Source organism: Monodon monoceros, unplaced genomic scaffold (genome assembly GCF_005190385.1).
Source record: "Monodon monoceros isolate NGI ecotype Baffin Bay Population unplaced genomic scaffold, NGI_Narwhal_1 Super_Scaffold_6, whole genome shotgun sequence".
NCBI classification, from domain to species: domain Eukaryota; kingdom Metazoa; phylum Chordata; class Mammalia; order Artiodactyla; family Monodontidae; genus Monodon; species Monodon monoceros.
In genome coordinates this window covers 26340343-26455469 of record NW_021703783.1, presented here as the reverse complement: position 1 = coordinate 26455469, position 115127 = coordinate 26340343, and the positions used below count along the sequence as shown (strand labels likewise).

The 115127-nt window shown below is 37.7% G+C and overlaps 2 protein-coding genes across 10 annotated transcripts; one reads left to right on the top strand and one right to left on the bottom strand.

Moving 5' to 3' along the window:
- Positions 1-43492: 43492 nt before the first annotated feature.
- Positions 43493-57397, top strand: YARS2 (tyrosyl-tRNA synthetase 2). 2 transcript variants are annotated; one of them, XR_003791084.1, is made up of 6 exons: positions 43493-44319; positions 45173-45340; positions 50695-50850; positions 51161-51331; positions 51938-52215; positions 56290-57397. XR_003791084.1 is itself a non-coding variant. In XM_029205114.1 (5 exons), the coding sequence occupies exons 1-5, from the start codon at positions 43538-43540 to the stop codon at positions 52095-52097; spliced, it is 1437 nt and encodes a 478-aa protein (XP_029060947.1). In that variant the 5' UTR covers positions 43493-43537; the 3' UTR covers positions 52098-52261. The 2 variants fall into 2 exon arrangements, 1 of the variants encoding a protein (XP_029060947.1); XM_029205114.1 differs by lacking the exon at positions 56290-57397 and having other exon boundaries at positions 51938-52261.
- Positions 54917-114906, bottom strand: DNM1L (dynamin 1 like). Of its 8 annotated transcripts, XM_029205111.1 has the most exons (21): positions 114642-114776; positions 86281-86428; positions 82458-82496; positions 80946-80992; positions 80461-80532; positions 79129-79215; positions 73168-73330; positions 70600-70720; positions 69096-69227; positions 67962-68168; positions 64336-64456; positions 63948-64103; positions 63611-63700; positions 62169-62261; positions 59425-59481; positions 58672-58749; positions 58339-58371; positions 56030-56206; positions 55762-55871; positions 55473-55632; positions 54927-55179 (listed from the first exon to the last, which is right to left on the bottom strand). In XM_029205111.1, the coding sequence occupies exons 1-21, from the start codon at positions 114741-114743 to the stop codon at positions 55123-55125; spliced, it is 2250 nt and encodes a 749-aa protein (XP_029060944.1). In that variant the 5' UTR covers positions 114744-114776; the 3' UTR covers positions 54927-55122. The 8 variants fall into 8 exon arrangements, with proteins under 8 accessions (XP_029060938.1, XP_029060944.1, XP_029060939.1 ...); XM_029205106.1 differs by lacking the exon at positions 82458-82496 and having other exon boundaries at positions 114642-114896; XM_029205112.1 differs by lacking the exon at positions 58339-58371.
- Positions 114907-115127: the final 221 nt, after the last annotated feature.

Here is a 115127-nt window from a genome sequence, read left to right as displayed (position 1 = left end):
CTGGGTATATGCCCGGTAGTAGATTGCTGGGTCATATGGTAGTTCTATTTTTAGTTTTTTAAGGAACCTCCATACTGTTCTCCATAGTGGCTGTATCAATTTACATTCCCACCAATGGTGCATGAGGGTTCCCTTTTCTCCACACCCTCTCCAGCATTTGTTGTTTGTAGATTTTCTGATGATGCCCATTCTAACTGGTGTGAGGTGATACCTCATTGTAGTTTTGATTTGCATTTCTCTAATAATTAGTGATGTTGAGCAGCTTTTCATGTGCTTCTGGGCCATCTGTATATCTTCTTTGGAGAAATGTCTATTTAGATCTTCTGCCCATTTTTGGATTGGGTTGTTTGTTTTTTTAATATTGAGCTGCATGAGTTGCTTGTTTATTTTGGAGATTAATCCTTTGTCAGTTGCTTTGTTTGAAAATATTTTCTCCCATTCTGAGAGTTGTCTTTTTGTCTTGTTTATGGTTTCCTTTGTTGTGCAAAACTTTTAAGTTTCATTAGGCCCCATTTGTTTATTTTTGTTTTTAATTCCATCTCTCTAGGAGGTGGCTCAAAAGGGATCTTGCTGTGATTTATGTCATAGAGTGTTCTGCTTATGTTTTCCTCTAAGAGTTTTATAGTGTCTGGTCTTAAATTTGGGTCTCTAATCCATTTTGAATTTATTTTTATGTATGGTGTTAGGGAGTGTTCTAATTTCATTCTTTTACATGTAGCTGTCCAGTTTTCCCAGCACCACTTATTTAAGAGGCTGTCTTTTCTCCATTGTATATCCTTGCCTCCTTTGTCATAGATTAGTTGACCATAGGTGCGTGGGTTTATCTCTGGGCTGTCTATCCTTTTCCATTGATCTATATTTCTGTTTTTGTACCAGTACCATATTGTCCTGATTACAGTAGCTTTGTAGTATAGTCTGAAGTCAGGGAGTCTGATTCCATCAGCTGCATTTTTTTCCCCTCAAGACTGCTTTGGCTCTTCAGGGTCTTTTGTGTCTCCATACACATTTTAAGATTTTTTGTTCTAGTTCAGTAAAAAATGCCATTGATAACTTGATAGGGATTGCATTGAATCTGTAGATTGATTTGGGTAATATAGTCATTTTCACAATATGGATTCTCCCAATCCAAGAACATGGCTTATCTCTCCATCTGTTGGTATCATCTTTAATTTCTTTCATCAGTGTCTTATAGTTTTCTGCATACAGCTCTTTTGTCTCCCTAGGTAGGTTTATTCCGAGGTATTTTATTCTTTTTGTTGCATTGGTAAATGGGATTGTTTCCTTAATTTCCCTTTCAGATTTTTCATCATTAGTGTATAGGAATGCAAGGGATTTCTGTGCATTAATTTTGTATCCTGCAAATTTACCAAATTCATTGATTAGCTCTAGTAGTTTTCTGGTGGCATATTTAGGATTCTCTATGTATAGTATCATGTCATCTGCAAACAGTGACAGTTTTACTTCTTCTTTACTGATTTGTATTCCTTTTATGTCTTTTTCTTCTCTCATTGCCATGGTTAGGACTTGCAAAACTATGTTGAATAATAGTGGTGAGACTGAACATCCTTGTCTTGTTTCTGATCTTAGAGGAAATACTTTCAGCTTTTCACCATTGAGAATGATGTTTGCTGTGGGTTTGTCATATATGGCCTTTATGATGTTGAGGTAAATTCCCTCTATGCCCACTTTCTGGAGAGCTTTTACCATAACTGGATGTTGAATTTTGGTTTTTCTTCTTCAATTTGTTAATATGGTGTATCACATTGATTGATTTGTGTATATTGAAGAATTCTTGCATCCCTGGGGTAAATCCCACTTGATCATGGAGTATGATCCTATTAATGTGTTGTTGGATTCTGTTTGCTAATATTTTATTGAGGATTTTTGCATCTATATTCATCAGTGATACTGGTCTGTAATTTTCTGTTTTTGTAGTATCTTTGTCTGGTTTTGGTATAAGGGTGATGGTGGCCTTGTAGAATGAGTTTGGGAGTATTCCTTCCTCTGCAATTTTTTGGAAGAGTTTGAGAACGATGAGTGTTAGCTCTTCTCTAAATGTTTGATAGAATTCACCTGTGATGCCATCTGGTCCTGGACTTTTGTTTGTTTGAAGTTTTTTTTTTCTTTTTTTGTGGTACGTGGGCCTCTCACAATTGTGGCCCCTCCTGTTGCGGAGCACAGGCTCTGGACGCGCAGGCTCAGTGGCCATGGCTCACAGGCCCAGCTGCTCCGCGGCATGTGGGATATTCCCAGACCAGGTCACGAACCCGTGTCCTCTGCATCGGCAGACGGACTCTCAACCACTGCACCAACAGGGAAGCCCCTGTTTGAAGATTTTAAATCACAGTTTCAATTTCATTACTTATGATTGGTCTGTTCATATTTTCTATTTCTTCCTGGTTCAGTCTTGGAAGCTTATACCTTTCTAAGAATTTGTCCATTTCTTCCAGGTTGTCCATTTTATTGGCATAGAGTTGCTTGTAGTAGTCTCTTAGGGTGCTTTGTATTTCTGTGGTGTCTGTTGTAACCCTCCTTTTTCATTTCTAATTTTATTGATTTAAGTCCTCTCCCTCTTTTTCTTCATGAGTCTGGCTAATTTTTTATCAATTTTATTTATCTTCTCAAAGAACCAGCTTTTAGTTTTATTGATCTTTACTATTGTTTTCTTTGTTTCTATTTCATTTATTTCTGCTCTGATCTTTATGATTTCTTTCCTTCTGCTAACTTTGGGTTTTGTTTGTTCTTCTTTCTCTAGTTCCTTTAGGTGTAAGCTTAGATTGTTTATTTGAGATTTTTCTTGTTTCTTGAGGTAGGCTTGTATAGCCATAAACTTCCCTCTTAGAACTGCTTTTGCTGCATCCCATAGGTTATGGATCATCATGTTTTGTTGTCATTTGTCTCTAGGTATTTTTTTATTTCCTCTTTGATTTCTTCAGTGATCTCTTGGTTATTTAGTAACGTATTGTTTAGCCTCCATGTGTTTGTGTTTTTTATGTTTTTTTCCCCATAATTCATTTCTAATCTCATAGTGTTTTGGTCAGAAAAGATACTTGATATGATTTCAATTTTCTTAAATTTACTGAGGCTTGATTTGTGACCCAAGATGTGATGTATCCTGGAGAAAGTTCTGTGCACACTTGAGAAGAAAGTGTAATCTGCTGTTTTTGCATGGAATGTCCTACAAATATCAATTAAAACTATCTGCTCTATTGTGTCATTTAAAGCTTGTGTTTCCTTATTAACTTTCTGTTTGGATGACCTGTCCATCGGTGTAAGTGAGGTGTTAAAGTCCCCCACTATTATTGTGTTGCTGTCGATTTCCTCTTTATAGCTGTTAGCAGTTGCCTTATGTATTGAGGTGCTTCTATGTTTGGTGCACATATATTTATAATTGTTATATCTTCTTCTTCGATTGATCCCTTGATTATTATTATTATGTAGTGTCCTTCCTTGTCTCTTGTAACATTATGTATTTTAAAGTCTATTTTATCTGATGTGAGTATTGCTACTCCAGCTTTCTTTTGATTTCCATTTGTATGGAATATCTTTTTCTATCCCCTCGCTTTCAGTCTGTATGTGTCCCTAGGTCTGAAGTGGGTCTCTTGTAGACAGCATATATATGGGTCTTGTTTTTGTATCCATTCAGCAAGCCTGTGTCTTTTGCTTGGAGCATTTCATCCATTCACGTTTAAGGTATTATCTATATGTATGTTCCTGTTACCATTTTCTTAATTGTTTTGGTTTGTTTTTGTAGGTCCTTTTCTTCTCTTGTGTTTCCCACTTAAGGAAGTTCCTTTAGCATTTGTTGTAGAGCTGGTTTGGTGGCACTGAATTCTCTTAGCTTTTGCTTGTCTGTAATCTTTTGATTTCTCCATCAAATCTGAATGAGATCCCTGCCGGGTAGAGTAATTCTGGTTGTAGGTTCTTCCCTTTCATCACTTTAAATATGTCATGCCACTCCCTTGTGGCTGCGGAGCTTCTGCTGAGAAATCAGCTGTTAACCTTATGGGAGTTCCCTCATATGTTATTTGTCGTTTTTCCCTTGTTGCTTTCAATAATTTTTGTTTGTCTTTAATTTTTGCCAATTTGATTACTGTGTGTCTTGGCATGTTTCTCCTTGGGTTTATGCTGTATGGGACTCTCTGTGCTTCCTGGACTTGGGTGGCTATTTCTTTGCCCATGTTAGGGTAGTTTTTGACTATAATCTCTTCAAATGTTTTTTCAGGTCCTTTTTCTCTCTCTTCTCCTTCTGGGATCCTTATAATGTGAATGTTGTTGTGTTTAAGGTTGTCCCAGAGGTCTCTTAGGCTGTCTTCATTTCTTTGCATTCCTTTTTCTTTATTCTGTTGTGCAACATTGAATTCCACCATTCTGTCTTCCAGGTCACTTGTCTGTTCTTCTCTCAGTTATTCTACTATTGATTCCTTCTAGTGTAGTTTTCATTTCAGTTATTGTACTGTTAATCTTTGTTTGTTTGTTGTTTAATTTTTCTAGGTCTTTGTTAAACATTTCTTGCATCTTCTTGATCTTTGCCTCCATTCTTTTTCCGAGGTCCTGGATCATCTTCACTATCATTATTCTGAATTATTCTTCTGGGAGGTTGCCTATCTCCACTTCATTTCATTGTTTTTCTGGGGTTTTATCTTGTTCCTTCATCTGGTACATAGCCCTTTGCCTTTTCATCTTGTCTATCTTTTTGTGAATATGTTTTTTGTTCCACAGGCTTCAGGATTGTAGTTCTTGCTTCACTGTCTGCCCTCTGGTGGATGAGGCTATCTAAGAGGCTTGACTGGTGGTGGGTAGAGCTGGCTGTTGCTTTGGTGGGCAGAGCTCAGTAAAACTTTGATCCACTTGTCTGATGATGGGTGGGGATGTGTTCCCTCCCTGTTGGTTGTTTGGCCTGAGGCAACCCAACACTGGAGCCGACCTGGGCTCTTTGGTGGGGCTAATAGCAGACTCTGGGAAGGCTCACACCAAGGAGTACTTCCCAGAACTTCTGCTGCCAGTGTCCTTGTCCTCATGGTGAGACACAGCCACCACCACTCCTACCTCTGCAGGAGACCCTACAACACTAGCAGGTAGGTCTGGTTCAGTCTCCAATGGGGTCACTGTTCTTTCCCCTGTGTCCTGATGCACACACTACTCTGTGTGTGCCCTCCAAGAGTGGAGTCTCTGTTTCCTCAGTCCTGTTGAAGTCCTGCAATCAAATCCTGCTAGCCTTCAAAGTCTGATTCTCTAGGAATTCCTCTTCCTGTTGCCAGACCCCCAGGTTGGGAGCCTGACATGGGGTTCAGAACCTTCACTCCAGTGGGTGGACTTCTCTTGTATAAGTGTTCTCTAGTTTGTGAGTCACCCACCCAGCAGTTATGGGATTTGATTTTACTGTGATTGTGCTCCTCTTACTGTCTAATTGTGGCTTCTCCTTTGTCTTTGGATGGGGGATATCTTTTTTGTTGAGTTCATGTCTTCCTGTTGATGATTGTTCAGCACTTAGTTGTGATTCTAGTGGTCTCACACGAGGGAGTGAGAGCACGTCCTTCTACTCTGCCATCTTGAACCAAAAACAGACCTGCTGTTAATGGTGCCCTGTGTTACTTAGGGCACTCAAAAGTGAAAAGGGGATAGTCCTAGTTTTATGGCTAGGGCTATCATTATTATGGTTGATGCTGTTGGGTTGAATAGTTTTGTGATAGTCCACTGGCCAGAGTGTAATAGGTAATGATGGCTGCTATTATAAGTAGCATTATTGTGGTAGCTTGTGTTAGAAAATATTTAGTGGAGGCTTTTATGGCTCGTGGGTTAAAGTTTTTTATTATAATAGGGATGATGGCTATTATATTTATTTCAAATCCAATTCAGGCTAGTAGTCAGTGAGAGCTGGTTATTACGATTATAGTTCCTAAAATGACAGTTGTTAGGATAATGACAGAGATGCTGGGGTTTATTAGTACAGGAAGGATGTAAACCAACATTTTCGGGCTATGGGCCCAATAGCCTGTTTAGCTGACCCTACTGCAGAATGTAGTGTACTATGGTAGCATGGAGAATATTGAATTCTTAAGGGTACATTCAATTCCTATAATTCTAGAAACAAGAGGGCTTGAACCTCTATTATTTACTCTATCAAAATAATTATTTTGTCAGACATATTTCTTATGTTTGAGGGGGGATGCTTGCCATTATGATGGGTAGTGATATGTGTCATATGCATATGGCTAGTGTTAGAGGCAGGAAGCTTTTTCAGAGTAGGTGTATTAATTGCTCATATCAGAATCGAGGGTAGGATGCTCGAATCCATAGGAAAGATATTGTTAGTAATAATGTTTTAATGGTGAAGTTGATTGTGTATAGTTCTGCTGTATAGGGGTTGTGGAATGCTCCTAGAAATAAGATTGTTGTGAACATATTTATTATAATGATGTTGACGTATTCTGCTAGGAAGAACCTGGCTAAGGGGCCTGCTGTGTATTCTACATTGAAGCCAGACATGAGTTCAGATTCTCCTTCTGTTAAATCAAAAGGGACTCGGTTGTTTTCTGCTAGGGTGGAAATAAATCATATTATGGCTAGTGGTCATGATGGGAAGATCAGTCATAGTTGTTCTTGTGTTGTGGTTAGTGTTGATAGGGTGAAGGACCCGTTTATTAAGAGCTCTGATAGGATGATTGCTAGCGTTACTTCGTATGAGATTGTTTGTGCTACTGCTCATAGGGCCCCAATTAGTGCGTATTTTGAGTTGGAGGCCCATCTAGATCATAGGGTAGAGTATACGGCTAGACTTGTTATTTCTAGTATGAATAACACTCCTAGGTTTATGTTGATGAGGGGGTATGTCATGGGTAGGGGGATTCATATTGTTAGGGCTAGGGTTAGGGCTAAGATGGGTGTAATGATAAATATGGAGGTGGAGGATGTGGCTGGTCGTAGGGGTTCTTTAGTGAATAGTTTGATTGCCTCGGCAATAGGTTGGAGTAGGCCGTGTGGTCCTACAATGTTTGGCCCTTTTTGGAGTTGTATGTAGACTAGGATTTTTCATTCTATTAATGTTAGGAATGCCACGGCTAGGAGAATAGGAATGATGAGCATTAGAATGTTAATTATAAACATTTGTTAGAAAGAGGATTTGAACTTCTGGGCATAAAGGTTCAAGTTTTACACAATTCCAAGCTCTGTCACCCTAACTAAACCCTGGTCTTGGGTGATTGTTTTGTGCTTGTTTATTAAGTTGAGGTTAGATCATTAATTGTTTTGAAGGTGCTTGTTTAAAGTGGGGCTTATTTCTCTTGTTCTTTCGTACTGGGAGAAATGCATAATAGATAGAAACCAACCTGGATTACTCAGGTCTGAGCTCAGATCACGTAGGACTTTAATCATTGAACAAACGAACTCTTAATAGCAGTTACACGATTGGGATGTCCTGATCCAACATGGAGGTCATAAACCCTATTGTCGATATGGACTCTAGAGTAGGGTTGTGCTGTTATCCCTAGGGTAACTGTTCCATTGATCAATTTTTTGGATCAATAAGTGATGTTATGCTTTGGCTAGTGGGTCTAGGCTTTAATCACTCGGAGGGTTTTTTTGTGCTCTGAGGTCACCCCAACTGAAATTGTCAACTCATGTGAAATTTTGTTATTCCTTGGTGGTTTAAGATTATGATTTTGGGGGGTTAATTAATTGAAGCTCCATAGGGTCGTCTCGTCTAATTTTGTCATCCCCGCATCTTCATGGGAGGTCAATTTCACTGATTAAAAGTAAGAGACAGAGCTTCCCTGGTGGTGCAGTGGTTGAGAGTCCGTCTGCCGATGCAGGGGACACGGGTTCGTGCCCCGGTCTGGGAAGATCCCACATGCCGCGAAGCGGCTGGGCCCGTGAGCCATGGCTGCTGGGCCTGCGCGTCCGGAGCCTGTGCTCCGCAACGGGAGAGGCCACAACAGTGAGGTGCCCACGTACCGCAAAAAAAAAAAAAAAAAAGTAAGAGACAGTAAAACCCACGTGTAGCCATTCATACAAGTCCTTATTTAGAGAACAAATGATTATGCTACCTTTGCAAGGTCAGGATACCACGGCCGTTTAACGGTTGTCACTGGGCAGGCGGTGCCTTTAATACTGGTGATGCTAGAGGTGATGTTTTTGGTAAACAGGCGGGGTTTATATTTGCCGAGTTCCTTTTACTTTTTTTAATCGTTCCTTGGGTGCACACCTGTGTTGGATTAACAGTGTATTTAATTAATAGTTTAGTGTTGGGTTGTATTTATTTACTGTTAATTATCAGTATATTATTAGTTGCTGATGTAAACTTGTGCAAGAAGAAATATTTCTTGTTACTCATATTAGCAGTATTGCTTCTATAATTTTATAGATTAGTCCAGTAGTATAACTAGGAGTTGATTTACTTAATATTGGAATTGAGATGTGTTTTGTTGTTGGGCTGGAACACTTTCTTAACTCTTGGCTGCTTTTAGGCCAACTATGGTGTTGTTTTTACTCTCTAGTTAAGGTTGTATCCATTTCTAAAAAGCTGCACCTTTTTAGACTAACATTTAAATATAAGTTGAAGCTTATTATGGGTTTTAGTATTATTTAACGTTGAACTGAATTCTTTTCCTGGTCAACCAACTATCACCAGGGTCGTTAGGCTTGTCACCTCTACTTATAAATCTTCTCACTATTTTGCCACATAGATGAGTTTGTTCTAGTAACTGTTCATAAGTAGCTCATCTGGTTTTGGGTAGTTTAGCTTAAGTTCTCTTTGTTAAGTTGTTGCTAGTTAAGTCATTATGCAAAAGGTACAAGGGATAAGCTTTGCCATTTAATACTTTTAATGTTTCTTTCATCATTCCCTTATGGTACTTTCTCTATAACACCATCAATGTCTAAATTTCTATCTTCTATACTTTAGATGTCCGATGAATGTTTTATTTGACTAGCTTGTGTTAGTATGATGGGAAGAGTGTGGGCTAGGCTTAGTTCAAGACATACATAGGTTATGAAATCTTCTAGGTGTAAACCAGGTGCTTTATTTAAGCTATGCCTTGGTTTATCCAAGCACACTTTCCTGTATGCTTACCTTGTTATGACTTATCTCCTCTCATATAATTGTTTAGCTTCTGTTAATGAACTGTGGCTTTGTCATAGCACTTGAGGAGGGTGACAGGAAGTCTGTGCATGCTTCATGGCCTTATTCAATTAAGCGCTCTATTCTTAATTTACTACTAAATCCTCCTTTAGTTTTTAGGTTTCATAAAAACTTTCGTATAAAGGGTATTCTTGGTGTAGAAAATGTAGCCCATTTCTTCCCACCGCATAGGTTACACCTTGACCTAACATTTTTATGCGTTATAATTGTGCTTACTTTTGCTTCTTTTTAGGATTTGCTGAAGATGGCAGTATATAGACTGGATTAGCAAGGGTTGGTGAGGTTTATCGGGGTTTATCGATTATAGAACAGGCTCCTCTAGAGGGGTGTGAAGCACCCCCAAGTCCTTTGAGTTTTAAGCTGTTGCTAGTAGTACTCTGGCGAATAGTCTAGTTCTTATGATTATTTGGGTTTAGGGCTAAGCATAGTGGGGTATCTAATCCCATTTTGGGTCTTAGCTATCATGTGATCAGGATATGTTAAAGTCACTTTCGTAGTTTACTTTTACTTTAATTATGGCTTTTTACAGCTTAATTAAGGTTTAACTTTATCTTGTATAATTCTTTAACATGCTTTATGCCATAGTTCTATTAATTCGGGTCAATCGTATGGCCGCGGTGGCTGGCATGAAATTTACCAACCCTGATTAATATGACTTAGTCAAACTTTCATTTATGGCTTAATTCTTGTCACTGTTGTCTCCCGTGGGGGTGTGATTGAGCAAGATGCTGTGAGCTGCTGGTGCGGCATGCTTGTTACCTGCTCCTTTTAATCTCAGTGATTTAGAGGGCATTCTCACGGGAGTGCGTATACTTGCATGTGTAATTCTATTAAAAACTAATAGAGGGCTTCCCTGGTGGCACAGTGGTTGAGAGTCCACCTGCCGATGCAGGGGACGCGGGTTCGTGCCCCGGTCCGGGAAGATCCCACATGCCGCGGAGCGGCTGGGCCCGTGAGCCATGGCCGCTGAGCCTGCGCGTCCGGAGCCTGTGCTCTGCAACGGGAGAGGCCACAGCAGTGAGAGGCCCACGTATCGCAAAAAAAAAAAAAAAAAAAACTAATAGAAATGTTGGGACAAAACCTTTATTTTCATGGGGACAGTGAGCCCATCTAAACATTTTCAGTGTCTTGCTTTAAGAAGTGTTAAACTACATTAACTTGTTATATATAGGTGGTATTTGTATGGTTGTGTTGTGTGGTTTATGTCACATTTAGTATTAAATTTTTGATAAAATGGCTGGCGAATCTATTTGTCTGTCTATATGGGTGGTGAATATCTAAGTAGCTCATTGGTATGATGGGGGGGGTTAAAGGTTAATTTATTCTGATAGGTAAATATTTTAAATCAGGGGGAGAATGGAGTGCTATGTCCTGCGACCATTGAATTGGACAATGAAGGTTGTTCATGCTAGTAAATAATTTTAATTAAGTCCAGCTACCGTTTGCTTGACTGTGTTAAGAACTTTTAAGGTCATAGCTGAGCCCAAGCGTCCCCCCTCCCAAATTAAAAAATACCAAATGCATGAAGCCATAGTTATGTGTGAGCATGGGCTGATTAGTCATTAGTCCATTGAGATGTCTTATTTAAGGGGAAAGAGTGGGAGATTTTAGGTGAGATGGCCCTGAAGTAAGAACCAGATGTTTGATAAAGTTCACCAATAGAAACCCCCACAAGTTATGCGTCTGGAGCGAGAAGAGGGACATCAACCCACTCGGCAGGGTTGATGGTTTCATGCAGCCTGGTGATCAAGCTCGTGGTCCAATGGACAGGATTATAGGTACATTGGTCGAGACTGATTTAACCTAATGTATTATGTATGACCAATAAATTATATGTATGATGCAATATCAATGATTTAATGTACATGCTTATTAGGCATGTGGTGAATAATGTAATGCACGGTTATACATACAACTTATATATGTATGTATGGAACGCATGTATTTATTGATGTGACAGTGCAGACATGCACAAAATATATGACATGTATGTGATAAAATGGGTTGTTTTAGTACTGACATTGTACTGTAGTTTTATAAATGTCTTATAATATATTTCAGGGAATAGTTTATATAGAATTTCAGCTTTGGGTGCTGGTGGTGAAGTTTAGGGCTTCTTCCTTGAGTCTTAGGGAGGTGTGTCATTCTCCTTTTCTGGTTTACAAGACCAGGGTATTGTGTTATACTACAACTCTTCATTTTAGAAATTTGTTTTCAATGATAGTAGTTACTGGTATTAACACTAGGATTAAAAAAAAGTATAAAATAGATGCAAGTTGTCTGATAATGTATGGATGTTCTACCGGTTGTCCTCCGACTGCTACTAAGTAGTAAGTCTGCTACTAACATTCAAAATAAGAGTTGGCTGAAAGGTCGGAATATCATGCTTCACTGTTTGTATGTGTGGAGTACTGGAATAAATGACAGGGTTAGGACAGAGAGTAATAGGGCTAAGACTCCAACTAGTTTGTTGAGGATTGACCATAGGATTATATACGTGAATAGAAAGTACCATTCTGGCTTGATATGAGGTGGTGTATTGAGTGGGTTTCCTGGGGTGTAGTTGTCGGGGTCTCCTAACAAATCAGGTGAGAATAGGGCTAGTATTAGTGAGGCTAGAATTAGTAGTAGGGCGCCTAGGATATCTGCTTGTGTAATAGGGGTGGAATGGGATTTTGTCTGTGTTGAATGGGATTCCTGTGGGGTTGTTGGATCCTGTTTCATGAAGAAATAGTAGGTGGACGGCTGCTAGCACTGTGATGATGAAAGGGTGAATGAAGTGGAAGGCAAAGAACCGTGTGAGTGTTGCTTTATCTACAGCAAAGCCACCTCAAATTCATTTGACAAGGGTGGTGCCAATATATGGGATTGCTGAGAGTAGGTTTGTGATAACTGTTGCGTCTCAGAATATTTGTCCTCAAGGTAGTACGTAACTTATGAATGCGGTAGATATGACTCTAAGTAGTAGGATGATTCTAATGTTTCATGTTTCTTGAAAGGTGTAGGACCCATAGTATAGGCCACGTCCTACGTGAGTGTAGAGGCAGGTAGAGAATATGGAAGCTCTGTTTGCATGTATATATCGAATATTTCAACCATAGTTGACGTCTCGGCAGATGTGTGTTACTGATGAGAAGGCAGTTGTTGTGTCTGGTGTGTAGTGTATCGCTAGGAATAGGCCTGTTAGGATTTGTAGGATCAGGCAGATGCCTAGTAAAGAGCCAAAGTTTCATCATGACGAGATGTTTGACAGGGTTGGGAGGTCAATGAACGTGCTGTTGATGATCTTCGTCAGCGGGTGGTTTTTTCGAATGTTGGTCATTGGTGTTCTTATAGTTGAATGACCATGATTATTTTTCATGTCATTGGTCATGGTTGGAGTCCATGTGAGAATAATAATGACATACATTGTACTTATTTTAAGTATTATTTTTGTGATTAGTTCTGTGGGGGTTTCTTCAAAACCTTTGCCTATTTATGGGGGTTTAGGGTTGATTGTGAGTGGTGGTGTTGGGTGTGGGATTGTGTTGAGTTTTGGTGGCTCACTTTTAGGTCTGATAGTGTTTTTGATTTATATAGGGGGAATGTTAGTCGTGTTTGGTTATACAACAGCTATAGCCACTGAGCAGTATCCTGAGGTTTGAGTTTCTAATAAGGTTGTCTTGGGGGCATTTCTTTTAGGGTTAATAGTAGAGTTTTTGATGGCATTTTATATTTTGAAGGATGAGGAGGTGGGAATTGTGTTTAAGTTCAATGGGTTGGGGGACTGAGTTATTTATGATACTGGTGATTCTGGTTTTCTAAGTGAGAAAGCTATAGGGATTGCAGCCTTATATAGTTATGGTACTTAGTGATTGTTACTGTGGTTGGTCATTGTTTATTGGTGTTGTGGTTATTATGGAGATTACTTGGGGTAATTAAATAAGGGTATGCTAAGGGTGAGGGTGATGAGAAATGATGGGAAGTATAGTTTAATAAGGTCTTTGTGGTTTGAGATTAGCGTGGAGGATTTTAGTTGAATGAGGGATGTGGTTTTTAGTAAGATAGTTTCTAATCCGATTAAATATAGAAGAGAGGATGCTAATTTTTGGCTCATTAATAAGTTTAGATAAGGGGGTAGGTGGTGTATAATGGTGGGGGAATATCCTAGGAGAGTCGAGAATTTAAAGGAGTTTGAGGGGTAGGTATATTTTAAGTTTTGTGTGTTGAGGTTAATTTCGAGTGCTAGCACGAAGCCCAGAGTTGTTACTATAAAGGCAGTTAGTTTTAAGTGCAGAGGTATGGTTATTAGGGGGATGGCTGTTGGGAGAATGTTGTTGGAGATGATGAATCCAGCAAAGATACCTCCGATTAGTAGGCGTTTGATAGAGTTAATTAGGAGGGGGTTGTTTTCATTGATAGGAGCTGAGGGGGAAAAGCGGGGTTGTCCCAGTAGTGTGAAGAAGATAATGTGAGTGCTATAAGATGGCTGTGAGGGAGGTGGCAGTTAGAGTTATTAATAGGGCTCAGGCCTTGGTATAAGACGTGTTGGCGGTTTCAATGATCAGGTCTTTAGAATAAAAACTGGTGAGGAAAAGCATTCCTGTCAGTGCTAGGCATCCAATGATAAGGGCTGTTGCAGTAAAAGGTAAGGTCTTGAACAGACCTCCTATTTTTCGAATATCTTGTTTGTTGTTTAAGCTGTGGATAATAGATCCAGAGCACATGAATAGTGTGGCTTTGAAGAAAGCATGTGTGCAAATATGCAAGAAGGTTAGATAGGGCTGGTTGATGCTGATTGTTACCATCATTAGGCCTAATTGGCTTGAGGCAGAGAAAGCAATAATTTTTTTAATATCATTTTGGGTGAGAGCGCATATAGCTGTGAATAGAGTGGTAAGGGCTCCTAAGCATAACGTTATTGTTTGAATAAGTTTATTGTTTTCTGTTAGGGGGTAAAATCGGATAAGTAGGAAGACCGCTGCTACGACCATTGTGCTTCAGTGGAGTAGGGCTGATACGGTCATGGGACCTTCTATTGCTGAGGGGAGTCAGGGGTGAAGTCCAAATTGAGCTGATTTTCCGGCTGCGGCTAATGCAAGTCCTGTAAGGGGGAGGTTTAAAGAGTAGGTCGAGTATAAAACTTTGTTGTAGGTCTCATGCGTTTGAGTTAGATAGAAATCATGCTATTGATATAGTGAATCCGATAACCCTGATGCAGTTATATAAGATTGCTTGGAGGGCAGCTGCGTTTGCATCTGCTCGTCCATATCATCACCCAATGAGTAGGAAAGATATGATTCCGACTCCCTCTCACCCAGTGAAAAGCTGGAAGAGATTGTTGGCAGTAACAAAGATTAGTATGGTAATGAGGAAGAGGAGTAGGTACTTGAAGAATTGATTAATGTAAGGATCTAAATGTATGTATCATATTGAGAATTCTATGATAGATCATGTAATAAACAATGCTACCAGTACATATATTATTGAGAAGTAATCTATTTTGAAGCTGAGCATTAATTTAAGGGTTTGGATGGTGATCCAATGTCAGTTTGAAATGATTATTTCTTGGTCTGTGTGAAGGAATATTATCATTGGGATTAGGCTTGTAATAAAAGAACATGAAACAGTATTTTTTACATATGATGGGTATTTATCACTTTTGTAGAAACTTGTGTTAGTTATTAGAATCAGGATAATTAGTACTCAACATCAAAAAAACAAACAACCTGATTAAAAATGGGAAAAGGACATGAATAGACATTTGTCCAAAGAAAACATACATGAAAAGATGCTTAACATTGGTAATCATCAGAGCAATGCAAATTAAAACCACAACGAGATATTATTCACACCTGTTAGAATGGCTATCATCAAAAAGAACACAAATAACAAATGTTGTCAAGGATGTGGAGAAAAGGGAACAGCGTACACTTGGTGGGAATGTAACTTGGTTCAGCCACTGTGGAAAACAGTATGGCAATTCCTAAATAAACTAAAACTAGAACTACCATATATACTGAGTATATGTCTGAAAAAAAAAGAAAACACTAATTCCAAAGGGTACTTGCACCCCAGTGTTCATAGCAGCATTATTTACAGTTCCCAAGATACGGAAGCAAACTAAGTGTTCATCAACAGATGAATGGATAAAGAAGATGTGAAATATACATAGAATGGAATACTACTCAGCCACTAAAAAGAATGAAATTTGCAGCAACATGGTTGAACTTGGAGGGTATTATTTCACTGAAATAAGTCAGACAGAGAAAGACAAATACTGTATGTTATCATTTATATTTGGAATCTAAAAAATAAAACTAGTGAATATAACAACAAAGAAACAGATGCACAGATATAGACAACAATTTTGTGGTTATCAGTGGAGAAGGGTGGGGAGGAAGGGCAAAATGGGGGTAGGGGATTAAGAGGTACAAACTACTATGTATAAAATAAATAAACTACAAGGATATATTGTACAGCACAGGGTTTATAGCCAATATTTTATGATAACTGTAAATAGAGTATAATCTTTCAAAATTGTGAATCACTATGTTGTACCCTTGGAATTTATATCATAAGTCAACTATACCTCAATAAAAAATAAGACAATGAACAAACATAACAAAACAGAAATAGAGTCATAGATAACAGAGAAAAAAAGGGTGTTTGCCAGAGGGAATGTGGGTAGGGAGAATGAAAGAAATAAGTGAGTGAGATTAAGGGGTACAAACTTCCAGCTCCACAGGAAATGAGTCATGGGTATGAAATGTACAGTGTGGGGAATATTGGCAATAACTATATAATATCTTTGGTGACATTGTAACCAGACTTATTCTGGTGATCACTTTGAAATGTATAGAAATACCGAATCACTATGTTGTGTATCAGGAACTAACATAATGTTGTAGGTCAATTATGCTTCAAAAACAAACAGACAAACATAGAAAAAGAGATCAGATTTGTAGTTACCAGAGGCGGGGGTGTGGGAGGAGGGGGAATTGGAGGAAGGTGGTCAAAAGGTACAAACTTCCAGATACAAGGTAAATAAGTACTAGGGATATCATTTATAACATGATAAATGTAATTAACATTTCTGTATGTAAAATAAGAAAGTTGTTAAGAGAGTAAATCCTCAGTTCTCATCACAAGAATAAAAAATTTTTTTTCTATTTCTTTAATTTTCTACCTATATGAGATGATGGATGTTCATTAAACTTATTATGATAATCACTTCATGATATATGTAAATCAAATTATTATTCTGTATACCTTAAACTTATACAGTGCTGTATGTCAATTATACTTCAATAAAACTGGAAGAAAAAGAAATCAGGGGACTTCCCTGGTGGCAGAGTTGTTAAGAATCTTCCTGCCAGTGTAGGGAACACAGGTTCGAGCCCTGGTCCAGGAAGATCCCACATGCCGCAGAGTAACTAACCCCGTGTGCCACAACTACTGAACCTGCACTCTAAAGCCCAAGAGCCACAACTACTGAGCCTGCGTGCTATAACTACTGAAACCCTTGCACCCTAGAGCCTGCACACCTCAACTACTGAGCCCATGTGCCACAACCACTGTAATGTCCATGCACTCTAAGGCTAACGTGCCACAACTACTAAGCCCATGTGGTGCAACTACTAAAGCCCACGCACCTAGAGGCCATGCTCCACAACAAGAGAAGCCACTGCAATGAGAAACCTGTGCTCCACAACGAAGAGAAGCCCCCACTCGCCACAGCTAGAGAAAGCCCATGCACAGCAACGAAGACCCAAGGCAGCCAAAAAAAAAAAAAAGAACTGTCTTGAGGGGAGCTGGTTTTAAAAAAGAAAAAGAAATCAGTATGAGATGTCACCTCATGGCTGTTAGAATGACCATCATCAAAAGACAAGGGATAAGAATTTCTTGTGTGAATGTGGAGAACAGGGAACATTTGTGCACTGTTGGTGGGAATGTAAATTGGTATAGCTCGTATGGAAAACAGTATGGAGGCTCCTCAAAAAATTAAAAACAAAACTACTGTATGATCCAGGAATTCTACTTCTGGGAATATATCCAAAGAAAATGAAAACATTAGTTCAAAAATATATCTGAACCCCACGTTCATAGCAGCATTATGTACAATAGCCAAGACAGGTAAACCATCTAATGTCTACCAATGGATCAATGGATAAAGAAGTCATGATATATAGATACATACTATATATATAGATAGATAGATAGATACTATATAGATATATAGTATGAAATATTATTCAGCCATGAAAATGAAGAAGTCCTACCATTTGCAACAACATGGACAGATGGTGAAGGCACTATACTGAGCGAAATAAGTCAGACAGAGAAAGACAAATAGTGTATGATCTCACTTGTATGTGGAATCTTTTTATATTTTATATATTCATTATATATATTTTTTATATATAAAAAAGAACAAACTCATAGAAAAAAGGAATCAGACTTGTGGTTACCATAGGCAGAGGTTCAAGGGAGAGAAACTGTAGGAAGGTGGTAGAAAGGTATAAACTTCCAGTTATAAGATAAATAGGTACTAGGATGTAATGTACAACATGATGCCTATAGTTAACACTGCTGTGTGATGTATAGGAAAGTTGTTAAGAGTATATCCTATGAGTTCTCATTACAAAAAGAAAATATTCCCTTCTCTTTTTTTTTCTTTCTTTTCTTTTATTGTATCTTTATGAGAAGATGGATATTCACTAAACCTATTGTAGTAATCATATTACAATATATGTAAATCAAACTATCATGCTCTATGCCTAAAACTTATACAGTGATGTATGTCAATTATTTCTCAATAAAACTGGAAAAAATTACAATCATTTAGCTTTGTAAGAAATGGCAAAAAGTAGCCTTAATAATGGTCTTCAGACTTGAAATGTTTTTGCCAAAACAGTAACAATTTTGAATCTCTCTTGGGTACAGAACAAGAAATATTTTTGAATGCTCAGTGTTAGCAAATACACCTGCTACTTTTCCTTATGACCCTTTGCACAAAATAGTCTGATGTTCTTATCTGTAGTTTTCTTGGTCTGTATATTAACTGATGCTTATTGGCCTTCTCAATGTAAGGATATTCATGAAGAAAAAGTGATTTCTAATCTGCTTCCCCCTTATACTACTGTATTATGGAATACAAAAGATAATGATAAGGAATGTTGGTGTGTGTTTCCATGCTGAAAGCCTGCATTTTGACAGCCAGGAAGAACCTTGTTAAAGGCTATTTCTAGCACTAAAAAGAAAACTCAGGCTGAGACCTCCCATAGAAGACCTTCTCTCTTGACTTATGAGAGGATTGACTGGGCCACACCCCAACACGGGGCTTGAGAAAACTTTGGTCTTTTTACTCAGGATCATGAAGAGAAAGAGTCCACACAGCTGCCATATTGGAAGAGAAGAAAAAGGAATGCTTCCGTTGATGACTTATATGTCTCTTTACAGGCATACATGTCATCAAGACTGCCCACAGCCCTCATAGATTGGAGGGGAAAAGCAGTCTCTGGTCAAATGTGGCTGCATAAGATAATAAAGTGCATAAAATAATAGAGTCCATAAAATGTGCCAGTCTTTCACCAAAAGTGTAATGCACATTATTGCTTCTGGTCCTGTCAATAAAACCTCAGGAAGTAGAACCTACTCCCGCTTTATTACGGGTGAGAAAGCTGAAACTCAAAATGGCTAAGTAACTTAAAGTCACAGCCAGAAAGAATTTAAGCTGAGATTTAAGAACATGATTGTCTTCTTAACCACACTATATGGCTCCCCTGATTCACAGGGACTCTAATCAGAACACTCCGCCAGGAAAGCTGCTAGAGCAGGACACAGGCTACAGGGTCAGCATGCACCAGCTCTCATGGAAAGGAAGCACAAGGTTACCTTGACTTCCAACAGCAAAGCAGAGATTAAAAAGTAAGTATTGAGCTTCCCCTGGCCTGAGGCCCCTGCAAAATTCAAACCCTGTGTAAGCAGGCCAGAGTGAAGAATTAAAGCCCCTAGGACTAAGATCATGGATAAGAAATCAGCATGCAGCAGCCTAAGTTAAGTATTGTGGAGTGAAATGTCCAGGCTGACATAAGGCTTAAGCCAACTCTGAAAAAACAGGAATAGAATTGAGTTTAGACCTGTTTGGATCAGCATCACAGACTCTTTAAAAATAGAGGGTATCCACAGAAGAGTAACATTGGTCAGGACTGACTCACTACCCCAAGAACAGGGCCTTTCTGTCCTATGCTCTCACTTTAAGTTGCTATATGTGGGTGAATACAGCCAAGTCAGTGTGTTTAGCTATCAAATCAAGGCAAGGTTCTGTGTATTTCCTTTAGAGAAGAAGATTTGGTCTTCTAGGTTCTGTGTATTCCCTTTAGAGAAGAAGATTTGGTCTTCTGCAGAGCCTTCTTAGTTCTAATGGAGCTGATGTAAACATAAAAGAGATGACATTTATAATAATCTGCACCATTTGGAGTAAAGGTACAAATATTGCAAATTAACATATATATATGCAAACCCAAATGCAAGAGCACCAGTTTTCTTACCCAATAGTTTTTTTTTAACATCTTTATTTGTTTACAATCTTGTGTTAGTTTCTGCTGTAGAACAAAGTGAATCAGCTATACATATATGTATATCCCCTTATCCCCTCCCTATTGCGTCTCCCTCCCACCCTCCCTATCCCACCCCTTTAGGTGGTCACAAAGCCCGAGCTGTTCTCCCTGTGCTATGCGGCTTCTTCCCAAGAGCTATCTTTTTTACATTTGGTAGTGTATATATTTCAATGCTACTCTCTCACTTCGTCCCAGCTTACACTTCCCCTTCCCCGTGTCCTTAAGTCCATTCCCTACGTCTGCATCTTTATTCCCATCATGCCCTTAGGTTCGTCAGAACTTTTTTTTTTTTCTGGATTCCATATATATGTATTAGCATACGGTACTTGTTTTTCTCTTTATGACTTACTTCACTCTGTATGACAGACTCTAGGTCCATCCACCTCACTACAAATAACTCAGTTTCGTTTCTTTTTTATTTTTAACATCTTTATTGGAGTATAATTGCTTTACAATGGTGTGTTATTTTCTGCTGTATAACAAAGTGAATCAATTATACATATACATATGTCCCCATATCTCTTCCTTCTTGCATCTCCCTCCCTCCCACACTCCCTATCCCACCCCTCTAGGTGTCACAAAGCACCGAGCTGATCTCCCTGTGTTATGCGGCTGCTTCCCACTAGCTATCTATTTTACATTTGGTAGTGTATATATGTCCATGCCACTGTCTCACTTTGTGCCAGCTTACTCTTCCCCCTCCTCGTATCCTCAAGTCCATTCTCTAGTAGGTCTGCATCTTTATTCCCATCTTGCCCCTAGGTTCTTCTGACCACTGTTTTTTCTTTTTCCTTTTTTTAGATTCCATATATATGTGTTAGCATACGGTATTTGTTTTTCTCTTTCGGACTTACTTCACTCTGTATGACAGTCTCTACATCCATCCACCTCACTAAAAATAACTCAGTTTCGTTCCTTTTTATGGCTGAGTAATATTCCATTTTATATATGTGCCACATCTTCTTTCCCCATTCATCTGTCAGTGGACACTTAGGTTGCTTCCATGTCCTGGCTATTGTAAATAGTGCTGCAATGAATATTGTGGTACATGTCTCTTTTTGAATTATGGTTTTCTCAGGATATATGCCCAGTAGTGGGATTGCTGGGTCATATGGTAGTTCTATTTTTAGTTTTTTAAGGAACCTCTATACTGTTCTCCACAGTGGCTGTATCAATTTACATTCCCACCAACAGTGCAAGGGGGTTCCCTTTTTGCCACACCCTCTCCAACATTTATTGTTGTAGAATTTTTGATGATGGCCATTCTGACCAGTGTGAGGTGACACCTCATTGTACTTTTGATTTTCATTTCTCTAATGATTAATGAGGTTGAGCATCCTTTCACATGTTTGTTAGCAATCTGTATATCTTCTTAGAGAAATGTCTATTTAGGTCTTCTGCCCGTTTTTGGATTGGGGTGTGTGTTTTTTTGATATTGAGCTGCATGAGCTGCTTGTATATTTTGGAGATTAATCCTTTGTCAGTTGCTTTGTTTGCAAATATTTTCTCCCATTCTGAGAGTTGTCTTTTTGTCTTGTTTATGGTTTCCTTTGCTGTGCAAAAGCTTTTAAGTTTCATTAGGTCCCATTTGTTTATTTTTGTTTTTAATTCCATTTCTCTAGGAGGTGGCTCAAAAGGGATCTTGCTGTGATTTATGTCATAGAGTGTTCTGCTTATGTTTTCCTCTAAGAGTTTTATAGTGTTTGGGCTTACATTTACATCTTTTTTTTTTTTTTTTGGGGGTACGCGGGATTCTCACTGCTGTGGCCTCTCCTGCTGCGGAGCACAGGCTCCGGACACGCAGGCTCAGCAGCCACAGCTCACGGGCCCAGCCACTTCACGGCATGTGGGATCTCCCCAGACCGGGGCACAAAACTGTGTCCCCCGCATCGGCAGGCAGACTCTCAACCACTGCGCCACCAGGGATGCCCACATTTAGATCTTTAACCCATTTTGGCTTTATTTTTGTACACAGTGTTAGGGAGTGTTCTAATTTCATTCTTTCACATGTAGCTGTCCAGTTTTCACAGCACCACTTATTGAAGAGGCTGTCTTTTCTCAATTGTATACTCTTGCTCCCTTTGTCAAAGATAAGGTGACCATATATGCGTGGGTTTATCTCTGGGCTTTCTATCCTGTTCCATTGATCTATATTTCTGTTTTTGTGCCAGTACCATACTGTCTTGATTACTGTAGCTTTGTAATATAGTCTGAAGTCTGGGAGCCTGATTCCTCTAGCTCTGTTTTTCTTTCTCAAGATTGCTTTGGCTATTCGGGGTCTTCTGTGTTTCCATAGAAATTGTGAAATTTTCGTTCTAGTTCTGTGAAAAATGCCATTAGTAGTTTGATAGGGATTACATTGAACCTACAGATTGCTTTGGGTAGTATAGTCATTTTCACAATGTTGATTCTTCCAATCCAAGAACATGGTATATCCCTCCATATATTTGTGTCATCTTTAATTTCTTTCATCAGTGTGTTACAGTTTTCTGCATACAGGTCTTTTGTCTCCTTATGTAGGATTATTCCTAAGTATTTTATTCTTTTAGTTTCAGTGGTAAATGGGAGTGTTTCCTTAATTTCTCTTTCAGAATTTTCATCATTAGTGTATAGGAATGCAAGAGATTTCTGTGCATTAATTTTGTATGCTGCTATTTTACCAAATTCATTGATTAGCTCTAGTAGTTTTCTGGTAGCATCTTTAGGATTCTCTATGTATGGTATCAAGTCATCTGCAAACAATGGCAGTTTTACTTCTTCTTTTCTGATTTGTTCTCCTTTTATTTCTTTTACTTGCCTGATTGCTGTGGCTAAAACTTCCAAAACTATGTTGAATAATAGCGGTGAGAGTGGGCAACCCTGTCTTGTTCCTGATCTTAGAGGAAATAGTTTAAATTTTTCACCATTGAGAATGACGTTGGCTGTGGGTTTCTCATATATGGCTTTTAATATGTTGATGTATGTTCCTTCTATGCCTACTTTCTGGAGAGTTTTTATCATAAATGGGTGTTGAATTTTGTCAAAAGCTTTTTCTCATCTATTGAGATGATCATATGGTTTTTGTCCTTCAAGTTGTTAATATGATGTATCACATTGACTAATTTGCATATACTGACGAATCTTTGCATCCCTGGAATAAACCCAACTTGATCTTGGTGTATGATACTTTTAATGTGCTATTGAATTCTGTTTGCTAGTATTTTGTTGAGGATTTTTGCATCTATGTTCTTCAGTGTTATTGGCCTGTAGTTTTCTTTTCTTGTGACACCTTTGTCTGGTTTTGGTATCAGGGTGATGGTGGCCTCGTAGAATGACTTTGGGAGTGTTCCTCCCTCTGCTATATTTTGGAAGAGCTTGAGAAGGATAGGTGTTAGCTCTTCTCTAAATGTTTGATACAATTCGTCTGTGAAGCCATCTGGTCCTGGACTATTGTTTGTTGGAATGTGATTTTTAATCACAGTTTCAATTTCATTGCTTGTGATTGGTCTGTTTATATTTTCTATTTCTTTCTGGTTCAGTCTCAGAAGGTTGTGCTTTTCTAAGAATTTATCCATTTCTTCCAGGTTGTCTATTTTATTGGCATATAGTTGCTTGTAGTAATCTCTCATGATCCTTTGTATTTCTTCATTGTCAGTTGTTACTTCTCCTTTTTCATTTCTAATTCTGTTGCTTTGAGTCTTTTCCCATTTTTTCTTGATGAGTCTGGCTAATGGTTTATCAATTTTGTTTATCTTCTCAAAGAACCAGCTTTCAGTTTTATTGATCTTTGCTATTGTTTCCTTCATTTCTTTTTCATTTATTTCTGATCTGATCTTTATGATTTCTTTCCTTCTGCTAACTTTGGGGGGGGTTTTGTTGTTTTTTTTCTAATTGCTTTAGGTGTAAGGTTAGGTTGTTTATTTGAGATTCTTCTTGTTTCTTGAGGTAGGCTTGTATTCCTATAAACTTCCCTCTTAGAACTCCTTTTACTGCATCCCATAGGTTTTGAATCGTCGTGTTTTCATTGTCATTTGTCTCTAGGTATTTTTTGATTTCCTCTTTGAATTCTTCAGTGATCTCTTGGTTATTTAGTAGTGTATTGCTTAGCCTACATGTGTTTCTATTTTTTACAGTTTTTTCCTGTAATTGATATCTAGTCTCATAGAATTGTGGTCAGAAAAGATATTTCAATTTTCTTAAATTAACCAACAGTTGATTTGTGACCCAAGATATGATCTATCTTGGAGAATGTTCCATGAGCACGTGATAAGAAAGTGTATTCTGTTGTTTTTTGATGGAATATTCTATAAATATCAATTAAGTTCATCTTGTCTAATGTATCATTTAAAGCTTGTGTTTCCTTATTTATTTTCATTTTGGATGATCTGTGCATTGGTGAAAGGGGTGTGTTAAAGTTCCCTAGTGTTATTGTGTTACTGTTGATTTCCCCTTTTATGGCTGTTAACATTTGCCTTATGTATTGAGGTGCTCTTATGTTGGGTGCATAAATATTTACAATTGTCATATCTTTTTCTTGGATTGATCATTATGTAGTGTCCTTCTTTGTCTCTTGTAATAGTCTTTATTTTAAAGTCTATTTTGTCTGATATAAGAATTGCTACTCCAGCTTTCTTTCGATTTCCATTTGCATGGAATATCTTTTTCCATCCCCTCACTTTCAGTCTGTATGTGTCCTTAGGTGTGAAGTGGGTCTCTTGAAGATAGCATATATACGGATCTTGTTTTTGTGTCCATTCAGCCAGTCTATGTCTTTGGGTTGGAGCATTTAATCCATTTATATTTAATGAAATTATTGATATGTATGCTCCTATTACCATTTTCTTAATTGTTTTGGGTTTGTTTTTGCAGGTCTTTTCCTTCTCTTTGTTTCCTGCCTAGAGAAGTTTCTTTAGCATTTGTTTTAAAGCTGGTTTGGTGGTGCTGAATTCTCTTAACTTTTGCTTGTCTGTAAAAGTTTTATTTTCTCCTTCAAATCTGAATGAGATCCTTGCTGGGTGGAGTAATCTTGGTTGTAGGTTTTTCCCTTTCATCACTTTAAATATGTCCTGCCACTCCCTTCTGGCTTGCAGAGTTTCTGCTGAAAGATCTGCTGTTAACCTAATGGGGATTCCCTTGTATGTTATTTTTTGCTTTTCCCTTGCTGCTTTTAGTATTTTTTCTTCATTTTTAATTTTTGATAGTTTGATTAATATGTGTCCAGGTGTGTTTCTCCTTGGCTTTATCTTGTATGGGACTCTGTGCTTCCTGGACTTGACTATTTCCTTTCCTATGTTAGGGATGTTTTCAACTATACTCTCTTCAAATATTTTCTCAGTCCCTTTCTTTTTCTCTTCTTCTTCTGGGATCCCTATAATTTGAATGTTGGTGTGTTTAATGTTGTCCCAGAGGTCTCTGAAACTGTCCTCAATTCTTTTTATTCTTTTTACTTTATTCTGCTCTGAGGTAGTTATTTCCACTATTTTATCTTCCAGGTCACTTATTCATTCTTCTGCCTCAGTTATTCTGCTATTGATTCCTTCTAGAGAATTTTCAGTTTCATTTATTTTGTTGTTCATCATTGTTTGCTCTTTAGTTCTTCAAGGTCCTTGTTAAACATTTCTTGTATTTTCTCCATTCTATTTCCAAGATTTTGGATCATCTTTATTATCATTACTCTGAATTCTTTCTCAGGTAGACTGCCTATTTCCTCTTCATTTGTTTGGTCTGGTGCGTTTTTACCTTGTTCCTTCAACTACTGCATATTTCTCTGTCTTCTCTTTTTGTTTAACTTACTGTGTTTGTGGTCTCCTTTTCGCAGGCTGTAGGTTTGTAGTTCCCATTGTTTTTGGTGTCTGTCCCCAGTGGGTGAGGTTGGTTCAGTGGCTTGTGTATGTTTCCTAGTGGAGGGGACTGTGCCTGTGTTCTGGTGGGTGGGGCTGTATCTTGTCTTTCTGGTGGGCAGGGCCGTGTCCAGTGGTGTGTTTTGGAGTATCTGTGAACTTAGTATGATTTTATGCAGCCTCTCTGCTAATGGAGGGGGGTTGTGTTCCTGTCTTGCTAGTCGTTTGGCATAGGGTGTCCAGCACTGGAGCTTGCTGACCACAGGTTGGAGCTGGGTGTTAGCATTGAGGCGGAGATATCTGGGAGAACTCTCATCATTTGATATTATATGGGGCTGGGAGGTCTTTGGTGGTCCAATGTCCTGAACTTGGCTGTCCTACCTCAGAGGCTCAGGCTTGACACCAGGCCAGAGCACCAAGACCCTGTCAGCCACACAGCAACAACAACTTTGTCAATATGTCTTCATCCACCAAATGAGCAATGCCAATGTGGGACCCAGGACCACTCACTCAGTGCAAGAATCCCAGGTTCAGGCAGGGGACAGACAGAGTGCAGGTAATATCTGGATATTGCTTGATATCACTCCTTCATTCATTCAGTCAGTATTTGTTGAGAACAAAGCGTTGGATGCTTTTCTAGGATGTTTACAGACTGTTCTCAGTGGATTTACCTTCTTTGCTGAGCTTCAAAGCTTCCACGATCTTAGCAGCTGGGAAGTGAAAGGCAGAGGGAGGGAATGCAGGGCAGGAGCAACTCCTGGCCCTGTGCCCACAGGGGTGGCTGCCTGAGGGATCCTCTTGCCCAATAGTTGCAACCACCGTCCACTCTTTAGCCTTTGTATATTTTCAGTTCAGAGCTCTGGACATACTGTTGCCATCTTCCCTGCCAATAGGACTTCATTTACACCCTAAATGTTTTCAACTGGAGAGAACACTGAACTATATCTTTGCTCAGTAGGTTGACTTCATTTGAGGCATTAACAGGAATATCTTTTTATCCAAAGAAGCACACCTGGAAGCTTTGCTCTTCATCTGAACAAACAAGTCCTATGAAAATGACTTATTCTTGCTTTTTGGTTTATAAAACCTAACATTACTCTTCTATCTTAAAGTGACTGTATTTTGAAGCCAAAGCCATTGCAGTTAGTATGATGCAAGTTTATAGGCTTAGGGTGAAGTTTAGATGGAAGGCTCATTTCTGTCATCTCACTGTGCCCAGGCCAGGACAAGGAAGCAATAAACCCATAAACTCATTTGTCTAATAGGAGCTGATTTTGAATTTATTATTGAGAATAAACATAATGCTTTAGTCTTAAAAATTATATATTTCACATTTCCACCACATATACTGCATTATGTGATTTTACAAAGGTTAATTGGAGGTTAATTATATCAACAAATGAATATGTGAGTTCCTCCTAACTATAAAGCACAATACCCAGTATTATTGACACATTATTCACTCTCATATTCCTGGCAAAAATTGCCAATACCTATAAAACTTAAAATTACTTATCTTTTGATCAGCAGTTGAATTCCTAGGAATACATACTACAGATGCATTAGTACATATATCAAATGGCATGTGTAAGATGATTCATGCAGCAGGATTTGTACTAGCTAAAGATTAGTGCTATTGATCATCAGTAAGTATTGGTTAAAGAAATTAAACAAAAGACAAGACATGGAAGCAACCTAAGTATCCATCAATAGATGAATGGATAAAGAAAATGTGGTATATATACACAATAGGATATTATTCAGCCATAAGAAAAAGAATGAGGGACTTCCCTGGTGGTCCAGTGGTTAAAACTCCATGCTTCCACTGCAGGGAGCACAGGTTCGATCCCTGGTCAGGTAACTAAGATCCCACATGCCACACGGTGTAGCCAAATAAAATAATAATAATAATAAAATAAAATAAATAAGTCATGGGAATGTAATGTTCAGCAAGTGACTATAGTTAATAATACTGTATTGTGGGGACTTCCCTGGTGGTCCAGTGGTAAAGAATCCGCCTTCCAATGCAGGGGATGCAGGTTCAATCCCTGGTCAGGGAACTAGATCCCACATGCCGCGGGGCAACTAAGCCTGAGCACCACAACTACTGAGCTCGCGCACCTCAACAAGAAAGCTCACGTGCCACTAACGGCAGAGCCCATGTGCCCTGGAGCCCATGCACCACAACTAGAGAGAAGCCCACGCACTGAAACAAAAAAGATCCCGCATGCCTCAACGAAGATCCCACGTGCCTCAACTAAGACCTGGTGCAGCCAAAAAAAAAGAAAATAAATAACATTTAAAAAAGAAAAAAGAAAAACTATCACAAACAATTTTTTTAATAAAAAACAATACTGTATTGCATATTTGAAATTTGCTAAGTAAGTAGATCTTTAGTTCTCATCACAAGAAAAAAACTTGTTGTGGTAATCATTTCACAATATACAAATATCAAAACATTATGTGTACACCTGAAACTAATATAAAGTTATATGTCACTTATATTTCAACTAAAACAGAAAATAATAAAGTTACAGCTTTTCATGAGATTATAAAAAAGAATGAGGGTGCTCTTCCTGTACTGACTAGTAACTTTGCCAAGATATAATGTTGAATAAGAAAGAAAGATGCAGAACAGTCTGTATAGCATGTCATTATTAGTGTTATATATGATGTATTTGAAAAGATACAAAAGAAACTTATAGCAATGGTTGTCTTCTGGAAGAAAACTGGACCTATCTAAATGCCTCAAATTTGATCCATAGGCTTTTGATGTTGATCCTAGGATATGACGGCCAAATGGCTGAGGTCATAGGTCTCATTATGTATTAAAGAGTTACCTTTCTCCTTCTCAGAGTTCCTGGTATGTGCCTCTTCCCTTGGGTGGATTCTTGGCTTTTCTCTCAGTATGGTCCCCAAACACCAGTCTTCACTTCCACCCCAAGCAAAGAAACCGAGACTGACTCCTGCCTCCAGGCCAGAGGAAACGTCTGCTTCTCTGAACTTGCTGAAGGAAGCAAAAGAACTGCAAGAAGCAGTTGAACGTATTGATGAAGTACAAAATGAAACAGACAGACTTAACGAACAAGCTAGTGAGGAGATTTTGAAAGTAGAACAGTAATATAACACACTGTACCAACCATTTTTTCAGAAGAGGCCAAAATTGATCGGTAAAATCCCAAATTTGGGGGTAATGACATTTGTTAACCATCCACAAGTGTCTGCACTGCTTGGGAAGGAGGATGAAGTTTAAAATGACACTTTTAAAATAAAATTCTCTCCTAGTGAAAAAATTAAAAATAATAGTTATGTTTCTAGTGAAAAGTAATAGATGTCTTATTTCTATTCATGCCTCTTTAATATTTTTTACATGTGGGAAATCCCAATTTACTTTCCAATGTTCCAGCCAATTGGCAATTTATCCAGTCTGTGAATGGCTTCCAGGTCCTTTCCATCTTGTGCTGAATCCCGGTGGTGTCTAAAAGAAATCATTCCCTTCTTGCTTGCATGTGCATCCTGTCAATTTTTCTGGGAACAATATTTTGTAAAACCAATGTAAGTGCAGGAATTCCTTGGCTGTCCAGTGGTTAGGACTCCATGCTTTCACTGCCACGGGCCCGGGTTCAATCCCTGGTTGGGGAACTAAGATTCTGCAAGCGATGAGGCGTGGCCAAAAAAAAAATCAATGTAAATACATGTCTTTAAATGTTAAAATGTGATGGAAAATAGACTGCCTGAGAGAAAATAAGACTGCAAATAAGAAGACATACAGATGGCCAACAAACACATGAAAGGATGCTCAACGTCACTAATCATTAGAGAAATGAAAATCAAAACTACAATGAGGTATCACCTCACACCAGTCAGAATGGCCATCGTCAAAAAATCTACAAACAATAAATGCTGGAGAGGGTGTGGAGAAAAGTGAACCCTCTTGCACTGTTGGTGGGAATGTAAATTGATACAGCCACTATGGAGAACAGTATGGAAGTTCCTTAAAAAACTAAAAATAGAACTACCATATGACCCAGCAATCCCACTACTGGGCATATACCCTGAAAAAACCATAATTCAAAAAGAGTCATGTACCACAATGTTCACTGCAGCTCTATTCACAATAGCCAGGACATGGAAGCAACCTAAGTGTCCATCGACAGAGGAATGGATAAAGATGTGGCACATATATACAATGGAATATTACTCAGCCATAAAAGGAAATGAAACTGAGTTATTTGTAGTGAGGTGGATGGACCTAGAGTCAGTCATACAGAGTGAAGTAAGTCAAAAAGAGAAAAACAAATAACGTATGCTAATACATATATATGGAATCTAAAAATATATATAAATAAAAAAGGTTATGAAGAACCTAGGAGCAGGACAGGAGTAAAGATGCAGGCATAAAGAATGGACTTGAGGACACGGGGAAGGGAAAGGGTAAACTGGGACGAAGTGAAAGAGTGGCATGGACTTATATATACTACCAAATGTAAAATAGATAGCTAGTGGGACGGAGCCACATAGCACAGGGAGATCAGCTCAGTGCTTTGTGGCCACCTAGAGGGGTGGGATAGGGAGGGTGGGAGGGAAATGCAAGAGGGAGGAGATATGGGGTTATATGTATATGTATAGCTGATTCACTTTGTTATAAAGCAGACACTAACACACCATTGTAAAGCAATTATACTCCAATAAAGATGTTAAAAAAAAAAGTAGACTGCTAATAAGAAGAGTGAGCAAAAGAAAAGAAGTCAAAAAAGAATGAGAAAAATCAAGGATTAAGTTAGTTAAGGCTTGAAGTAAGAAGGATTACATGTATGCCTTAAGAAACTAAAATGCCATTAAAAACTACTATGTGTGGTAAATTTTAAATTGCTTTTTATCCTAAGAAACTTAGTGTCATCCTGGTGGTGATTTGGGATCCAAGACCTGCAGGGAAAAGATCAAAGGGACAAGAATTATAATCTTGACATTTTAGACTGAAAGGAAGAGCCATCTTCAGTGCCTGAGGAGCCACAAAAGAAATTTGGTAGAAGAACAGAGATTATGTTCTAATAATTCCTCTCACATTTTATGATTCAATCAAAAATATTTATAGAGGCACTTCTACTTCCACCAAGATGAAGTAACTGGTAGCAGACTTGTCTTTCCACTGTAAACAACTAGAAAACTAAACAAAAATATGTGAAACAACTGGCTTTAGACCTGAGACAACAGACACTCCAGGACTTTGATCACTGAGAGAAGAGAATAAAATGAAGCGAGCCCTACAATCACCTCAGCTTTCTGCCTGGATACATTTTCCAGTCCACAGCATAGTGAGGGGTGTCCAACCAGAGAACAGCAGTTGTCACCAGGTAAAGAGAGAAAATTATTCAGGAAAGTTGAGAAAATATCATCATCAGTTGAGCAGTGAGAAAATGGAAATGTATAAAAGTTTGTGAATCATTTTGCTTTTATTTAACAAATTATAGCAGAAATTACAAATACATGCATACATAGATGTATTGCAATAACAATGTCATTTTTGCTCATGTGAATTCTAACATGCTTTCTGGAATGAGAGGTAAAAGCAAAGATTATGTGGTTTTCATGCATGTGAATGTCACCCATTATGTATGTTGTGGAAAATTGTTCTAAAAATTATTTTAACGACTACAAAATATATCATCTTACAGGTATATAGTAACAGTGATGTCTAAGAACAGGGCTTTGATTAGGTCATGAGGGCCTGTCCTCTGCTTTGAGAGTCCAAAGAAAGTGTGTGAAAGTCAGACACATATTAGTAATATCAATAACAATAACAATAGGAATAACACAACTGTCATTTATCAATTTTATTATGTACAAAGCACTTATACAAGGTGGCATTTAATCTCCGTGACAACCCTGTGAAGTACATTAGCATCACTATTAATATTTTACAGTAAGGAGACTGAGACTCCTAAAGGTTAAGTGACTTGCCTATGATCATTGTAGAAGATCTGATCCCAAATCTGATTCCAGAGATTATACTTAGCCATTACACAGACTGCTTATCAAATCATGATAGGATGGCTGCTTAGGGAGCATGAAACTACAACCAGGAGAGTGAAGTGAGTCAAATGAGAATTGAGATGTCAGTCAATATTCAGTGCAGGAAACAAACAACTCCAGGTATTTAAGACAAGGGATTTAATAAGGAATCATGACTGTTGGAAGGAACAAAGTGGTAGGAGTAAAGGGGCTGCCACTGGAGCTTCTGTGGTTCAGTAATAGGGGGATCAGAAAGCTGGAACCAGCAAACCATAGCTGCTTCTACTACTTCCATAACTGCCTCTCAGCACTAGACACCAGAACACTGAGTCTGGCCCCTACAGTCACCCTTTTCACCTCTTGACACATTTCCATGGCTTGTTTGCCAGCAGAAACAGCATCAGAAAGATGGCTTCAAAGACCAGACAATGCGGAAAGGATAATCTCTTTAATAAATGGTATTGGGAAAACTGGACAGCCACATGCACAAGAACTAAACTGGACCACTATCTTATACCATACACAAAAATCAACTTAAAATGGATTAAAGACTTTTTATGAATTAAAGCTCTATAAGGACAAGAGTCGTCTGTCTTCCCCTCTGTTAAGTTCTCATGAACCTAATACAGGTCTAATACATATCTCTTGAGTGAAAAACTACTTAAAAATCTTATATGTTCTTTGTTGTCAGAAAGATCTGGATTCAAGTACTGATGTCTCTTCATCTGTGAACTAAATACAAATAATGAAATTTCTCTCAAGAGTTTTTGATGAGAATTAAAAAATGCATGTAAAGCACTTACCACAAGGCCTAGTACATAGCATTCAATGTTTGTTGTTATTATTGGTATATCATTATTATTATTCCTGCCCCTTTTATCTAACTCTACATTATGGATCAACTTGCCAGTCATCACCATGGATATATTCCAAGTCAGAAGGCTATATCTCCCTGTCTTCCCTGGACAGTGGCTGAGTGAGCATTACCAAGGCTCTCCTTGTGGATCTTTTACTCTGTGCTTGCAAGGCTGCCCAATCTCTCATCTGAGTAGTACTGTAGACTTATTTATATAGAGATATGCTTTAAATCTTCTATATCTTTAGTTTTATAAGATCAACTCCTGCTGCCTTATAAGTCAGTCAGTCACTTCAAACACCAAAACATTTTATATGAGGAAAATATGGCTTTAAACTACAGTTCTTTAATAACTGGTGAGCCTGAGCATTTTCTAAAATTATTTTATTGGCCACTGGGCTTTGTGTGTATGTGATTTCCTTATTCATTTACCTATTAGAGTATCAGCCTTCTTCTCATTAATTACTAAGCACTCTTTACATATCTGAGATATGTTTAATAAGTTAGATGTTTCTTGTATGCATTATATTTTTATTTTTATCATTGTATTTTTTTACAAACATAAATTCTTAATCTCTTCATGTATGTTCCCACCATTATTTTTAACCTTAGAGAATTCTTTCCCACCTTAATATGAAATATGTATACTTTTTTTTTGTTCGCACCACGCATGGCGTGCAGGATCTTAGTTCCCCGACAAAGGATCAAACCCATGCCCCCTGCAGAGGAAGCGCAGAGTCTTAACCACTGGACCTCCAGGGAAGTCCCAAAATAGGTATACTTTTGTTTCTGATTTTACTTAATATTTTATAACCATAATTTTAGTGGCTACAAAACATGCCAGTAGGGTTTATGCTGTAATATAATTAATATAATTAATCAGTCCTCTATCTTTAGATATTTCATTTTCTCCCAACAGTTCACTATTAAAATAATAACCTGATTCAATCCTTGTGCCCATCCTCCTGTATTCCATATGATCAAGACCAAAATATATAAACATTCCATTATTCTTTAATATTTATTTATTTATTTAATTTATTTATTTGGCCGTGCCGGATCTTAGTTGTGGCACACAGGATCTTCATGGCCATGTGCGGGATCTTCTCTGCAGCATGTGGGACCTTTTTTTAGTTGTGGCATGCAAACTCTTAATTGCAGCCTGTGGGATCTAGTTCCCTGACCAGGGATTGAACCCTGGCCCCCTGTTGGGAGCGCAGAGTCTTAGTCACTGGACTGCCAGGGAAGTCCCTCATTATTCTTTATACATGTTGCCATTTCAGTATTGTACGACTAACCTACTAACCAGCTCTGTATGCCCATTCACCCTACCATTTTTTTGTGTGTGTGCTATGCGGGCCTCTCACTGTTGTGGCCTCTCCCATTGCAGAGCACAGGCTCCGGACGCGCAGGCTCAATGGCCATGGCTCACGGGCCCAGCAGCTCCGCGGCATGTGGGATCTTCCCGGACCGGGGCACGAACCCGTGTCCCCTGCATTGGCAGGCGGATTCTCAACCACTGTGCCACCAGGGAAGCCCCACCCTACTATTTTGACTATTAAAAACTCATATTAATATGGAGAACAAATTCATATCCAAGAATCCTCCAAAAAATATATTAAAAACTCCTAACTAATAAAAAAAATTTGGATTAACTGTTTTCCAGGGTAGAAACTTTAGATAGAAATACCATATAATTTATTGTCAAAACAGCACACTTTTGAGAGTAAAAGGGACATATTAAGAATTAGTCTGAGGTGGCCAAGATGGCAGAGTAGGAAGACCTCCTCCCATGGGCACCCCAAAATTACAACTATTTACAGAGCAAGTATCAATGAGAACAACCTAAAGACTAGCAGGAACAAAATTTCCACACCTAAACACATAAAGAAGGAACCACAACAAGACAGGTAGGAAGCGCAGAGACATGGTATAGTTAAGACCCACACCCCCAGAGTAAGTGACTTACAAACGAGAGGATAATCACAAGTGCATACGTTCTCCCTAAGGTGCGAGGGGTTCAGACTCCATATCAGGCTCCCCAACCTGGGGGTTTTGCACCAGGAGGATGAGCCCTCGGGAAAGCTGGCTTTGAAGGCTGGAAGGTGGGGTGGGGGGGCGCTACATACAGGAGAGCTGGAGGGCTATAGAAAACAGAGACTCCATTTTTTTTTTAAATTTTTATATGTTGTGTTTCAGGTGTACAGCAAAGTGAACCAGTTGCACATACACATATATCCACTCTCTCTCTTTTTCCTTTTTTTTTAGATTTTTTTCCCACATAGGCCATTACAGAGTATTGAGTAGAGTTCCCTGTGCTATCAGAGACTCCACTCTTAAAGGCACATGCAAAACCTCACATGAAATTCTCACACACTCCAGACCCAGCACAGAGGGAACAATTTGAAAAAAGATTAGATGATAGTTGATTAGATGATACAAAGGAACAGATCAGCAAACTGGGAGACAGAGTTGTGGAACTCATCCAAGCTGATGAGAAAAACTAAAAAAGATTTTTTAAAAAATAAGGACATGGGGCTTCCCTGGTGGCGCATTGGTTGGGAGTCGCCTGCCGATGCAGGGGACACGGGTTCATGCCCTGGTCCGGGAAGATCCCACATGCCGCGGAGCGGCTGGGCCCGTGAGCCATGGCCACTAAGCCTGTGCGTCTGGAGCCTGTGCTCCACAACGGGAGAGGCCACAGCAGTGAGAGGCCCGTGTAACACACACACAAAAAAAAATAAGGACAGTTTAAGAGACCTCTGGGACAACATCAAGCATACAAATATTCACATTGTAAGGGTCAGAAGGAGAAGAGAAAAAGGGGCAGATAACTTACTTTAAGAAATATTAGCTGAAAACTTACTTAACCTGGGAAAGGAAACAGACATCCAGGTCTAGGAAGTACAGAAAGACTCATTTGCAAAACAATCCCAGTTATAATTGCATTGAAAAGAATAAAATACTTAGGAATAAATCATATAAGACATTGAGAAAAGAAATTGAAGATGACACAAAGAAATGGAAAGATAGACTGTGCTCATGGATTTGGAATAATTAATACAGTTAAAATGACCCTACTACTCAAGGCAATCTACAGATTCAATGACATCCCTATCAAAATACCAATGGCATTTTTCACAGAACGAGAACAAATAATCCTGAAATTTGTATGGAAACACAAAAGACCCCCAATAGTCAAAACAATATAGAGAAAGAAGAACAAAGCTGGAGGTATCATGCTCCTTGACTTCAAACTATTCTACAAAGCTACAGTAATCAAAACAGTATGATCCTGGCAAAAAAACAGACACACAAATCAATGGAAAAGAATAGACAGCCCAGAAATGAACCCACACTTAGACTGGCAATTAACCTACATCAAAGGAGGCAAGAAAATACAATGCAGAAAAGACAGCTTCTTCAATAAATGGGGTTGGGAAAACTGGACATCTACAGGCAAAAGAATCAAATTGACTACTCTCTCCCACCATGCAGAAAAACACACTTAAAGTGGATTAAAGACTTAATGTAAAACCTGAAACCATAAAACTCCTGGAAGAAAACATAGGCTATAAGCTCCCTGACATTGATCTTGGTGATGATTTTTTGGAAATGTCTCCTCAGGCAAGGGAAACAAAAGCACAAATAAACAAATGGGACTAAATCAAACTAAAAAGCTTTTGCACAGTAAAGGAAACTACCAACAAAATTAAAAGGCTGCCTACTAAATGGGAGAAGATATTTGCAAACCATATATCTGATAAGAGGTTAATATCCAAAATTATACAACTCAACATTAAAAAAAAACTTGATTAAAAAATGGGAAAAGGACATGAATAGACATTTTTTCAAAGAAAACATACAGATGGCCAGTAAACACATGAAAAGATGCTCAACATCACTAATCATCAGGGAAATGCAAAACAAAACCACAGTGAGGTATCACCTCGCATCTGTCAGAATGGCTATTATCCAAAAGACAAGAAGTAACAAGTGTTGGTGAGGATGTGGAGAAAAAGGAACACTTGTACACTGTTGGTGGGAATGTAAGTTGGTGCAACCACTATGGAAAACAGCATGGAAGTTTCTGAAAAAATTAAAAATTGTACTATCATATTATCCAAGAATTCCACTCCTGGGTATTTTTCCGAATAAAAGGAAAACAGTAATTCAAAAAGATATACCCACCCCTATGTTCATTGCAGCACTATTTACAATAGCCAACATTTGGAAGCAACCTAAGTACACATTGATAGATGAATGGATAAAGAAACTGTGGAATGTGTGTGTGTTTGTGTGTGTGATGGAATCTTAAAAAAGAATAAAATCTTGCCATTTGCAACAACATGGATGGACCTAGAAGGTATTATGCTAAGTGAAATAAATCAGACAAAGACAAATACCATATGATTTCACTTTTATGTGGAATCTAAAAAAACAAGGGAACAAACAAACAGAAACAGTATAACAAATAACAAACAGAAACAGACTCACATAGAAAACAAACAAGTAGTTGGCAGAGGAGAGGGGAGTGGGGGATGAGTGAAATAGGTGAGGGAAATTAAAAGGTGCAAAATTCCATTTACAAAATAAATGAGTCACAGGGATGAAATGTACAGTGTGAGGAATATAGTCAATAATGTTGTAATAACTTTGTATGGTAACAGATGGTAACTAGACTTATTGTGGTGATAATTTTGAAATGTATAGACATATCAAATCACTATGTTGTGCACCAGGAACTAACACAGTGTTGTAGGTCAATTGTACTTCAATAAGAAAGAGAGAGAAAGAGAAAGAATTAGGCTGAGACGAGAGGTCTCTAAACCAGGGCTTATGGTCACCTACTTACAGGATGCATTCTCAAGTGTGTAGTATAAAGTAATAATTAGGAGTTCATAGGGAAGGTGTCTCAATTAGTGTATGTATTTGGTCACAATCTGACACCAACAAAAGTGTCCCTGATTCCCGCTACCTTAAATCTTCCTTAAACTCCATGCTTGGAGAAAAGTTTCATAAAATGCATAATGAAGAGGGGCATGGGTACCTAAGATTTCCTCTGGTTTCAGAAAAAATAGCTCTGAGCATATAGAGGAGTCATTCTCATTTGCCTTCTCTGTTAGTGAGACCCTTCCAGTTTGATTTCTCATCCATGGACAGCTCTGAATGAGATCACTGTGTACTAAAACTAAACATTTCTGCAAATATGATCCATGTTTCATTGGTTAATTATCACTTTCTAAATCTTCATTTTTCAAATGTTATCATAAAACAATTTGACTCTAATTACAGCCATGTAGACATTGACTTAAACTTGCTTCTACTACTTCAGTAAATCAATAGGGGAGGAGATAGATGAACACACTTTTGACGTCCTCTCTTGTGTGGCAGCTTAAATAATGAAGATAAAGTTAAGAAACAATAAAAGAACTTTGACTAATCTAATAGCAAACAGGCATCTCAGAATTTTAGAGCTGGATGGGATTTTAGAGATAACCTACTCTACCCCTTTTATCTGTAAAATGAGGACACTAAGGCCTATAGTGTTAAGTGGCTTATCTAAGGAGTACAACTAGTGGAGGCTGAGCTGAGACAACTACCCAGTTCTATGACTCCTAGTCCTTTGTACCACAAATCAGAACCACGTTTTCTTGTTGTTCTGAGGATAAAGGAAGTGATGTTTGACTTTTCTGTTTGAGACAAGTAAATGTAAGGTATTTGTTCTCATTATAGAATAGTTAGAAGATGTTTCCTGACTTGCTTCTTATTCGATAATTGGCCATAGTGCTTACACAGAAGCACATAAAGCCTATACGGAAGACACTAAAAAGAAAAATACAAAAATAGATTGAATCAAAATGGAAATGCTCTACAAAACATAGACTGATTGCTTATTGTATTACTTCTTCTCTCATGGAGACATAAATTCAGTTGGCCATGATGGAAAGACAATGATGAGTTGATTGTCTCATTTGTACACTATGTCAAAGAGACCAGAAAATTACTAAGGTAAATTGAGAAATAGGAAAATTCAAAAATTATCTTGCCTGAAGACATTTTTTTTTTGCACTAATCTTTTCAAAATACAATCAAAACTGGTGTCTCCAAGATTCCATCACATTGTCAAACAAATAAGTAGCTCCCGTGGCTTGCCAATAACCCCTGAAGCATGATCCTGTGAAACAAAATGTTGGTGTGGACTGCACCAGCTATCACCAAACTCAGAGCAGAAAAGAAGGTGTTGGGGAAAGAGTTATTTTAGGAAAAAAATTCAATGCTGCAATATTGAAGGAAGACATAACTGCAGATCGAAAGGGGAAGAACAGTTTGAATTCTTTGGCCCAGGATCCCTTTAACTCTACATCACTCTGCCACAAGGGGTGTCCTTCTCTTGTCATATTCTCCACAATGCTTCTCTCCCATAGCCCCATCCTAACTTGCATGTTCCTGGAACAATAACCTTGGAGTCATTCCCTCTCTCTGTTCCAAGGCCTAGGGGTGGAAAAGGACCCTGGGTCAGAAAAAGGAAGTTGGTGAAGAATAGGACCACTCAGCGAAACATAACTTCATAAGCAATTTCATCTCCACTAGGGCTGGGATCTTTCTTTGGTTGAATGTGTCTGAGACATTAGAACAGTGCCTGATTCATTGAATACTTTTTATAAAAATTTGTTAAGTGAATGAACAAACTTCTGAGTCCTTAACAACTAGAATGGTGGAAAATTGTTTCTCCATCATCATTGGGCTTCTTTCTCTCCCCTTCCAGGTTTTCATCAAAATTTGATCATCCTTCATGAGTCCCAGGAAATAATAATCTCCAACCTATTCTGATCACTCTAGCCATCTTTGTTGGTCAAGCCCACGGCAGTTCTCTGAGGCCTCCAGTTAGTGCTGAGGCACTACCCTGTCTCAAATGGAGCAGAGGCATCTTTGGTGAGGCCAGGAACCCCAGGCCTGAGGTACATCAGGACCATCTCCTTGAGGCCAGGCAGCACTGCATAGCTCCTCTTGCAAACAGGGCCAACAACCCAGGCTCTCCTGCCCAGGATGAGGGCCCTCCTTAACAAGGAGAATCCTGTCACTTTCTCCAAGCTTATTCCCTCAAACTTTAGCCTGTCTCTAGGTTTTTGACTTTTGGAAATAAAAGCCACAAAAATTCCAGACTTATTCTGCATTCCTCCCTGACTTCCCCCAGGCACTGACACACCGAACTCTCTGTCAGCTTAAATGGATAGAATAGAAAGGGGAAAATGAAGGATTAAAAAAAAAAACATAAATATCTCAAAATATTATCCAGCCACATCGGTATGGGATCAGGTACATATACTTAAAGCAACTGTGAACCCTATAGGCTATTCCACTGACTACAAAAGTAGCATAACAAAGAATGAACACCTGTTTGTGTCCTTTAAACTCCAGTACAGAAAGAAAATTCAAATTTAGTAACAGGTTTTTGGGGGGTTTGTTTTTTGGTCTAATATGCTCCTGCAACCAACAGCTTCAAAGAACTAATCTCTTCTGAAAAATGTTTGGATGTTAAGATGACCACCAACTCAAAAAGCATCAGAGCCACTTCAATAAAAGGATGTAGACTAGGTTTCAAGGCACTTGATCTGCATAAATTTATACTTTTAATCAAATTTAATGGACTTTCTTGTGAGAAGGGTGAGCATTATTGATTTCACATTTTAATATACTTTAGGGACATGAAAACTTGGATAGTGAAAACATCCCATCTAATGCAAAGGAAACTTCCTAGAAGGAATTTGTTTGGAATGAAATGGGAAGGGTTGGCTTACAGGTAAGGGTGGACAGGGTGGGAGGATTCTTTAGGATTTATGGTGTTTCAAGAATATTTGCAACAGTGAAGCCATGAGAGAAGATGAAATTATGAGGCAGACTGACATTAATTATTATACAAAGGCTCAAAACCAGCCTTTAGAAATTATTTTTTTCTTTTCTCAAGTAGTAGGAAATAGAAATATCATGGAAATACTTTATCTGGAAGGAAGGCCATCACTAAATACAATTTCTATTCCTTATTCCTAGCCACTTCTTTCTGCATCCTATGTCACCACTTATGTTCCAGAACAAACGTATACTTGCAGTCTCCAGGAGAAAAAAGGAAACACAAGTAAGAACAATATTTTATAGTAATTATAATGATCAGAATTCCTCATCCTCCTTTCTGCTGTCATTTTGCTGTGACCTTTAGATAAGCTCATATTTCAGCCCCAGGCAGATCTCTGCTATAGTCTGAATATGTACCATGTTACAGATAAACACTTCGGAATTAAGTAGGAGTGCCTAATTTTAAACTGTAGGGCATAACTTGTGAGAGGCCAGCTAAAACACTATTAATCTTTACTCTTTTTATGCTTTTTAAATGCTATTATATTTATAATTGTTTACATTTTGAAAATCAAACCATATAAAATATAGATCCCTTCAAAATGAATATTTATATGGCATTTTGTTTCAGGAAAGAGTAATTATGAAATACATGTCCCCCTAATTCAAGGTTAGCTAACCTCAAGTTATCACAGTTGAGATAAACCATATTTTCTAAAATACTTTTTAACATTGTTCATTCACTTTTGAAGCCAGAAAACCCAGCAAGAATCAACTTGTGCCCCTTTACTTACCCCAGGCTCAAATCAAGTTCCAGCGTCATAAAATTTCAGCCATGTATATAATTCCAAAGATTTTAAAGTCCCACCTTCTTCAGCTGCTTCCATTTTTTAGACAAAGCTGCACTCTTCCTATTACACCACGACAAATTATTAAAAGGAAATAACTTGCTGTTATTGAGCCACTGTCAAGTCTCACACAGCACCTGTTCTGATACTACCTTCTGTACCAGAGTTCACTACCGGTTCATGAAATACAACTAAATTTAAGAAGACACCAAGCAGAACTCAAATCTATAAAGACCTTATAATAAATTCTAATGTCAGATAAATTTTTTCTATTTTTCATTGTACACAAAAGTTCTTCTCCATTAAGCGCAGGCAATCAAGGAATGGTGAAACAGGTATAGTTCTATAAGAAGTATGATCTCCTGAAGTGACTAAGTAACTAAACCACAATATGAAGTCATAGTTTCTGGTATAAAATTACTAACATACCTGTAAAAGTCACAGATAGTTACTTGTCATATTAACCAGAAACCTCAAGAATGAAAGATACTCCTTTGAAAATGTTCAAATCTTCCTGTGTGTTAGGTACTAAATAGGAAGCACCATCTGCTGTGTGCTCAGGAGAATTTCCTGCTACACATACTGAAATATGTCCCTGATCAAAGTGGTGTGAAACAAGACTGCAGCTAAACTGGTTATGATGGCAAATTTTAAGATATTTTGAATAGCAACATGAGAGTTAGAATATGCCCTGCTTAGTTCCTTCAGGACCAGAAGGAACTGTAAATAGTTTTTAATCTAGCATCTTTTAAACTGAGGCAGGAAGATAATGATAGACATTCAATGAATTACATTCAATGCAGTTTAAAATATCACTTTAATTGACAGAATGAAAATATAAATACAAAACCTTGTTGCAAGAGGCTGTCTTTTACAAATAAACTTTTTTTAAAGAAATGTTTCTTCCTTCAAATGTTCATTTTCTGGAGGAAAATATTGCTGTGTCTTCATTTTCATTATCAAGATTCAGTTTGGCTCTTGCTGATATTAAATTAAATCATTCAGTTTATGTGCTTTGGGGAAAAAAAATTATGGGATTTGGGATACAAATACATAGCCTGATGAATAAGTATCTAAAATTCCTACTGAAGTTACTGTTTGGCAATGAGAAACTCACTTCACTGATAATCACATATACAAAGAAACTAATTTTTAAAAATAACATTTCATTCTGTTAAGTCACTTTATAATGTTAAGAAATGGAAAAGATCCTTTAGGGAACAGTTTGGAGCATGGCCCAGATGCCTGCTTCAGGACCAATGCACTTAATCTCCCAGCCGCTGAGAGTGCTGGTTGCCGATGACTCACAGCGGGGCATTCCACATTTAAGGACAGGTCAATAACAGGGTACAAAGGCATGCCCCCTTGCCTCTAATCAGGATGACTCTGAAAGGAAATCCCAGCTCCAGAGCCCCCTATGGGGTTGCCTGAAGCCTCTATTGCAAAAGTGTTCATAGAGCAACCCCTCCCTCTGCCCAACCCTGCTTCCATCGCTTCAGTACAGATGTCGTTTCCAAGGACACATCCCAATAATTCTGCACACAAATCTCCCACTCGAGTCTCTTTCCCAGGAAACTCTGTCTAAGACAGTTGACATTGCAAGTGAATCCAGAAATGAGACTTTAAAATGGAGTTTTGGAGTTGGATCCCTGCCAGCCAGCTGCCAGACAGACTCCCATCCCTAGTGCTTGGAGAACTGTTAGCACCTGGCTATTGCTGTGCCAATGTGATTACTAATTTGAATCCACTTATGCCAAAGCTGTGTCCCACTTGGTTACCTGTAATTGAAATAAATTAATAAAACGGGGCTTTCTGCATTTATTGAATTTTATCTCGTTATAGCTTGGACAAGACTGCCACCTCCTGGAGAGGCTAATGAATACTGGGGGGCTGAGGTGTTCTCATCCATTTGGAAATCAGTATTACGAAATTGCGTCTCGACGCCAACCCCGTATCTCTCCATGAGGTTAAACCAATTCCTGACCCCTCACAACTTCTGTGAACAATTTTTTGCATAGGACCGAGATTTCAAACAACTTGCGCAACACAACTTATTTTTACGTGAAAGTTTAAACAAAAGCTAATATTTTAGAATGCTCAATATGTGCCAGGTGCCTTCTAATTCTCACAACAGCCATCTGAGATAGGAACTATTATCATAAACATAGCCATGTTACGGATGAGGAAATTAAGTTTTAGTGTACTTAAGGTGACCAGACTTTAAGCGGTAACTACACCCAGGTAGTCAGAACTCCAAGGCTGCGGAGCTCCGTACCTAACCGCCCCGCCCGACGTGGGCATGCGCAGAAAAAAAACCCAAGTAAATTCTGTAGGAATTGTAGGAGGCGGGCACTGAGGGGTGTGGTGGGCCTCTAAGATCCCAGCATTCCCTTCGTGCCGCTACTAACATGGCGGCGCCCATCTTGCGGTGCATTTCCCGTGGCCAGGGGCTTGGTACCCCAGGCCTGTCAGGAGTCTCACCCCTGGGGCTGCGTGAGGCCCACTCGGGCGCTCAGGGGTTGCTGGCGATGCAGAAGGCTCGGGGTCTGTTCAAGGAGTTCTTCCCTGAGAGGGGTACGAAGACAGAGCTCCCAGAGCTCTTCGACCGTGGCACGGCGGGCAGTTTTCCCCAGACCATCTACTGCGGCTTCGACCCCACGGCCGACTCGCTTCACGTGGGGCATCTGCTGGCGCTGTTGGGCCTGTTTCACTTCCAGCGAGCGGGCCACAACGTGATCGCCCTGGTGGGCGGCGCCACGGCGCGCCTGGGAGACCCAAGCGGCCGTACCAAGGAGCGCGAGGCGCTGGAAGCAGAGCGCGTGCAAAGCAACGCGCGCGCCCTGCGCCAAGGGCTCAAAACCTTGGCGGCTAATCACCAGCAGCTCTTCGCTAATGGGCGGACCTGGGGCAGCTTCACCGTGCTGGACAACTCGGCGTGGTACCAGAAGCAGGACCTGGTGGACTTCCTAGCGGCAGTGGGCGGCCATTTCCGCATGGGCACGCTACTAAGCCGGCTGAGCGTGCAGACTCGGCTCAAGAGCTCCGAAGGCATGAGTTTGGCCGAGTTTCTATACCAGGTGCTCCAGGCCTATGATTTCTACTACCTGTTCCAGCATTATAGATGCCGGGTCCAGCTGGGTGGATCTGATCAGCTGGGCAATATCATGTCCGGATACGAGTTCATCCATAAGTAAGCGCCTTTAGACCTGGAGAAATCCTAGACCAAATAATTTACACACGAATAGCCTGTGTTGCATTGTTAGCATTGTGGAATGACGCCCTTCGTTCCTGCCCTTGTTGGTTCTATCTCCATTAAGGGTCCGTAATGGGATTAATTTAATATCACTGGCTAATGAGAACTAAAGGGCTGAAGTAATGGTATTAGGTATGGGACATATTATAGATCTAGCTCTGCAGGAAATAGACCCTCCTAGTCAGGATTCGGATTATGTGTTTGCTGCTTTTAAGAAGCTTCTTCTGTGTTTCTGATTTGAAAGACTGCTTGTCTTCACTTATAACCTGAACGTGACTGGGCCTCTTTGAGTAGTCTCTGCTTTGCTCCGCACCTTCCGTGAAGCTAAGTGTTAGTCATTGGTTGGCATCTCAAAAAATTTTTTTCAGCACCAAATATTTGGCGAATAATGTAGATTTCAGTGGCACTTTCTTGAGGGAGATGAACTACAGGACTAGCTCATGTGCTACTGATTTTTAAAATCCCTTTAAGACACCTCTTTTAGTGTCTCTACCTGACTCCTCTTTACCCAGTTTTCTCTCCCCTTCCTACCCAACCTTTAAAAATGTCTAGGCCCCAGTTATGCAGCACTTCCCCTTGGCTTGCCCAGAGTCACTGGTTCAATTGCAGCTCAGAATGACAAATGTCACAATAGAGTGCTGTGAAAGCAGTTAGATGGACAGGAATCCAGGTTTAGGAGGTCAAGGAGGTTTTCTTAGAGCAAGAAACCAGACTGAAATCTGAGAATGATTAGCAGAACCTACCACCACTTGAGCTTAAAGCACATAATAAAGTTCTTCTTTATGCATAGGTTGACTGGAGAAGATGTATTTGGAATCTCTGTTCCTCTAATTACAAGTACAACTGGAGCGAAACTGGGAAAGTCTGCTGGCAATGCTGTGTGGCTAAACAGAGATAAGACATCTCCTTTTGAATTGTATCAATTTTTTGTCAGGCAGCAAGACGATTTGGTAGAAAGGTGAGTTCTTAATTGTGTGCTGAGAAAAATTAAGTTCATTAAAGCTCATGATAAATTTTAGCCATTGAATCTCTCTGTACCCTTCATTGTTTTTTTGTTTTGTTTTAACGTAGATTCTATTTAAGGCTAGTACATCACAGAACATTGTAGTTAAACACTTTTTGTTGGTTAAAGCAGAAAACCACTGTGGGTGCTAGAAAACTTAGAGCCAAGTTTGTGATCTACGTCTAGCAGGTTCTTAGGACATTATTGCTTGCATATTCTAGTTTTTTACTCCTTTCATCTTAAATTTGACTTTTATTTCACCTTTGTCTCTAAAGTTCCTTTTCTTTAACATAAAAGAAGATCCTTTTGAAGGTCCTTTTTTAAAGTGATTTTCTTATTAATTCACAATATCTTAAACTCTTAGAAGAATATAAATTAATGAGAAATACACCACAACAAAGGAGTGAATTTTTCAAAAAAATATCATTTGACATAACTATCATCAAAATAACTTAGGAATAATTCTTAAAATTTTTTAAATGTATAATACTTGCCTGCAGAACATTGAAAACCACTATTGAGCAAAAATAAAGAACGCTACATGAATGGAGAGTTCTCTTGGAGGGTAAACGCTTGAGGATTGCCAGAGGTGACCAAAAGTGGGATTTGGATGTGTGCATAACAGTTGGTATATAGGGTAGGAAGGCCCAGGAGGCAAGAATTAAACAAGATGAGGGCCTGGAGCGAGAGTTCAGTCCATTTGGGGGACCACTTGCCTGAAACTAATTTCAGGAGTGTCTCTTTAAGGAGGCCAGTGATGCTCAGTGAGGCCAGCTGCCTGGGGCTATAGCCTAGATAGAAATTCCAAAGAATATTATGTTGGAGAGCCCTTTGTTTAATCTCTGGAGAGGTAAAGTGGGTCAGAGTCAGTAATGTCTGGCGATCCAAAGGGAACGAGAATAAATTCAGTGAGGAAAGAGATTTGGGAGTTGCCCAAAGGAGTCCCGTGTAAGTATTAATGACTGTGAAGGCGTATCTGGAGGCCCCAGGAGAAGGGGGCAGTGGCCAGTGAAATCAGCCTGCCAGTGGGAGCATGGTTGGTCTCCCCAGCGAATATGTCCCCATCTGGATATCCTCCATTGTTTGGTTTGGGAGCAGAGAATAGTCGTCTATCACAACTTTGGCTGCTGCTGAGGAGATGGGAAGTCCCCTCAATTAAGCCCAAACTGTTAAGGCATTAATTCCTTGGTGACCCAAGGTTGTGTAGGCCCATTTTTCAAGCTGATAGGAAGGGTCTGTGCTGGGCAGTGTGGTGGCTTAGTGAGGGAATCTGCAGTACTGTTGAAAATGGCTTCCAGCATAGAGCAGGTAGTCTGAGCAGAAACATAAGACTTAACAATGATAGGAATTGGGGACTCCTTCCATGTCTGGGCCAAATGGGCTTGTCTTATATGAGAAAATTGTCCCTTAGCCATTGGCCAGACGAAACCGCGAGGCCATTAGCAATAACCCAGGAGTCTGTGAAAATATGGATCTGCCAGAGGCCTCTTTAAGGTTCCCTAAGGGCTAAGTGAACAGCTACAAGTTCTGCCAATGGGGCTGAGCCGGGACTGCCTTCTTCAATTAGAGAGGTGCCTGAGACCGGGGGAATGCTACAGCCCTCCAGCAAGCTGCAGTGCATACATGGTGGTGCTGCCATTGGTGAAGAATATGGATTCCCTGTCCGTCTCAGACAGTTGGTCCCAACGGGCTCCCCAAGCAGCCAGAGGAAAAGGAAGGAGCTGATCATGAGGGAAGCTACACCCTCCTATAATTTTTTTTTTGATTTTTCAGATATATAATTATAACTCTGAATCATAATATAGTTTTCCCTACTTTTTATTTATTTATTTATTTTTGGCTGTGTTGTGTCTTTGTTGCTGTGCATGGGCTTTCTGTAGTTGTGGCGAGCGGGGGATACTGGGATCTCTTCGTTGTGGTGCATGGGCTTCTCATTGTGGTGGCTTCTCTTGTTGTGGAGCACGGGCTCTAGGCGCATGGGCTTCAGTAGTTGTGGCACGTGGGCTCAGTAGTTGTGGCTCCCGGGCTCTAGAGCGCAGTCTCAGTAGTTGTGGTGCACAGGCTTAGCTGCTCCCTGGCATGTGGGATCTTCCCGGACCAGGGCTCAAACCCGTGTCCCCTGCATTGGCAGGTGGATTCTTAACCACTGCGCCACCAGGGAAGCCCCCTCCTGTGATTTTTAAAGGCTTTCACATCAAGGTTAGCCCTCTCCTGAAGGTACCATTTTCATTTTACCAAGGAGGCATCAGTTGTGGTGTTAAGCTTCTGCCAGAGGCATCTCTAACCCAGGGCGTTAGGGAGTAGTATTGATTGGGGGCCAGTTAGGGCCTCAGTTTCTAAAAGAACCCTGTAGAATCCTTTGGGGTTAGGCACTTAATCCAAAACCCCATAGGAAATCAGGTAGACTTATGTTTGGTCCAGAGACTCCAAGGGGGCATAGTCAGATATGGTCAAGCACTGACTTGGAATGTGGAGCCAGGTGGGACTAAAGGTAGGGCTCGTTGGACTGCCTGCTGGGCAGCTTCCAAAACACATTGTTGTGCCTCGCCCCAGTGGAAGGTGGCAGACTTGCATGTGATTGTGATTGTGGCAAAGAATTAGTGAGCGGTGAGGGCGTTGCCTCCAGAACATGAAAAGGCCTGGTACCTGTTATATCTGAGTACAGTGGTGGTTTAATGAGTAATTTCCTCCATGCACAGGAACACTGTCAGTGCTCTCCAGTGCCTTTTGAATGGTTTTGACAGTCCCAGTAAGATGTAGGAGCACTACCCCGTCATTAGAGGGAGCATTTTGTAAAAAGAATTCTCTGGACTCAGGGTCAAATGGGACTTCTTCAGGGTTAGAATGAAGAGGGGGTCACTTGAGTGAGTCTGGTCATAGAAGTGATAAACCCACTGGACCATGCCACTTTTGCACAGCAGGAGACAGGCCTAATCTCATGTTTTCCATTCATTGTGAGCCTCGGAATGTTGGTACTCAGCGACACTAAGCAACATCCAGGAAGCATCCATAGGAGTTCTGTGTTATCAAGTAGCTGGTGTACCTCCTCAGGGGTCTTACGAGGCATTGGCACAAGATGTTCAGGACATTTATATTTGTCCATTGTTTAGCAACATCATACCAGGTACTGGACCCACAATATCCCATCGAATTTGGGGGACAGAGAGTGACAGCAAGCCTCGACTGTATTTCCCCTTTTGCTCTGCCAATAGTTTCCTGTTACAAGGCTGTTCCATTCATCCAGGTTAGGAAGTGTAATCCCATTATGACCCACCAGTCCCAGGGGAAGGTCTCCCTCCTTCTTACCTGTGAGAATTATTCTTTCCTCTTGCCTTTAGCTCAGAGCCTCAGCTTGGGCAGTGATAATAGCCTTGGGGTCCATTCCACCCTCATTAGCTTTCCTTGGCCTTGAGATGTGGAGGACCTTCATGTACATTAGTACTCAATCAACGTCTGTATAATTTGTGGTCTGATCATCTCATTAGACCATATGGCCTTGATCACTGATCACACTGCTCTGTGGAGATCATTGAATTATGGCAGCAGTGACCTTTGGGGATGGATACCGCTGGCAGCACAGCAGAGGCAATATGCAAAAGGCATAGAATGATAGACCTCCAGCATGCATTGCTGTCCTCCCAAATGGTGTTGCCCACCTGGGTTAGCCAGTTAGTAAACTAGTCAAAGCTAAAGGGAAATCATGCAGTCCTGCCAACTATGCCATTGCCAGTTGTTGTGTGGGCCTCAGCCTGTTGGTAGTGATACCATGAGCTAGAAATGCCTGGGGGTGCTCACCTCGGTCCATACTATGTAGGAGCCCTCACAGACATTTCCCGGGCCAGAGCCAACCTTGTGGCTGGACCAGTGCTGTGGTCCTTATGATTGTAAGAGACAGCTCAGCAATAATCATCAGGGAACTTTAAAAAAAGATTTGTTACTTACAGTTTCTGAAGGGCACATGGCACTACAGGGGCCACACAGTGAGTCAAGGATGGGGAAGGAGGGAGCATGGGCCCGGAGCTCTGTCCTTATTGGGGTGCCTAGGATTTCGCAGGTTCACTCTTCACTGGCTAATTTAAAACGTAGAGTGAGAATTAGGGAGTGGGAAAGGTGAAGAGGGGTCACTCAAGCAGTCAGTTATCTCAGCTACCCAGGGCTTTCTGAAAGGGGACTTTCATGAGTGGAGGCAGCCTGGTTCCTTATCTGGTTGGTTTGGTACTAGCTGTGTCATACATTTGGCAGTATGCTTATTCGAGATCGATGTCTTTGAAATGGATACCTTGGCATTAAGCAATCAAAAGCTTAATGTCAAGCACTTACATTACAGGTATAGAACCACTTGGAAAAATATGTGGCTCTGCTTACTCAGGTCAAATACTTATGACTTGTGATCAGCAGTCCCTCCCCCGGGCACGTCCCTAACGGATGAGTGCACATGTGCACACCATCAACCACTGCCCAAGAGTAGGAACAACACGAATATCCACACTAGAATAAATACATTACAAAGCATTCATAACATGGAATGTGTACTCAGCAGCTGTACACACAGCAACATGGGTGAATCACCAACATAATGATGTGCCAGAGTAACCAAAAGATGTATATTCTGTATGATTCTGTTTATATAAAGTCTAAAAAGAGGCAAAACTAAGTGATGCTGTTTAGGGAGGCATATTGAGATGGTAAAAATATAAAAACAAGGAAGTAATTACCATGAAAAGTCCAAAGAGTGGTTACCTTGGAGGGGTGAGGGGATTTGGGTAGGAGCAGTGTTGTACACCTAGACGGGTGATAGTTACACAGCTTTTTGCTTTATGATTCATTAAACTATGTCTGTTGTTTGTGTATTTCTCTGTGCTTTTCACCAAAGATAAGATTTTAAAAGATGATACATATAAAATATTTGTCAGTTTTTAAATTACACAGTTTTTATTTATGAGTACATACACAGAAAACAAAAATATAAAAACATGCTTGGGAAGGATGCCTACAAATTTAGATTAGTGGTTGTCTCTGGGGCAAGAAGGAGAATATATCTGAGGTGGATGGGGCCCTCATCTATATCTATACTATTTTATGACTTTTTTAAAAAGGAAGGATTTGAAACAAAGATGGCAAAATAGTAACATCTTCAGTCAGGGTGGTGTGTGTATTATTGTCATTTTCAGTACATTTCTGTATGTTATATTTCATAATTAAAAATAAGTTCTAAAGTAAGCAGGATGTCCTTTAAAGGGTAAGGGAGCTGGAGATAAAAATTAGGTATGTTATATAAATCTAACGGGATTTTTTTTTTTGTCCCAAAGGTACCTGAAGCTCTTCACTTTTCTGCCCCTTCCAGAGATTGACCACATAATGCAGCTGCATGTCAAAGAGCCAGAAAAGCGGGGTCCTCAGAAACGACTTGCTACAGAAGTAACAAAGCTTGTTCATGGACAAGAAGGGCTGGACTCTGCTAAAAGGTGGCCTCTTAGAATAATGAACACTTGATTAATTAGTTAAGAGACTGGAGGACATCTGGAGCCAATGTTTTAGTCATCTTTTACCACTAACAAGGACTGTCAGCGTTAACTGCTTTAAAGTACTAGCCTACATTTACTAGAAAGAAAGATTATCCTGAATTAAGCTTATAAATTATACAAGATCAATGTTGCTGTTTGAAAAACTTTCCATCTGGAACATAATGGGTACTTCATAACTGGTTTTTGGGTGTTAGAACACATGTCTAAGTAAGCACTTAACATGATGTGGCTCTCAAAATGTGTTTTTCAGGTGTACACAAGCCCTTTATCATAGCAGCATAGAGGCACTGGAGGTCATGTCTGATCAAGAGTTAAAAGAACTGTTTAAAGAAGCTTCATTTTCTGAATTAGTTCTTGACCCTGGAACAAGTGTCCTAGATACGTGCCGCAAAGCAAATGCCATTCCAGGTGGTCCCCGAGGGTAAGATTGTTTAACTTTTAGGTTCACAGTTATAATTCACAACCTGTGTTTCTAGAGGTGGTGTTTTTCCTGATAATGGCATCTCATTCCTTGTAGAAGTTAAGTCTGAGAATCAAGTGAAAACTGAGTACTTACTGCTGAAAATACCTTAAATTTTCTTTAAAATCTAGTATTACTATACTCTCTCTAATTAGTCTAACCTGGTCAGTTTTTTCTCCAGCATTGGAAAAGGCTTACGTTTAAGTGACCACTATTGTATAAATACACTGGGATCAGTCAGCTTAGGGATGGTCACAATTTGAGAAGATCACAGGAACAGAGGCCCTAAGTAAACAGATTCACACACCCCTCTCACATTCAGTCTGTATCCTCTTTATTCTGGGGAGTAGTGGGGTTGCCCAACCTATTTAAAATATTAGTTGAATTTCTCCTTTAGAACGTTAAAGGGGAGGCAGAATCTAATAAACATGAAGATAACAATTCAGTGCTAAATGGTTTCAATAGGAGAGCCTTTGAAATTTAAATGAAATAATGATGTATCTGTATTATTGGGAGCGGTCAACAGTGATTAGATTTATCTAGTTACTGAACATTTTTATTTTTCAGGTATCGGATGATAACAGAAGGTGGAGTCAGTATAAATCACAGACAAGTAACAAATCCTGAGAGTGTTTTAGTTGTTGGACAACATATTCTTAAGAATGGGCTTTCGTTACTTAAAATAGGAAAAAGGAACTTCTACATTATAAAATGGCTTCAGCTATGATGAAAACTCCTTCCAGTGGTTCAAACTTATCCATCATTCATTCTCAAGATGTACGAATTTATACCTTCACTTATGCAACTCAAAGACAAAGAATGGAGTGTACTCTAGGCCTCACAGTGTGAGTAATTTCATTATTTATATAGGTTGGTTAAGTTTGTGTAATAGTGGGATATTTTATTTCCTGATCCTTAAACATTAAGGACTACCACAGAAAAGCATGATTTCTAGAGTTAATCTCTATTTTAATAATTATGCTTTATGAAAAACTAAATGCTGTCTTTCCTATCCTGTCCTTGCTGTTTTGGAGATGAGGAGGAACAATGAAAAAGAGGTAGTATAAGTAATTGTGGATACTTTTATATCAGGGGTGTATCTCATTAGAGGTTTTTTGTTGTTTAGGAAGCAAATACAGCTCTCCGTAAAAAGGGAGAAAAGTTAGAGGAAGCCGTAGCTGGCATTAGAAATTACAGTAGAAATAGTTTCTTTTCAAGGAAAAGAAAAGTCAGTACTTGATTTTTAAGAAAGTTTCTAATTCAGTTTTCCAGTCCCTTGACTGTGTTTCCAAATTAAATTTACTCATAGCCTTGTTTTCTAAAATTCAGTAAAAAAAAGGTAGCAATGTCTTATAAATTTATCAACTTTTAAATTAGTTTTAAGTTTCAACTTATGTCCCCAAGCAGATTGCAGCTTGAGATGAACTGAAAAGTTAAGTAACCAACAAGATAAAATAGAGGCAAAATATATACACTAAATATCTAATCATTTGAGAATATCAAAAGACATTCCAGTAAGGGAAGTTTTCAGGTCAAATTTAAAGGATTTGGAATCAAGACTTAGTTAAATTAAGCTCTACATTCTTTAGGCAAGTTGATTCTCCAGAACTATTTCCAACATCTGAAATATCGAAGGTAATAGCACCCCTATTTCCCCTGAGCATCAAGTGAAGCACAAACATAAACACAAAATGGTTTGCAATCAGATGTGTTCTAGAAAAATCTTACAGGCAGCAAAGCATGGCTTTAGAGTTCAAATTCTAGCTATTTACTACCTGGATTACTTGGAGCAAGTCATTATCTCCATATGCAAAAAATGGAGATGTAATAATACCTCAGTCAATTATGAAAATCTAAAAAGAAGAAAGTCATAAAACTTTCATACAGTATAAGCTGTACTGCTATGTTCCAAAGTAGATTTATATGTTAAAAAAGCTATAGTTTATCTAAACCTTCTTCTGGGAGTAAAGTTAGGAAGAATTCATTTATTGACAAACTTTAATGTCACTTCATACCAGCAAGTTTATTTACATAGTAAGAACATACAGGTATCCATTATAAATGTCAGAGATCATCTCTGCATTTCAGAACTTTACTCAGTTTAAGTGTCAACAAAAGGAGGTTTTCTCTTTGCATACCTCTTGTCTCTGTTTTTCTTTGTACACGGTGTATAGTACTAGCAAGTGCATTATCATAGCAGGTAATGTTTTCAATTTGAAATTTGCTGGAGCAAGGTGCATTGTAAGTTTTCTTCCCCCCTTACAAATTAAAAAAGCTAGACTAGAATGGAAGTCATCTGATCTATCTGAAACAAGTAAATCATGGATGGCTATAATTTCAAAACTGAGGTTTAATAATGGCAGAGTGATTTTAAAGTATGCTAATAAACATTCTGGAAGCATGTATTCTATGAAGATGGTACTGCTAAGTATAAGTAGTACCATATCATATCAGACTGAATCTGTTTTTTTATGTTTGAGATCAGTTGCTGAGTCTCTTGTCTCTTAGTACAGTAAATGGGTGCCATTAGCCAAGAGTAACAGACATATTCATATGTTCCTGCCAATAGTCCTTCATAAATGTCGTAACTTAAAAATAGACTTTAATATCTGTAATATGTAATTTATCATTTTAAAACTTATAATGTAATTCATATCAAGAATCACCTGGGGAATTTTGGTAAAATGTGTATATGTTCTAAACCTTACTCCCAACCCCTGAAAGCCTTTAGGAGTATGTGTGTGTGTCAGGATGTTTTTCCTTAAATAATAAAGCCCCACCATTACTTCCTATTCTAATGTACTTTGTTGGTGTGAAGCAAAAGTAACTATTAACAACTAATAGGAAGAAGATACACTTAAAATCACCACAGTATTTGGTTTTAAGTCCCACCTCCAAGTGAATCTTGAAGCATGGTCTGAGGGCTCCAATTTAAAAATGTATCTGAATTATTACTATTATATTTGAAAACCAAGGGGAATTTATTAGGACTTCTGAAAACTAAAAGGAAAGATGGTCATTACCAAGTCTTACTAGATAATCAAGGCTAGATGTTCTTAATGCAGGAAAACATAACTCATGCTTCCAGGTTTAAGTAAGATCAAAGATAGTGTAATTTTTAACGCACCAGGGGAATGTGGATCCAGAAGTGGAAGGACTGTAGCTACACATTATGCACATCACATCATTGTCAATGTTACAGATCCTCTCGTGTGTTCAGCTTTCTTACAAACACATCAAAGGTTTCAGAGAAGCTCAATAAAACTAAATCAAAGAACAGGTGGAATAGTGACTGACTACTGAGTAACTTGTCAACCCACCTCTTTCAAAGCCAGTTCGGTTTAAATAATAGTGCATGCATTATAGTCGTATGACATGGTGTCTTGGTGCATTCTTCCTGAAGGGCTATGGCAGCAGCTTTAAGACTACTAGCAGATTACACAGGTCATCTTATCCACAGACAAACTGCTTGTACAACTAGAACTATTAACAGTTCTTTTTAAGTTCAGATGAAACTGTCACAAGATAGACGATGTATTTTATATATACTAGGAAATTTTAGAAACAGCCATTTATTATTTGGATTAAATGTGTGATTCGTTCTGCAATACAGAGTATAATTTTCAGTTTATAGCCAGTCTTCACATGAGCAGATTCATACCATTGCAATACACAGGAGTTCATAAATAAAATTCTACTCAAGTAGGCAGTAACTAGCAAGTCAGTGAAGTCTCAGTATTACATAGTTCTCTTCACCAAAGATGAGTCTCTCGGATTTCAGCAATAATTTGACTGGCTCCTTGTAATGCCTGCATTAAAGAAAATTGTAAAAATTATAAATGCTTAAGTTATAATAACAAGGAATATCAAAGAAAGAATCTGAATTAATGTGGGATAACCTCTCCACTTTACATGTGGTTGATTTATACTAACCAGTGTCTTCTCTGAAATTTGAATCTAATCAAGTGCCAACAGAAAAAAAGATTAGCCATCATACAAAGACTATATATATGTATCTCCAAGGATCAGGATGCATTTTAAACAATAAATGTTTATACCTACAACCCAAGTAAGAAAATTCAAAAAAATTCACAGTAATTACCTTCAGCATATCAGCTGCTTCTTTCCTGCGCTGTGCCATGTCCTCGGATTCAGTCAGAAGATCATCCAATAAGGATGATTTATACAGCTGTCCTACTAACTCACTCTGAAGAGTATCTTTTACATGATTAACCAAAAAATGCATTACTGCCTTTGGCACACTGCAAAACAATCAGATAATCCATTTGATTTAGAATAAAAACGTAAATTTTTAAAAATATTTGTATTTTCAAAACAGATTATGAAATCATCTCGCAGTATTCTAGTCTGATTTATATAACAGTACTAACCTGTCTTGAATATTCTTTCTGACAATAAGAAAATAAGATTTGATGAGTCGTTCAATAACTTCACAGTCTCGCTGTTCACGGGCAGATAGTTTTCGTGCAACAGGTACTGGCTAAGTGGGGTGAGGGGGAGAAAAAAGTTACTTTTGTGCCATTTTGAAATGACAACATTTAACATTCAATAAGTTTTTGAGACTTCAGTTCCTTTTGTCTTTTAAAGTGTTTTCCTGGTAATTTGGTTATTTGTCCTCAAGCAAATTCTGCAGCTTACCACATCCAGCAAATTCACAGCATGGCCTTTTTGTGGACTGGCTGGCATAATTGGAATTGGTTTTGATTTTTCCTCAGCTAGTAACTCCTCAGCTTTTGAAGTTTTCAGCATTCCTCTCCAGTTGCCTGTTGTTGGTTCTTGAACACTATCTCCAACCCCACCACCTCCAGATGCAACCTGAAAAAACATATTCCAAAACCTATACCAACCATATCAAACTGATACTAACTAAACAAAGTTAATTTAATTTCCTTTGACAGCAGTCAAGGAGAATACACATCCAGTAACCACCTGGAGTTTAATCTATTCAGAGAGATGGCAGGGTCAGAAAGAGATGATGGGTGGCATGTATAACTGGAACCCTGAGCTGTCTAAATAAGAGGTTCGGACTTCCCTGGTGGTGCAATGGTTAAGAATCCACCTGCCAATGCAGGGGACACGGGTTCGAGCCCTGGTCCAGGAAGATCCCACATGCCGCGAAGCAACTAAGCCTGTGCGCCACAACTACTGAGCCTGAGCTCTAGAGCCCGCAAGCCACAACTACTGAGACCTCATGCCACAACTACTGAAGCCCATGATGCCTAGAGCCTGTGCTCCACAACAAAGAGAAGCCACCGCAGTGAGAAGGCCGTGCACTGCAACGAAGAGTAGCCCCCACTCGCTGCAACTAGAGAAAGCCCACACGCAGCAATGAAGACACAACACAGCCCCAAAAAAGTGTATTTGTAAAGAAAATAAAGAATGGCAGAAGTAACACTGTGGTTTATAAATAAATAAATAAGAGGTTCTGTTGTAAACTGTTTGCAAGGCCTCAGCCAGTATATTTTAAATTCCTTTTTTATTATTTGCTAACTTCTCAAAATTTTTCCTCTTCTCCAACTCCTCTAACACTAGAGATTGTGTAAAATGTAGAAGCTGCCCTTTAAAATAGGACTGCTCATTAAAAGCACAAGAAAAACCAGAACTGCTATTCACATTATTTCTTCAAAGTAACTTTAAACACTGTTGAACTATGATCTCTCTGAAAGGTCAATGAACTCATTCTCCAAAACTTAAGACTTTATATATTTCTCAAATCAGTTTATGTTCCTAATAGTCAATACCATAGGATAAAAGTAGAAATCCTTTACTTGAGAAAGGATCTACTGAAAAAAATCTAGTGCTACCATTAATCACAAGTGCTCTTGCACCTTCTTTTTTAGGATATCTGTTAGTCTTGATTTCTAAAAGAAAAATAACTGTTTAGGATAATGGGGAAAACAGTAATTCATCAACATTTAAGAGATGTTTTTAGATGTTCTTTAAGATTTTACAATCTAAAATGGAGATAAAATGGCATCCAGAATTATAGATAGAAATAAAAATGGCTTATATAAATTTAACAGAGGAGTATTACAGCAATTGTTAAAAAATGTTTTGGGTATCATTCTGAATCAAAACACTGGAAAAAATTTGTCTCTAAAATGTAGTTAAGATAATGTATATCAATATACAAGTAGTATATTTATACATTACTTTTAAAATGAGTGTATTTTTAAATGCGTGTTAACTATACGTGAATGATAGATCATATGAAATCTTAAGGAAAGTGAGCAAATTCAGAGTGATACCAGGAGTTAAATAAAAAGCAATGATTTAGATGGTTCTCTTAAGACCTTAGCACAGTGGGCTGAGAGAAGATAAGACATTTATAAGGTTTTATTTGAGGTTCAGAATCTTAAACCTGGACAATAAGTAAGGAAGGGAGCTAAATGGCAAAAAAAAAAAAGCTAAAAATAACGGATCTGAATAACTTACAGATTAATTTTTTTAAAGGTTATCAAGAATTGGCAACAGTCTCAAACTCTCACAGTCCCCGTTTGTTCTGAATTTGCTTAAGCTGTTGAGGCAGATGTTAAACTACTAAATATATTTAGGGTGAAAAGAGCAAACTGAATGAAAGCATAAGAAAGAAGCCCTAGAGGATTCTCCATTAGCACTGCACAGATCTCAGAACCTTTAAAGAGGAAAAGTCCAAAAGTACAGTTTCCATCTCCAGAATTTTAATTCTGTACCAAAATATTAAATTCAACACTATTCTTGAAGGTAATAGAAAACAGTGGGAAAGGCTGTTGTTACTATTTAAAACAATGTTGAAACTAGAATTAATACCATCTTAGAAGTTAGTTAGATAAGAGAAACATTAAAAACATAACACAGACAACAAGAGATAGATGCCACTGTTACAAACAAGTTCTTCAGTGGTTTTGAAGACAGTGTTTTGGTGAGAACCAAAGGTACCAACGTTTTCATTCTGAAGCAAGACTCACATTTTTAGTTTCTCTTCTGCTGTCCTGAATTAACTGTTAAAAGATACGTTAAAACATGCAGTTTAACAAGCAAAATTTAAATACTCATGGCTTGAAAATTTCCTCTTTAAATTCTTTTTCTGTGTGCATCGTCTATATTGCAAGCAAAAGCATGTCAACAATAATTTATTTTATGAAGTATACATTGTTAAATGATTTTAAATTTCTATTAGACTAAAATTTGACCTTAGCACAATATCCCATATTAATATTCTGCTGTTCCGTGTACTGTTTCCAGATGATTATGTTGCACCAAACTAGGCATGCAGGCTTAGATTAAGAATCAGAACAGACCTTGCCATCAGCCTCAGCAGAAGCAGCAGGGGAGGGCTCCTGGGAGGCAGGTGCCAAAGCACTTGGAACTTTAGAAGACTAAAGGCAAAAAATGCAGGGAAAAAAATCAAGGATGCCAAAAATGCATTCAGAAACATTCTATAAATATGAATTTTCCCCTCTGTATAATAACATGAAAAACAAAAGTAATGGGACATAAAATTAATGTTTATTTTGCCTTATTTCCTGTACTATTGTCACCTTTGTTTAAGGCTTTCTTCAGATGAATTCCTAAGAAAAATCCAAATCCAAAAACTTCATTTTGATTTTTGGAAGTTGATAAGATCTTTTCTGGTAAAGAATTCAAGGTAACAGATTTTTACACAAAAATTTTAATATCTGCAACTATTACAGGTAACTAAAACCTGGTATGTACATAATGTCATCTTCCCTCTCCAAAAAAACCTTCTTGTTATAATAAAGTCATTAGTCATTTCAACTAATTTTACAAAGTTGATAAAGTCATTGAATTTCTGTTAAAGCCTTGATACTTAAAATCCACCTTTAAGCATTTATTCCTATGTATTCAAAATATTTTATCTTTAAATTACTCAAAGCCTATTTTCAAACTTGCATACCTTTACTCAAACAATGAAATAGTGCCAATGGAATATTAAAGTGAGAAGAAAAAATTACTCCTAGAACTGAGTAATATTCTGAGGCTTACCAGTCCATCTTTGCATATTGGGAATATGCTTTAAAAACATTTTTTACCTTGTCTCGTGATACAGCTGAAGGTAATTCTCTTGCTAGCCTGTTTCTCCTTTGTTCCTATAAAACACAACCAAGCAGAAGATTCATGATTATCAGAACACAGAAATGTAAGCCTACTTTAAAAAAATGTTCAGCTTAATTGAAAAGTGTGAATAACTTACAGTATATCCTCTCACTGTTGGGACTCATGCCATAATTATATTTTAAAACAAACAAATCATTTAACCCAATGCTTCTCAATCTTTTTTTCTGCCCCAACACACCTGAGGGATATAATACAACGTCAGTAACATTGGCTTCCTGTACCAGGGGTTCTCAAGCGGACCAACATCATCTCTGCCTTTCCCACCAAGTTAAGAATCACTGATTTACTGTTCCCACATCAAAGTGTACATAAGCCTTCAGCATACCATATAGAATTTGAAGTACACAGATCACAGAAAAATTAAGTAAGCAAAACCTTTAAAAATCATTCTAACCTGCACACATTTGTGTTAAATTCACACACAAAACCATAAGAAATATCTATAAGAGTGTTCTGTTTTCTTTATCCTTAACTATCTCCAGGAAATAAATGTAATGTTGAAAACTGACAGTCCTTTCTCTAACCTGGCTAATTTTACAGACTGATCACCTGCCCACTCTTCTAATCTGCTAATATTAGCAATGTAATTCTGATACTGAGCTAAAGCAACTGTAATTTCAAATTAATAGGTACTGAACACCTACTGTATGTCAAGCACCATGATAGGTGCAAGACTATGAAAATATAGAAAGATGTAGGTATTAATAGTGGCTCTTGAGAGAGCCAATAGTGGCTCTTCAGGCAGCATCAAATACAGTAGGAAAGTTATTTACATTAAATGAAGTCAAAATGCTCCTGAGCAGAAAGCATTTCATGAACACTCAAACTTGCAAAAAGGTGTAAAATTAACAAAGCTTCACAATGATGTTTCTGGGTAAGAAAATTTTTTAACAGAAATTTTACCCACTTTTCATTTATCCAGTGATAAAAAAAATAGCAGATAATAAAAATATATGGATTTTAACAATCTTCAGAATAAAAAGTTAGCATTTAAATATACATTTTGAAGAAGGACACAAAGCAAAAGGCAGAGGAATCTAGAGACTAGAAATTCTCACCCTAGTCTGTTACCAACCATTTATGACCTTAGCTGGCCCTGGAGACCTGGCTTACTTGCTTTGTTAACTGTATGGGTTACCAACTCTTAACCCCCGGTTTCCTAGTCTATTAACATTACCCTCATAGGGTTGCTATAAAGATTAAATGAGAATATCCGCATAAAGTTCTTTGACACATAGTCTTAAAACCAGAGACATTCATTTGTAAGAAAAATACTGATCTGAAATCATATCATAAATGACCTTGTCAGTATTAGAAAAACTGTTCCACACACAAATTTTCCATGAAGGCTTCAATGTTACAAGAACTAACTCCTATCTTAAGACAGTGTCTGCATGCTAATTTTTAACATAGTAACTATTATCTAGTCCACTTTCTGAGTGTTTTAAAGTGCCTTACTTATATGCATTTTGGAATTTTTTCTTTCTTCTTTTTTCTGGCCACACAGCTTGCAAGATCTTAGTTCCCCAGCCAGAGACTGAACCTGGGCCATGGCAATTCCCTGGAGTTTTTTCTGACAATAGGAGTCACCTCAACTATGTAGCTAAAAAACAGTTCCCTGTACCTGTTACAGAGAAGATGCCCAGCAAAATAAGCACTAAAGTAACAGCTGTTATCATCTGTGGATCTCAGGTTCCTCATCTGTTTAACCAAAGGGTCCCTTCCAGTTTAAACCCAGGGTCCCTTCCAGTTCCCAAATTCCACGTTTACAATATTCTCCCTACCCATATGCATAAGAGGAAATTTGATACAGAAGGGACTCAGGTCTTACTGGACTATGGAATTGCAGAAAATTTTACGTTTTGGATCAAAGTGGCAGAGAAAAAACTGCATCCAGATAAATCACTCTATCCACCAGCCTTCGCTTATTATGCAACCTACAACGTTAGCCTCAAATGGAAAAAAAAAAAAAGGATCCATGAAATGCAGGAACCACAGTAATGGTGAAACAGTACTGTCTTTCCAAATTTACTATAATTTAGGTAATTCTTGGAATGTTTCCTTCACAGCTTTCAGAGTCAAATGAAAACAATTTTAAATATCCACTTTGGGCTTCCCTGGTGGCGCAGTGGTTGAGAGTCCGCCTGCCGATGCAGGGGACACAGGTTCATGCCCCGGTCCGGGAAGATCCCACATGCCGCGGAGTGGCTGGGCCCGTGAGCCATGGCCGCTGAGCCTGCGCATCCGGAGCCTGTGCTCCGCAACGGGAGAGGCCACAGCGGTGAGAGGCCCACGTACCACAGAAAAACAACAGCAACAACAAAAAAAACATCCACTTTGTTTTACATACTTCAGTCTAATAAACTGCAACAATAGTTACTGAAATGGAGCCAGGCAGTCCTTCAACACTAAAACAACGAGTCCCAGATCATTTCCGAGTTACAGTTTCACAAGCAGAAAATGAGAACAATGCCGCCAGGTGGTTTTGAGAATTAAATTTAAGAAAACAATGTAATGCCCTCAGCATACTTCTTAGCATATAACAGACAATAATATGGTGTATATATGTCTTATACTTATTCCTTGCCCAGTAAACTTGATATAACTGAGCTAAAACAGATTTTCTCTCAAAAAAAAGACAAATTCGAATTGTATTTACCTCTATATTATTGTTCATTAACCCACAAGCATCAGCAAAGTCCGGATGTTTTGTGTTGATATAAGCCAATTCAATTGCCACTAAGTTATGGACCTAGAAAAAAATAAAATTAGGCTATATACAAAATATGCCAACCTAATTTTGCTTAAGGAAACATATAAACTTATTAAACAGATAATTCTAAAAGACAGTACAGGAAACTGATGCCTAAATAAATACTTGATAATTATACTCCAACTGACAGAGTTTATACCAAATAACAATTTGCTCTATCTTCTGAATTATCTATATTTTAGCATTTAAGATTGCATTTCTGACACTGAAGTAGTTAGAAGTATTTGTTAGGGAAAAAAAAAAGTTATCTACCTGATGCATATCTAACTTCCAAGCAACTTTGCTATTAAAACCTTAGATCATCTACTATTCCATGTCAAAAGTTCAGATTCAACAATAAGAAAACATTTCATAATCAGATGTAAGTTAAAGATTTTAACTTTATTTGGGTAAAGGATACATTTAACGACCTGAGATAATGACTGATTAGCCTTAATTATGAAGCACCTAGTTTAAATATATGTGGTTCAATTGGGACAATTGGGACAATAATCAAAAAGGAAAGTTGAAATTAATTTCTCTAGCGTTGTAGAGAGATTAAACTAACTCCTTCATTTGCACTGTCCTTACAAATCTTAGGTATCAGAACAGCATTAAAAGATCAAGAACCAGTGAAAATTATTTATTTAAATGAAATTCCAATGATTCTGATATCAGTAGGTAGAGTCTGAGATCAGGCTAACCATGTTCTTACTCATTTCAATCTGGTGGTTATGCTTGCTAGGGAAACAACTAAGCAGCAGCACTTACATTCTATACTTCCAAGGATGGTTTTGTACTCTTTAAGTAAATGTCCATTGGGGCTCACCATCCGGAGCCAAAGACCCAAATGCACTTTTAGAGACCAGAAAGGAAAAAAAGAAACCAGCCAACAATTAGAGGCATACGGACAATTTCAAATGCTTATTCCATATTTCTGCCAATTTCAGGATTTTTATTTTTAAGGATAGCAACCATGATATTATGGTATTAGGTCATCAAACAAGGAAACTGTACAAATGGCCAAATTACCCTGATGTACATCAGAGTTAAAAAAAAAAAAAAAGAGCTTACTATATGAAGGCTCAGTTTACTGAGGCTAAAGATAAAACTAACTTTCCATTAAATCAGTGCTGCTATATAATAAAGCAAAACTACTCAGGCTAACAATGATTAAAATATGAAGAAAAATGCATTTTATACCAGAATTACTGAAGTTTCCTTTGAAATAAGACAAACTTGCTGCTTTTTCTTTTCAATACACTGGGAATCATTATGCCTAAATTCATAAAGCTGTACAAAATAACTTATTAACAGTGATTACAATGATTTATGAAATAATAGCTCACCATTTCATTTGTAACAGGCAACCGTTTACGAAGAAGACAAGTCACTACTTCAACTATGGCATCATGAAGTTTAGGGAACCGCAACAACTCCTATATGTGGTGGAAGAAACAGTCTGTTTTGTTTAAAGGAAAATTAAATAATCTCTGAAGTACTGAATCAGATTTGGACTGAATCAGATTTGGAAGCTACATTTAACTATACTATTTCAAATCACTTTTAAATAAGGGAACTACATTTTAACTTTTAGCCCATCTTCTATATTTCCTCCTTCCCCTTGAAACCACCACCTCATGTCTTTTACTACTTAATCTGAAACCTGTTACATTTCTCAATTACCTGTGTACTGTAATTGCTACAGTGCTGAATGATCCTTTGCATTTCTTCATGAACCAGTTCCACACAACGGAGGCTGGGCTCTTCCAGACGTTTGATTTGCCGTTTGACCAGTAACTCAAATGAAACTTCAGGCACAAACAAAGCAGGACGAGGACCCTAAAAAAATAAAACTATGAGCTCTTATTATAGCCACATATAATTTTGGTTCTTCCCTAAGTTTAAAATAAATCACGTTTTTGGTATTTTTCATAAAAAAGCACTTCGTAATTTCAAGAATGAGAGCAAAATAACAAAGTGTACCATTCATTAAAAAAAGATAAGAGTTATACGGATTAAAAAATAATCTTTAACCTCATTTCAAAAAATTCTAAAAGTTAAGCATACTCACAGTTGCATTTCTAATAGCAGTCAAAATGTCAATAGTGTTAAGGCCACCTAGTGGGTCAACAGATTCTAAGGTTCGCCCAAAAGTCTCATGGAAAATATAACATATTCTAGCACCACCGCATCTGAAAGGCAATGAAGTATATGACTTCTAGTATTACTAAAAGGGAGGAAGCTACAAGTTAGAAGTCTCTCTGTAAGCTTTAAGACTGTCTCAGATGAACAATCACACTTAGACCATTTCCATGTGTTCTCAACTCCATTATGAACCAGTTTCTCTAATTTTTTTAATGGGGAAAGGAGTCATTTCACAAAAGGCATTCACATATGCACATGCACACTGAGTAACTGTTCTTTCAGAAAAACATCAGTTATCTAAGAACTACTAAACATTTTTCTCTGCCCTAGTTTTCTTCAACTAGACTATGAGCTCCTTAAAGATAAGAAACAATGTCTTATTTCTATTTATTCACAATCTGGAGATCAGCAAACTTTTTCTGTAAAAGGCCAGATAATAAATACTTTAGACTTTTCACAACTCTGTCACAACTCGCCAATTCTGCCATTGAGCACAAAAGCAACTACAGACAGTATGTAAACAAATAAGCACAGCTATGTTCCAATAAAACTTATGCCCACTAAAATTTGAATTTTATATAATTTTCGCATTACAAAATATTCTTCTTTGAATTTTTTTCAACCATTTAAAAGTGCAAAAGTCATTCTTAGTCAATGGGCTATATATAGTTTGCCTATCCCTGCTTTAAACAAATTAAATCTCTGGGCCTACATTACTGGACACCTTGTGTTTCCTATCTTAATGACTAGAAACCCTGCTTATTATCTTTTATTTTTTTCATTCAAGTCTAGTTGAAAATTTACAAATACATTTATATCTCCCCAAATCATCCCAACTTCTCTGTTTTCACCATCACTATTCACTACTTTCTTACAGTGGTCTAGGCAGAAGATACCAGCCTAACATTACGCTAAGTGAAATAAGCCAGACACAAACGGACAAATATTATATGATTCTCCTTATATGAAATATCTAGAACAAGGAAATTCATAAACAGAAAGTAAGTCAGAGGTTACCATGGGCTGGGGGAAGAGGGGAACACAGAGATATTGCTTATTTGGATACAAAGTTTCTGTTGGGATAATAAAAAATTTTGTAAATAGATACTATTTGATGGTTGTACAATACTGTGAATATACTTAGTGCTATGTATTATACTTTAAAATAGTTAAAATTACCAATAACTGGTCTCTCTGCCTCCAACTTTTCCCTTCTCCAAATAGTTTCCATAATGACCAGAATATCTTTCTAAAATGGGTTACTCCTGTGACCAAAAGTGTTTTATTTTTTTATAGTAGGAAGTTCTTCAAATTCTGAAGATACTAGACTTTCCAGTCTTGTTCTTAGACACCTTTCCTGCCTTACCTCCTGTTACAACCCGTCATTGTATATGCCATTCTCCAAATTCGCCCTGCGTTAATCTTTGCTGTTCCAAAGCCTAAAATACCCTTCTACTTACTGCCTTCCCATATTCTATTCAGAACCCAACCCAAATGCATTCCTAACTATGGAGCTCTCCCAATCTTTGAAAGAAATGAAAGTGGTCTCTCTTCAATGTTCTAATAAGGCTTGATTAGGTAATTACAAAGATATTGCTTAATTAACTACTTATAAAACTGTCCATATATGTTATATGCACTTTTCTGGTTATGTATTATATTTCATAAGAAGTATTTAATTAAAAATTATACTCCTTTTGCCACCTAATCAACCCTTGTGTTACCCTGACCTACCTTACCCACTGAACTCTTTAAAGGTTTATCTTAGTAATCTTTATTTCCCTTAATATGCATACATTTAAAACCATTCAGTAATTAGTTTGTTAAATATTCTACAGCATTAACTCACATAGAAGGCTACTTGGGTCACATGAAAGTACATAGAACTTTATATACATACATACAAACACACAGACATGAAGTATGTGTATAATTGGAGAAATCTGAATAAGCTGTGTGGATTGCACCAATGTCCATTTTCTTGCTTTTTATTGTACTACAGATATGCAAGATGTCAATGCTGGGGGAGATGGGGTAAAAGGTGAATGGGACCTCCCTGTACATTGAGTTGCAACTTCCTATAAGTCTATAATTATTTTTCAAAATTAAAAGATTTTTTTAAAGGTGAGAGTTTAGAGAAATGGATATTCTTTTATACTGCTAGTAGTAAAACAATACAATCGGGGCTTCCCTGGTAGTGCAGTGGTTGAGAGTCCGCCTGCCGATGCAGGGGACACGGGTTCGTGCTCCGGTCTGGGAAGATCCCACATGCCGCGGAGCGGCCAGGCCCATGAGCCATGGCCGCTGGGCCTGCGCGTCTGGAGCCTGTGCTCCGCAACGGGAGAGGCCACAACAGAGAGAGGCCCGCGTACCGCAAAAAAACACAAAAACAAAACAAAACAACAAAAAAAATACAATCGGGCTTCCCCGGTAGTGCAGTCGTTAAGAATCCGCCTGCCAGTGCAGGGGACACTGGTTCGAGCCCCGGTCCGGGAAGATCCCACATGCTGCGGAGCAACTAAGCCCATGCCCACAACTACTGAGCCTGCACTTTAGAGCTCGTGAGCCACAACTACTGAAGCCCATGCACCTAGAGCCTGTACTCTGCAACAAGAGAAGCCACGGCAATGAGAAGCCCACACACTGCAATGAAGAGAAGCCCCTGCTCGCCATAACTAGAGAAAGCCTGCACACAGCAATGAAGACCCAACATAGCCAAAAATAAACAAATAAAATCAATATATTTATTTTAAAAAATACAATCTACTAATAGTATAGCAATAATAAGAGACTTTGAGGATGTTATATACCCTTTCATCTAGTAATTCCACTTCTAGAAATTTAACCTAAGGGTTTACTTGGATACATGGCCCAAAGATAGTCCATCACAACATTGTTTATATTTGTGTATAACTGAAAGCAAACTGTCAATAGTAGGGGACTGGTTGAACAAATAAGAGTGTATGTCTAAAAAGTAAAATACTATGTAAATCTTAAGACTGAGAGTACAAATATACAATTACTACTAGTTGTTTGTGACATGTTGATTTAAAGAAATGATTCCATAGCATCTGATTTCTAAAGATGTGTATTACAGGCAGTTATATGTTTTATAGAAGCATAGAAAAATGTCTAGATTAATGCCAAAGTAACAGGGATTATTTCTTAACGATGGAATTAAAAGCAATTTTGTCCTTATGTTTTACTCTTTTTACTTATATGCATTTTTGTATTTTTTCATGAACAATTATATTGTGTGTATTAAAGAAACAACATTTTTTTAATTATGAAAATTTTATAAATGCTTATCAATTAAAGTCTTGTTTTAAAGAAAGCCCTGAAACTTTTACCGTGCTTTACATAATTTATAAAGCATTTTACATACATATGAGACATTATCATTTCTACAAAATGATATTCCTGTTTTACAGATAATAAATTACAATCAGATAATCTCAGAGTTAAGTTACTGTAACAAAAGATCTTTATCTTTTATCTTTATCTAACCTATCAATCCAGGTAACCAAATCCATAGAGAAATTTCTTACTTACAGCTCTGAAGTTTCAATATATTTCGCAGTTCCTTCAATAGTATTACAATATTCTGTGGCAAATTTGGTAATAAGCTGGAGTAAAGTAGCACTTTTATCATCCACAGGTTCACCATAGCTATTTAGAAGAGACTGATATTGAGCAGCTAGAACATTTATTCTTGTTTTCAACTCTGGCAAGCAATCTCTGATGTGATGCATCAGTAGCCTAACAAAGGTGAGAAAGGAAGAATTTTAAAGTAATTGTGTATTTTGAAGACCCAGGCAGGTCAAATTTTAAAATGCAAATAATAGGGAAACCTGTCAATTTGCCCTGGTAGGAAATAATGCAATCTTAGACTAGAAGGTAAATATGTAGCCTGAAAAAACTGACATGAAGGAAACCATCTTAGTAAATGCTTTTTAAATGTGCCTTCAACCCATCAAATTGTAGCAACTGCTAGAGAATCAAATATAAATTTAAAAAAATTTTTTATATTATTGCAGTTACCTCAAAGAATGTAAGCTACTCAATCCAATTCTACCTGCATTATTTTGGTTTCCGACTTATCTTTTACAATGGATACTCAGCATAGTGAAAATCAATCTTGTTAAGATACATATCCATCAGCCTTTAATTTATTTAGGGAATAAGCCAAAAGTAAAAGAAAATAGCTTTTACTTCAGTCATTTATAAATTATTTAGAAAGGCCTTCTAATCCCTCTACCATCAGTGCATACTCAGAATTCAAGGTGTATAGTTTACATTCTTTTTATGAATAGGAATAGAAGACATCCTAAATTAAGAATAGGTTATGTGAAAATTATAAATCTTAATTCAGTTCCTGAAATACAAAATGGAAATGAAGTCATCTGCCATCTAGTTCTATCATCAAAAGTAAAATGACTGTCAAGAATTTCATGATTAAGGTATTTTAAAGTTCACTTGAGCATTCCTAGACTACACGATGATTTAATGCCAACCACCTCAATAAAAATAAATATCTACATTATAAGAACCTACTATACAAGAAACAAAAAGTGAAATTTTACAGACAAGGACACTATAAAAATGTAAGGAACTGATAATCAAAGGTCTCAGACACCTATTGGCAACCCAGAAACATCTCATTTTCCAAAAGGTAAAAAATGTTACCTGTTTAAAGTCCTGGCAAGATACTTTGTTCCATTTCTATTGGCCAGAGATGGGTATTTCTTTTGAAGGAAAGCATATTCATCACGGATTGAATCAGTTACACTCTTCTTATTATTAATATCTAGCTGGCTCCTAAGGTTGAAAAATAACAAAACTGTTCAACTAAAGTCAACTGTGGTACTAAGTACTCTGGATAATGAGGATGATGATAATAATGATGACGATGATGGCACCAGGCACTGTCTATAATGCCTGACATGAATTGTTAATTCTCACAATCAGTCTATGCAATAGGTATTATCCCATTTTATAGCAAAGTAACTAAGGCCCAGGGAGATTAACTAACTTACCCAAAGTCACATATTAAGTAGTTCAGCCAAGATTCAAACTGTGTGACTTTTAAGTAACCAATGCCTGAATAATTTAGGCCTCATTATTACCATTAACTACAGTCAAAAGCAGTACTCTTAAGTAACAGGGATAAACAGGTGAAAATATATGTGTGTCTTAATCAACTGTATATTTTATCCATGGACAGGGAACTAAATTGAAGAGTAGCCATCTACAAATACAACAAACAGTTTTATACCACCTGCTTGCATGAAAAGAGATAACAGGAATTTTTTTAAAAAAGAGTAGGGGTGAGGGAGAAGGACATGTGATTAGAAGCAGACAACTGTAAAGACATCACTTAGTAACATTTTCATTTTAAAAGGTCTGAGACCAAAGATGTTAGGAGCCATTTAAACCCACATTATATCTAGTTTGTAGATGAACTAGGAGTAGAACCCAGATCTCATGACAATTTCAGTGCTTCCTATATTATAAAGGCTTTGGACTAAGATCTCCATTTGAATCTGGCTCTGCTTTCACCAGCCATGTGACTTTGGTAAATGTATAACAAGTTTTCTGATTATAAAACAGACCAATATACATATCTCACAGGGATGTTGTAAGGGTTCAAAGAGATACCCTTAAAAATTTCTCACAGTAGAGCGTCTAAAACTTAAGTAGACACTCAACTGTAGTTAGTTTCCTTTCCACAATTTTTAATTTCACCTACTTATAATTAGGATACGTTTAATAAAATTTCTCCAAGTCACTTCCTGGCAATTACATAGAATCACTAATGCTAGGGGTTAAATCGATCTATTAAAATACTACCACCTTAAGAACACTTGACTGGTGTAAACTAAATAATACGTTTTTTTATCCAGTGCCCTCCTCATACATAATGTAATAGACAGGGACTTTTTAAGCCTAGCCATTAAATTTTCTTCCATTTTGTGGCACTGCTTACTTTAGAAACACTTTCTATTTAAAAATATCTACAGGAGGCTTTAGTGAATCTCTTCCTTTAGAGCAATGAATTCTTTAGCAATACCAAGATTATAGTAAAAGGGGAAAAAGTAGGGACACTATCACATTTCAGACTGATTCAAAAAATTCAGATTTGCATTGAAATGAGAATGCTGCAATTCTTATCCCATTCTTGATTGCTAACCTGTTAACTATTCCAATTATTCCCAGTTTGACTGGTATAACCCTTCCCATCAATACATCCATGGCATCAGTACCCGCATCCATGAGATCAAGTTTAGTGATTACAGCTAGCGTTCTGCGACCTGGTAAATGCAAAAAAGAAAAGAAATGACCCATTAAATTAAGCTATTAAGTATTAATAAAGGAAAATCCTAATCTATAATCCCACCTAACATTACCGTTGCCATCATTTTGGTAATGTTTTTCTAACCTTTGCTTACAAATACTTTTTAAAAACTACTTTTAATCATGTTTCATTTTAAAAATTTTTCACATATAATTTTTTATTAGCTCTTCGGGCTAACTTTTTTATTAGCATTTTAAAAATTTGTTTAAAATTCACTCATGCCTAGTGAGTGAATTTTTGCAGAGCACAAATTCACGAATTTTTTTTTTTTTTTTTGCTCATTACAATTTTTTCTTTCTTTCTGCCCACCCCTTGGCATCTCTTGCCACATAACCAGCCCACCCAACACTGTCTTGGGTTCAGGGCTGCTTCACAGAGGTACACAGTTCCACTGGTTCCAATCACAGGGCATGGGATATGATGCAGACTGTGACTAATTTTCTGTATGACTTTGTTGGCTCTGTATGGTTATATACGGGGAAGCCGAGTTTGTCCAGAGCCTGGGTGTGGACAAACAACATATGGGAGACGAGACCCTGGCCCCGGTACTCAGGCAGGGTGACCCCCAACTGCACTTCCCCTGTCTAGTCCATCAGGGACCAGGACACAGGGGAACCCTCTGGCCCCAGCAGGCAGAAGGTGGGGAAGGCCCGGATACAGCACTCAATGAATCGCTGGCTCCTCTCATTGCCACCAAAATGCCAGAATTTATTCACCATGCCAGCGTGGACAGGATCCAGGGATGAGAGTTTAAACATCTCTTGGTTAATGGCTTTTTTTCAGTTCTATGAGTTTTGACAAATGCAATGTCACCACTACCTCAAAACAAAACAGTTCCATTGCCCCCCAACCCCCACCAAAATTTCCTTGTACTATCCCATTCCTAGTTTTGTCTTTTCCAGAATGCTATATAAATGGAATCATATATATAGCCTTTTGAGTCTGGCTTCTTTCACTTGGCATAATGCTTGTGAGAGTCATCTATTTTGTTGAACGTATCAATAGTTCATTCCTTGTTATTGCTGAGTAGTATTCCACAGTATGGACACACTATAGTCTAGTTATTCATTCCCCATTTGAGAAACGTCTGTGTTGTTCTCAGTTTTAGGAGATTAAGAATAAAGCTACTATAGATATTTGCATACAGGTTCTTTATATGAACATAGGTTTTCATTTAACATCGGTAAATAACCTAGGAGTGGAATTACAGATTTAACTGTTTAAGAAACTGAGAAACTTTTTCCCAAAGTGGCTATACCATTCCCACCAGCAATGTATGAGAGTTCCAGCTGCTCTGCATAATTTCCAATTTTACATATGGCATTTTTCAATTAGAAGCATTTTTGTATTTTGGTCCAAATCTATAAAATCATCCTTTTTAATGATTCCGTATTCTATTATTATCTTATCATTCCTACTGTGGGCCATATATTGATTCTAATTTTTTATAAATAATACTGGATTGGATTATTTCCTTATACTATATTACTAGATTAAGATCACTAGATCAAAAGTACGATTATATTTATGGCTCAAGGGTCAGTTTAAAATAGAATTAATGTATATAAAATGCCTAACAGTTTACTTTATATAATAAAAATAAAATTTAGATAAACATTTTGATATAGTTTATCTTTTAATCTAAAATGAACATTAATTACTCATATAATAAAAGTTTCTTAAAAACTTGAAATAAAAAATTTTAAGAAATGACGCCGTTTATAGGAATTTTAATTAGCAGTCTTAGCATTAACATTTCCTACCAAATTTTTATTTTAAATTTTTATTCAAAGTAGGAAATAAGAAACATGACACTGCCCACAGACCCTCAATACTCAGATGAAAAAAAAAATGGCTCCTGTATACAGCAAAGCATACATTTATTAGCAGCAATAATAACTTACAGTCTGGCATCTTATATAAGATGCACACTGCAGCATTAGTCAGGTATCATATACTGACTCACAGCGTGAACTATATTTCGAAGAATCCCCTCTGCCTTGAATCTCTGCAGAATGTAGATACCATAATTACCTACTATACTATAATAGTCTACAATGATTATCTACCATGACAGTCATTCTTAGAAATCAGCCATTCAAAAACCTAAATCATTTTATTTATACAAAACAAACTTTTTGCGAAGCCATCTTCTTATTTTAAAATCATTAGGTAATCATTACAAATATGGACATCATGTGAAGTATTTTTGCCTAGCCTGTACAGCAATTTATCCATTTCCACCAAAATTTCTAGTTGATAATATAAGTAAAATAGAAAAGCATTATTTTAAAAATGTGTATTAACAGCTAGAGATATTCTTTTTAAAAATAAAAACTCCTCTCGAGGGTAGATTTACCATGTTAACCAAGTATCTCATTAAAAATTAACATCTGTCCTTACCATCTGGATCTACCTCTCTTGAAATTTTAAGTGCCTCTGATGTTGCCATATCTGTATTAGCAGCAGTGACAGCGAGGATAATGGAATTTGGATTACTGATGAACCGAAGAATGAGCTCTCTGATTTGAAGCTCAATATCCTTAGGTTGATCACCTACAGGCACCTGGACCAAAAAGAGATGATCAAGGAACTAGTAATAAAAATCAACTCAGCTTTTTTTTTTTCCTCCATTTAATCCAAAGAATATAGGTATTACTCTATTTACAGATAATTAAAATGAAATTATATACTACAGTATATATGAATTTGGTAATATGTAAAAGTCTCAAAATGTAATCTTGCAAATATCAAAAGTCTACCATGTTAAGGATTGGTCAATATTAATTGCCTAGAGACAAATTCATTCATTCACTCAATTAGCAAGTATTTATTGGCAACCTTTATTTCAGGCACTGTTCTACATACCAGATTATATCACAGTAGTGAATAAGAGAAAGACCAAAATTCCTGCCTTCACTGAGCTTTAGTGATGAGAAGCAGATAATAAACGCATATATACATAGTATCTAGGTGGTGGTAGGGCTATGGAAAAAATAAAGGCAAACAGGAAGCTAAGGAATACTTAGTTATAGCTTATACTTTTAGGGACTTCCCTGGTGGTCCAGTGGCTAAGACTCTGCGCTCCCAATTCAGGAGAGCCAGATTTGATCCCTGGTCAGGGAACTAGATCCCACAGGCCGCAACTAGAAGATCCTGCATGCCACAACTAAGACCCAACTAAGCAGCCAAATAAATAAAGAAAAAAGAGCTTATACTTTTAAATCATTATTTTAAATGGGATTATGCTTTTAAATTGAGTAATCAAGGGAGACCTCACCCAGATAATGACATTTGAGAGAATGACCACAAACTGAAAGAGATAAGGGAGAGGTACAAGAAGATACCTGGGGGAAGAACATTCCAGTAAAGTGAACAAAATAGCAGAAGGCTGGAGCAGAAGGAGCTAGAAGAGTAATAGAGACAGATCAAGTAGATACTTTAGATCTCTTTAAGAACTTAAGCTTTTACTCTGAGTGAAGTGGGAAGCCACTACAAAGATTCTGAGCCAAGGAATGACACAATCTAATTTTCACTTTAATAATATCACTCTGGCTGCTTAGTTAATAAATTATGAGGAAGACCTCTTAGGAGACTACGGTGGTAATCCAGCTGAGATGATAGTGGCTAGCTCAGGATGGTAGCTATGCGTTTGTAAGACGTGACAGAGTTCCAGATATACAGGCACACCTTGTTTTATTGCACTTTGCAGATATTGCATTTTTTACAAATTGAAGGTTCGTGCCAACCCTGTGAGAAGGAAGTCTATTGGCACTAATTTTTCCAAGAGCATTTGCTCGCTCTGTGTCTCTATATCACATTTTAATAATTCTTGAAATATTTCAAACCCTCCACCAGCAGAAAGATGGCATACGACTCACTGAACATTCAGATGATGGTTAGCATTTTTCAGCAATAAAGTATTTTTAATTAAGGTATGTACATCGCTTTTTTACATAGTGCTATTACACACCTAACAGACCAAAGTACAGTTGACCCTTGAAAAACAGTGTTGGGGCACTGACCCCCTCAGGTAGTCGAAAATATGCTTTTGACTTCCCCAAAATTTAACTACGAATAGCCTCCTGTTGAGTGGAAGCCTTACCAACAACAGGCAATTAACACATATTTTATATGTTATATGTATTATATACTGTATTCTTACAATAAGTAAGCTAAAGAAAATGTTAATAAGAAAATCGTAAGGAAGAGAAAATACATTTACAATACTGTACTCTATCGATATTTTATGTCATCCGTTTACAAGATAAATCTTCTGTCAGTACCAACATCAATAGTCTTATATGATAACAAAACACTGTAGATGTTATATGTTATTACTGACACTAGATATCAAAAATGAAAAGATAACGTAAAAAAGAAATTCATATTTATTTACATATATAACAATTCACGCATTGATAACAAAGAAGCAGCAATACGATTGCTTTATGGTAGCCTAGTGTAATCGATATGATTGCTTCACAGTAGCCTAGCCTATACACTAATGAGTGAATCGTTATAAAATTTTTATAGCATACAGTGTTAAAGTCATATTCATAATACAGTATGGAAACCACTTACCTGTGATGACAGGCTGATACACAGTTTCTCCAATTACAAAAGAAAGGCATACTGCATGGTAATATAATTCTTTGAAAGCAAAGTTATAAAACAGTAAGAAAACACATTATTAATTTTACATTAAATATCATTCACCTTATACCTATATAAAGACAGGCTCTCCATTTCAATACAAGTCTTGTACATGATGTTCTACATAATGAGTACTTAGGCAATGATGACAAAAGACACAAAAACATCTCACACAGTTCTTTTTTTATTTTTTTTAAAGGAACTAATTTTTTTAAAAAATTTATTTATTTTTGGCTGCATTGGGTCTTTGTTGCTGCACGCGGGCTTTCTCTAGTTGTGGCGAGCAGGGACTACTCTGCGTTGCCGTGCGCAGGCTTCTCATTGCGGTTGCTTCTCTTGTTGCGGAGCATGGGCTCTAGGCACACAGGCTTCAGTAGTTGTGGCACGCGGGCTCAGTAGTTGTGGCTTGCAGGCTCTAGAGTGCAGTCTCAGTAGTTGTGGCGCATGGGCTTAGTTGCTCCACGGCATGTGGGATTTTCCCGGACCAGGGCTCGAACCCATGTCCCCTGCATTGGCAGGTGGATTCTTAACTACTGTGCCACCAGGGAAGACCTCTCATACAGTTCTTGCCATACAGTTACTAGATTTCACAAGAAGACACACACATATACAACAGAACTCTATGGCATGATGATTATTTGCTATTCAATAAGTGGAAGTGGATCATCCTCATTGTTGTTCACGTGAAGTAGATGGAAGAAGAGGCGGATCTGGTCTTGCTGTGTCAGGAGTGGTAGAGGCAGAAAATGTGGAGGAGGCAGAAGGGAAGGCAGGAGAGGCAGGCACACTCAGTGTAGCTTGACAGAAATACAGCATAATTTCTGTCTGACTCTTGTTTTTTCACTCTAAAAATGTTTCTATATGGTGCCAATCCTTCTTCCACCAAGTCAAAATCAGTCTTGAATAATTGGAACTCTTTGACAGATCGTGTAATGTCAATTTGTTTTCGGGCACTGCTTCTTTTACATCTTCTTCCTCATCATCTGGCACTGTTTCAGAAGTACTCATTTCCATCAAGTCATCTTCTGTTAATTCCTCCCATGCACTGTCTACTTTAGCTCTTGAATTTCTACAAGATTCATATCTTGAAACCCTTCACCCACCCACCCACTTTTTTTTTGGACATGTCCACAGTCTCTTTCATGATTTCCTTGATTGGCTCTGTCGTAAATCCTGAAGTCTTACACAACATCTGGACACAGCTTTCTCCAGCAGGAATTTATTATTTCAGACTTAATGCCTTTCATGGCTTTTTCAATAACAACATCTTCAATAGTGTAATCCTCCCAGACTTTCATGATGTTCTCTCTAACAGGGTTCTCCTCCATAGTATTGACAATCCTTTCCATAGAGTTCCATGTGTAATGAGCCTTAAAGGTCCATATGACTCCCTGATTTAGAGGGTGAATAAGGGACATTGGGTTTGGAGACAAGTAGACCACTTCAGCACCTGTGGCCAGGGGCACTGTCTAATACCAAAAGAACTTTAAAAGGCAGTCCCTTACTGGAAAGGTACTTCCTGCTTCAGGGACAAAGCATTGATGGAACCAGTCCAGGAAAAGGGTTCTCTTTGTCCAGGCCTTCTTTTGGGGCAACCAAAAGACTGACAGCTGGTGTTTCTCTTTTGCCTTCAAGGCTTGGGGGTTAGCAGCTTAATAGATAAGGGAAGTCCTGATCATGAACCCAACTGCATTTGCACAAAACGGTAGAGCTGGCCTATCCCTTCCTTCCTTACATCCTGGTGCCTGCTTCTCTTCCTTACTAATAAATATCCTTTGTGGCATTTTTTTCCAGAATAGGGCACTTTCATCTGCATTAAAAACCTGTTCAGGAGATATCCTTTCTCCTTAATGATTTTCTTAATAGCATCTGAGAACTTGTCTGCTGCCTCCTGTTACCTTGACATTTTTTAAGCCAAACCTCTTTCTGAAATTATCAAACTATCCTTTGTTGGCAATAAATTATACAGCTTTAGATCCTTCACCTTCCTTTTGCTTTAAGTTGTCATATGTTGACTTTGCTTTTTCTCAAATAATGTTATAGTCTATAGGTATGCCTTTCCTACAGCAATCCAGCAAACACATAAAAGTTGAAATTTCAATACAAGATATAAAGGCATTGCACATAAAGTGCAAGGTTTTCATGCCTTCTGGCATAGCTGCAGCACTGCCTTCATGAATTTCCTTTTCTTTTTTTTTTACAATGGTTCTTAAGCTGGATTCATTTATCTTGAAACGGTGGGCAACTGCAGACCTCAATCTACAGTGCATATCAAGCAATTCAACTTTTTCTTGTAACATCATGACTTTTCACTGCTTCTTGGGAGCACTTCCAGCATCACTAGTGGCACTTCATATGGGTCTCATGGTGTTAATTCAAGGTTTACGGTATTACACTAAACATGATGAAAAATATGCAAGAACCACAGAGATCACCTTTTACCATGATTTACTGGAGAGATGAACTGCTCAAGCAGAGATGATTAGCATCACACGGCATTTTAACAGGCTATTCACAATACTTGAGCTCAGCACAACAGCAACAGAAGGTGGCTATGAAATTATTACAGTAGTACAGTATGTACTACAGTTCATCTTACGCAGTTATGATTAAATACTGCATCTTTACATTTGTTTACATTTCTTTCTGCTTCAAACGGCACCATGTACAGTCTGTGTGTGCATAGGTTTTGATAAATTTTAACTTTTTATAATAGATTTGTATGTTAATTTTTATTAATTTTTTCAGTATTTCTAGGCTATGCGGTTGTCTGCAAGTTTTTTCAAATTGTCACAAATCTCCAGAAAATTTTTCCAATATATTTATCGAAAAAAATCCACATATAAGTGGACCCATGCAGTTCAAACCCTTGTTCAAGGGTTGACTGTATGGTGTAAACATAACTTTTATATGCACTGGATAAACAAAAAATTTGTGTGATTTGCTTTATTGCGATATTCACTTTATTGCAATATTCACTTTATTGTTGTGGTCTGGAACCAAACCTGCAATATCTCCAAGGTATGCCTGTATTTTAAAGGTAAGGAGAGCTAGAGGATTTGCTGACAGAGAAAGTAGGGTGTAGGATAAGAAGTATCAAGGATGACTACAAACTTTTTGGCTAAGCAACTGGCAGAACAGAGTTGCCATTTACTAAGATGGAGGAGACTGTAGAAAGATCAAGTCAGGTTGAGGGACAGATCAGGCATTTGGTATTAGACACATCAAGTTTGAAATGCCTATTAGACATCTGAAGTGTGTATGTCAAGTAGACAGTGGATATACAAGATGAATATACAAGTCTGGAGATATTTGAGTGTTGTCAGCATACAGACACTCATATTTAAAGTCATAAGACTGGATGAAATCCTCAAGAGGTTAGGTGTACCCCTTTGACAAGAGGTCCAAAAACTTAGCTTTGGGGCACTCACTGTTTAGACATTGAGAAGACAAGAAACCAGCAAAAGAGACTGAGAAGGAATGACCAGTAAGATCAGAAATAATCCTCTAGAGTGTGGTATCCTGGAAGCAGAGTAAAGAAAGTGTTTCAAGGAGAAAGAAGGGCTCAACTATGTCAAATGCTGCTAATAGATCAAGGTAGTTGCAAAAAAAAAGCTGATTAATCTATATGAGGTTAAGGAAAAACTACATTTGTTCAAGTGAAAACAAACATGACCATACCCACAATGAGTAACAACTATTCTTTACCTTAGTCATTCCTGGCAAATCCACAAGTGTCAGATTGACAACATTGGGTGAAAAAATCTTAAGATGAATTGGTTCAGGGCTTACTCCCTAAAAATAAGTTTTAAAATATCATATTAAAATCACATTAAAATTTCAACGAATAAAAATGCTAAAGTAAACCTCATTTTAAGTATTATACGTTAGATGCTTTTAAATATTAAATAAACCATGATTTCTAAAACATTTCAACAATCAAAACCTGATGAAACATATAGGAAATAAGGCAGCTAGCCATAGGTTATAATCCCATCCAACCTTATACTATTAATATACACAATTTATTTCCCCTATATTATTTCACATTCTTTTCTCTGGATTCTCAGCAGATAACGTTTCTTAAATATGTTTAATAGACTTAGTGCTAAACAAAAGAATAATGTATCACTATCCAAATTTATGAAGTTCTTGAGTTCAGGGAGTGAGACATAAGTAACAAGTTATCCAAATCAGGGAAGTATGGCGGCAGCAGCAGTAACTAAAAGGTAACCTGCCCAGAGACCAATAATAAATAAAGCTTGGTCAATCACTAAAACAGAGACAAATATCCTGAATAGGCATAAAGAAATTAACATGGCTCCAAAAATGCCTTTTTGTCAGGAAAAACCTCTCCAGCACAGCATCCGGCAGATAAAAGGACTCAATAAGTATTTTTTAATATTAGTACTTAGCTAAGGCCCACTTGTGGGATTAAATGTACTCATACAAGAATGGAGGTAACAACAAAAGAGAAGGGAACAGAGAAGTAATAAGAATAAAGAAAGAAGAGAGAGAAAACAGAAGCATTTAAGGGAGTCAGTGATAGTGCCTCGTGTCAAAATTAATCGTATCTTAGACACCTAATTTACTTTAAATTCTCAGAATCTGAGAAGACAATTCAGCTGTTAACATTACTTTTCATTTTCATTGAAAAAAAAACCCTTAATTTCCCTCTGTTTGCTTTCATAAGTAAATCTAGCCTTACTCAGGTAAGAAAAAGAGCTCTTCAAAATACATGGATCTTGTAAGTTATATATTGCTTCTTAAATTAGAATACAGTCAATCCAGCAGAAAAAAATAACACTGTAGGAAGTATTAAATTAAAAAGTTACATAATAAAGTGATATATACATCTCAAAATCAAGAATAAACACCTAAATGAAATATCTGATAGCATATAAAAACTCTAAGAAACAAAAGGTATTAAATAAAGTTTTTATATATTTGGGAAAATACTCCATTAGTTTCAAAGACCAGAATACTCTCGATGATATATTTACCAATGGGTATAATTTCCAGCTCTAAAGAGATGCCTACCTTATTATTTCCTGAAATCCTTTCTGTTTCATTTTCAATTTCTTGTCGAATTTCATCAAAATCTGTGTAAAGCTAAAAATTATTGAAACAAAAAACACGGTATTCAAAATAAGATTAAAAGTTCTTAAGCAGGGTTTGATAAATTTCAAGGATGTCTATGGATCTGCTTCAGAGAATTAGTAAACAAACTCTAATATACACATATATTTTTTCTGAGCCAAAGAGTCATAGTTTATATCAGTTTTTCAACGCTGCCTGAGCCCACAACAGTTAAGAGTCTCAGAGAGAACAGGGCTCAACTTAAATGTTTTCCAAATAAACTACTATGGTTAGAAATGTTAAGATAAGATTTATTTTATAAGGAACAGCTGCTTCAAGATAACAATGCTACATTGCCAATCATAAGAAACGAAATTATCAACTACTTGTACCCCCAAAAAATGTTTTCAACATGTTACTTCTTCACCATATTCTTCTACAATTACCTTATTTTTGGTGTGAAGAAATTTACCCCATTCTTCTGCTTCAACCCCTGGAAAAAGAAAAACTCCATTTATTGGAAACTATGGAAATTACTTTTTATCTTTATTTAGGAATTCAAAAAGGCAGTACAATATTATTTTTTCCTATTTTGCCATTAACTACAAGTTAACTTATATTTTAAGATCTGCTAAATTATACTCTCACATTTTAAGAATTGTACCAGGTATTTCAGAAACGACTAATTTCAGAGTTGCTCACAGGTCTTCCCACTAATTGAAATCTAGATTTTAACAAATAAAACTGTTTACCTCTTCTCATATTATAGTAAAATATGTATACTTTATTTTTAAATATCTTACACATAAAAAGCAGTTTATCTGATGAAAATACTCAAGCTAATGGCTAAAAGAAGAAAACTTATGAGTCATACTGAATAATAATGCAAAAAGCATATATAACAGATTTACATGTAACTCTTAAAAATTTGCAATATGTGAATGAAACAGCTAACTTTTCATTCTGTTTTGTCGTTTTTATTTTAATTTGGTTTCTTGTTGGTAACCCATAAAGTCACAATTTGTCGTTAAAGAGCTCTCTCAGTAGTGTGAAGCTACTCCATAATTTATATGCATTTTCAACGTGATTTTTCCCCCCCAGGACCAAGATTATGTTCTCCCTTGGAATTAAAGGTAGGTAAGAAATGAAATGGCATGGGGTGTGGGGAACCTGGCATATGCCCTGTATGGAGTTGCTACTCGCCAGTAGTTTCCAATAATAGGTCTGTTCCTCTTGCACTTGCTGAAAAAAGGAAAAATTATTCACTGCAGGTACTGTTTTGAGTGGTCTGAGACTTGGAGACCAAATTTTGTTCTGATTTTCCCAGAGAAGCTAGAAATGCTTAACTGTAGAAAGGTAAACTAACTTTGCCTCCCCGAAGCACAGCTATTCTGTTTTTGCCAAATTCAGAGTTTCAAACGTCTTAATGATTAAGTTTATGAGTAACACATACCAGCCACCTGAGATCAAAATAAAAATGACTGTAAGATATTCAAATAAATATTTACTGAGGAAAAGGTGGATCAATTTCTTTGGTGGGATAAAGGTAAAGAAACTGGATCCTTTTTGCAAGTAAAATGCTCACCTACTTGAAGCTTAGTACCTTCTTCCAAGAAGTCTCATTGGAGGACTGGAGTAATCTAGATGAATAGAACTCAGAGGCAGGTACTATATACCAAAGGGGTGTTCTTAATTTACCTTATCATATAGAAGAGGCCTGGCTTCACAAGCATGTTTTTAAAAATAAAAATAAAATAAATTACATTCACCACCAAAAAAAGCCTGCATTCTGATGCAATGCCAAAAGGTAACAAGAACCACTAACACCTGCAATCAATCAATGTGGATAGGCAAATAAAAATGGAAGAAAAAAAATGCACACAGCCTGTAAGAGTACAAAAGCACACATGCAGGCACAATAGGAAAAGAAGGGCCAAAAACAAATGGATAAAGGAAACCTTTAGAAAGGTGTCTTGAGTTTTTCCATGTAGCAGGGTCTGTAGTTAAAGAGAAACAGCACAGAATGATAAGTTTAGTGCTTATCCCTAATATTTCAAACCTTTCTAAAAAATCAAGTGTGCAAAAAACCTGAACACATTTCAAATGCCATTTCAAATGCATTCAATTATTCCAAATTTACAACTATAAAACTTCCATTACAATTAGTTATAATTAGAGGGATTATATAATATTTTAAATGACACAAATGAAGTATATAGTGTGCCATAATTTATTTTTTATTTTCCATTACACCTAATTATATCACCTCTGGTTTCTAATTCTAACAAAATGGATTAAAATTAATTTACTATTCAAAAATTTGTCTTAGACATCTGATAACTATGGGTAAAGATAAATTACCTAGTGGAAAAAAATCTACAAAACATATCAAACACATCTTTCAAAACCTTTAAAGTAAATATGAAAGTATTTACCAATTGAGCTTTCTAAGGGATTATTTTCTTTGAAATATATATTGAATTTAACAGAACACCACAGAAACAGTTTTGGTCTTTAGTCAGCATGCTACTTTTGGATTTAGTCTACAAGGAGATCTGAGGAAAACCTGATTTATTTCTTATGAATATATGAAAGGTAATCATAGAGTTCAAAGTTCAAACTAAATCACCATCTCACTTGAAAACAGTTTTTGTTTTTAATAAGATTTTATCAGAAAATTCTTTTACATTGGCAGAAGTGGGGGGCAAGATGAGAAATACTATAAATCTATATATTGACACCTCAATTATCCTATGTAGTTGGCAGAATGAGGGATCTCATGTTATATAAATTTTCCTGATAATTGAATTATACATAGTAATACTTAAGTAGTTTAGCCAGTTTTGATAGACCTATATTTAAAATGGATTATACTGCTCCATGTCGTGTTAGAATCCACTGCTCTTAAACTTACCTATTAATGGTAACTTATGCCTTTGTTACATAATAGCGCTCTTTGAGGCTACAAATCTCTATACAAAATGGTTAGAGACTGATTTTTCCTTTTTTTGAAGTTCTCCTGTCTTTATGTTTTCCTCCCCTTTCTCCTGTATGGTTGCCAGGCTGTCAGGTAGTTCATACTCTTCTGGCTGTCTCCTGCTTCACTGTTCCTAATTTCCTCTAGGGTAGAATGATTTGTGGTAAGGTAGAACTGTTTATCCTAAGGATAAATGGGCTCTGATGAGAAGTTAAAGAACTATTCTAGTTATTAATAAGATATATGACATTTAGTACTCAAAATTTACAAAATCTATTTTGTGTTCTGGGTGGCTGAGTTGTCATTTGAAGTGAGGTTTTATGTTTTTTAATATAAAAAATAAGCACTAAGCTTGGGGAAAAAAAAATATATATATAGGTAAAGATATGCAGATTTACTGACCAACCACCAAGAACAGACATCAACAAAACGAGTGGACATACAAACAAAGAGATACCAAGGAACTGACACTTCTATAGCTGAAATGTACACCCCTTCCAGAAACACTGCCCACATCTGCAAATAGTTTCTGAGAGACAGGATATCATCTGCCCTTTTCAAGGTGACTGAAGAAAATGAAGAGTTAAAAGCAACAGACTTAACACCATACAGTTTCTTGAAGTCTTAGTTTAAGGTATTTGGTAAAATTGATGATGTTAGTTAGTGAGAATGAAATTTTTAAAGAGTTATTCTATACATTTGAAGCTGGACCATGAATTAGTCCAAAATGATTAAATTCAAGGTTCAGAATTTCAATAATAAAGAAATATTACAGAAAAGCAAAGCGATGAATAATATACCAAGAAGCTACCTAATATAATTAAAAGACTCCTACATATCCTCTGGCAGTCTATCCAAAAATATTTATCATTATATCATTATATGTTAACATCTACAACTTTATTAACTTGCTTTAGCGATTAACTTTCTGTAGTCATTGTAGATGCTCATGACAGGTCTTTTTTTTTCCCCTTTAAAAAAAAAAATCAAACTATCACAACAATGCTCCTATAATAAGTAAAGGAAAAGATCAGATACAGAAATTAAAGTAACTCCAATTGCATCAAATTATCATCCCATCTTAGATTAGAATATAAGAAACAATGAAACTTCACTGAAAACAGATCTCTGCAGAATGAGAAACAAATATGGTACTCTGCTGCAAATGCAATTTAATACTTAGAACATTTTATAGACTTTTATAAATAAGACAAAATGTGAACCAAACACTGAAGATTAAACATATTACTCTCATCAAATATTCCAAACCTCACTAATGTAAAAGTATGATTAATAGAGGATACATATTTAATAGGCAATTTAAAACATGTTAATAAAGACAGTGTGTCTTAGGGCTTCCCTGGTGGCACAGTGGTTGAGAGTCCGCCTGCTGATGAAGGGGACGCGGGTTCGTGCCCCGGTCCAGGAAGATCCCACATGCCGCAGAGCGGCTGGGCCCGTGAGCCGTGGCCATTGAGCCTGCGCGTCCGGAGCCTGTGCTCCGCAACGGGAGAGGCCACAACAGTGAGAGGCTCACATACCGCAAAAAAAGAAAAAAAAAAAAAAGATAGTGTGTCTTAAAATATTTTCAGTTTAACCAAAGAAGAACTGCTATAAAGGATGGTGCATATTTTCTTATCATGATACTCCACGTTTACTATTTGGGTGAGGGAGGAATCTAAAAAGTATGTGCTATATAGGTAAGCCTTAGCAAGAGAAGGATAGTTAAAAAAAAAATAATAATTAGGGACCTCCCTGGCAGTCTGGTGGTTAAGACACCACGCTTCCACTGCAGGGAATGTAGGTTCAATCCCCGGTCGGGGAACTAAGATACCTCATGCTACATGGAGTGGCAAAAATAATAATAATTTTTTTTAAAAAAACTCTTTCTAAAAATAATATTCATCTTAGGGCTTCCCTGGTGGCGCAGTGGTTTAGAGTCCGCTTGCCAATGCAGGGGACACGGGTTTGTGCCCCGGTCCGGGAAGATCCCACATGCCGTGGAGCGGCCGGGCCCGTGAGCCATGGCCGCTGAGCCTGCGCGTCCAGAGCCTGTGCTCCGCAACGGGATAGGCCACAACAGTGAGAGGCCCGCATACTGCAAAATAAATAAATAAATAAATAAATAATAATATTCATCTTAGATTGAAGGGCCAAAGATTCAAAATTAGCAGACACATGGCAAGACCAGAAAAGGGAAGGTAAGATAACATTGTCATGCTGAAAAGCTAAATCATTTTAATTTTATTTAAAAGTAAATATTTAAACTAGAATCTAAAATATTTAAATTCTAGGGACTTCCCTGGTGGTCCAGTGGTTAAGACTCTGCGCTTCCACTACAGGGGGCACAGGTTCGATCCCTGGTCGGGGAACTAAGATCCCACGTGCCGCGTGGCGTGGCAAAAAAAAGAAAATATTTAAATTCTAAAACAAAGTGAAAAAGCAAAAACATTGTTTTAAACACAAGGAAAAAAAGTTTAAAACACTCCGAAAGACACAAAATCTTTTAAAAATAACTGATTCTCGTTTACCAAGTAGCTCACTAGATCCTCCACTAAATAGCATTAACAACAGTTTACTAAACTGAATTACCAAAAAGGTTCTCTTTCAAACAAGTTGACTCACGGTCCTCAAAAACAACAAAAATTACTCTTTTTTAACATGAGAAAAGACGCATACCACTTTTCTTCACAAAACTCCTGATTTTGCTACAGCCACTAATTTCTAATTAGCTCATATATTTTGAAGATTGGACCAAAAATGAAGAATTTTTAAATAATTTATATTCCAATTCTAAAATTTACCATTTTCTTCTCCTGTTGTTTTTCGTTTATCTTCAGGTGAAACATGGACTAGCTGCAGAATGAGAGGTCTCCGGGTGACAATACCAGTGCCTCTGGGAAGCAGGTCCCTCCCCACTAGGCTTTCTAGCACTGAGCTCTTTCCACTGCTCTGAAAACGGAATACACAAGAGCAAAATGAGTTTCTTAACAGATTTTTTTGTAACTCAGTAAGACTATGCTATATAATTACTTTAAAAAAATTATTGCCAAGTCTTTTAAAATGAAAGTTTAAAATGAAGTTTATTTTCTATTATATGATCTTTATTTCTTTAAAATAAAAAAGTACAAAAAGAGAAAATATATACCCTAGTGCAAAATCAATTAGTTATGTGGTAACAATATCTATGATTATTTCATGGGATATATAAAAATTTATAACTCAAAAGAGAGAGACAATATGAAACCCCAATTCCCCATAATTTTCCTACCTTTTCTGATACTCTCAACCATATAATATTAGGTATTTTCAAAACCTATATAATATTGGTATACATAAAATTATGCCCAGAATATGTAGATATTTTACTTTAAATGGGATAGTAGTACTATGTGTATTTTTCTCTAACCCACTTTTATTTTTAATATAACAATCAGGGATATCATTCCATATCAATATATTTACTTCTGTGCTTAATAGTTAAATAGTATTCTGTATGTAAAACCAAACCCCAACTGATGGACATTTAAATGGTCCTTGCCACTATTAACAATGCTGCAATAAACATACTTTGTACATATAACCTTACTCACTTATCCTATTACCTCATTAGATTTACTTAGTTCATTAAATGAAATTGCTGTGATTAAAGAGCATACAGATTTTATGCATTCAGATACTAGCAGACTGCACACTACAAGATGGGGGGCACCAAGCTATGCTTTATGTTCAATCTGCTGCATCCCCATCAGCATTGGGCATTACCACTTTTTTGAGTCTTTGCTACTTTCTTTTGATAGATAAACACTGACAGTTCATTTAAATTTGCATTTCTTTATTATTCAGCCTAGTATCACTTTGTTTAAGGGCCTTTTGTATTTCTCCTTCAGTGATTTGCTTGTTCAAATGCTGGTATATTATGTGTCTTATTAGTTTATAAAGATCTTTATCCATGTAAGTATTTATTTTTTGTTGTTTTGAATATTTTCCCCCAACTTTTTATTTTGAAAATTTCAAAGCCACAAGAGTTGCAAGAATATTAACAGTGAATACCCATATACTGTTAACAAAAGTACCATATACCTTAACTAATTATTAGTATTTTGACACATTTGCTTTATGTCTCTTCTTACACACACACATCTTTTCTTTTGCTGTCCCTTTTGAGAGCAGGTTAATATGTCATGACATTTCATCCCTAAATATAGTGGCATATCTCTAAGAATAAGGGCATTCTACTATACAACCACACTACAATGATCACAGTGAGGAAATTTAACATAGACACAATACTAATAAACAGTATATAATCAAATAATATATAAACTTGTCTCTATTATGCATTTTTATATTATACATAAATGTTTACAAATTTTCTATTTTTTCAACTTTGTAATTCATATCTTTCTGTAACAGAATGTTTTCCTTACTGTATTTTTTCTTAGTCAAAACTAGTACATCTTCTAATTTCATACTTCTACAAAAGCAAACACCCTAAACTCATCTACTGTATCAGAAAGGGTCTACAAGAAACAGATGGCCCATTCAAGTTAGAATAATTTAAGGAAAGTTTATTTACAAGTGGACTATTTACAAAGTTTTGGAAGAGGGGGATCACAAGGGATAGTGCAATAATGTGGGCTGGTAATGACAGAGCAGCTCTTATCACTCACAAGCTCCAAAAGATGGATGAGAACTTTTAGAGAGCCAGCCAAAGGCACCTACACATAGGAAGTAAGCCAGGGGAATAAATACCCAGACTTTAGTCTCCTCCCTTCTCTAAGTCCTGCCAAGGCTCCCCATTTCCAAACCCAATAGGCAGAGGGCATTCCTATTGTCCAGAAAGGTCCCTTATGATGGAGAAAAGTAATGTTGAGTGGATAAGGAGTGTCAAATTTAAGATTATGTGGCACATCCGGTTTTGCTAGGTTTTGGAGTCCAGGTTTGCCACTCTCATAAGTAAAATGGGTGCTTCCCCCATTTCTTTTCTGTACTCTAAAATAATTTAAACAACACGCAAGGGGGACCTTCAAGATGGCAGAGGAGTAAGACATGGAGATCAGCTTCCTCCCCACAGATACATCAAAAACACATCTACAGGGGCTTCCCGGGTGGCGCAGTGGTTGAGGGTCTGCCTGCCGATGCAGGGGACACGGGTTCGTGCCCCAGTCTGGGAGGATCCCACATGCCACAGAGCGGCTGGGCCCATGAGCCGTGGCCGCTGGGCCTGTGCATCCAGAACCTGTGCTCCGCAACGGGACAGGCCACAGCAGTGAGAGGCCCATGTACCGCATTAAAAAAAAAAAAAAAATACATCTACATGTGGAACAGCTCCTATAGAACACCTACTGAACACTGGCAGAGGACCTCAGACTTCCCAAAAGGCAAGAAAATCTCCACGTACCTGGCCATATGGCTGACAGGGTCTTGGTGCTCCAGCCTGGAGTCAGGCCTGAGCCTCTGAAGTGGGAGACCAAGTTCAGGACATTGGACCAACAGAGACCACCCAGCCCTGTGCAATATCAATCTGTGAGAGCTCTCACAGAGATCTCTGTCTCAACGCAAAGACCCAGCTCCACCCAAAGGCCAGCAAGCTCCAATGCTGGACGCCCCATGATAAACAACTACCAAGACAAGAACACAACCCCACCCATTAGCACAGAGGCTGCCTAATATCATACTAAGTTCACAGACACCCCAAAACACACCACCAGACATGGCCCTGCCACCAGAAAGACAAGATCCAGCCCCACCCACCAGAACACAGGCACCAGTCCCCTCCACCAGGAAGCCTAAACAAGCCACTAAACCAACCTCACCCAAAGAAGGCAGACACCAAAAACAATGGGAACTATGAACCTGCAGCCTGCGATAAGGAGACCACAAACACAGTAAGCTAAGCAAAATGAGAAGACAAAGAAACACAGAGCGGATTAAGGAGCAAGGTAGAAACCCAGCAGACCAAACAAAGGAAGAGGAAATAGGCACTATATCTAAAAAAGAATTCAGAGAATAATGATAAAGATATCCAAAATCTTGGAAATAGAATGGAAAAAATAAAAGAAACTTTTAACAAGGACCTAGAAGAACTAAAGAGCAAACAAACAATGATGAACAACACAATAAATGGAATTGAAAATTCTCTAGAAGGAATCAATAGCAGAATAACTGAGGCAGAAGAACAGATAAGTGACCAGGAAAATAAAATAGTGGAAATAACTACCACAGAGCAGAATAAAGAAAAAAGAATGAAAAGAATCGAGGACAGTCTCAGCGACCTCTGGGACAACATTAAATGCACCAACATTCAAATTATAGGGGTCCCAGAAGAAGAAGAGAAAAAGAAAGGGTCTGAGAAAATATTTGAAGAGATTTTAATTGAAAACTTCCCTAACATGGGAAAGGAAATAGTCAATCAAGTTTAGGAGGCACAGAGAGTCCCATACAGGATAAATCCCAGGAGAAACACACCAAGACACATATTAATCAAACTATCAAAAATTAGGTACAAAGAAAAAATATTAAAAGCAGCAAGGGAAAAGCAAAAAATAACATACAAGGGAATCCCCATAAGGTTAACAGCTGATCTTTCAGCAGATACTCTGCAAGCCAGAAGGGAGTGGCAGGACATATTTAAAGTGATGAAAGGGAAAAACCTACAACCAAGATTACTCTACACAGCAAGGATCTCATTCAGATTCCACGGAGAAATTAAAAACCTTACAGACAAGCAAAATTTAAGAGAATTCAGCACCACCAAACCAGCTTTACAACAAATGCTAAAGGAACTTCTCTAGGCAGGAAACACAAGAAAAGGAAAAGACCTACAATTACAAACCCAAAACAATTAAGAAAATGGTAATAGGAACATACATATCGATACTTACCTTTAATGTAAATGGATTAAATGCTCCAACCCAAAGACATAGACTGGCTGAATAGATACAAACACAAGACCTGTATATATGCTGTCTACAAGAGACCCACTTCAGACCTAGGGACATATACAGACTGAAAGTGAGGGAATGGAAAAAGATATTTCATGCAAATGGAAATCAGAAGAAAGGTGGAGTTGCAATTCTCATATCAGACAAAATGCACTTTAAAATAAAGACTATTACAAGACACAAAGAAGGACACTACATAATGATCAAGGGATCAATCCAAGAAGAAGATATAACAATTGTAAATATTTATGCACCCAACATAGGAGCACCTCGATACATAAGGCAAATGCTAACAGCCACAAAACAGGAAATAGACAGTAACACAATCATAGTAGGGGACTTTAACACCCCACTTTCACCAATGGACAGATCAACCAAAATGAAAACAAATAAGGAAACACAAGCTTTAAATTACACATTAAACAAGATGGACTTAATTGATATTTATAGGACATTCCATCCAAAAACAACAGAATACACTTTGTTCTCAAGTGCTCATCGAACATTCTCCAGACTAGATCATATGTTGGGTCACAAATCAAGCCTTGGTAAATTTAAGAAAAATGAAATCGTATCAAGTGTCTTTTCCAACAATAACGCTATGAGACTAGATATCAATTACAGGAAAAAAACTTAAAAAAAAGCCAAACACATGGAGGCTAAACAATACACTACTTAATAACCAAGACAGCACTGAGGAAATAAAAGAGGAAATCAAAAAATACCTAGAAACAAATGACAACGAAAACATGATGACCCAAAACCTATGGGATGCAGCAAAAGCAGTTCTAAGAGGGAAATTTATAGCAATACAATCCTTCCTCAAGAAACAAGAAAAATCTCAAATAAACCACCTAATCTTACACCTAAAGCAATTAGAGAAAGAACAAAAAAAACCCAAAGTTAGCAGAAGGAAAGAAATCATAAAGATTAGATCAGAAATAAATGAAAAAGAGATGAAGGAAATAATAGCAAAGATCAATAAAACTAAAAGCTGGTTCTTTGAGAAGATAAACTAAATTGATCAACCATTAGCCAGACTCATCAAGAAGAAAAGGGAGAAGACTCAAATCAACAGAATTAGAAATGAAAATGGAGAAGCAACAACAGACACTACAGAAATACAAAGGATCATGAGAGATTACTACAAGCAACTATATGCCAATAAAATGGACAACCTGGAAGAAATGGACAAATTCTTAGAAAAGCACAACCTTCTGAGACTGAACCAGGAAGAAATAGAAAATATAAACAGACCAATCACAAGCACTGAAATTGAAACTATGATTCAAAATCTTCCAACAAACAAAAGCCCAGGACCTGATGGCTTCACAGGTGAATTCTATCAAACATTTCGAGAAGAACTAACATCTATCCTTCTCAAACTCTTCCAAAAAATTGCAGAGGAAGGAACACTCCCAAACTCATTCTACGAGGCCACCATCACCCTGATACCAAAACCAGACAAAGATGTCACAATAAAAGAACAGTACAGGCCAATATCACTGATGAACATGGAGGCAAACATCCTCAACAAAACACTAGCAAACAGAATCCAACAGCACATTTAAAGAATCACACACCATGATCAAATGGGGAATGCAAGGATTCTTCAATATATGCAAATCAATCAATGCAATACACCATATTAACAAATTGAAGGATAAAAACCATATGATAACCTCAATAGATGCAGAAAAAGCTTTCAAAAAAATTCAACACTCATTTATGATAAAAACTCTCCAGAAAGTAGTCATAGAGGGAACCTACCTCAATATAATAAAGGCCATATATGACAAACCCACAGCCAACATCATCCTCAATGGTGAAAAACTGAAACTATTTCCTATAAGATCAGGAACAAGACACAGTTGCCCACTCTCACCACTATTATTCAACATACTTTTGGAAGTTTTAGCCACAGCAATCAGAGAAGAAAAAGAAATAAAAGGAATCCAAAATTGAGTTATTTGTAGTGAGGTAGATGGACTCAGAGTGAAGTAAGTCAGAAGGAGAAAAACAAGTACCATATGCTAACACATATATATATGGAGTCTAGAAAAAAAAAGTGGTTCTGAAGAACCTAGGGTCAGGGCAGGAATAAAGACACAGACATAGAGAATGGACTTGAGGGCACAGGGAGGGGGAAGGGTAAGCTGGATCAAAGTGAGAGAGTGGCACTGACGTAGCTAGTGGGAAGCAGCCGCATAGCACAGGGAGATCAGCTCCGTGCTTTGTGACCTCCTAGAGGGGTGGGATAGGGAGGGTGGGGGGCAGACACAAGAGGGAGGAGATATGGGGTATATGTATATGTATAGCTGATTCACTTAGTTATAAAGCAGAAACTAACACACCATTGTAAAGCAATTATACTCCAATAAAGATGTTAAAAAATAAAAATAAAAAAGAGACCTGTACCACAATGTTCATTACAACACTATTTACAATAGCCAGGACATGGAAGCAACCTAAGTGTCCATTGACAGATGAAGGGATAAAGAAGATGTGGCCCATATATACAATGGAATATTACTCAGCCATAAAAAGAAACGAAATTGAGTTATTTGTAGTGAGGTGGATGGACCTAGAGTCTGTCATACAGAGTGAAGTAAGTCAGAAAGAGAAAAATACTGTATGCTAACACACATATATGGAATCTAAAAAAAAAAGGGTTCTAATGAACCTGGGGCAAGACAGGAATAAAGATGCAGACGTAGAGAATGGACTTGAGGACACAGGGATGGGGAGGGGTAAGCTAGGTGCTTTGTGACCACCTAGAGGGGTGGGATAGGGAGAGTGGGAGGGAGACGCAAGAGGGCAGAAATATGGGGATATATGTATACATATAGCTGGTTCACTGTTATACAGCAGAAACTAACACACCATTGTAAAGCAATTATACTCCAATAAAGATGTTAAAAAAAAACACGGAAATTTCCTGTTATGTGTTTGATTAAAAATCTATCCAGAAAAGTCAAGTAATTCTCATGGATTTTCAAATTTATAAGCATAACTACTTATAATATTCTTAGAAATTGTTCACTTTTCTTATTTCTAGTATTTTATCTTTTTTCCCCCATTTAAAAAAAAATTTTTTTTTAATTGGGGTATAGTTGCTTTACAATGTTGTGCTAGCTCCTGCTGCACAGCAAAGTGAACCAGCCATATGTATACACTTTTGGATTTCCTTCCCATTTAGGTCACCACAGAGCACTGAGTAGAGTTCCCCATGCTGTACAGCAGGTCCTCATTAGTTATTTTATACCTAGGCATATATATATGCCAATCCCAATCTCCCAAGTCATCCCACCCACCCACCCCTTTTCCCCCTGGTGTCCACACGTTTGTTCTCTACATCTATGTCTCTATTTTGGCTTTGCAAATAGGTTCATCTTCACCATTTTTATAGATTCCACATATATGCATTAATATATATTTGTTTTTCTCTCTCTGGCTTACTTCAATCTATATGACAGTCTCTAAGTCCTCTAATATTTTATCTTTATGTTCTTTTTTCTGACCAGATTTCCCAATTGACTATTATATTGATTTTATTGGTCAAATCTGTATTTTATTGATTTCATTTTGTAATTATTTATTTTTAGTACTGTTAATTTCTTCTTGCTGGATTTGTTTTCTGGGGAAGAGGGTTATTTGGCCCATCCACCCTACACACACACATACATCTCTCAGTATGAGTCATCTCTATCTTCTTTCTTCTATACTGAGAATCTTGGTTCTCAAGGACACAGTTTGTGGCCAAATTAAAAGAAAACACTCATTTGCTTTTTATTTCACATTTTACACAGTCTCCAAATCATAATACCAATACTACCACCACCAATATGATTACTGAAAATAGTTTTTTAAATATTTTGCACATGATTCCTCTATTCTCCTTCTCATCTGTTTACAGACTGTACTTCCTCCTTTTTTTAACCCCACTAAGTCTTGGTTCTACAAGTATATGTATAGTACTGTCAGTCCTTATATTAATGTCTCTCTAGTCATTTTGATTCTCTTCCTGAAGATTCCTCAGGAAGAGCCAATGGGAACAATATTCTTCAGTTCTAGCACACTGATAACAGTTTGTGACTTTTGTACTTGAAAAACAGTTTGGTTATATGTAAAATATTGGGCTCATGCTTTCTTGAGTATCTTAAATATGGAATTCCATAATAAATTGTGTCTTTTCTCATAAATTCTCTCATAATAAGAACAGATCTTCTCTCATAAATTTTTACTGTTGAAAAATATAATAATCTGATTTTCCTTCCCTGATTTTGCTTAGAAGTCTGAAGAATTTTTATTTTTCCTTTAAAGTTCAATAATTTTACTAGACTGTGTCTTAGTGTTAGTCTTGCTGTGTCAATGTTCTCAGGCATGTGCTGAGCTCTTTCAAAATGGAGTTCCAAGTCTGTTTTTAATTCAGTTAAATTGTAAGTTTTCGTATCTGTTCTGCTCCCTTGCCATCATTTTTTTCTTCTTTGGGGATTCCTATTATACATATGTTGGATCTTCCTTGCCTGTTTTCAATATGTCAATTTCTATCAAATTCTTTTTACAGCTCCTTTTTATCCCATCTTTAAAAATGTCTTCCTCCTTTTCAACATCTTTCTCTTTCAAAGGTATTATCTGTTATGTTTATATGCCCTGATGTTTTCCTTCTAATTTGTCATTTCTAAAATAAATTTTCTTTCAATTCTAATATTTCACAAAGTTCTACCACCTAGCATTTAAAAAAATTTTTTCTTATGCAAACTTTTTTTTTTGAAATGCCTAATTCTGATTATAATGTCTTTTGTCTTGCCTTTTGTCTTAATATCTAATGGTTTTCATCTGTTTTGTGGACGTCTTTCTGGTGTGCTTTCATTGTCTATAGGAATGCTATTTAGAGTCCCATTTTTCTTCAGATACTTTGTAAACTTTGACAACAATCATTTCATATTGTTGATATTTAAATGAAGTTCATTTTCCTGAAGTTTCAGAAGGAGTTTTGGCCTAGAATAGCTATTCTAACTTCACTCTAAAACTCCCTCTTGTTTTTGTACAGTGTTTGGAAATAAAGTTCTTTGTTTTCTGAGATATCTTGATTCTGTTCCTCTCCACCACTTTTATCTGGACCTTCTCTTTTCTTTGTATTCTTCAGGGGATGTTTAATTGTAATGTCAGTTCCTTCTCATGTGCAGATTGGTCCTGGAAGGTAGCTTTGGTTGGTTTTAGAAGTTTCAAGGTCCTCCAGTCCCTTAAGGGTTTACAAAAGACCTCTTTCACTCACCCATTATCAGTGTGTGCAAAACCCCTCCCAGTTTCAGCTGGTATTTGTAAACTGGCCCTCCAGGCTTTCCAGTGATTGCCTTTTGGCTATTTTTCAATTCTCACATTCATTTGAAGTTCCATTGCTTCCTTCTTCTTCCTTCATAGACAATAATACACAAGTCTTGGAGCTGTTAGTGGTCTATCCCCAAACTACTGGTGTTTGAGTGTTTGTAGAGAGAAATATGCTCAGCTAATTTTCTTCTAAATGTTGTTCATGGATTTTGAGTTTTCCTATTTTATTTGTTCTGTTTTTATGGGAAAGTCATACAAGGATTAGGAAATTATTCTACCACTGCTGTCATCTTCCCAGAATCCCCAACAAAGAAATTTAACCCACTTTGAAATACTCAGACTAATGTTTAGTTTTATGTAAGTTTTTAAATATTATTCAGTCATAAAAAGGAATAAAGTACTGATACATGCTATAATATGGATGAACCGCAGAAACATTATACTATGTGAAAGAAGTCAGTCACAAAACACCACATATTATTTGATCCTGTTTACATGAAATGTCCAGAAGAAGCAAGAAAGTAGATTAAGTGGCTGCCTAATATTGGGGGCAGAGGAGAGTAGGGAGTGACTGCTAATGGATACAAGCTTTCCTTTTGGGATGATACAATATATAATTAGATTATGGTGATGGTTGCACAACTCTATGGACATGCTAAAAACCAGTTAACTATACATTTCACAAATTCCAGAACAATTATAAACAACTGTTAAAAATCATGACTTTATACATTAGAGAACATAAGAATATTTTCATGACTTTGAGATAGAAAGTACAAACTAGAGAAGAAAAGATTGTTAATTCAACTACTGCAAAATTAAAATTTATTTTACTCATATAAAGTAATTGGGGGAAAATATTTTTTTTTAATTAATTTATTTTTTTTTTGGCTGCGTTGGGTCTTCCTTGCTGTGCACAGGCTTTCTCTCTAGTTGCGGTGAGCAGGGGCTACTCTTTGTTGTGGTGCACGGGCTTCTCATTGCAGTGGCTTCTCTAGAGCATGGGCTCTAGAGTGTGCAGGCTTCAGTAGATGTGGCACGTGGGCTCAATAGTTGTGGCTCGTGGGCTCTAGAGCGCAGGCTCAGTAGTTGTGGTGCACGGGCTTAGTTGCTCTGAGGCATGTGGGATCTTCCCAGGCCAGGGTTCGAACCCGTGTCGCCTGCATTGGCAGGTGGATTCCCAACCACTGCACCACCAGGGAAGCCCCAATAATTGGGGGAAAATATTTCGGACTCATGTAACCGACAAAGAATTAGCAACCAAAATGTAAAAGTGACTCCTACAAACCATTAAGAAAAATATGAATACTATAATAGAAAATCATGTGCAGAGATATGAACAGAAACTCACAACAGAACCTCAAAGAGCCAAGAAATAACTTGCTCCAACTTATTAGTAATCGGGGAACTGCAATAAAAAGGACAATGAAATACCATAAACTTAAAATGTGACAATACAAAGTATAGGTATAAACAAATAAACAAACTCCACTCTGTACATGGGAATGTAAATGGTTACAAACACTCTGAGGAGCAAGTAGGAATATCAAGTAAAAATGAAAATACATATACCCTACAGTCTAGTAATTCCACTACTTGATACTTTAGAGAAATTCTCAAACGTGTACAATGAAGCATTCTTAGGAATGTTTCCAGCACTGTTGTTTACTAAAACTGCTATAGCAAACAAGGGCAAACACTCAAATATTCAAGGAGAGGAGAAATTCTGATATATTCATATACTCGATTACAGCAGTATAAGTGAGCAAACTAGGAATATATATGTGTATGTTTGGGTAAATCTCACATGTATGATTGTGTAAAAATAACACTGAAGAGGAATATATACTATTTGACATCACTTACTTCAGGTAAGTGTAAAACATGTAAAAAAATATATATTACTTACGTTATCTACATATGTACTATATGTAAAATGAAATGCATAGGCGTGATAAACACTAAATTCAGGAAATTGGTTATGTCTCTGTGGGAAGAAGGAAAATTCATCTAGATAGTTAATATTTTTTTTCTTAAACTGGGAAGTAGATACAATGGTGTCCTAATATTATCCTTTGTACCTTTTCGATGTTTTCAATATTTCAAAATAATTTTTAATGCCTCAAATGTGGTACGGGATTTCATATTGATGAGGTAATTAAAGAAGCTCCATTTCCACCACCCTCCCATACCCTAAGCAGACACCTGGTATAGCCACACACAGCTTGGATATAGGTTACGGACTAGTCCCTTTGTCCACCCTGGCCTTCTGTACAAGTGATTTATACTAGCTTAGGTGTCCACCTCTGCTAGAAAGTTCCAAGTACTATATTCAAGCTACAACAGAGATCTGGAAGCAATTCAGGTAATATTTCAATTTTATTTCACAATATCTTGGATGGGAAATGAAGGAATTTTTTTAAAAAAATTTTTCTGTTCTCTCTTGTTCAGTATGTTTCACTGCATTCAAATAATGGTTATAGTATAGATGAATACAGAATTCTATAATCACAATGAATCCCTCTGAGAACTCTAAATTTTAAATATTTCTCCATGGCATCTAACATTTACTGTTGCAGATTGAAAGTCTGATGCCAGTCTGATTCTCTTTCCCTTCTAGGAAATCTTTTTTTCCTCCTTCCTTCTATTTTGACACTTGGAGAATTCTGGGGTTTTATAAAAGTTTGGATTTCAGAAATTTACCCAGGGTATGTCAATCCTTTCAATATTTGTGCCCAGCAATTGAAATCTGAACATGTGGGGGACTTTGGCTCACTGTTTGATTATTCTTTGTCCATCCAAGTGTTCTTTCTCAATCAACTATGAAAAGGATTTTGGCTCTCTTAGCTCTCACCATCAAGTCTCTCATCTCTAATAAATTTCATAACATATGGTTTTGATTTGTCTTTTAATAGAATTCCTCAAGTTGTTTTTCTATTTCATAAATTAGGTTTTCAACAATGTTAGTGTGACTGTTGTTCTCCATCACCCCCACCCACTATGCTGTTTTGTTCTTTCTTCTTAAATATGACAATACAAAGTATAGGTATAAACAAAAAATACTTTTTAAATTTCTCTCCTAAATCCTGTATTAACCTCATTTTGTTACTGTGATTATCTACCTTAGTCTCCTTTATGGCTACTAATTTTCAGTTAGTTGTACATTTTTATGTATCTACATATAGGTTTTTTTGAAGACGGGTTATTGTGGACTGAACTGCATCTCCCCAAAACTCATATGTTGAAGCTCTAACCCCCTTAGAAGGTGTACCTCATACCCCAATATGTGACCATATTTGGAGACAACCTTCAAATAGGTGATTAAGTTAAAACAAGGTGATTAGGGTGGGCCCTAATCCAATCTGACTGGTATCCTTACTAAAAAAGAAAATTTGGGGACAACAGAGAGACATTAGGGATGTGACACACAGATGAAAGAGCATGTGAGGACACAGAGAGAAGGCAGCCATCTGCAAGCCAAGGAGAGAGGCCTCAAAAGAAACCAAACTTCCTACATCTTGATATTGGACTTCTAGTCTCCAGAACTGTAAGAAAATAAATTTCTGTTGCTTCTGTGCACATGTTGTTTATGTGCCACCCAGTCTTGTGTGGTATTTTGTTATGGCAGCCCTAGCAAACTAACGAACATGGGTTACAAACTCAACTGCCCCCACAAACAAAGCAGATAACCTGAATGGGTAAATCAACTCAGACTTCAGTCAAAATGACATCAGATTGTATTCTTCTGACATTCTGTTTGCGTATTAAAAATATAAGATCTCACATCTCACAAAATAAAAGACTGTCTCTCAGGAATAGTAAAAATATAAGAATATTTCCCAGGTAGTCTTTAACTTTCCCCTTTTTATAGAAACATGAAAACATGTTAACATTTCATTGCCGTCTTCAAACTATAAAAAAGAGCAACACATACATTATGATAAGGAAGGAAGGCTAACTAAATACAGCCTGACCCATCTAAAGCAGGCATTTTTCAAATCCATTGTAAATGTGGGTGTAGTGTTATCAGATTTTCTGATTTTTTTAAAGGAAAAACCAGAAACCTGGCCCTTTCCATTAAATCCACCAATTTTTAAACACTGGCAACTCTTTCTTTTTTTATTTTAAACATATTGTGTGTATCAGTTCCAGTTCAAGATGGCAACATAGGAGGATCCTGAACTCACCTCCTACCATGGACACACAGAATTTACAGCTAGAAATGGAACAATTCCCTCTGAAAGAAACTAAAAAATTAGCTGAGCAACTCCTACATATCAGGCAAATGACAAAAACCCATATCAAAACAGGCTGGAGAGGCTAAGACACAATCTCACCATAAACCTCACCCCACATGTAGTGACCCACAATTACGAGGGAACTCACAACACCTGCAAGACTTGGAGAGGTGGCTGTTTATGCTAATGCATACAAACCAACACAGAGAGTCAAGGAAAATAAAGAAACAGGGGAATCTATTCCAAACAAAAGAACAAGGTAAAACTTCAGGAAAAAACCTTAATGAAATGGAGATAATATATCTGATAAAGTTCAAATTAACAGTCATAAAAATGCTCAAAAAACAAGCTCAAAAAAATGAGTGAACAAAGAGAGACTTTCAACAGAAAGAAAATACAAGAAAGTACCAAACAGAGGTTCAACAGCAGACTACATGAAGCAAAGGATCAATGAACTTGAAGAGAGGGCACTGGAACTCATCTACTCAGCAGTGAAAAGACAGTTCAAGGGACTTATAGGACAACATCAAGTGGACCAACATTCACATTATAGGAGTTTCAGAAGAAGAAAAAGAGAAAGGGGCAGAAAACTTATTTGAAGAAATAACAGCTAAAAATGTCCCTAACCCAGGGAAAATAACATTCAGATACAGGAAGTTCAGAGAGTTCCAAAAAAGATGAACCCAAAGAGACCCACACCATTTATAATTAAAATGTCAAAAGTTAAAGACAAGGAGAGAACTTTAAAAGCAACAGCAGAAAAACAACTTGTTATGTATAAGGAAAATCCCCCCTAAAATCATCAGCAGATTTTTGGACAGAAACATTGCAGTCCAGAAGGGAATGAGTGGCATGACATATTCAAAGTGCTGAAAGAAAAAAAACTGCCAACCAAGAAATCTCTACCCAGAAAAGTTGTCCTTCACTATGGAAGGAGACATAAGAGTTTTCCAGACAAGCAAAAGCTGAAGGAGTTCATCACCACTAGACTGGCCTTACAGGAAATGTTAAAGGGATTCCTTTAAGCTGAAACAAAAGAGAGCTAATCAGTAACAGGGAAACATTAAACTATAAATTTCACTAGTAAAGATAAATATGTAGGGCTTCCCTGGTGGCACAGTGGTTAAAAATCTGCCTGCCAATGCAAGGGACACAGGTTTGAGCCCTGGTCTGGGAAGATCCCACATGCCGTGGAGAAACTGGGCCCGTGAGCCACAATTACTGAGCCTGCACATCTGGAGCCTGTGCTCCTCAACAAGAGAGGCTGCAATAGTGAGAGGCCCACGCACCGCGATGAAGAGTGGCCCCTGCTTGCCGCAACTAGAGAAAGCCCTCGCATAAAAACAAAGACCCAACAAAGCCAAAAGTAAATAAATAAATAAATACATAAATAAGATAAATATGTAGTAAAATTCGAATAATATAACATAAAGATGGTAGGTTAATCACTTATAAATCTAGTATGAAGAGTAAAAGACAAAAGTAGTCAAAATAATTATAACTGCAGTACTTGTTAATAGATACATAAGATTAGAAAGATGTAAAAAAAAAAAGATTACAAAGATGTAAGTTATAACATCAAAAACATAAAATGTGCAAGGTAGGGGAGTAAAATGTAGAGCTTTAGAATGCACTGTACTGATGTTATCAACTTAAAATAGACTGTTATAAATAAAGGCTGGTTTAAGTAAGCCTCATGGTAACCACAAACCAAAAACCTATAGTAGAAATGTAAAAGATAAAGAAAAGGAATCTAAAAATACCACTACAGAAAATCATCAAATCACAAAGAAAAAGAATGAGAAGAAAAAAACAAAGGAATTACAAAACAGCCAGAAAAAAATTAACAAAGTGGCAATAAGCATTTACATACCTATCAAAAATTACTTCAACTGTAAATGGGCTAAATTCTCCAAATAAAAGATACAGAGTACCCTGAAAGGATTAAAAAAAAAAATACAAGAGCCATCTCTACACAGCCTACAAGAGACTCACTTCAGATGTAAGGAAACACACACACTGAAAGTGAAAGGATGGAAAAAGATATTCCCATTCAAATGGAAACCAAAGAAACCTGGGGTGGCCATACTTACATCAGACAAAATAGACTTTAAAACAAAGACTCCATTAAGAGAAAAAAAGGAATTATATAATGATAAAGGGGTCAATCTAACAAGAGGATATAACATTTGCAAATATTTGTGCACGCAATATAGAAGCACAAAATATATAAAGCAAATATTAATAGGCATGTAAGGAGAAGTACACAGCAATGCAATAAGAGTAGGGGACCTTCATAGATCATACAGATAGAAAATCAATCAACATTGGCCTTAAATGACATGTTAGACCAGATGGACTATACATATACGGAACATTCCACCCAAAAGCAACAGAGTACTCATTCTTCTCAAGCACAAATGGAACATTCTTCAGGATACATCACATGTTAGGCCACAGGACAAGGCTTAATAAATTTAAGAAGACTGAAATCGTATAAAGCACCTTTTCCAACCAACATGGTATGAAATTAGAAATCAATCATAAGAAGAAAACTGGAAAATTCACGGGACTAAACAATATGCTACTGAACAACCAATGGATGAAAGAAGAAGTCAAAACAGAAATCAAAAAATATCTTGAGACAAATAAAAATAGAAAAACCACATACCAGAACTTATGGAATGCAGCAAAAGTAGTTTTTAGAGGGAAGTTCACAGCAATAAACGTCTACATGTAGAAACAAGAAAGATCTCAAATAAAGAAACTAACTTTAGGTCTTCCCTGGTGGCACAGTGGTTGGGAGTCTGCCTGCCGATGCAGGGGACACAGGTTCGTGCCCCAGTCCAGGAGGATCCCACGTGCCGCGGAGTGGCTGGGCCCATGAGTCATGGCTGCTGAGCCTGCGCGTCTGAAGCCTGTGCTCTGCAGCGGGAGAGGCCACAGCAGTGAGAGGCCCGCATACCGCAAAAAAAAAAAAAAAAAAGAAAAAGAAACTAACTTTACACCTCCAGGAACTATTAAAAAACAAACAAAGCAAGCCCAAAGTTAGTAGTAAAGTAAGGATATATCAAAGATCAGATCAGATAATAATGAGATAGAGACTTAAAAAAAAAACCAATTAGAAAAGATCACTGAAACTAAGAGCTGGTTCTTTTTTTTTTTCCGGTATACGGGCCTCTCACTGTTGTGGCCTCTCCCGTTGCTCCGGACACACAGGCTCAGCGGCCATGGCTCACGGGCCCAGCCCCTCTGCGGCACGTGGGATCCTCCCAGACCGGGGCACAAACTCATGTCCCCTGCATCGGCAGGCGGACTCTCAACCACTGCGCCACCAGGGAAGCCCAAGAGCTGGTTCTTTAAAATGATAAAATGGACATACATTTAGCTAGACTCACCAAGGAAAACAGAGGACTCAAATAAATAAAATGAGAAATGAAAGAGAGGTCACAACGGATACCACAAAAATACAAAAGATCATGAGAAACTAGCATGAAAAATTATACACCAAAAAGTTGGACAAAATAGACAAATTCCTACCATACAACCTACCAAGGCTGATTCATGAAGAAAAAGAAAATCTAAACATACCAATTACTAGCAAGGAGACTGAATCAGTAATTAAAACCACCCAACAAACAAAAGTCTAGGAGCAGACAACTTCACCAGTGAATCCAAACACTCAAAGAAGAATTAACACCACTCCTTCCCAAGCTCTTCCAAAAAAGAAAAGGAGGGAACAATTCCAAACTCATTTTACAAGGCCAGCATTACCCTGATACCAAAACCAGACAAGGACACTACAAGAAAAGAAAATTACAGGCCGATATCCCTCACGAACATAGATGTAAAAATTCTCAACACAATTATAGCAAACTGAAGTCAACAATACATTAAAAGGATCACACACCATGATGGAGTGGGATTTATTCCAGGGATGCAAGGATAACTCAACATCTGCAAATGAATGTCATACACCACATTAACAAAATGAAGGGGACTTCCCTGGCGGCGCAGTGGTTAAGAATCCACCTGCCAATGCAGGGGACACGGGTTCGATCCCTTGTCCGGGAAGATACCACATGCCGCGGAGCAACGAAGCCTGTGCACCACAACTACTGAGCCTGTGCCCTAGAGCCCGTGAGCCACAACTACTGAGCCCACATGCCACAACAACTGAAGCCCGTGTGCCTAGAGACTGTGCTCATCAACAAGAAAAGCCACTGCAATGAGAAGCCCATGTACCTCAATGAGCCTGCGCGTCCGGAGCCTATGCTCCACAATGGGAGAGGCCACAACAGTGAGAGGCCCGCGTACCACAAAAAAAAAAAAAAAAAATTGTTAAAATGTCCATATTAACCAAAGCAATCTACAAATTCAGTACAATGCCTATCAAAATTCCAATGGCATTTTTTCAAAGAAACAGAGCAAATAATCCTAAAATTTGTATGGAACCACATAAATATATAAATAAATAGCCAAAGCAATCGTGAGAACGAAGAACAAAGCTAGAGGCATCATGCTTCCTGATTTCAAACTGTTAAAAAGCTATAATAATCTGGGAGTTCCCTGGTGGCCTAGTGGTTAGGATTCTAGGCTTTCACTGCCATGGCCCAGGTTCAATCCCTGGTCAGGGAATTGAGATCCCACAAGCCACGTGGCGCGGCCAAGAAAAAAAAGCTAATAGTATGGCAATGGCATAAAAACAGACACATAAACCAATGGAATAGAGAGCTCAGAAATAAACCTACGCATATATGGACAATTAATTTACCACAAAGGGGTCAAGAATATAAAATGGGGAAAGGACAGTCTCTTCAATAAATGGTGTTGGGAAACTGGACAGCCCACATGCAAAAGCATGACCTAGACCACTATCTTACACTATACCAAAAAAAAAAAAAAAAAAAAAAAAAGTCAGCTGAAAATGTGTTAAAAACTTGAATATAAGCCCCGAAAATATAAAACTCCTAGAAGAAAAAAACATACGTTGTAAGCTCCTTGACATTGGTTTGGGTGATGATTTTTTGGATTTGACACCAAATCAAAGCCAACTAAAGTAAAAATAAACAAGGGGGAGTACATCAAACTAAAAAGCTTCTGCACTGCAAAGAAAACCATCAACAAAGTGAAAAAGCAACCCATGAAGTGGGAAAAAATATTTTCAAACCACTTATCCAATAAGGGGCTAACATACAAAATATACAAAGAACTCAGACAACTCAAGAGCAAAAAACAAAAAACAACACACATACAAATAACCTGATTTAAAAATGAACTTAAGGGAATTCCCTGGTAGTCCAGTGGTTAGAACCCCTGGCTTTCACTGCCGAGGGCCCAGGTTTGATCCCTGGTCGGGGAATTTAAGATCCCACAAGCTACACAGCCTAAATAAATAAATAAATAAAAATTAAAATAAAAATGAACTTAGGACCCAAGTAGCCATTTTTCCAAAGAAGACATACAAATGGCCAACAGGTGCATGAAAAGATGCTCAACATCACTAATCACCCGGGAAATGCAAATCAAGGCCACAATGAGATATCACCTCACACCTGTTATAATGGCTATTACTAAAAAGACAAGAAATAAGTGTTGAGGATGTGGAGGAAAGGAAACCCTCATACACTTTTGGTGGGAATGTATATTGGTGCAGCCACTATAAAAAACAGTATGGAGGTTCCTCTAAAAATTAAAAATAGAGCTACCATATAATCCAGCAATTCCACCTCTGGGTATTTATTTGAAGGATACAAAAACACTAAATTGAAAAGATATATGCATCCCTATGTTCGTTCCAGCATTATCTCAAAAAGCCAAGAAATGGAAATAACCTAAAAGTCCACCAGTGGATGAATAAAGTAAATGTGGTGTGTACATCACACATACACACACACACACACACACACACACACACACAGGAATATCATTCAGTCATAAAAAAAGAAGGAAATCCTGCTATTTACAACAACATAAATGGACCTTGCTAAGTAAAATAAGTCAGACAGAGAAAAGCAAATACCACATGATCTCATTTATATGTGGAATCTAAAACAAAAACAAAACAAACAGCAAAAAAACCAAACTCATAAATACAGAGAACAGACTGGTGGTTGCCAGAGGTGGGGGGTGGGTGAAATGGGTAAAAGTGGCCAAAAGGTACAATCTTCCAGTTATAAAGTAAGTCCTGGGGATGTAATGTATAGCGTAGTGACTGTAGATAATAATACTGTGGTGTATATTTTAAAGTTACTAAGAGAGTAAATCTTAATAGTTCTCATCATAAGAAAAAGAACTTTGGGACTTCCCTGGTGGTCCAGTGGTAAAGAATCCACCTTCCAACGCAGGGGATGCGGGTTTGATCCCTGGTCAGGGAACTAAGATCCCACATTCCACAGGTCAACTAAGCCCACACGCCACAACTACCAAGCTCACATGTCTCAACTAGAGAGCCTGTGTGCCACAAACTACAGAGCTCACACACTGTGGAACCCACGCACCACAACTATACAGCCCTCATGCCCTGGAGCCTGTGCACCACAACTAGAGAGAGAAAACCTGCACGCCACAACTAGAGAGAAGCCCACGCACTGCAACCAAAAAAATATTAAAATAAAAGAATTGTAACTATGTGTGGTGATGGACTACTAGACTTATTGGTACTCTAGACTTATTGGCATTCTAGACTTATTGTGGTGATTGTTTCCCAATGTTTAGACTTGTCAAATCATTATGTTATACAACTGAAACTAATATAATGTCAATTATATCACAAGTTTTTTAAAATTTTATGTGTCAACACACATAGACCAAACAAAACATGTCTGTGCACTCCCAATTTTCACCTCAGTATTCTAAATGGCCATAGGTTTCTTCAACAATTGTTTAGATCAGTGCTTGTTTCTCCCTGGTGATTTAAACACTCCATGTCTGCACTCTTTCCAGGAAGGTGAGTGGCTGCAGCAGTTCCAAAGTGGCAAAAGTCACAGCTGGCATGCTCTGAAAATAGGGCTCTCTTGGCACTGCAATGTCTTCTGTTTTTTTCATCTCTACATACTCCCCAAATCAATTCAATATCCTGTATATTTAGGGGCTAAAAATTTGTGTGTATGCTTTCAGTGTCATCTTTTAGTTTCTTCCAAATTGCACTGTACTGAGATTTATAGTGTTTTGAATTTATATTTTGAGATGGAGCCTTAATGTTTTGTCATATTTTTAGCTCTTTGTGATACCTAACATTAACTGGGAGCAGGGAGTTGTATTCTTTCGATGCAATTGAAAATGGGATCATTGTAAATATTCATGGATGCCACATTAACCAAGGCTGATTCAGTTTTTCACTTCTAAATTTTTACTTTTCATTGTATAAAGCAGACCTCTCAATTATTTATTTGATATTAATATAACAGATAAATATGTACATTTCCTAATTTTTTAACTTTTTATTTTGAAGTAGTTTTAGATTTACGGTTTCTTTAATATTTGTCTTTTTTTAAATTTATTTAATTTATTTATTTTTGGCTGCTTTGGGTCTTTGCTGCTGCACATGGGTTTTCTCTAGTTGCAGCGAGCAGGGGCTACTCTTCGCTGTGGTGTGTGGGCTTCTCACTGTGGTGGCTTCTCTTGTTGTGGAGCACAGGCTCTAGGCACATGGGCTCAGTAGTTGTGGCATGCGGGCTCTAGAGCGCAGGCTCAGTAGTTGTGGTGCACAGGCTTAGCTGCTCCGCGGCATGTGGGATCTTCCCAGACCAGGGATCGAGCCCATGTCTCCTGTATATTAAGGGGCTAAAAATTTGTGTGTATTGGCAGGCAGATTCTTAACCACTGTGCCACCAGGAAGTCCCTGTCTTATTTATTTTAAATAAAATATTTGAGTATCCTTAGAAATATTAACTTAATGGTATTTTAAATAAATAAACTAACAAGTTTTTACTGCAGAGCTCAAACACTCCACCTATTGGCAAAATATAAATCTAAAATTTAAGCCACTTCAATTATCCAGGATCGAAACTTGCTAAAATGCTAGAGACCTAACAGTCCTTAGGGAGGAATTTTTTTCTTGGTTATAAAATACAGGCCCAGTTCTATCTGGAACATAAATTAAAAGAGTGAGATCTGGATAACTGAAAAGCAAACGTAATATCCATAAAAATTCCCACTTTTTCCATAAAAGCAGGAAAACATGGGGAAAGTGACATGAATCTACATATTAAAGAACTCAACTCCACAATGCAGGATAAACACAAAGAGATCCACATGGAGACAAATAATAATCAAACTGTTAAAAGACAAACACAAACACTGAAAGCAGCAAGGGAGAAGCAGAGAATCAATTCAAATACAACAGATCCTCAATAAGACCAATAATAACACAATAGATTTCTCACCAGAAATCTTGGAAGCCAGAGGCAATAGCATGACTTATTTAAAGATCGGAAAGAAAAAAACCTATCAACCAAGAATTCTAGATCTGATTTAATATTTAGATGGCAATACTCCCCAAAGCAATGTACAGATTCAATACAATCCCTACCAAAATCCCAACAACCTCATTTGCAGAAATGGAAATACCAATTCTAAAACTGCTATGGAATGAATGGCAGGGGACTCCTAACTGCAAAAACAATCTTGAAAAAAAAGGACAAAGTTGGGAGACTCATACTTTCTGGTTTCAAAATATACTACAAAGCTACAATAATCAAAACTATGTGTGGTACTGGCATAATAACAGACCTACAGACCAATGGAAAATAACTGAGAGTCCAGAAATAAACCTATACATCTATAGTCAATTGATTTTCAACAATAGAGCCAAGGCCATTCAATGGGGGAAAGAATAGTCTCCAAAAAATAGTCCTGGATCAACTGCACAGGCACATGGAAAAGAATGAAGGTGAACCCCTACTTCACACCAAAGACAAAAATTTACTCAAAATGGATCAAAACCCTAAATGTAAGAGCTGAAACGAGAAGAAAACACAAAATAATAATAAATTTTCATGACCTTGGATTTGATAATGTGTTAGATATGATACTAAAATCACAAGCAACAAAAGAAAAGAATAGATAAATTGGACTTTATCAAAATTTAAAACTTTTGTGCATCAAAGGACATGATCATGAAAGTAAAAAGACAACCTACAGAATGGGAGAAAATATGTGCAAATCATATACTGATAATGGTTTGGTATCCAAAATATATAAAAAACTCTTACAACTCAACAATTAGAAGACAAATAACCCCAACAAGCACCTAAAAAGTTATTCACATCATTAGTCATTAGGGAAATACAAATCAAAATCATAATGAGATACCACTTCACACTCTCATCAGGATAGCTATAATAAAAGACACAATGACAAGTTTTGACAAGGATATAAAGAACCGGAGCCCTAGTATGTTGCTGGAGGAATGTAAAATGGTACAGCCACTGTGAAAAAGTTTGGTGGTTCCTCAAAAAGTTAAACATAGAATTACCATATGACCCAGCATTTTACTTGTAGGTATATACCCGAAAGAACTGAAAAGAGGTATTCAAATACTTGTACACAAATATTCACAGCAGCACTACTCACAACAACCAAAATATAGAAACAATCCAAATATCCATCAATAGATGAATGATAAAACATGGTATGTATATACAATAGAATATTAGTCAGCAATTAAAAGGAAGTACTGATACATGCTACAATATGAATGAACCATGTTATACTAAGTGAAAGAAGTCAAACATAAATGGCCACATACTGTGTGATTCTGTTTCTGTAAAATATCCAGAATAGGTAAATCTATAAAGAAGGAAAGAAGATTGGTGGTTGCCAGGGACTGGGGGGGGAAAGGAGAATTACAAAATGACTGCTTAATGGATACAGAGTTTTCTTTTGGGGTGATGAAAATGTTTTGGACCTAGAAAGAGGTGGTGGTTGCACAACATTATGAATGTACTAAATGCCACGGGATTGTACCCTTTAAAATGACTAATTTTTATGTTATATAAGTTTCACTTCAATGCTTTAAAAAAAATTTTTTTTAAGTAAGAAGCACATGATCTACACAGAGAAAACTAGTAAAAAGGAAAAGGAAAGGGAAAAACATAAGTTTACTTAAGAGCACTCACAAGAAAACACTGAAGGAATGAAACTAAGATCAATATTTGGCACCAAATTGCTAAACTTAATGAAGCCATCACCTCTACAAACACAAGACAAATGTAGGCATATCAGGCAGGAGAGAGCAAGATTTCAGAAGGAGCTAATAAAATGTAGATAACAGTGCTGCAGAATGCAGGAGGAGGGGATGTGGGGGGGGGCTTTTTTTAAAATAAAGAATTCCAGAATGATTTAGCACTTTCTAAAAAAGACAATAACAAGAGTTGGTGAGGGTGTATAGAAACTGAAACCCTCATATACCAGATAAAGGTTTGTAAAATGGTGCAGCCACTGTGGAAAAGTGTGCAGTTCTTTAAAAAGTTAAATAAGAGTTACCAAATGAACCAGCAATTCTACTCCTAGGTACAGATGACCCCTGAACAGCACAGGTGGTTAGAGGCACTGACTCCAGGGTGGTCAAAAATCTGCATATAATTATACAGTTGGCCCTCTGGAGCCACAGTTCCACATCCACAGATTCAACCAACCACAGATCATGTAGTAGTGCAGTATTCATTGAAAACAATCTTCATATAAGTGGGTAGTACTGTAGTATCTGCATGTAAAAAAAAATCTGCATGTAAGTGGACCTGCGCAGTTCAAACCTATGTTGCTCAAGTGTCAACTATACGTATCCAAGAGAATTGAAAACATATGTTCACACAAAAACTTGTTAACGAATGTTCATGACAGCATCATTCAATATAGCTAAAAAGTGGAAATAACCCAAATGTCCATCAACTAATGAATGGATAAACAAACTGTGGCATATCTATACAAGGGAATATTATTCATCCATAAAAAGTAATGAAGTATTAATACATGCTACAACATGGATGATCCTAAAAAACAGAGCAAAAGTAGCCAGACACAAAAGGCCACATATTGTATGATTCCATTTATATGAAATGTCCAGAATAGGCAAATCCATAGAGACAGAAATCAGTGGTTGCCAGGCGAGAGGAGCGGTGGCGGGGGGGCGTAAAATGGGGAGTGACTTCTAATGGATACAGAGTTTCTTTCTGGGGTAATGAAAACGCTCTGGAATTAGATAGTGGCAATGGTTGCATAACCTTGTGAATATACTAAAAACCACTGAATTGAACACTTTATAATGTTAGGGTTTATGTTATATTAATTATAATTTTTTAAATGTTAAATTTGAACAGTTGGTTTGCAGATTGGTCATTTAAAATCCAAGATTCCTTTTCCTTCTGTATTTGTCTGAATTACTGAAAGTAGAGTGCTGAAATTACCAAAATAAAAGGCAAAGTGAAAAGCACAGGGCTTCCCTGGTGGCACAGTGGTTAAGAATCCGCCTGCCAATGCAGGGGACACAGGTTCAAGCCCTAGTCTGGGAAGATCCCACATGCCATGGAGCAACTAAGCCCATGCGCCACAACTACTGAGGCTGAGCTCTAGAGCCCACAAGCCACAACTACTGAGCCCGCACGCCTAGAGCCTGTGCTCTGCAACAAGAGAAGCCACCGCAATGAGAAGCCCAAGCACCACAACGAAGAGTAGCCCCCACTTACCTCAAATAGAGAAAAGCCCGCGCACAGCAACAAAGACCCAGTGCAGCCAAAAATAAAATAAATAAAATAAACAAATTAAAAAAAAAAAAAGCACAATACTAGCAGCACTGAGCCAGACTCTCAGGTTAATGTCATCTGTATTGAGATTCCTATGTTAGGTTGTGGTTTGGATTACATACCTGGAGGGCTCCCCCTTCCAATTCTCAACTTAAGAAACAGTGATTAAATTTCCCAAGTTGAGTCACAAATGTCATTGAAATCTTATCTCCTTCTCCACCTGCAAAGTACACCAAGGTCTAAAAGTATCAACCTTCTCTCTCCCCATTTCTGTTCTTTCCACACAGAGGATCTCGGCTAGAGAAAAAGGAAAGCAATTTATTCAGCTAAATCATAAAAACTGTGAATGATCGACAGCTGTAAACATCTCTCTCCTCAACTACTCCAACTCTCTGGGCCCCAAAACAGTATTATTTAGGCAATTTAAGAAATCAAAGTTTAAAATATTTAGGGGTCAGCAAAGGTTGCCTGGAAGTTGATACTTTGGAGCAAGAATGCCACCAAAACCAACCTACTACTTAACAGCAGTATGCCCTTAGACTAGGCTTCCCTGCTTTTTCCAGTTTCATGCGCTATAAAATCAAAGACTCACTAATATACTATATACATCTATGAACCATCTGCATCAGAATCGGCTATGGTGCCTGGAGCACCCCAGACTTATAAAATCAAAATCTTTGCGGATGGGGTCCAGGAAACTTATTTTCAAAGTAATTCTTATATACACCCAAGTTTGAGAATCACTGTTATAAAAAGTTCCCCAAAATGCGACCTGTAGCCATTTAAAGTACAGGTAAAGCGTAAGACAGAGACATGATCACTGCCACTGAGAAATTTACCAGTTGAACTACGTACAGAACATTTACTACATCTGGAACTCACTCACTGTACACTACTCCATTAAATATGAATGTGAGGTGCTATATATATACATGTTACACAACATTAACTAGCCTAGATGACAAAGTAGTGGTGTACTTGTATTCAAATCAAGAAGAGGTTTTTTTCCAACATATTGAGGAAACTATGGGAGAAAAGACATTGCTTCTATTCTTATTTATTTCTTCTGTACCTGAATAATAAAGGACTGAATTTCAGCTAATAAGGACACGAATGGAGATAACCCTCATTAAATCAAGTCTAAAAACTGAATATTTCCCTTCAGAGTAATTCCAAACATCAACATGCAAAAGTGGCATATAATTATCACTACTAGGATGGTTTTTGCTGGCATATGTTAATGGCTTTCACAATGGTGAAATCTTTACTTTTCTACCCTGTCCCCTCCCCAATTTTGCGAACAGGTGTACTCACTGAAATAAATTCTATTTCATGTAAGAAAAAAACCTTCTTGATTTTAAACTATTTATACTGACACACTATAGCTCTGATTCTTTTACTGCTTCATGCTTAAAAAGCATTGAGACTCTCTTAAAAGTATATGGAAAGTTTCTGGTCTGCAGCTAGGAAACACTTCCAAATTACTACCCAAGAAGATTTAATTTATATCATCTCCTCTAATTTTATTTACAAAAACAGATCGGTTTTGATGATAAAAGCCCCAGTGTTTTAAAAATACTATCTAGTAACTCATTCAAAGTATTTATGGAGCATCTCCTACATACCCCAGACTGTTCCAAGAGCTAGGAATAGGAACACAGCAGTAAACAAAATATACTCAAAAAATATATTTCTCATAATTTATTATGTTGATGATCCAGAGTCTCTAGTCATTACAAATATTAAGGGAGGATTGGGCAGAATCTATACCAATCCCATGGCCAACAAAGGAAATGTGTTTCTGAAATAATTTCTATTGCTTTAACTATTGAAAAGTCCCTCCCGCCCACCTTAGGATATCTATGGTTTCCAAGGTTTCCAGTGTCTGGACATACTCTATTATATTTTTAACATTAAGTTCCCTCTCAAAATAGTTACACCCTACACATCAATTTTGTAGCAAGATGTAGCGATGAACCTCGTGGAAAGTGAGGACCGTCCCCTTTCCAACAGAAAACATCATTAAAAAAGGAAAGCACCTAAAATCAATATACTAAGTAATCTCTAAAATGCGTTTCTCTGAACTCTAATAAAAAAAAGGCCTATGGTTGATTACTCTTCAACCAAGAAAAGCAGCAGGCAGAAAAAATGAAACTTATACTTCTCTGTCACTTCTAGAAATAACATTTATTTCTTCAATATTTCCGCATATAAAAATGTGTTATCTATAAGAAATGCCAACATGAAAGGATCAGAGACCCTTGATGCCCAATTTAGATGGACGACAAAAACCACAGCCTACGCAGAAAAATTGGATACCCCTCCTAACACCCACAAACTCCAAGTACAAGTTGGTTTGTTTTGTTTTTTGTTTTTAACTGCTTCGGCGTTCTCGAAACCTGGATTACGCTGCAGGAAAACACTCAGGTGCACATAGTAGCGGCCTTCTCGGCCCCGACTCCGCAGTTCCAAAACTGACTCCGCAGCCCCTGAGCAAGGCAACGAGGGAAATAAAACACCCCGCCGCCCTGAAACCAATCAAGAAGGGGCTACCCGCCCCGCGCGCCCAGTGCGGCCCCTAGTGCCCCGCGCGTCCCCCAGGCGCCCTTGGAAGCAGCGGCCCGCGGTCGAAGCCGCGCCCGGTCCCGACGGACTCCAGTTAGGCCCGCCCGCCCGTCCGTCCCGCCCCCGGGACCCGCCGGACCGCCGCGCCGGCTCCGCCCCTCGCCTCCGGGCCGGGCCCTGGACTCCCAGCCCCAGTGGAACGCAGCCCCGGGCGCCCAGGCGCAACAGCGCCCTCCTTCCACAGGCCGCGACGGCCAGTCTGGGAGCAAGCGCTGCCGCAGTCCCGTCCAGGCCCGCGCCCCGGGCTCTGGCCTGGACGGAAGCCACCCTCGTCTCTCACCTGCGTTCCCACCACCACGATCTGAGGCAACTGGATGATGTCGGCGCCCACCGTGTTGAATACGTCCTGGAGCTTGTTGATTACAGGAATTAGCGCCTCCATAACTCGGAAAATACCGAATCCCCGCCCGGCCGGCCGCGGCAATGAATGGGGCCGCGGCCCAGAGCCCGCCTCCTTCCTCCTCTCCTCCGCCCTCTCCTCGGGAGCCAGCACCCATTGGACTCCGCCCCCTCCGCTACCTGCCCCCTCCCGACAGGCCATGCGCCAAGAGGGCGGTGTGGGGAAACAAAGTCTGCCGGGAGTTGTAGTTCTGACGCGGAGGACCTCTGGGACCTACAGCTTCCAGAAGGCTGCGCGGCGCGGGCGAGTGGCCTATGAGAAGAGAGGGGTTCTTGGGGCGAGGATGCTTCCTTGGCTCCTGTCAAAAGATTAGGGAGCGAAGCCCAGAGAGTCGGAAGGAAGAGATACATTTATGCCTATCCTCGA

Coding starts and splice junctions, on each gene's coding strand:
- YARS2 (XM_029205114.1), top strand. CDS start 43,538: ATGGCGGCGCCCATCTTGCGGTGCATTTCCCGTGGCCAGGGGCTTGGT. Junction 44,320..45,172: donor GGATACGAGTTCATCCATAA/GTAAGCGCCTTT, acceptor CTTTATGCATAG/GTTGACTGGAGAAGATGTAT. Junction 50,851..51,160: donor GGGCTGGACTCTGCTAAAAG/GTGGCCTCTTAG, acceptor TGTGTTTTTCAG/GTGTACACAAGCCCTTTATC.
- DNM1L (XM_029205105.1), bottom strand. CDS start 114,902: ATGGCCTGTCGGGAGGGGGCAGGTAGCGGAGGGGGCGGAGTCCAATGG. Junction 79,216..80,460: donor GGATTTCAGGAAATAATAAG/GTAGGCATCTCT, acceptor ACTTATTTTTAG/GGAGTAAGCCCTGAACCAAT. Junction 59,482..62,168: donor TAATGAACAATAATATAGAG/GTAAATACAATT, acceptor TGTGTTTTATAG/GAACAAAGGAGAAACAGGCT.